Raw genomic sequence first — 144,179 nt, 5'->3', positions numbered from 1 at the left:
ATTCATTTCTACCAGAATACATACTTGAAATGTCCACCCTAATGAAGATGGTACATAAAAATTAACAGCACACATAACTAAATCATAAAATATTTTTAAATCTCATATCTGTTTCTCCAAATAGAAATATTGATCTTTTAAAATTTTAATTTCCTTAAGTACATTTAAAACCTAATTGAGGTTTTAATTTTTTGTTTTTAATCCTCACCCAAGGATATTTTTTCCACTGATTTTTAGGGTGAGAGAGAGAAACACAGATGTGAGAGACAAACATTGATTGGTTGCCTCCTGCGCATGCCCCGACCAGGGCCAGGGATTAGACCTGCAACCCAGGTCTATGGCCTTGACTCACAAGTCAGGTTGGTTCTCAAACCACTGAGCTACTACTGGCCAGGGCTAATTAATGTTTTACTTTTCTGGAGATAGCTATGATTTAGAACACTAGGATTCTATCAAGTTATTTTTTAATGTTTTTTATTGATTATTTTTGAGAAAGAGAAAGTGAGAGGGATAGCGATACAGAAATATTGATTAGTTGCCTCCTGCATGCCCCTTACTGGGGATCAAGTTTGAAACCCAGGCAAGTACCCTGACCAGGAAACGAACCAGTGACCTCTTGGTTCATGGATGGACTCTCAACCACTGAGCCACACCAGCTGGGCACAAGGTGTTGATGTTTGCTTAATGCTTTTAAAGTTAAAATTTTTTATAAATATTTTTATTTATTTCAAAGAGAAAGGGAGAGGGATAGAGAGATAGAAACATCAATGATGAGAGAGAATCTTTGATTGGCTGCCTCCTGCACACCCCCTTCGGGAATTGAGTCCGTAACTCGGGCATGTGCCCTGACCAGGAATCGAACTGTGAGCTCCTGGTTCATAGGTCGATACTCAACCATTGAGCCACACTGGCCAGGCAAAAGTTACAAATGTTGACCAAATTAATTAACCTTTGTGTGCAATGACTTGCTTTCTTTTATCTGTCTTTGTGTCTCTTCCACCTTACATCTCTCACATTCTACTATAGGCTTTTGAGAAGATAAAAGATTGCAAATAAAAAATATATATTCCTGGAGTAGTATGGTGACTCAAGAATGAATACTTGTTTTGCATTTTTCCAAAGTCAATATGAAATCGGCTGAATTCCTGAGAGAAAACAACAATTTCATAAAACCAATGACTATTATATTTTAAGCATATAATTTATTTTATAAATGTAAGCCCATGCATATTCACCATCCTATGGGAATGAACCACAACATGTACACTGGGGAATTTTGTTTCATTTCAATTGATAGTGTAATATTACTATGTATTCAAATTATTCATTACAAAAAAGTCTCCAAATAACACTGGAAACTCATATACTTCTTATAGCCAACATCTGAAGAAGTGTTTCAATACATATTCTTTGATAAATGGTGCCAAAAGTTTCAGTTATCTGTCTCACATATAGTAAAATTGACAAATGGAAATTTTAGGATAGCTGACTAAAACAATTCACATACTGTCTAAAATAATCTTGTAGTTGTGCATTTTATTTAATGTATTTCTCTAGCTAAACCATGCACGCAGTCAACCCCAACCCCATGCTTTTAAATATTTCACTTCATTTTTCCTTTTCATTTATATGCCATAAATCTATAAAGTCACCATCCTATTCCTAGGGTTTCAGTCAAAATATTGTTAAGTCTCATAGAATAAGGAGAGTCATGCTCCCTGTTGTTTATTCATATTGAAAATGTAAAATTTTGTTGAGGAATATAAGTGTAATATAAAAGATGCTCAGTATCACTAATCAACAGGGAAATGGAAATTGAAACTACGACATATTACCTTCCACATATCAGAATGGTTATCATCAAGAAATCAACACACAAGTATTGGTGAGGATATAAAGAAAAGTGAACCCCCTCATGCACTGTTGGTGAGACTTTAAATTGGTTCAGGCACTATGGAAAATATGGAGTTTCCTTAAAAAAATTAAAAATAAAACTAAAGTTATATGAACAGCCAATAGATAAATGAAAAAATATTCATCCTCACTGGCAACTAGGTAAATGCAAATCAAAACTATCATGAGATACCACCTCACCCTGTTAGAGCGGCGGTTATCAACAAGACGAGCAATAAGAAGTGTTGGAGAGGTTGTGGAAAAAAAAGGAAACCCTCATTCACTTCTTGGAGGGAATGCAGACTGGTACAACCACTATGGAAAGCAGTCTAGCAATTCCTCAAAAAATTGAGAATAGAGCTACCATATGACCCAGCAATCCCTCTCCTGGGTATATGCCCGAAAACCTCAAAATTGTGTATTTGCAAATATATATGCACCCCTCTGTTCACTGCAGCATTATTCACAGTGGCCAGGATATGGAACAACCAAAGTGCCCTGCGATAGAGAAATGGATAAAGATATGCTACATATACACAATGGAATACTACTCAGCCATAAGCACGGATGAAATCACACCATTTGCAACAACATGGATGGACCTTGAGAATATTATCCTAAGTGAAATAATTCAGTCAGAAAAAGCTAACAATCATAAGTTTTTACTCATATGTGGGATATAAAATTGAAACTTACAAACACAAACAGCAGTGTGGTGTTTGCCAGGGGGGCTGGGGGAAAAAGGGATCCTAATGTATGGTGGCAGGAGAAGATCTGACTTTGGGTGGTGGGCACATAGTGCAATATACAGAATTTGTAACATAGAAACCCACAACTGACACCTATATATTCATGTTGGTCAATGTCATCCCAATAAATTTAATAAAAAATAAATAAAATAAAAATAACTTAAGACCCAGAAATTCCACTTCTGGGTATTCATCTAAAGAAATCCAAAACAACAATTCAAACAGATATATGGATTACTACATTTACTGCTGCATTATTTTCAACAGCCAAGATGTGGAAGCAACCTAAGCAACCATTGATAAATGAATAAATGTGTTGTGGTAGATATATACAATGGAAGATTATTCATTCATAAAAAAAATGAAATCTTACCACTCGTGACAACATGGATGAACCTACAGGATATTATGCTAAATGAATAAGACAAAAAAAAAAGACAAATACCATATGGTTTTACTCATATGTGGAATCTAAAAAAACAAATAAACAAAACAGAAACAAACTCATAGATCCAGAGAACAAATTGGCAGTTGCCAGATGGGAAAGGGGTTGGGAGGATGGTAAAAAAGGTGAAAAGGATTAAAAACTATAAATTGCCAATTATAAACATAGTTATGGCAATGTAATGTACAGCATAGGGAATCTAGTGAATAATATTGTAATAACTATGTATAGTGTCAGATGGGATCACTTTTTGGGGTGATCACTTTGAAAGTTGCATAAATATCTAATCACTATGTTGTACACCTGAACCTAATATAATATTATATGTTAACTGTAATTGAAAAATAAATTTAAAAAGTAAATACAATGTAATGGTCAGTAATGTTTTATATGTGATTAATGTACTGGTAATACTTGTGATTCCCTACATTTTTAACCACAGAAAAAGGAATTATCCTTGAGGAAAAAAGGAGAGAGAGATATGTGAGATGCTTCAAAGTGTTTAGCCCTATCTTCATTAAGTCTGTGAATTGAAAAGAGACAATATTAGCACTAGTAATAGTAGCAGGCATCTGAACTGAGTCTCCTTGTCCTTTAACTTTGTGATCTGAAGATAACTCTGGGTAGTTAGTATCAGAATTGGGTACATGCCCGGGTTGTAGGCTCGATCCCCAGTGGGGGGCGTGCATGAGGCAGCGGATCCATAATTCTCTCTCATCATGGATGTTTCTCTCTCTCCCTCTTCCTTCCTCTCTGACATCAATAAAAAATAGTTTTTCTCAAGAAATCTCTGGGACACCTACACAGACCTTGAGAATCTGAAGGCCAATAATAAATCAAGATCAGGGACTAGCAACTTCCAGTCGACAGACATAGATAAAAAAAAATTTCAGCCCTAACCAGTTTGGCTCAGTGGATAGAGCATCAGCCTGTGGATTCAAGGGTCCCAGGTTCGATTCTGGTCAAGGGCATGTACCTTGGTTGTGGGCACATCCCCAGTAGAGGGTGTGCAAGAGGCAGCTGATGGATGTTTCTCTCTCATCGATGTTTCTAACTCTCTCTCTCCCTTCCTCTCTGTGGAAAATCAATAAAATATTTTTTTAAAAAAGAAAACATTTCATATTGTGTATGCCTCTTTGATGAATAATAGAGACACTGAAAATGCTTATTGTAAAAATAATTGAATTTTTTGTTTGCATTGATGATCTTTGCTTCCAAGTAATTTTCTGACTTTCTAACCAAATACAGAAAATATTCTTATAGTTTCAAACTAGTAGTGTGTTTTCTATGTGATTGTTAGTATCTTGTTCCATGGTAGGAAAATTGCTCTTGGGAAAGTTGATACTAATTTACATGTGCATCAGTTGTCTATGAGCCTGCCTATATGTTTCACCAAACCCACAGGGAAGATTTTCACATTTTTAAAATTTTGTTGTGTTGGATAGCAAGAAAAACAAAAGCAAAAAAGAGCTCCTTCATGTGTTTTTAAAGTCTCAGTCCCTTATATTATGACTGAAGTTGAGCTATTTTCATATGCTTATTATTCTTTTGTGGTTCTTATACTTTGAAATTGCTTTAACACTGTTGACCATTAAAAACGATTTTAATGTTTTTAAAATTCTTTAACTTCTGTATTTTGGAAACGATTCCTCTACTTTGTTATTCATCGCTTAATTTTGCTAATAATGACTTTTGATGTATAAACGTTTGTACAATGTAATTCAAGTACATTGATCTTTCCCTTGGTGACTGTCTCTGTTGTTTCCATACTTTAAAAGTTTATTTATGCTTAGAAGTCTATGGATCACAAAAAGTAATTATCTAAATTGTCATTTCATTATTATAAGAGTCTAGCTTCACATTTACCCTAACTTGACTTTCCATCAAGCTCTGATTTTAGCTTCTATGTTTCCCCCTTGAATTTACTTTGGCATATGATGTAAATTGAGGAACAAAATTATTGTCTCCTCCTAAACATTGCCAATATTTTCAAGTCCATTTATTAAATAACCCTTCTTTTGCAAATTGTTTGTGATATTTTCTTATTTCTACACATATTGAATTCATACACACCTGCTCACATATATATCTTTGTGTTCTCTGTTCATTCTCATGTATTTGTCTGGCTGTTCTTGTGGGTACTACTGTTGAATGTATCGTGTATTTACATATGTTCCAATACTTATAAGTTTCAAGATTTTAAAAATACATTTAAAGCATGTTACAAGCCACCTAAATTACACTGAGTGGCCAGATTATTATGATCTCTGAACGCATAATAATCTGGCCACTCAGTGTATACCCTATATAATAAAAGGCTAATATGCAAATTGTCCCCTCGACCAGGAGTTTGACCAGCAGGCAGGCTGGCCAACTGCCCATGCCCCCTCCCCCTGGCCAAGCTGGCCGGACCCCACCCATGCACGAATTCATGCACCGGGCCTCCCTCTAATATACACACACACACACACACACACACACACACATACATATACACCCACACAACACAATGAGTGGCCAGATTATTATACATTATTATTATGTGTTCAGAGATCATAATAATCTGGCCACTCAGTGTATATTTCTCTTTTATGCCATGTTAATTACTTTTTAGTGGCTGATTTGGAAGAGAATTGGCCTTTTACATAATTTTATCATTTTTTGCAATTATTTTATCACTTAAGTCACATACTTATTCAAGTATTATCACTAGGGAGTATAAGTAATAAAAAAAAACTTTGACAAATGTTTAAATAATAATTATTAAGTTCTTATAAGATAACATAAAGCCCTAAAAACAAATCGTCAGCAGTCACAGAATTATTAAATTAAACTTCACTGTTCTCCAGCTTATAAAACATTTTCATGTTTGACTCATGGATCTAAAGTATGCACATAAACAGGTCACTTGAAGCCTGTGGCAAGTCTAGTAGTACCCTGGCATTCATGCCCAGAATGTTTTAAAAACCACAAATGTGCCACTCTCCAATATTTTCTAATGTAACGATGGTCTTAAGGGAGAATTTAAGAGACCTAAAAGCCCATTAAATAATGCAGGGCCACAATTCTGAGAGAAAAGTCATTTCATATTTAGACCATTCCTAGGAGCCAGAAAGAATCAAGGGGGGAAGGTGTGGGATGGAAATGAAATTAAGGAAGGAAGCTGGGAAAGATAAGACAATCACCGGAGAGCAGAAGTGAATCACAGAGGTGGCATTTGAAAAGAGCTGATGAGATGCCACCCCCAACACTACGTGTGTCTTTCAGAACCTCAGACATGGGTGCCCGTCCTGGGAAGAGGAGAGAATGAGAAAATGGCGCACAGGACCTTGCTATGTAGACCTTTTAGTCTAACAAGGAGCGCTTCATTTAAATATAATGCTGTTTGCTTTGTGCAAAACTGAAACTGAAACATTTGTAAAGGTTCCTTTGTACAGTTTCTAATCTATAATTTAACAGATTTGCTCCACCAGAACAAACATTTGCTGAATATCATGGAAATGGTTTTGAAAAGTATAATGTCAGCAGGACCGCCTCCGAACACAACAGCTAAGCAAGGCAGCCCCTGTACGCGGAGGCACACAGACCCACCCACAAAATGGGCAGTTTCAGAGACGGTGTCTCAGCCGTGATTATATTCTTTCAAACACTTTATTTTTTTTTCTCTATTCCTGAGACTTGCCTTCAAACGCTTCCTCATATTCTGCGCAAGCAAGGGGCACTAATCACGCCAATCTCCATGCCCATTTGTCCAGAATTGTTGCCTATGATCCGTTATTTGAATAACTTACCACCCTGACCTTTCTGATCAGTACCATGAATGATAAAGGAAAAGGCTCCTGGTTTCCAACTTGGTAGAAGTTGTCACTTCCTCTGAACAATTCGAATAAATAATTCCTTCAGTGTTATTCACTGTCTCCTGCCAGTGATATGTATTTGTATGTGTGTGGGAGCAAGGTCTTGTCTTTGATGTCTGGTCTTGTATTGGGGCTGCTCTTTGGACAAGCTTTCCAAAGCCCTCTGCTATGAACGTGGAGTACCTTATGAATATGCATGAATATAAACCTCCTTCACTCATTTTGGTGGCTACTCACTGTGCTGGGTTGCCCTGGAAGCCATTCCAAATGGTTCTGATGTTGCGTTGGAGATTCTTAATGGTGGTAATTATCTGCTGCAGCCATGCAGTACCAAATATGACGCGTGTTAGAGATACTTTAAAAAATAATTCTAAAAAATGACTAAAGATGCTAATCCCCACATTTTAGTTCCTACAGGGCAATTAGCCCCCAGTAATGATGTTTATATTTATATGCAAATGTTTCAGGAAAAATGAATCTTACCAGAGACTTCCTATCAATACTATTGGGAGATGAGAGCATTCCATCTGTCTGTAGAATATGCCTGCCATTAGCTCTACGTGTAGCCTATTTCTGTAATAGAAACTACTTAATCTTAAGTAATTTATTCTTCATTTGGTGTTATTTCCCTTCCTTCTCTTCTTTTATTAAGACTCTTAACTAATGTACAGTATCCGTGGCTCTTCAGGGCCTATACACAGGTGACTTGCCACATTTTCTTCTGAGTTTCATCTGTTCTTTGAATTATTACTTGATAGCCTCACCATTCCTCATTTTGGGGTTATAATTGAGTAACCAAAGCAAGCTTCTCAGGGGCACTTCTAGTTACTATTCTCTGTTTTAGGGGCTGTTCCAACACACAAAGACAGAAATATAATGAAGCAGCAGCACAGCTCTAGTTTCTGATGAGCCTCTAGCCGATACATATGGAAACTAAGGCTTACACACATTTCATAACCCGCTGTTCAGAGTTTGGAAACAGGCTCATCTAGAGTCAAGCTCCTATTACAATGCTCTTTCTACTCCCAGACACGCTCTTAAGAGAGGGTCCCTTAAAGACAAATCACATTTTTTCTGTACTCCCTTTGATTCCACAGGACATTTTAAACTAACGATCATCAATTCAGTTACTTACCTAGTGTCATCACATATACTGATTTCTTTTCTTAGGTAAGTTCTTTTGCAGAAGAATAAAGTGTATATCCATTACAGTAGGCCCTCTTTATCTGTGGGGATGCCTCCCAAGGCCCCAGTGGATGCCTGAAACCATGGCTAACACCAAACCCTACATTCTATGATCTTTGCCTTATACATATATACCTATGATAAAACGGAATTTATAAACCAGGTACAGTAAGAGATTAACAACAATAACTAGTAATAAAATGGAACGCTTGTAATAATCTACTGTAATAACATTTATATGAATGGCTTTGGGACCATTATTAAGTGAAATAAGGTCAACTCAAATGCAGGCACTGAGATACTGTGACAGTCCATCTGATGACCAACACTGCTACTAGGTGACTAGTGGGTGGCGAGCATATTCAGCATAAATATACCTTGGACAACGGATGATTCAGTCCCATTTGAGGCAGGACAGGAAGATGCCAGATCACATCAGGCTACTCATAATAGCGCACAATTTAAAATTTAGGAATTGTTTATTTCTGGAATTTTTTATTTAATATTTTGGGATCATGGGAACCTGAGACCATGGGAAGCAAAACCATTGATTACTGTATTTCATTTAAGAATTGTTATTTGTTACATTTTTTAAAGAGCAGCAAAGAACAGTTTTGTTCTGGCTTTCAGAAATAGAGAACCTCTGCATTCGTGATTACACACACAAAAATTGGTAACTAAATATAGAACTCTAGAGGTCTACTTAATATTGCAAAAACACTTAGGTTTCAAATTTTGTTTAGGGAAATGCAAAAAAAGAAATAATGCAAAGAGCCGTACAATGAGAAAACTGTCATATATGGATATATACAATCTCTAGAGTCGAAAATACTTTAAGAATAGCGACATGAGACAAAGCTTCAGACAGACTGTCAAACTTCAGTGGGAAGGTAGGGGAGGGTTGCAGCGGGGGGGCGGGGAGGGGAGGGAGAGATCAACCAAAAGACTTGTATGCATTCATATAAGCATAACCAATGGACACAGACATGGGGGGGGGGGGGGCGGGGTGTGAGGGCATGTGCAGGGAGATGTGGAAGGCCGGGGAGAGGTCAATGGGGGAAAAGGGAAACATATGTACTACTATTTGTAATACTTTAAACAATAAAGAATTTTAAAAAGAGAATAGCGACATGTAAAGGCAAGGGTAGGATTTGGTGAGTTTACTTCACCCAAGTCAGGTGTGTGTGTATTACCCACAATTTTCCATATCAATAGATGCACCACCCACTTGACATCTGTGTATACATTTCCCCCCTTTAACCTAGAACAAGCAAGTAAGAAAGCCAGCCCAGAATTTCTAAATGAGAAGCAAAATGACAAAAATACCAACATATTTCAAAACGCAGATGCTCACTGTCACTCGCGGTGAAAACCTGGAGTGAAGGAGTCTGGGAAGGGAGGGATTCAGCATCCTGCCAGTGGAAGATCTCATTAGAACCTCTTGAGATTTATCTGTCACTCTGACAGGATACTTTGATTTTAAATTCCACCACTGCTAACCCTAATTTTTAAAATTAAATTGAAGAAAAAAAAAGGGGGGGATTTCTTTTCTCTCCTGTCATGAATAATAGGATAATATAAATCAAGACCAAGGGCGCCATTAATCAGAAATTGCAAGAAAAGATCTGAGAAACTTTCACTTGAAGGGACTTAGAAAAGTTCTCCTCTTCCCCCCCCCCCCCCACCCCCACCTGCCCATCATGGAGTCAGAGTGAAGATCAGTGAAAAGAGATCCCTTGGGAAGTTCAATTTAGAGCATCAAAAGTTTTGTTATTGGTGCAGAATTTTAATACTTTCTCAAAAATCTGGTCTCTTTCAAAAGAGCAGCATTTATGCAGCCCCATGCCAAGCCCATTTAGTGCTCTGTTATCATAATTCATTCGTGAGTGCGAGTTTCTCAGACAGTAGACAAAACACAGTAAAATGTCATGAGCATGCCCTTACTTTACTAAAATCATATAAATCTTACAAAAGTCCAGTCCCTTCTCTTCCATTTTCTCCGTGAAAGGACAAGTAAACAATTAAATGCCAGTGATGGATGAAAGTCACACCACTTTCAGAAGCTGATAACTCTGAAGCCCTCCGCTGGCTGTCTCAGTCTTCAGGTATCCTCGTCCCAGGGAGCTAATCAAACAAGTCATTAGAAAGGATGGAATGATATCCTGACCAACATGGAAGCGAGTGACAGATCTTGAGAACTGCTTTTTCCATTTCCAGGCGGCACACTCCATACACTCTCCAAATATTAAAATTTCTGAAGAACAAGGACTTAATGTCAACCTGCTTGTTAGAGAATCGGGTTCATGGAGGGTGAGCAGCGGAATTTTTTAATATGAAACTGAGAACTCAGAGGCGCTTCTTTTGACCTCTTCATTTAGTAGGAACAACTCTGATTGGCTCACCTTCCAGCAGAGTTCTCTCTTGTAACATTTACTTTCTCTTTAGGGAGCTATGTTTTCCTTGCCAGGTACCTGTCACTCTTTAAGGCTGACTTCTGAGTTTCTCCCAGCAACATTTCTTCTTCTAGGGAAATGAAGGCAGAGACTAACTATATCCCATTACTCAGTAAAAACGCATGGAGGTTTCCTAGAAAAATAGGCCAACTGCAAAACAGCCTCTCCCATAGCTGAAAGTGAGAACCAAATTCTTCATATAATTTAATATTTCGAACTTTGGAACATCCCGGTTCTGCTACTAAAGACCTCAAGATATTGAAAATTTTAGTGTATTTGTATATTTCTAAAGTGGCAATAATTTCGACCTCATAATGGAGGCAGATATTAAGCCTTTTAAGAAAGCTTTTTAATATTTAATATGTCTGTATATTTATACTCTATATATACAGTATATATAAAGCACGTGTATATATCTGTGTGTGCACATGTGTGTCTATTCTATAGAATCTCGTAAAGTAGCAATAGCTCACAACCAAAATATGTATTAAGGAAATTTGAGTGAGAAATATCAATTAACTTTACTCCCACATATCAAGAAAAAACACAAGAATTATGTTTAGTGATGGCTTTGCATATTGTCCAAATTTTAGTAGCTTAGAGAAGGCACTTACCTTACAAAGTTATTAAGATTCCCTCATGCCTGATTCCTCATCAATAGTGGAGCTGTAGTAGAAACTCCCACCTGTTGCAAATTTAAAATTGAGATTTTCTTTTAATACAGATGAAATTTTTCCAAGTTTTATATTTATTTAATCAAGAAACTTTATAAAAATGTAAGTACATCACATAATATTGGGGGTGTTAAATCCTCCTCCACAACCTTTTCTTTTGGACAACTATCATCTATAATAAAACGCAAATGATGGAAAAGTAATATGAAAAAAAATTACATAAAGATACATAGTATTTAAATGCCTCCATCAGACATGTTCTGCTCTTGTTTTCAGGAACAAAATCCTCAAAGATTTCACCTTCACCCTGAACATAGCCATGACAAGCCTGTCAAGGTCCACCGAATCCAATTAGAGAAGTTTTCTGGGAAAGGACTTGTGATTCCTGACAATATTAGGGCACAATACCACGAGCTGTTTTAACTTTAAGGAGAGCAGTGGGAGCTACCAGCATCTTTAGTCTGTGGCTTAAAACTGTCATCAAGCCGTGACAGCCACAAAATATTTGTCAAGCTCTATTGGAAGTGGCCATCGGTTGCCCTGCCCTACAAGGTTATGGATTGTCTATATTCAGTTGCATAAAATCAAGAGAATGTTTAGGGGTTAGAAAAACTCAGAGCAGTGGACAGAGAAGTCACCGTTGTCTGTCATAACTTAAGAAGGGGTGATGTTCAGTGAGTGTCTTATGAAAAAAGACTTAAAAGATTTACAGACATGAGAGTTACATATTTCTCTCACCCCATCAACTCTAATAAACCCTGACAAAACCATCTCCTCTATGTCTTCTTGCTTGTCCCTCCTATTGCACATTTTCTGCCATTTTCTCCATATTCTGACTTTGCATTTCAGTAAAATTCTACTTAATAGTCACCCTTTCTTAGGCTTCTCTCCAGTCTACACAGCACTCTGTCAGAAGCACTTGCCTAAAACACAAATATAAACATGTCAACCTTTGACTTATTTCACATCAATAGCTCTTCTTTCTGAGATTCTTAAGGAAAAACAAAATATCCTTTATGACCTGGCTTTTGCCTATTTTGCAGACTCATCTTTTGAGTGTCTCCACCCTTTCCCATTTTTTTAGAGCTTTAGGAATACAACTACATGTAGTCTATAATCACACTTTGCCCATAGGGTTCTTTCCGTCTTTTAATCCACCTACGAGAGTTCTATTTGTTCTTCTCAGCCCTGCTTTGAGAGGTTATCTTCCCTCTTTTACCTACTGATGGAGTTAATCACCCTCGCTTCTAAGATGTCTCCATAGCTCTCTGTTAACGCATTATCTATTTACATGTCCATTATTTCTCCTTAAATGTGAATCTTTGGGTCTAAGCCCCATTTTATTATTCATCTGCGATTCTGAAGTGCTTAGCACAATGCCTGATCTACAGAGGAAATGAATGTTAGACTGAGTATATAGACTTTTTACTTTTTTCTTTTTCATATACTGCTGGCAATAGAAATTTCTCAAGTCAATACTGGCATATCCAATGTTTAAACATACTTTTAACTTAAATTCAAATTCGGGGCAGTAGGTGGCTGATGAAGCCCTGGTAGATTTATTCTGCAATTGCTCACGAGATATCACCAAGTGACTAACCCAACCTCACACCTTCATCATATCGTAGTCCCTGAAAGTGCTCAGAATAAACTTAAAAAGGGGTTCTGGGTTCTCCAAAGTGCCTTAAAAGAAGAGCTATTGGAGTATATAGTTCTCAGTTTTATCTGAATTCCTGACATTCAACAAATAACTTATTTATGAAATATGCACATGGCCTAATAGACTATGATTCATTAACTGACCTGGCTGGTACTTTTAGCACTTCATGTGGCATTAAGAAGAAACAGACAAAGAAAAAAACAAGAGTGATTTATTCCAGAAGGTCCAATGGCCACCCAACCATTCACAGGCAAGTTCAATGTATAAACATCTTCCTCTTTGGATTTAATCTCCATTGGGTACATACTTGTTCCCATTAGATTAATATTTCCACAGCTAATATTTGGTAAATAAAATCAATGAAACACCCGTGCTGAGTTTTGTCAGTGTTCAAGGAGGCTGAATTGAGCAAATCGCATAATTATACCAATATCTTCACTTGTTCTCGCCAGCTGGACATGAAGCAAGAATGGCAACATCAACTGCATTTGATCTGCGTGCAGGAGGAAGGCAAGGCCCTCGCAGGTTTTCCTAATGCTCTTTTCCACCTTTGGAAATTGAGTTGCTTTACATAATCCTCCTAAAACTTCACACCTCACACACCTTCAAAGCCAGATGCTTGTACATGGTGGCATTAGAGGAGGGCTTATTAAAGACCCCCATTGGAACAGTGGCCTATTCATTTTCTGTGTAAACTGTGGGGTTCCCGTGCAGAGTGATGTGCCAACATGAGCCCAAACAGCTGCGGTACTAAAGCTGCTCCTGGTGCAGGTGGGGAGACAGCTTGTGATATTAACAAGACTAGATCCTTCTTGTGGCTTTCTATAGCCTTTATTTAAAATACAGAGAAACGCTTTCAAAGACTTATTTATAACTGTATCAAGCACAGATTGCACCAGAATTATGCTGCAGTGAGCACATGTGTTATTCATACTGATATTAAGTACTTTTTTTTCATTTTTGAATAGCCAAAAAGAAAAAGAAAAAAAAAAAAAACAGTTTCCTGAGTATGATTTCAGATAGGAGCTACTAAAACTGTATCAGTGTAGCTAACTTGGGTAAAAAAATAGCTTTTTTTAAATTAAAAAGAAATCATAAAAGCAATCAAATAAAAAGATTCAGTGTAAACAGAGAAATTGAGGCATAAGAAACAGTCATTGTAAACTAAGGTTTTATATCTATCACAGCTGTCACATGTATTTTTTCTCCTTATATAAAGATTGTAATTAAATTAGTTCGATGATCTACATCATAATGGGCTTGTATTTTAACTTTTCTTTTTAACTCCTCAATACGCTTTAGCAGCATTTTTTAATTTTTGTAATATATTTTTATTGATTTCAGAGAAGAAGGGAGAGTGAGAGAGACAAACATCAATGATGAAAGAGAATCATTGATTGGCTGCCTCCTGCATGCCCCCTACTGGGGATCCAGCCAGCCGTCAACCCGAGTGCGCCCTTGACAGGAATTGAACATGGGACCCTTCGAGCCAAACCAGCTAGGGCTTTAGCAGCATTTTTAGTAGTGAAAACTTACTCATTGTTTTCCCTAAAGTGTTACTAAGCTCCTACTGTGTGTCACAGACTCTGCTAAGTGTTATAACCAAGAGAAAAGTGGCCAAACTATGTTATTGGTTTTTAGCAATGTGTATCTCTTTAGGAAAACACAAATGTTCATGAAGTATCAGTGAGAATGAAAAGTGGCAATAAAAAAAGGTGGTTACATGCCAAACCATGCAGGCTCAGCCACTTAATAGGTATGCGATCTTGTTTGTCAGACAAATTTATACCATGTGCTTTATTAACAAAATTATTTCACCCCATGTGGCACTGCGTAAGGCAATAGAGCAACAAAGGCATTGCACAACTGTGGAAGTTTCCAAATATTGCTAATATTGCAACCATTTGTACAGAGGAAACAGGCACTCAGATATGGTGTTGATGGAGTCTTAACTGTATAGCCTTTAAAACACACATTCATTAATAAACCAGCATTCTATAAATTTCACCAGGGGAAATACTGAAATATATAGACATAAACAATAATGTGTAAGAATGTTTACAGCAGTATTGTTTAAAATAGCCAATAATTTAGAAAATGTTCAAATGCCAATCAATGGAAATGTGTTAAACATTTCCTAATACCATGGAATACCACACAGCCAGGTAAATAATTTCATGTCCAAGTTGTAGTGTTAAGTAAAAAAGACAGTTACAGAGAAGCATAAGTAATTATTAACCAATAATTATTTAAATAGCCTATCTAATAAAGAGGGAATATGCTAATTGACCATCATGCCATCACAAAGATGGTGGCACCCATAGCCAATAAGAAGGAAATATGCTAATTGACTGACCCTCCCTCAAAGATGGTGGTGCCCACAGACAATAAGGAGGGAATATGCTGATTGACTGCCCTGTCCTCAAAGATGGCAGCACCCACAGCCAATAAGGAGGGAATATGCTGAGTGAGTGTCCCGCCCTCAAACTTGGTGGCTGCCCAGCCACCCAGGGCCTCCCGAGGCTCAGGTAACAAGGGCCAGCCAAGGCTTGTGCTGCCGGCAGTGGCAGCAGCAGGGGTGTGATGGGGCATCACCTTCCCCTGATCGCCGGGTCGCCTCCCGCCCCTGAGGGTTCCTTGATTGTGAGAGGGGCCAGGCTGGGCTGAGGGACCCCCCCTCCAGTGCATGAATTTTCACACACTGGGCCTCTAGTATACATATATTATTATAAATATCAGAAAATTAAGGATGAAATTATATAGGACTTTATTTCCTAGATTATATATTTTGTATGTCCACCTCTTTTCTAATGATGAAAAAATAAAGAATAGACAAAACATCCTCAAAATAATTTTAATACATTTGTAACTACTCTAGCACCCTAGATTTTGCATCATTCATTCCAGACTATCCACAGAATACCTGGGGAACATGATTCATTTATGTTTATTAAAATCAGTTCACTTTTTTTCCCAAAGAACTAGGAGGAAAGCACATAAAAAATGTTTAATGTTTTGCTTGTAGGTTCAAGCATAAAAATAATAAAGAGGGAAGAAGAGGGGAAATTAATGAGAAATTATTGTCTAGGAGGTATTATACTCAATCTCTTAGAAGAGGGAGAAGAGAGATTTAATGATAAAGCAATAATACACAGAGACTCCCACATCATCTGTAGTTTGTCTGTTCCTTTTCAGCATATAAGTAACCTAATATAAAATGTAAGAATTGCATTACATATCAAATTAATTCAGAACATGACGGGAAGGGCAGATAAGTGGCTGTTTTAGAAATGAATAGAGTTCATGAAGTATTTAATAAGTATTGATCCTGATTTCACCAGAGGTAAGCAGCTCTCTATTACTTAGCTGAGCACTGGGAAAGCTGTATCAACTGTGGGGTTAGTAGTTCAATACCCAGTCATGAGCTATTGGCTCAGACTTCATGAACTCAAGGCAGGCTTTCTCCCAAATCCTACCCCCTTCACTGTGGACCTCATTTATAAATTAAAATGACCAGATATATAAATGCAAGGCATAGGTTGGGGGTCAACCATGACAGTCACTGAATAATGGTAGAGAAATGAGCCTATAATTTGCTGCTGCCATAAGTAGACAAAAAGAAGAATATTTTTTGCAAATGTTTTAAAACCCTCAAGAAGCCACTTTATGCAACTTGATTCCATTTTTCCCATTTCCTCTCTCTCTTCTGTTATCTTCAGTTTTTATTTCAACATCATATAAACTAGCTACAGTCTCGGAATAAGTAGAACAAAAATCTTAGGTGCAATGCTACTTCTTTTGCTGAATTTTTAAACTGTGTGCTTATATGTCAGTGTCTTTGGACCTCACTTTTCCATCGGGGTTTTGATGCTTAGTGACTCAAAACAACCTGAACTGAAAAATTAACAAAATGATAATAAGGTGATTTAATATCCTATGCTTCAAAACGTTCTATAAAAGATTTAGCCAATGCATTCACAACTTTGTAGTCTAAGTCTGCATTCCTCTTCTCCTTCATTTGGACTTCTAGATTGGCACATCTGATCAGAAACCTGAAAGCCATTTTTATATTGAAGAGACTAGAGACATCTGGGAATTTTTTTAAAAAACTGTTCCTTATACAATAGACAGTGAAACTACTGCCTGGAAATGGTCCTTAGCCTTTGAGAGGTCTTGTCTTAGTTTCATCGTGCTTCCCAGATGGTCAGAATAACTGTATTTACCCCAGTGGTTTCATGTAGTTTGTAGCCCTATATGATATTTTCCTAAAACCTGCCACTTTATTAAGCCAGCTGGATCTCACAGATTTTTTTTTAAAAAAAGCAAAACCTGTACTAATGTGGAAGAATATAAATACAACGATAGGGTGAGAAATTTTACTACCATTACTTCAACTAAGAGAGTTCAGATTCGGGTTAATTTGCCTAATGCCTCAGATGCAAATTGGCCACATTTCTAATCATCATTTCCTTTCCTTACACAGTCAAGAGAAGGAAGAGAATACAGTAGCATTTTCAAGCTGCAGACCTAGAAAAGAAACTCGAGATTTCTAACCAGTGCTTTTTGTGCCTGAAATAAATATCGAGTGCCAAATTATTTTCTTTAATTTCAAGTTTAGTATGGAACTAATATATATGAAATATATATGCAAAAAGTATCTTAAGTTATTAAATGCCCTTAAACAACGATATTGTCCACATTATGCCTCTTTGTCCTTTCATTTTGGTTGTGATTTCCTTGGAAAGTAATCCCCTGGGTATGGCTTATCAGTTAACATAGCACAGGTCTCAGAGAGAAAACATATTTTCCACATGTGAATGCTGTTGATTTGCATAGTAATGGTTTCCTTGATGACTTACACACACAAAAATTTTGAATAATAAATGAAACATGTACACATGAATAGATTTTCCTTGTAGTTCCGGCTAATAGAAATCTCCTACCTTTACCAAGGCATCAGTTGTTTCTTCAATAAGTCACTTGAAAATCTTGTCGATTTTCAAAATTATATAGTGATAAAAAACATTTTAAAAACTCAAAACTGTAATCCAGCTGCCACCAGGGAGCAAACAAAGAAAATGTTATCAAAAACAGTTACATTTCAGGCATTGTATTTTGACAAGAAAACACAGTGCCCAAATCATATGATGGCCTCAAATGAGGAGAACAAACAAAAGATGTTGGTATATTTAGAGGTCATCTCATAGAGTTTGTTTAACGATAAAGAGCCAAGTATATTTAACATAAATTTGGTATTTTTTTTTAGTAGAGAAGTGAACATAATTACAGGTCTAGATATCATTATCAGTCTTTCAAGGGCCAGATATATCACTGTGTACATAAACTGGCTATACTTAACTACTCAGGGATCATGAAAATTAACCTACAGGACAAAACAAGCAAGCCAAGAAACAAACAAATGAGCAACTAATGAGAGTTGAAAACAAACAAACAAAAAAACCTGTCCTTTTCACATTCAATAGTCTTGGCATCCTTTTTGAAAAGTATTTGACCATATGTGTGAGAGTTTATTACTAGGATATTTTATTCCATGGGTCTCTATGCCTGTCATTATGCCAGTACTGACTGCACTGTTTTGAGTACAGCAACTTTATAGTAAGTTTTGGAATCAAGAAATGTCACCCCAAATCAACTTTAAAAATAAAAATAAAAGCCCGCTGGTATGGCTCAGTTGGTTGAGCATCATCCCTTGTACCACAAAGGTCTCCACTCCATTCCCAGTAGGGGGCGTGCAGGAGGCAGCTGGTTGATGTTTCTCTCTTATCCATGTTTCTATCCCTCTCTTCCTTCTCCCTATCCCTTTCTCTCTCTTCAAAAAAAAAAAAAAAATCAATAATAATAAAAAAAACATATTTAAGAAGTGTCATCTTCCAACTTTTTTCTTCTTGGCAATTTCTTTATACCTCATTTGCAATTTATGTGAATTATTTAGTTATAAATTTCCTGGTGTCTTCAAAAATCTGGTTTATAACACAGTGACATGAACCAAGAAGATTTTTTTTCAAGTTGTTGTCAAGTGATTGGCTAATTTCTTACCCATTCTCCCAAATCTAAATGCAAAGTAAATTCTTGTTATATTTTACCTTAGCTCCGCATCTGTTTTCCCTTGTTACATTCTTTAACAAAACGATCTTAAGTTTTATATTTTACATTTTGCAATTCTTTTACCGGTAGCTAATCTAAAAGCATTAGTTGAATTGAATTATTTTATGATGTAAAATTGATTTTAAAAAATCATTGACATCCTAGATTAAGGCTAACTTATTTTACTTGTATTTAAATATCATCATCTGAGGAATAGAAAATATACAATAGTATTAGAAAAAGATGAAAGCTAAATAAAATCAAAACATGAAGTTACAAAGTTAAAGTCTCCGGCAGAAAAGAGTGAAAATACATAAGCAAGGAGGAAGAGCCTATTTTTAGGTGAGTTTTAAAGAGAGCTAATGAAATGGAGAGTTCTGGAAGGCAGTTCTAGATGGCAGATGGCGGATGGCAGGAACTGCAGTGTCCTGCCGCAGTCCTGGCTGTGAATTAGCTGAGGGAGTTGGGACAGAGAAAAAGCTTTGAAAAGTGGCCATTCCAAAGCTTGTGTTTTGTGTTTTTTGAGTGATTTTTAAAAGTGCATCTATAAATTCTATAATGCTATCAGTATAAAATAAAACCTCATGATATGGCTTCATATAGAAAACAGTTATCCAAAAAAACTTAAGGACATATGTTGTATCAGATCTGATAAAATATTAATAGCTGAGTTCAATGTATGCTTAATGTTTGAGGTGCAGGGCTAAGACTTTGCAAGGATTTCCTTGCCAGCTAGGAAATGGTGGAGGCAGACTGGCCCCCAGGACGCCCTGACTCCCAAGACAGTGCTCTGGCCTCTCTCCTCCATTGCTTCCCTCAGCTCTTCCCTCAGTGCAGCAAAGACGACAGCAAGGACTCCTTTGCTTTATCATTATTTTCCAATTTTCCCTTACTACTTCTTTAAAGTTAATAGAAGTAGATCGCTCGAATTCATCTAAAGATTCTACCTAGAGAACTTTACAGAAATAGGAATACAAAGCAAACTAAACATTTTACCATACATACAAGTTGTAGACAACGGAGCGGAAAGAAATTCCTAACACCATGGGTGTTATGGGTGTGCAAGAACTCATGTTTTGAAAAGGGAATTTTGAGCAGGAGATTTTATTACTGTATACAAACGAAGGGCTAGGCTTTCTTTCCTATTCACGGGCTATTTTCAAATGTTTCTTTTTTCTAAATGTGAATATACATATGCTTCATTATTAGGAAATAAATTCCAGAGTAATGATCATTCTGGGGTTTTCAGTGTTATTCGTGTGGCATCTGAGTCCCTCCTTTCCCAATTAGACAATGGTTTATCTTGTTAGGTGTGTGTAGTGACCATTAGAAAGCTGTCAATGCACGGGGCACATTACTCATCTCTGTAGGAGTGCGTAACCTAAGAATAATACCTAACATATGATTGAGTTGAGAAGATGAGATATACATAAGAGCAAGTTAAATTGCAAAATGTATAGTGCAAATGGTATACACGTTGAACCTTCAGTGAAGAAAACTCATTGTGGGTTTCTTCTCTCTGATAGTTAAAATTTTCGGAGGCTTGGTTGTGCTTGTGGGTGTGTGAGCATTTTGGTGATTAATTACGTATTTTATTTAGGAGTTCAACAACTCTGTTCATTGAATACTTACACGCAACTGACAACTAGTACTGGGAATTCTAAAGAAGCATGTATCCCAGAATGTGGACTTCTTTTATTGTTAAACTATGTTCTTTTTATATTTTGGTGGTTTTTTTTCATTAAATTAGAATGTGGAAAATATTCTTACTCTTACTTTTTTAGTATAATGAGATTTTGTGTCCTTGCATACGACATGCAGATAAAAAATAGGAGGCAGTAAGATTTTAAAATAAGGAAACTTTGATGATAAAATAGTTGTTTCTATTTAATACCCAAATTGGGTTATTCTAAGCCTGTTTTCAAGTACATTGCCCCACCTATGTTAATATAATTAGTAATTCTTTACTGAATTAAATTCCATTACAGAAGTTCTCTCCTCTCTCTCTCTCTCTCCCTCTCTCTCTCTCTCTCTCTCTCTCTCTCTCTCTCTCTCTCTCTCTCTCTATACACACACACACACACACACACACACACACACACACACACACACACACACACACAAACACTGATTGGCCAGATTATTATAATCTCTGAATGCATAATAATCTGGCCACTCAGTGTACTTCTCTTGAGTACCTCATTTATTTGATATCAAAGATACTAGAAATCATGCACCTGATCAGTTTTCACCTTTGCACTGGCTGATAGAAAGCTCAGGGCAAATAGGTGGTTGATCTCCAGCAAAAGTCTAGAATACTTTTGGTACCCATTTGAGATACAAATACACTGAGTGGCCAGATTATTATGCGTTCAGAGATCATAATAATCTGGCCACTCAGTGTGTGTGTGTGTGTGTGTGTGTGTGTGTGTTTGTGTGTGTGTGTATAATATTTTTCTCCCTGCTCATGACAGCCAATATTGACATGGTGGTGGCCACTGCTTGATTAAAATAAATGGTAGTCAGTGTATATAAAATCTGAACTTCAGCATAAGCACTTTTGTGGATGCTTTAAAAACACATAATGGTCTCCCAAAGTGGAGAATATAAAATTTTATTTACTTAAGGCATTCGGGTTTAGCAGATATGGTTTTTAAAATAAAAGTTTATAGCTCATAACCTTTTCAGAATGGAAACAAGTTACAGCTTGTGTTAGAATTTTTCCCCCTAATGGCAGAGCAGATTAAGCAGGTCAAAACCAAATCCGAGCGTCTAGGTAATTTATTTGGCTATATTTTTAGAGCAACCTCATCAGACCTACTCCCACACCACTAAGTAGGGTCTGTTTATAGCAGAAATATGGGCATTAATTTTTGTATCAAGACCCAGTTGTGAACTGACACTAACTAGACAAGTTGTCCTTGAGCAAGTAACACTTTTTATGGGTCTAATTATTTTCACTTATAAAATAAGGATACCAGATTATATAATATATATAAGACTTCTAAGAACTCACACATTCAGTGTTTCCCTTGGGCAATTATTATAAGGAAATAAATGCACTGCTGAAGTATTAGATATAAGATAAACAACATAGAAACTTTTTTAAAATTAAAAACTGTATCATGCCCTATTATCCATGTTTGTTATAGCAAGCAAACTATTTTCTAATAATAAAAATATATAATATTTTCAACAACTAAAGTACATTCAGATTTCAACCATTTGGGATTATATTTTAGTTTTAACTAATTTACATATTTTAAGTTATTGAATACTAATGATAAATGTCATGCTCTACATGTAAATCTGAAGCTAGGTAAAGCAAATTAAAAAGGACACATTTTGATGTAATTAAGAGGCTAAAATCTTCATTCATTCCTTGAAGATTTTGGTACTTGATTTACTGATACTCTCTCCTATCTTAGTTCTTAAATGAGTGTAATAGTCACATAGAAAATTCTTCAAAATCCTGGTTCTGTTACTTTACCCCTCACCCTCTTTAAAAGTGCTCTCTATCCTATAGCAAACTGTGATATTACCTGATAGGGTTTTTAACCAGTCAGTACATTTTCTCCATTACCTGTATTTCAGGCATTCTACTCTTAAAACATGGCCTATTATCTTTCAAGGACTTCCCATTAACTACCCAGCATCAACTATGCTATACCTTCCTAGAAACTATAAGCCATTATCCCAGCATATGTCTACCATCTTTCACCCTTTTGTGTTCTAACTTCCATCCTCAGACAATTTGAATTCCAGGGTCCATCATCATCTCTTGCATCTGGCCTCAACTCCAACATCCCTCCTCCCTGTCATTTATAATTGCCTAGATAGTCCCAAATCCTAGTTCAATTTAATTATCTTTTTAGTCTACTCCTACCAATGTACAGATGAATTATGCTGAAACTAACACAATCATGTTAATTGTTTGTTCCTATTGAACACCAAACAATATAATTTGGGATAAGTCAATTTTTTTCTCATCAACTCTAGCACAAAACACATGTTTCTCAGTTCTTCTATACCACTTAATTTGTCCTATTCATTACATCATTCTGATTAGCATACAATACGCTCGAATATCTGTGATTTTTAAATTTCATTATACACCTAATCTTCCTTACATGTCATCACTCTACTAAAACAAATATTATGAAAGACATGCCATCCCATTTCTAAATTAAATAGATCTCACTTCTCTTACTCCACATATAAGCAATATTTTGTAAAGATGACTTTTTATTCCTTGAAATAATTTCTTCATTTGGCTTTTGAGACCCCACTCCTTTGGTTCTCCTCAGAACACAGGAGCCATCTCTTTTCAGTCTCTTTTGTTAGTTTCTCCTCATCTCCCCAGGGATCAGTTCTTGTTGCTCTACACTCATTCCCTGTGGTATTGCATGCAGCCTTACGATTTTAAATATCATTATATGGCAGCTCTCAATTTCATAGTTCAGCCCAAAGTACTCCCCAGACTTGATTATATAATTGCTTCCTCACCACCTCCCTTTAGAAGTCTGATCTCAAAACTATATCTTCCATGGAATCAGTTAATAACAAGTCCATCTTCCAGTTGCTGAGATCAGAAACACTGCTTTCATCCTCAACTCTTTCCCCCCTTCTCACAGCCAATATCCACTAGTGATTTCCATTGGTTCTGCCTTCAAAATATACTCTTTTGAGTAACTGCCAACTATTTTCACTGCTGTGATCCTAATTTGAGCTCTGCTCATTTGTCCTCTGCATTTACTATAAAATCCTTGTAACTTGCCTCCTTGCTTCCATCCATACCCATTTGCAATCTGCACAAAACAAATAAGCCAGAAATTGTATTATGTGAGAATGAAGGTAAGAAAAGGCAAGTTAAAAAAAATGAAAAATAGTGTATGAAATAGCATACACTGTAGCCTATTCCTTAAAATATATTAAAATTTACCAAAGTTGAAAGAAAAACAAACACCCACCAAATTTTTTGAATGAAAAAAAAGAGAAATGGACATTTAACAGAGAAAAAATGAAATGAACATGTCCTATAGATATATGAAATGATGCTTAATGTAATTTCCAAAAAGATAAAGTCAAATCACATACTATGTGATGGCCAATTAGAGTACAGATGATACAAGTCCTATGGGGGGATCTAGCATATTTATGAAAAGTATACATGTATAACCTCACAGAGCAACCTCAGCTCTGAGAATTTATTCATTTGTGGGGACATGACTACTTAACATAAATGGCATTAAGTAGTTAAGTTTTTCATTGCAATATTACTTATAATAGGAAAAAAAAGAAAAAAGTGAAGTGGCCATATATAGTGCAATTATAATTAAATCATTGTACATTCATGCAATGGAATAGTACACAGCTATATAGAAATAAAGAATGAGAGTGATCTCTATTTACTGATGTAGAACTCTCCAGAATATAAGGTTAAATGATAAAAAGAAAATTAGTATATAAAGTAGGCAAACATCGGTGTGAAAAGTGAGGCAGTTGGGATAGAATTTATTTGTAAGTCCTTGTAATTGCCTAAAGAAAAACTTATTAAGAGATATTAGAAATGATTACCTGAAAATGCAGGTAAACCAAGTAAATAGAGACAGAGATAGGAGTATAAAACTTCAGGTTAAAACTGTTATATATCATCTTTATTTGTGAGCCACCTAAATATATTACCTATTCAAACACAGTTTTAAATACCATTAACTCATATCATTTTCCTACTTGAATCTCTTCATTGACTTTGTACCTCATTCAGAGAAGAAATGTTTGGATGCTGGTCTATGAGATGCTCCACATTTTCACCTCCACTACCTCTTTTGTCTCCTCTTCCACCACTATCCTCCTGAATTAATCTCCTCAAACCACACTGACTTTACCACAGCTTCCAAAAGCATCAAACTTATTCCCACATCCGTACCTTTGCTCTTATTATTCCACCTTTAAAGGCTCTTAGCCCATGTTCCCTTCCTTCTGGTAACTGCTCCAGTGGCGTCTTATCAGTGGCACCTATCTGGACTATTCTTGTATAAAGTGGTCTGTATGAAGCACCATCCAACCTTGACACCTCTATTCCTTTGTCACTGATTATATAGCATTATTATTATTCTAGAGGCCCGATGCACGAAATTCATGCAAGGCTAGGCCCTCACAGCCCCGGCTGCCTCGCAGCCCCAGCAGCATCAGCTGCTGCCTCACAGCCCCGGCTTCCTTCAGAAGGTCGTCTGGAAGGTCATCTGGAAGGTCATCCAGATGGTTGTTCCGCTGTTTGGCTGTTCAGTTGATTTGCATATTACGCTTTTATTATTATAGATTATATAGAAGATATCACCATTTGCTATATTATAATCCTACTTTTTTTTATTTCATCTTTTCTCCATCTGCACTCCCAGGATTAAAGCTATAAAGGGACTTAGTTTTATTCCTTGGTGATTTCTCAGCTCCTGATAACAATACCTAGTACAAAAATGTTTCTTAAATGAATGGATAACTAAGCATAATACTCCAATTTGCGCTGTAAGCACAGTTCACTTATATCCCCCCAGAACTATGTAAATTCTAACCATGTATAAGATAGTCATAGACATTAAGTTCCTTGAATGTGCTAGATGGAGAGTGAAAACTGGGCAAAGACCTTTTTTCCCTTTCCTCCCCACAGTAAGAACCTGCGGAGCACCTCTGTTCCTTGCAGGGGAGCACCACATGGCTACACAAATTGGGCAAGAAATGAGTAAACAACGTACCAGAAGAGGGGCTAGATCAGATCCCATAGCTATTTTTTTACCTATTAGAATACCATCTAACTAGCTTCCACATATTGCACAGCCACTCCTGAAAATATAGCCTAAATCCACTCAACCAGAATGATACAAAAACACCACAGCCAAACAATTCTGAGACTATCCACTGTAATCATTAACAACTAATGTTGACACATAAATCTTAAAGCTGTGTAATGTAATAGCTGAATATAGTGTATTGAAAATACATGTGCATTATGTATATAATTTTTTATTTTTTTATATTACCCACACATTTAAAAATATCTAATCATTCTGTAGTCTTGAGTGAGTTATGCTAAATGCTGAATAAAAGCAGCAGGGTTTTTTTTCCCCCTTCTCTTTGAGGCTCCCACTGTTAGATGATATATTGTTTTTGTGATTTTTGTCTTAGTTTGAGTAGGAGGCAGATAATTATTTTCTTTCACTTGCCATTCCAAATGAAAGACTGCGAAAATTCCTTAAACCACCTCTTATCCTCAGTCTTATCTGCTTGACACTACCCACACTTGCTTCAGCCCTCTCTTTCTTATTTCAGATCCCTGTCTGCTTAAATATACACTCAAAACTCTCTTTAGAAAGCATATGTTCTATGTAAATCCCAGGAGTTATTTCACATGGGGTCTAAAACCCCTCATTCATTTTTTCACCCCTTTTAATTTTCTTCTTCTCCCTTGGAATCTTTGCTTTTTATTAAAGTTGGCCCAACTTTATAAGAATTCAGGTTCTTCTTTTAATTACCCCCATACCCTCAGTTAGTCCCCATGTCATCTTTGCTTACTAACACCCACACTTTCAAGTATAGCTCAAAAAGACAGTGGTCTGAGAAGCATAACTAGATTTGGGACATATAAGCTGTTACTGAATCCAGGGAAGTAAATTTTTCACTGCCTTTGATTGTTAGCATAGGATTTCTCTCTCTCTCTCTTTTTTTAATTTTGGCCTTTTCAAGTGTTCTTTTTGCCTAAAATACTCTTCTCTTGCTCACTCTTATCCTTTAAGATCTCAGCACAAATGCCATCTCTGCATAGAAGCTCTACTGGGCACTCTATTTCAAGTTATTCTGTTTTCTTTATCTGGTGTATTGATTTCCTATGTAACACTTACCAAAATATATCAGCATATTGCTTTTCTATTTGAATTCTTTATTATTCTCTATCTTCCACACTAGAATGTCATTTCCTAGATAAATGAAATCTTGCTTTTTTTCCCCACCCTGAATTCTAATTCAGATGAATAATATGAATTCAATAAACATTTATTGAATCAATTAGTTGATATCTACCTTTTCTGCTCACCTACATCACCACCTCAACCTAGCTATTCAAAGATTTTTTTTCAGCTTTTAGGGATATAGTTCCATGCTATTATTTTAAATTATTATTTACTAGAGGCCCGGTGCATGAATTTATGCATGGGTAGGGTCCTTCTGCATGGCATGCGGGGATTGGGTCAAAACTGGCAGTCCAACATTGCCTGCCACTCCCACTCATCTCAGCCTACTGCGCCTGCCATGGGCTCGCACCCAGTCAGTCCTGATCGGGAGAGGCTCGCATGGCCACGACAGCACTTCACAGACGTGAGCCCTGTGTCTAGTGCTCGTCCTGAGGGGAATGGAGGGGGCCGGGACTCAAATGGCCCTCCGGGTGCGTGGTGGGATGCCCTTGCCAGACCGGGATCTGGGTTCATCCTGCTAATGGTCACGCCAGTTGTGGGGAACCACCTGGCGACTGCTTTTACATTGTCTCTTCCTTGTGGAGCGTTTAGGGAGGGGGAGCAGCCACGTTACCCGAGGCCAACTTCCAGGAGGCCAACGGCGCTGTCAGGATCGTGCCGACAGCGCCAGTCCGTCGGTGCCCAGCCCGTTCTCTGGAGATTGGACCGGCAGGACTACTGAGGGAGGGAGTGGCTGCCACCGGGATGGTGGGCCACCAAGACGGGTCCGTCAGCTGAGCAGCACTCCCGTTGCGGAAGTGCACTGACCACCAGGGTGCAGCTCCTTCATTGAGCATCTGCCAAATGGTGGTCAGTGCACATCATAGCTACCGATCGACTGGTCATTCGGTCGCTTAGGCTTTTATATATATAGACTAGAGGCCTGGTGCATGAAATTCATGCACTGGGGTGGAGGGGGAGTCCCTCTGCCTGGCCTGCACCCTCTCACAGTCCGAGACCCCTCGGGGGATGTAGCAGTGTGCCAAGTGGCAGGCAGCCAGGGAGGAGCCCGAATTGGGGCCAGGCATTGCATCACTCGCGCTCATCCCGGCCCACTGCGCCTGCTGCTGCTGCGAGGTCAGGAGAGGCTCCCGTCATGGAAGCTGTGCTCACCAGCCATGAGCCCAGCTTCTGGCTGAGCAGTGCTCCCCCTGGGGGAGCGCACTGACCACCAGGGGGCAGCTCCTGCAATGTGCATCTGCCCCTGGTGGTCAGTGAGCACATAGCGACCGGTCTTTCCGGTCATTCCGCCATAATGGTTGCTTAGGTTTTTATTATATAGATTACTATTGAAATCAAGCCATTGCTCCTTCTAAGCAAATCCCTATGATAAAATGCACACTTCTCCTTTTCTTTCTTCACAGTGTAGCCTATGTATGAACAGTGGTCATTTGAAGGTTTTGATTCCTTGTTTAAGTACAACAGGTCTAACATGCTTTGTAGAGTTCCTTATTTCTAAATTGCATTTAGCCCCAATGTTTATTACTTTCCTACTACTTTGAAGACTCAGAAGTAGGTGATGTGAGGGGATACAAAGGCAAAATTGCTTTGTTCAGGGAGCATCAAATCTAGTGGAAGAGCTAAAATGTCCCCAAATAACTCATTAGAAAGCGTAAGTGATAAATACTACCACAGAGCAGCAAAGACCCTCAGGCATGTAGAGAAAAATGCTTAACTGCTGAGTGCTCCAGGCATACAGGGTTGACAAACAAATATCAGGGTTGCCCTTCCTATTTAAAAATGATTGAGTCTTGTTAGGAGTTGAATTACATTCCCCCAAACAAAGATTATGTTGAAATCCTCACCCTCAGTGCCTCAGAATGTGACCTTACTTGGAAAGAGGGCCTTTAAAGAGATAATAAGTTTAAATGAGGTCATTAGAGTGGGCCCTCACCCAATACAATTAGCATTCTCACCAAGGAAGAAATGTGGACACAGCAAAATGCACAAGAGGAAGACAATGTGGAGACACAGAGAAGACAGTCCCATGTGACTGCAAGGATGCATCTACAAACCAAGGATTGCCAGCAAACACAGGAAGCTACAGTTGCCAAGGAAAGCATGCCCCCTTCAAAGGGAGCATGGCCTGCTGACATCTTGCTTTCAGACTTCGAGCCTCCAGAACTGCTAGACTGTACATTTCCGTTGTATTAAGCCACTCGGTTATTTTACTTTGTTATGGCATCCCTAGGAAACTAGTAGGAAGTAGGAGTCCTAAACTGTGCCTGATATTGGAGAAATAGAAAAACACCAAGCACCGGTAAGGAGCTTGGAAATAATTAGCATATTCTAATTAAATGTAAATCTAATGTTAAAGCCTTTTAAAGAATTTTACTCGTGGAAGTAAAAGAACTGTACAAGCACCCTTAATATAAAATCATTTTTATGTATGTCATTTGAAAAGAGTCTACCAAGTATACTAATATTTCTACTAGACATTAATAAATCTACTGCTTATCTACTTCTCTAATTTCACAAAAAAACTTCTCATATTTGCCTCGCTGTACAGATGTATGCTTTGCAATTTTTTATTTTTATTTTTTTGTCAATTAGCCCATTAAAATAGCACAATTTTTTCTTTCTTTCACATGGTCAAATGCTTGCCCAAACCAACTCAAGTGTGTTGTCAAAACCAAATAAGATAATGAGTATTACAACACTTAGGAACATTTAGTAAAGTGTGAGGAAAATATAGAGAGTATTATGATTACTGAATTATTTAATATGTAGTATGCAAAAACACCCTTCAAAAATAATTTAAGTCTATAATAGAATATATATTTACTTTAAATGTTGACCATATCTTTAAAATGGCATTTTACTTGAAGAGAAACCATTACTGAGTAAGATTTACTTGCATGATTTATCCTATCCTTTTTTTCATTAAGAAACCTGTTATTATTTGGAGGACGGGTTTGTTCTGATGTGAAAAAAAATAAAAGATAATAAAAATATGTAAGACTAAAACTCATATAAAAACAGTTAAGCAAATATAACTCCAAAATTACTGTCATTTACAGAGAAATCATGCATTTGACTTATCGGTGTTTGTATTAATCACATCTTAAATTCAGTAAAATCAAAACAAAAATATCTAGAAAAGCAAAATTAGGGAATATTGAATTTCTTTGTTTCTTTGATTAGATAAGAGTTGCATGACAAAATCACTTTCTAAATTATTTATTCCAATCTGATTCAATGAGTGTATGTACAAATCCTTTCCTAGGTTAAAAACCTGAGATTACTAGTAAAACATAAAGCTCACTATCATTAATTGGGTTGGTTAGAAACACCTGGAATTTTTTAAAAAATAAAAAACCTAGTCACTTTTAATCCATGGTCGAGGCACACTGAATCATGATTCTACATAATTCATGTACCTGACACTCATTTCTCAACTCCCTGTCTTTCTTTTGTTCTAATACTTCCAAAAAAAAAAAAAAAATGCAACCACCTCAACTTCTCCTGTAAATATTTCTAAAAATAGCCAGTTTAGTCACTACTAGTCGCTGAGTGTCCAGCCTCTCTACCTTGTACATGCTCCCTTCCTCTGTGTTCAAATCCTATTCCCAAGAAAATCTAAGGGGAAACCCAGCTTTCCTCTGATTGTAGAGTTCCCTTTAGATCAGGCGGCCTCTTCTCTACAGCTCTGCTTCCTGGCCAAGGAGGCACTCCTGCTTGGATCCCCATTAACATCCAGATAACCATGCAAAATATCCCTCAAAATAAGGTAAAAAGGGGCAGGATATGGTCAGATTGCCTAAAACTCTTTTCTTACAAAACCTGATTCTTCCTTATTTCTATCCTTTAAAGGCTAAATTTGGGAAACAATTTTTCTAGTGACTTTGTATGATATCTAATGTAAGCAAATTGTTAAGGGAAAAGTAGTATGTTAAAAGAAAACAGAAGAAAGATATTAAGGACCAATTTTATTAGTAATATATTGCTGACAAAGAAAAAGAGTACAGTAATTTTGATCTGAACCTCTGGAAAATGGTTCAAAAATAGTTTCATTACTTTTATGGGCTGAGTCCAAGCCAATATAAGATCTTGCAACATCTGATCTGATTTAAACCATGTGATCACTGAATATAGCAAGAAAAAATAAGTTTGTGTATATAATTTACATGCTTTTAAAATGATTGCATAATTTTTGAGAACTGATTTATGATATTTATAAAAATGTATTGATACATATATATACAAAAGAGGCTGGGTGCATGAAATTCGTGCACGGGATGGGGAGGGTCCCTCCGCCCAACCTGCACCCTCCCTCTCCAATCCAGGAGCCCTCAGGGGATGTCCTACTGATGGCTTAGGCCCACTCCCTGTGGTACTCTGCTCTCTGCAGGGCCTAGGGCTTCGCCACAGCCATGGAGATGAAGCCCCCATGCCCTGCTGTTCGCTCTCTGTCTGCTGGGCCTGGGGGCTTCCCCACCACCACCGCGGTAAGGAAGCCCCCATGCCCTGCCGTGTGCTCTGTCTGCCAGGCCTGGGGGCTTCACTGCTACCATGCAAAGGAAGCCCCCATGCCCTGCTGTCCGGGCTCTGTCTCTGTCTGCCGGGCCTGGGGGGTTCGCCGCCTCCGCCGCGCTAAGGAAGCCCCCATGCCCTGCTGTCCAGGCTCTGTCTGCCAGGCCAGGGGGGATCGCCGCCGTGCTAAGGAAGCCCCCATGTCCTGCTATCCATGCTCTGTCTCTGTCTGCCAGGCCTGGGGCTTCCCTGCCGCCACCGCGCTAAGGAAGCCCCCATGCCCTGCTGTCTGGGCTCTGTCTGCCAGGCCTAAGGGGCTTCCTCATTGCCGCCGCGCCAAGGAAGCCCCCATACCCTGCTGTCCAGGCTCCGTCTGCTGAGCCTGGTGGCTTCCCCGCTGCCACCACGCTAAGGAAGACCCCATACCTGGCTGTCAGGGCTCTGTCTGCGGGGCCTAAGGGGCTTCCCCGTTGCTGCCGCGCCAAGGAAGCCCCTATGCCTTGCTACCTTCCCGCCGCTCCCTGCCCTCCCCGCGGTGCTGACAGGACCAGGGACTCCCACGGGACTGAGGGGACTGGGCGCCACCATCTTGTGGCTGTGGGCACCATCTTTGTTTGGTTAATTTGCATACTCACTCCTGATTGGCTGGTGGGCTTTGCGGAGGTACGGTCAATTTGCATGTTTCTCTTTTATTAGTGTAGATATACACTGAGTGGCCAGATTATTATGATCTCTGAACGCATCATAATCTGGCCACTCAGTGTATATGTGTATATATTAGAGAACCAGTGCATAAATTCGTGCATGGGTGGGGTCCAGCCAGCCTGGCCAGGGGGAGGGGACATGGGCCGTTGGCCGGCCTGCCTGCTGGTCAAACTCCTGGTTGAGGGGACAATTTGCATATTATCCTTTTATTATATAGGATATACACTGAGTGGCCAGATTATTATGCATTCAGAGATCATAATAATCTGGTCACTTAGTGTTTATGTATATATATCAATGTGATATTCCCAAAAACATAGCCCGCAAATTCTAAGAATTAATACTTACTTATTTGATTATTCAAGCAGTGTGTCGTGCATTAGCTAGGTCTCAACGCATGCATGGGATGTATTTTTAAAAAAATAAAATATAGCCCTAGCCAGTTTGGCTCAGTGGATAGAGCATCAGCCTGCGGACTGAAGGGTCCCAGGTTCGATTCTGGTCAAGGGCACATGCCCGGATTCTGGGCTCGATCCCCAGTGGGGGGCATGCAGGAGGAAGCCAATCAATGATTCTCTCTCATCATTGATGTTTCTCTCTCTTTCCCTCTCCCTTCCTCTCTGAAATCAATAAAAATATTTAAAAATAAATAATCAAAAATAAAATAAAATATACAACTAACAGCCAACACAACAATCCAAGAAGTGAAAGTATTTAGGATCACCAAGCTTATTTTAAGTGCTGATGGAGGAAATTAAGTACTGAGCTGGCCTCCTACACAGATACTAAACAAAGAAATCTTCGTGCTTTGTATATATCTCCTAAGTGCATCTGAAATTATTAAGGTGTGCAGACAAGTAGATACTATTTCTCATATTCTCAATTCATTAAACTTACTCTTTCCAGGATTAAATGAATAGTTTATTAGTGACAGCTATCAAACAAAAGAAAACTATTTGCTAGCCATCACTCTATCTGCTTATTAAGTGTTTTCTATTAGCCCTTGAAACAGTCTTAGGAGGTGTCATGTTTATTATTATCTCCACTGGTTTATTTTCATGTATACAGATTATAGGACTTTAGCCATCAATACAAACCTTACTCTGAAAAGGAAGAAGACAGGAATAAGAAGACAGATCTTACCAAAGGTCATACAGCTTGGTACTCAATTTAGTGTACATCTGACAATGCCCACACATGGGTACTGTCTATCCAGATATTTCAGCATTGTAGGAACTTAAGAAAAAATATCTAAACATGACTGAATATAACTGGGGAAAATGCAATGCATTAGGCTTAAGGAAGAAAGAATTGGAGAGAGAAAAGTCCAAAAAAATGAAAGCTTGCCTTGCGATCATACAAATGAATAACAAATAGAGCATACGGGCTTTCCGCTTTTGTAAAATTGAAAGATTTAGCTATCTTTCACGACAGCATGCATGAAGTACTTCCACATCATGACCTCTCAAAGTCCCTTTTATCTCATAGAGTCTCTGATTCTATAAAGACTACCCCTGCAAATAACATTAGCTAACGGATAAGAAATAGACAGGGGAAAAGAAGGGAAATCACCTCAAACAGTGATAACAGAAAGTGGAATTAAGTCATTGTTATCCATGGCAGTCCCCCCTTTCAAGATATCATTTTTGTAAAGCTCCTAAGAGGGAATTTTCATAAAAATGTTTCATATTAATTAAATTCCATATTGCATCAATCTATCACCCAGTGCATTATGATCATATTACAGGAAACAATTTGTCTTTCAAGAACTTGCTAACAATCTTAACAGCAATGGTCTCTTAGAAAAAGATCTCAGGAAGGCAGATAACAATAGGCATGTGTTGCTTGGGAACAAAGATGTTTTTCATTTTCCCCACTTGTCTGAATGGCCAGTTGATTTATTTAGGAACAAAAGCACAACATTCAATATCTTATGAAAGACACCTACATAAAACCCTTTAAAAACTAATGATTTCCAGGTATAATTTGAAAGCTGTGTTCAAGTACTAAGCCAGAATATAAAGTCAGCCACTTTATCAATTCATAGTAGTGGTTAGCTGTAAAAATTTGATGGAATACTGGGAGGCAAAAAGGTGAAAATATCTTTAGGGAAGAACTTTTGGGAAAGAAACACCATGTGTAAATTTGCAAGGGTAGAACTGGGATGTATGATTTAAAGGGGCATGGAAATGTGTATCAATATATATAAACACATGATTAGTAAGGCACATACACTCAAATAAATAAGTTATTATTTTACCCATAAACGATATTCTAATAGAGAAAATGACCTCAATCATTTTAAACCTCACAAAGGTAGGAATACTGAGCAACTTGTGCCTAAGGATAAAACACAGTGACCACAAATACCTGGGAATCCCCAGTTCTTAGGCCTGACTCAGCACAGTGTCACAGTAGTTAAGAACCTGGTCTCTATGCCCTGGTCAGAGTGTTCAGTGGTTAGAGCGTCAGCCTGTGTACCAAAGGGTCACAGATTCAATTCCCAGTCAAGAGCATGTACCTGGCCAGAACCGGTTTGGCTCAGTGGATAGAGCATCAGCCTGTAGACTGAAGGGTCCCAGGTTCGATTCTGGTCAAGGGCATGTACCTTGGTTGTGGGCACATCCCCAGTCGGGGGTGTGCAGGAGGCAGCTGATCGGTGTTTCTCTCTCATTGATGTTTCTAGCTCTTTATCCCTCTCCCTTCCACTCTGTAAAAAAATCAATAAAATATATTAAAAAAAAAACAAAAAAGAGCATGTACCTGGGTTGCAGGATTGACCCCATCCCAGGCCCAGGTCAGGGCGCATGAGGGAAGCAACCAATCGATGTGTTTCTCACATCATGTTTCTCTCTATCTCTCTCTGTCTCCCCTTCCCTCCCTCCCTTCAACTCTCTCTATAAATCAATGGAAAAAAAGGTCCTCAGGTGAAAATTAACCCAAAAAAAGAAGCTGGTCTCTGGAATTATAATAGCTATGATTATAAATTCATACCCTCCCCAACATTTGAAAACATTTATTTGCAAAGTCATATACACCCCTATGTGCACTGTAGCATTATTCATGGTGGCCAAGACATGGAAACAGCCCAAGGGTCCTTTGATAAATGATTGGATATAAGAGATATGGTGTATATATACATAACTATATATAATAAAATACTACTCAGCCATAAGAAAAGATGAAATACTGCCATTTGCGACAACATAGATGGATCGTGACAACATCATACAAAGTAAAATAAGTCAGACATAAAAAGTTAAGAATCACATGGTTTCACTCATATGCAGGATGTAAAACTGAAAGCAACAAATGAACAAACAAGAAAAACAAACAAAAACTCGGAGACAGAGATAACAGTAGGGAAGAAGTTGGGGTGTTAGTAAAGGGTAAAGGGGCTGAAATATATAGTGATGGAAGCAGATTTGACTTTGGGTGGTGGGCACACAATGCAATATGAAGAATATGCATCATAGAAATGTATACTTGAAATCTATAGAATCTTACTAGTTAATGTCAACCCAATACATTTAATAACAATAGGTGGTAAAGGCTTGCGGGTGGGGTGGGGTTGGGACAGAGCAATGGGCAGGAAAAGGGACATATATAATACTTTCAACAATAAAGATTTATTTAAAAAAAGAAAAGAAAAACATCCATAATAAAAATAAATAATTTCTTTTAAAAAAAGAAGAAAATAAAAAAGACAAGAAACAAATAAAATCCTGACCCCAGGACCTGACCCCAGTTTAGCATTGTGGAAATTTTTTTATTACACCTGTAATGTACTTGTTGCTGTTTATGCAGTGTGGGAAACAAAAATACAACCTTCAAGGAGGTTCTAGTGGACTTTCGGCACTTTTGCCTTATGGGCAAAAACAGGATTAGAGGGTATTACAGCCAGAGATTATGAAGATGCATAAAAGTGGGAAGGCACACAAGTCATTCCAAGGGCAGAAGAAAAATAAAAATATGTTTGTGTGGGGCCTTGTAGTGAGTGATAGAGTGGGCAAGATGAGGCTGGATAGCTAGGTGGGGCCAGATCATTAGACATTTATAGAACATTAGAAGCCCAGGGCACGGATTCGTGAATGGGTGGGGTCCCTCAGCCTGGCCTGCGCCCTCTCGCAATCCGGGACTCCTCAGGGATGTTGAACTGCTGGGTTTCGGCCCAGTCCCCGAAGGCCCTGGACGAAACCTGGCAATCTGACATCCCCCGAGGGGTGTAGCAGTGCAGAAGCAGCAGGCGGCGGGGGAGGAGCCACAGCTGGGGCCTGGAGCTGCTCAGCTGCCACTCATCCGGGCCTACTGCCACCACCGCCGCCACCACCACCACCACCGCTCTATAGCCCTGCCCGGAGGTGGGAGAGGCTCCCGCAGCAGCAGCTGCACTCGCCAGCCATGATCCCGGCTTCTGGCTGAGCAGTGCTCCCACTGTGGGAGCGCACTAACCACCAGGGGGCAGCTCCTCTGTTTAGCATCTGCCTCCTGGTGGTCAGTGCACATCATAGCGACCAGTCGACAGGTCGTTCTGGTTGTTCTGATCATTCAGTCATAAGGGTCACTTAGGCTTAGATAGATAGATAGATGGATAGATAGATAGATAGATAGATAGATAGATAGATAGATAAGAACTCTGTAATTTACTCTAAATGCAATGGGCTACCAGTAAGTATTGACACGATTGGAAAATATAACAGATAAAATATGACAAGGGTTTGTGTTAGAATGGTAACAATACTGGAGTTGGAGAGAGAGCAGGAATTACAAATATCTTTAAAGGTAAAATACATAAGACTTGATTTGTGATTGGAAGGGGCAAAGGGTTGAATGTGTTTTCAAGGATGATTCTGGTTGTTTGATCCAAGTAACTGGTGAATCAGGCTACCTTTTTGAAGAGGGTTTACACCATAGTAAGAATGGGGATTAAATGTGTTTTTCCATGTGTTTCTCCCCCTTTACTTTATCTTATAAAGGAAGTTTAATAGGATTAGGACGTCCAAGCAAATCTCAGAAGGAGCCTAGGAAGCAGGGATACGATTAGGTAGTTGAATAATGATTTATAACAACACCAGCTTGCATTTACTACTGGTGTCTGCTATTTACCTGACCCTTTTCTAGGATATTTATATGAATGTGATATTTATATCTACTCCTTTAAATCCTTAATTGATATGAAGTAGATACTACTTATTATTATTTTACAGAGAAGGAATCTAAAACACAAGGGGTCATATAATTTAAACAGCATAAAAATGACCAAGACATTTAAATTCAAGCTGGTAACTTTCAAGGGGTCCTGCCTCTCTCAATGAGCCCCTCTAGTTGAATCTCACACCACACATGTCAAAGCAGCTTTAAATATCCAAGTAGGGCCCAAATCCAATATGCTAAGAGGCTAGATCAGAATTTGGGGCTGAAACTTTAGAAAACATTAGTGTTACTGCTCCACTACCTTTTTGGGACCACGATGCACTGTAGTAGGTGCCTGGGTGGGGTTAGAAATTGAGAGATTGTAAGAACTGACTCACGTTCTTATAATGCATATAACCAAGGTGAATATCTGGAAACTTTCTTCAGTCCATTTGCAACTGTGTTGTCAATTAAGAGTTTTCCCTTTTATTTTTTTAATATATTTTTTTATTGATTTCAGAGAGGAAGAGAAAGGGAGAAAGAGAGATAGAAACATCAATGATGAGAGAGAATCATTGGTTGGCTGCCTCCTGCAGGTTCCACACTGGGCATCAAGCCTACAACCCTGGGCATATGCCCCAACTGGGAATGGAACCAGGACCTCCTGGTTCAGAGGTTGACACTCAATCACTGAGCCACTTTTTATGACAGAAATACCCAGATATAAGCAAATGAATGAGCTTGCCTTTCCATGAAGAAAGAAGATATATTATTATTATTATTGGGCACAGTCTTGTAAAATCATTAATCCTAGTAAAACCTGAAAAGCAGAGACCTGGGATCTGTGTCCTCTGTTGAAGAAACATGAAAAATGTTCTTGCTTAGAAGAACAGTGATGCCTTCAGTACTGAATTGTTCAGTTTTATTGGCACATTGACATTCCATGTCATCCGATCTTAGCATAGCACTTTGCCATAACACATTTCATGGCTCATGGACAAAAACGATTTTCAACCCAGGTAAATAACAGTGTGTGTTGTATATGTGTTATTTGATTCTGAGTCGAGCCGTAAGCATCTGAGGTAGTTAAAATTTTAGTAGAGAATGTAATTTACAAGTCAGAAAAAAAAAAACAGGCCCTGTAATATGTCTGCCTACAGTAGCAAAAACTGTTTTTATATGCTGTGCAAAAGTCAAAATTAACAGAATGTTGGTATAAGAATGTGCCCATGTATAATGTTGAATCCTGTCTTGTTAACTGCTTTTAATGAAAATAACTCACCAACAATTATCAGGTACAAAGCACAATGTAAACGAAACTTACTTTCAACTTACACTTTTAGCTTAACTTGAAGATAGTGGACACATTTATCTGACACGGAACAGCATATCTCAGTGAGTGCTGATAAAATCCTAGTGAGACCTCACTGGGCATAGAAATCTGTCTCTGAAGGACATAACCTTTTCTGTCATGATTGCAAACCTCATTGCAAAATGAGAATATTAACTCACTTGGGAGTGCTAGAAAAGACAGAAAACTTTAAACTAAATGCCATTCATAACATCAGAAAGCGGAGAAAATGATGTGTTGGCTTTGATATGAGAAAACATCTATGACATTATCTATCATTAAGTTGAAAAATCTGTCAGGTATGTTTTCCTTACGATGATGGTTTTTTTTTAAACTAAGTCTGGGATTGAGCTGTTTAAGTAATAATTGGCACCTATATCAATTTAAACAAACTCCTCAACGTTAAAAACTTAGACAAATGAGAGAGTCCAAGTGCTGGATCCCTTAGCTGTTCTCATGGTGACTAAAAAAGCCTAAGGAAAACTTTCGCCACCTAGTCTTCTGTCCTGCTGGAGTTTACAATGGCCAAATTATCTCTAGTCTACACAGTAAGCACAGGGATTTGCATGATCATCAGCCTCTCCAAAGATAAATGGTAGCATAAAGGTAGACAAAGTAAGTGGATACAACCAGCAGAAAAATAATCTGGAGAAATTTTGTGCTTGCTCTCAAATACCTGTAATGTTTTATGCACACATATAGAAAATGCAAGCAAAATCCAAATTTAACTGCATCTACAGATTAGAAATTAGAAATAATAAGTTTTCCTGAAAATATATTTATCCAGGAAGATAAGGCCCAATTATTTTTTTCTCATTTATAAAATACCAAGCACTACTTTCATGTGTATTTATATTTTCTTTTTCATGGTTCCTACTTTTAAAATAACATGTAAAATAGCCATGGTTTGACAATCCGAAAAGTTGATGCTTCAGCCAAATTAAACTACATTCAGATCAAGAAGGAATATGAAAAATTTTAGACTTCTACTTTAAAAAGTTTCTTGGAAACACTATGTAATAGCAGGCTAATGTTGTAAGAGTTGAAACATCCATACAAAAATGTATCTGTGTTTCCCCCAAATATCTGATTGCAACTCATGTTTGAGCCTACAGGGAACCCCTGTGTGTGTATATATATATGTGTGTGTGTGTGTGTTAGAGTAATTGGTAAATCATGACATGCCTACTTAAATCTTCTAGAATTCTATGCTAAAGTAATAGTTACTTTTTTACTTAGCAGTATTTAGATTACACTTATAATTACCCATTCATTCACAGATCAGTTGTTTTCAGGGCATTATTTTCTGTTAATAATTTGTGATACCAATAAAATGATATTTTTTCACTTTAAAATTAACTTTGGTATGACCATTAAAACTATCTTTATCCAAAAATATTTCAGGGCTTCATAAGTTTCCCAAGGGCCACTCAACTCAACTCTGATATTTAAACAATAAATCATAATCTTTTAAAGCACCAAACATTTAATTATTTTTGTCAATTTTTTCCTTAGGAGATAACTTTTTAGCTTGTTAACTGTTTTAACTGCCAGGTGCTGCCATGTTAATCAATGGCTTTGCAAATTATTAGAACAGTTCTCCAATATCATTGTCATATACTTGATGAAATCCTGTGGCTTTATGCAAGATTTATAATGTAGCTTTGCAACCTTGCTGCTTTGTATTTGTATAACATTGCCAAATTATAAAACTAAATATCAGCAAGAGACAAAGAAGTGTTTGGACAGTAAATGGTCTTGTTCTGTGAGAAGATACAATTAAATGGAGACAAATTTTATAAATGGTCATTAGTCTAATGAAGTTGGTTCATATTATGATGGATTTTGAGTCTCTAAGAGTCAGCAAACTTATTTTTCAAAGGTGTCCAGAATAGATGTTTTAGGTCTTCATTGCATCAACTACTTAACTCTATCATTGTTGCATGAATGCAGCTCTAAACAATGCATAAAAGAATGAGAATGGCTGTGCTCGAATAAAACTTTATTGACAAACACAGGTGCCAGGCTGGATTTGGTCCACTGACCTAGTGTGCTGACCCCTTCTCTAATTTAATAAATACTCAGATAATAAATCTACTTTCAAAAAATATATTTTGCTATTGAACACAAAAAGATCTGTTAGTCCAGAAGAACCATATCTCTGAACCATTATAGTTTATGAATTGTCCACAATGAACCTTAGAACAATCTTTGTGGGAAAAAGAATAAGATTCTGTATTCTATTATCAAAATTATTTAAGATTTTCACTGAAGTCCAATTAAGTCAGAGAAAGTAAAATTATGGAATATTAGAAGAGTAAACCATTCCACAACCAGATGCGCTGTGTGTGTGTGTGTGTGTGTGTGTGTGTGTGTGTGTTGAAGGTACATGAACTCTTGGAGAATAGAAGTCTCATTTTTAGAGGTGTCCCCCCACATGGACTGTCCATCAAATAAGCCATGATTGAAGCCCAGTTAAAGAGTTACTCTATTTACCAATTTAGAATGAGATTCTCCTGATTCAAGAAATAATTTTTCCTGTTTCACCTCTAACTTACAGGAACCAACAATTATAATGCCTAACACTGAACAATAAAAATTATTATCAACTGTCATCAAATCATATAAATTTTCAAAGTATAACATTTATTTCTTATGTTTTATGCTTTATACAAACTATACTTCCAAAGCCATAGAAATAATAATTGATAATAGATAAAACTTATATAGAGTACTTACAATGTGTTTTAAGATATAGAAAATGAGAAAGATATTGTAGGTTTAGCTATAGTGGTATCTATATACATCTATTGATCAAATTACATGTACACGTATACACACATGCCTGCTTAAATACATACATGTATTTGAATACATAAAGTATTTTAATCCTCAAAACAACTTTGTAAGGCCAATACTATTGTCATATACATGCTCTAGATGTGGGCACTGAGTCACTGAGCATTGCAGGAGCTATTCATTGGAAGACCCCACTAGGCCTGCCTCAGAACCCATGCAACTATGTTATGCTTTTCATTGTGTTAGTGATTAAGCATTTCTTTCTCTACCCAAACCCTAACTCCATTAAGAATATTATTTTCAAATAAAATACTCAAAATATGCCTAAACTATATCATACAGCTTTAAAAAGTTCACACAAAAGTATGTCTGCATATATTAGAATTTATAACAAGGCAAAGTCTGTTCTGCGAGGTAACCAATGTTTACACATCTATCTATCTTCTCCACATGACTGTAAGATTTTTTCAACTTATCCCATCTCCTAGCAGACTCCTCAAAACACTTTTTAAAAATTAAAATGACTTGAATAAATCAGCAAATTAGTCATCAGAACCAAATGCTAATCTGTCATTCCCTTGTACTTGGTGTTATCAAAAGAAGACAAATCATAAGAACAGGAGTATATATCAAGTCTTTTCCAAACAACTAAATGGCACTATACATCCTAGAGGCAATATACATTTCAGGTCCAACATCCCTTACTCCTTTCAGTTAATCCCGTAAATTCACATAATCAAAACAACCCTTCCCTCTACATGTTTTCCAATTAGTAGGGTTTTCGTATGTTTAGAAAATATCTGGTTGAATTTAGTGAAACAGCCAATTATAAACCAGGTGTTTCAATTGTATAAATAGCCTAAGATGTGGACTGCATTAATTATGGCAAGTTTTTATCTCAGTTCCACACTATCCAACTAAAAATGTAATGAAGAGTATTGCTTATTTCTTCAACTTCTATCTAGATTGTGTTTTTGTATCTAATTACATTTTAAAGGACAGAATAAAGATTTCTAAGGCTTGTATAGCTTCTCAATAATTATAAATACAAGATGGCCTTAATAACAAACTGTTATTTCTATTCATTTTTCATTAATTCATTCTTTAAAATTTAGTATATTGCAGTTGGATTTACTTTTCCTCCCCTTGTTACAGATGTTTGGATTCTGAAATCCCCTGAGGTATCAGTAGCCTGTATGTCCCATCTGCAGTGACAAACATATCTGGTGATTAGAATTTCATACAAAGCAAAATACTAATAAATCATTAAGCCTACAAAATATTTAGTCATCCATATGTTGTTTGTGTTTCAGATTTCTCAAACATTTTGCTATAAAATACAATTCAGAATAAATAATAGAAAAAAGTAAAGTCAAAGAAAACTAGAGAGCATTTGGATTTTTTAACTTCTTTGTTTTATATTGGAATTGAATGAAGTACACTATTCAACTCTCAGTATTCCCTATGCCCTCGACATGAAATCTGAATCTTTAGAGTGCATGAGGTTTGCAGGAGATACTGGTTTTAGTAATACACTTGGCATTATATTGAGCTTAACTTGAGATGGGCAGGGAAAATTCATTAGAAATTCCCTGATTAGGCATTAATTGCCAGTCATCTTGCACAAAGCAAACTGTGTTTTCTACATTCTGTACAATGGAGTAATGATTCTGTTTTGCTACAAAGCTTAAATGCAACTTCATGCAACATTTAAGAAGTAAATCAAGTATTAGGCAAAACCTACATACATTTCATTGCACATAATAAGCCAGTGAAGTCAAAAGGTGAAATGAACCCAAAATGAGAAGTTTCAACAGAAAAGAGTAGAAAGTGAAAAAAAGTAATCATGGTAGCCCAGTATTTGTTTTATGCCTTGGTGATGGTGCTACACTAGCCACTGGGGCAAAACTACATCAACTATGTGAAACAGGAGTGCAGGACCAACTCCCAAATTTGGACTGGCAGGGAATTATCAGCAGGTAAGGTGCCATTTTTCAGCTTCAATAGTAGAGCCATTTACTTTACCACTGGCTTTCTTGGCTACTGCCTTATATCAATTCTACTCACCCATTTTCTTGCCTGTGTTTATGTCATCTACAATTACTCCAATCTGGGACTAGAATAGTAAATACTGGGGGGACTAAACAAGCCGGTCTCCTCTAGGGTAAAGGCCTAAATGATACAATATTTCACCCAACCAACAAACACAAAATCAAAAGATTAGGTCTAGCAGAACTTGAAAACTGTATAATTTACTTTGAAATATAAACATAAATATGACCCTGGAGATTAAGCCATTTAATATTTTTCTCATTTAATGAAGACTGGGGCTCCAGAGTGCCTCCAGAGTACAAACATCTTAGAAGCATATTTTTCATAAAACCAAATTAGCCAAAATGGGAAAGACCTTTCAGGTCAGTCAGTCCGTCCCCTGGAGACACAGAGGGCAGTTGCCTAGAAAAAATACTGCAGCCTTGGGTCCCCTCGAGTGCTAGAGTTCCCTAGTGTTAGGCCAGCTTCTGACCTTTTATTTACAGTGTTATTTATTATTCATATTTTATTAAATATTTAAAATGCCAGCTATTGTATTTGATGACTATTATGAGAGGAAAAGGTCTCGGTTCTTCAGATCTAGCTAGTTAATATCCTGGACTTGGCATTAATTATCAGGCACTTCCTTTCAAAAATGCCTGACGCTCCACGCTTGTAATTAATAGCCGGTTGGTGCAGAGTCCTTTGGCAGAAACCAAACATGGCCATGTAGATAGCTACACTCACGAATTAGTTCTTTCTTGACAGCGTCCTTCATAAATGAACCCATCGTTTCTTTCACTTTTTCAGGAGTACCACTGATAACTGACATGAGCAAGTGTACACAACAGGTGAAGCAGGAGATTTGTAAAATAAAACGAAGCACCCCAAATGCAATATCTCTTCTTTCATAAGGGTGGTTTTTAGAATGTCCAATGGCCATCACTTATGTAGAACTTATTAAACCAACGGAAGCTCATACTTGGTTGTATCTGTTGCAGGTCTGACGTTCTCTGTTGCCTCTCCCTTTACCATAGGTAGAAATGTGAAAGTGTAGGGAGAGGGTATGGTATACTGACTTTTTAATTGCTTTTAGCCCAAACAGAATGTTTAATTCCTGCTGTGGAGCTCTGTATTCTCACTTTAAGAAAAAGGATAAAAATCTCCAAGCTATCTTTGAGTGAGTTAATCCTAGGGCTATGCGTAAGCATTCTATCAGGAAAGACATATATTATTTGAGTGAACAATAAATCAAAAACCAAAAGCTAACCAATAACAAACTAAAGCATTTTTCTATGATGCCAGGAATCAATTCATAATAGCTGCAGAGAAACAGGGGTGCCTAGAGGATTTCAGCAGGCCGAATGAGCTGCCCTGGCCACACAGAAGCAGATTAGAACCAAGGCTGATAGGAAAATTTGGCATTGGTCTAAACCTATATAGTAATATGAATGTATTTCCTGAAACTCACCCTTTCCTTAACTGTTCCTATGAAATATTATTAATATTGATGGTCTATGCTCAGTGATGCTATATGTAGTGAGGAAAAGGCCTGAGTGGAAAAGCAGCCATGCCATCACATTAGATGCTGTGAGCAATGGAAAGAACAAATGCAAGAAGTTATCAAGAGCAAGGTGGCAGTTACGACTCAGTGATTCCACTTCTGGGGTATATTTCCGAAAAAAAACAAGAAACACTAACTCCAAAGAATATATGCACCACTAGGTTCACTGCAGTATTACTCCAGTAGCCGAGATCCAGAAGTAACCCAAGTGCCCATCACTAGATGAGTGGATAAAATAGCGGTGGTACATTTGCACCATGGGAAATACTCCGCCATAAAAAAGAATGAAATCTTATCTTTTGCGACAGCATGGATGGACCTGAGGGCATATGCTAAGTGAAATAAGTCAGTCAGAGAATGACAAACACCACATGATTTCACTCACATATGGAATCTAAAGAACAAAATAGAAACAGACTCATAGATACAGAGAAAAGACTGATGATTGCCAAAGGACAGAGGTTTAGGGGACCAGGAGCAAAAGGTGAAGGGGTTTAGAAATACAAACTAATAGTTACAGAACAGAAACAGAGATGTAGATTACAGCATAGAGAATATAGTCAATAATCTACACTAATAAAAGAGAAACATGCAAATTGACCATAACTCCGCTATGCCCACAAGCCACGCCCACCAGCCAATCAGGAGCAAGTATGCAAATTAACCCAACCAAGATGGCTGTGGCCACGGAGCGAGCAGGAGGCTTGGGTTTCCCGGCGATGGAGGAAGCCAAGCTTCCTGGCCTCCGCCCCAGGCTACAAAGTTTCAATTATAGAAGATAAATAAATCCCAGATACCAGGGCCTCCACTTGGGTCGCCGGGGGGCGTGGCTGGCCTGCAAACCACTACAGGCCCCTCGCCCAGGCCACCCCACACCCCAAGGGAACCCCCACCCTGATATGGGACACCCTTCAGGGCAAACCAGCCAGCCCCCACCCGTGCACCAGGCCTCTAGCCTATCTAATAAAAGAGTAATATGCAGATTGACCGTCACTCCAACACACAAGATGGCTGCCCCTATGTGGTCAAATATGGCTGCCCCCATGTGGACACAAGATGGCCACCACAAGATGGCCAGCAGGGGAGGGCACTTAGGAGGGACCAGGCCTGCAAGGGAGGGCAGTTGGGGGTGATCAAGCCTTCAGGGGAGGGCAGTTAGGGGTGACCAGGCTGGCAGAGGAGGGAAGTTGGGGGCAACCGGGCCTGCAGGGAAGGGCAGGTGGGGGGACCCAAGCCTGCAGGGGTGAGCAGTTGGGGGGGACCAGGCCTGCAGGGAGGGCAGTTAGGGGTGACCTGGCCTTCAGGGGAGGGCAGTTAGAGGCAATCAGGCTGGCAGGGGAGCAGTTAGGCATCAATCAGGCTGGCAGGGGAGAGGTTAGGGGGTGATCAGGCTGGCAGGCAGAAGAGGTTAGGGGCAATCAGGAAGGCGGGCAGGCGAGCAGTTGGGAGCCAGCAATCCTGGATTGTGAAAGGGATGTCCGACTGCCCGTTTTGGCCCGATCTCAGTATGATCGGCCTAAACGGGCAGTCGTACATCCCTTGAGGGGTCCCAGATTGGAGAGGGTACAGGCTGGGCTGAGGGACACCCCCACCCCGTGCATGAATTTTGTGCACCGGGCCTCTAGTATTGTGATAACTATGTATGGGGCCAGGTGGGTACTTGAAACATTGGAGGAACTACCCTGTAAAGTACATGATGGTCTAACCACTATGTTGTAATCTAAAACTAATAGAAAATAATATTGAATGAAAATTTGTAATGGGAAAAAAAGAGCAGGGTGGTGATGAAGATGTATGAGGGGGAAGCCACTTGAAGCAGCAGATAAAACAGCTGGCATATTTGACCTTGAGAAAAGTTGGGCAGGAGATAAACCCTCCCTCTCACATCAAAAGTTCACTCAAGCTCATGCCATGGTGACCTGGATTAGGTGAACCCTTTTCTTGCTGCTCATTACTAATTTTAATTTCTCAAATCCTTTCTAAAATGCTTCCCCAAATTTATCTTATTTATAGACTCTTATTTTATACCCTACTTCATACATCAATCAACAATTTCAAAGAATCCTGACATCAAGTTTGATTTCTGACTCCATAGAGAATAGATGTTAAGAAAGTCAGACTTCTTGGGATTTAATCTTACATCTGTCACTGATTATTTGTGTGACCTTGAAAAACTGAACTTATCTGAAACTCAGCTTCCTCATATAAAAAATGAAAATAAAAATTAGTTTGTACATAGATGTTTTGATGAGCAAATGAGGTTATTCGGGAAAAGCACTTGGCAGAATGCCCGGCATACAGAATAGTAATATTAGCTCTAATTATTATTAATTATAATTAGTCAGGTGATTCTAAATATGTATCTCCAACCATGGTATTTACACTCATCTCCATCCTTTAGTTTCAGCTCTTTGCTGATTATGTCTTATTGCCACTGCATATTCAACATTTGTTAAATTCAAGTCATCCTGTATTTTGCCTTTACAAACTATTCCTTCATGCTGATATCCCAATTTCTCTGTGTTTCAGACTAATCAGTTATGAAATTCTCTGGCTACTACTGATATATTTAAGGGCTCTTGTTCACTCCTTTCAATCCCAAAGTCACCCCTCTAGTGGACATGTCCAACCACTGGCTCAATACTGCAATTGCCCTCTAACTTTTTATTCCTTTTGTAATAACTCCCTAGTCTAGCCACTTAGAACTCTGTAGACAAACCGATATTCCTAGGTTATAGATATTAATCTAGCACCCGCCAAGTTTACAATGATCCTGTAGTTTGAGCCTTTTATCAAATTTCAGCCCAACCCTCATTTCCAACTTTTACTGCTTTTATGCAAAAATTTACATTCTACTGAAATATATTTCATCTCTCCTCCCTGAACATTCCACACATTGTTCTCCATTTCAGTCAACATGATTCTCTTTGTAAATGTATTCATCATTACATCTCTGTGTAAAATAATACGTGCCCTTTAAGGGCCATCGCTAATAAAATATCATGTATAAAGAGGGTCTTGATTATAGTTTCTTGACCAAGTCTTTCTAGCATTTGATTTCTGTATCTGTCCTGCCATTTCACCATAACATGAGAAATAATGTGCTGATATCTTATTGCATCTTGCTGTGGTCTTCACTAGGCTTAAGTGTCCCTGGGGAAGGTTCATCCGTGTAACTGAGCTCTTTACATTTATATCTGTGCCCTCAACATACCTGGGTGACATTCAGATGTAGGATTAACTGAATAAGACTTCATCATTTTACAAAGTGACATAAATGTAATCGTTCATAGTATCTAGTTCAAATTGTTACTGAGAAGAAAATAGTTAATTAATTTTATTATGGATGTAAGCTCCAGGGTAGTTATCTAGCCAAAAATTTATGAATCTTTATTTCTTTAATAGTAAATTATTTAGGTCAAATGAAAACTCAGTTACATTTTTAGCAAATCAGAGTATCTTTAAAATATAATACATATGTGTCCACATTGTGCTTATCGAGTTTAAATATTTAAAAAACAAAAACAAAAACCTGACAGTACAGCTTTTGATTCGGGAACAGCCAAAATACATCCTACCACATCTCCACCTCCCACATATAACACTTATACAATTGTGGAAAATATAAAAGTAACAGTGAGCTGAAGACCTTGCAAAATTAATATATATATATATATATATATATATATATATATATATATATATATATATATATATATATATATATATCTGGAGAAGACTTGGCACTTTGGAAAAAGATTCATCGTGGAGTGAGTTATCAATTTTCCCAGCTTGAAGCCCAGGGTCAGGTCACAGCCAACCCTATGCAGGGTGGCAGAAACTCCAAAAGGAAACACAGACTTTCTGGCTTCAACAACCAGATGAAAGGGTTTGTGGCAACCACAGAAATTGAAATAGAATCCTGGGACGGAGCGCCTCTGAGAGACAATCAAGTTTTGCGTACAAACTGCAAACATGTCTAGCTGACATCTGAAAAAATGCAAGCACAGAACTGGTTTGGAGCTGACTCAAAGCAACCTACCTAAGAACAAATTAGCGGAACTGAGATCTGAACTGTCCCAGAGAGAGAATTTTCCGTTTATGTCCAGCCAAGTTAATTGCCTGCCAAATTAATACCAACAAACAAAAATCAACATTTTCCAGGAAAATATAACTGAATATAGAATTCCCACAAAATACAATCAAGGTACAATCCTAAATTATATGACATATGAAGTAGCAGAAAAATGTTAAGTTTCAAGCAAAAGGCAATACAAGAGACAAGCCTTTAGATGACTAACATACTGACATTGTAACTATGCTAATAAATGAGGAGAATATGTCTGTAATAAATGAATGCTAGAACATTTTAGCAGAAAAATTATAACATGGTGAGAAAAGGACCAAATGAAAACATTTAAAAAAAACAGAATTTAAAAAGCAGGGTATGTGCTTAACATTCTAGCTAAGTTAATAGAGGGAAAGTCAATGAATGTTTAGATAGCTTCACAGAAATTATCCAATTTGAAGAACAAAAAGAAATATATTGCAAAAATAGAAATACAACCTTAGAGTGTAAAATATTAAAAAGTCAAAATTATGTATAATTGGAATCACAGAAAAAAAAGGAGAGAACACAATAGAAAAATACATGAATTTAGTGAAAGGTATAAATTTACAGTTTGAGAAGTCCATTGAACTTCAAGCAGAAATAAGGTTGGAAAAAGCTTTAAAAGCATCATAGTCCAACTGCTGAAAACCAAAGTAAACAAAATCTTGAAAGCAGAGAAAAACAACATCGTAATTACAGAGGAACAATTATTTAAATATTTGCTAACTTCTCATTAGAAACTGTGTACATCAAAAGACAGTAAGTTTTAAGTGCTAAAAGAATTTTTAAAAATCTGTCAACCTAGAAGTCTATATTTAGTAAAAAGCATAATAAAGATACTTTCAGATTAGAAAACCAATGATAATTCATTGACAGTGGATGTGAAATATGAAAGTCTAACAAAAGTGGAAAACAGACATACAGATTTTCAGGAAGAATTAATAGGTTCAGAAATGGTAAACATATGAGCAAATATAATTTTTTCCTATTGTTTCAAAAAAATATATAAAATTATATGAAATATATAAAAATGTAATGTAAGTGAAAGGAGAAAAGAAGGAAAAATTTAAATAATGGAGGAACAACCTAAAAACACATAGTAAAATGATAAACCTAAGTCGCACCATGACCAAAATTACATAAAATGTTACTGAACTAAACACTCCAAGTAAAAGCTACAAGTTGTCAAAATATATGTACAAAAGAAAGATTCCACAATATGTCTATTTAGTACAAATATAATTTTAATAAATTGACACAGATAGCTTAAAAGCAAATGGATTAAAAAGCACATACCATGTACCATGTAAACAGTAATAAAGAAGGTAAAGGGGCTAAATTAATATCAGGAAAAATAGACTCCAAAACAAAGCGTATTGCCAATTAAAAAAAGGATATTTCAAAATGATAAAATATTCCATTCATGAATTTTAGATATGGATGTATCTAATAATAGAAATTCAACATGTGAAATACAAATTGACTGAATGAAGTACAAAAGGATAATATCAAACGTATGGTCAGAGATTTGAACAGAACTCTCAGCACTAGATAAAACAACTAGGCAAAATAATAATAATAATAATAATAATAATAATAATAATAATGGAGATGATCCCAAACAATACTATCAGCAAGCTAACATTATTATAAAAAGTAAAAATTTTATAATAACATATTAAAGATTACCCTACTTGAAAACTAACACACTTCTGAGTAATGCAAGGGTAAAAAAAAATTCATAACAAAAATGTAAACTATTTTAAACTGAATTATATAATAAAAATATATCAGAATTTTGGGGATGCTGATAAAATAGTGCTTAGGGGCAAACTTATGCCATTTAAGGTTTATTTTAGAAAATACAAAAAAATCTAAAATTAACAGCCTATTGTCTTACATTAATATGAAAAAAGAGAAATATAGACTGAAAGGAAATCAAATAAAGAAAATAATAAAATTAAAAGCTAAAGAGAGAAATTTTTTAAAATCATAAGTAGTTTTTATGCCCTGGCCAGTTTGGCTCAGTGGATAGAGCATCGGCCTGCCAACTGAAGGGTCCCAGGTTCAATTCCAGTCAAGGGCATGTACCTTGGTTGCAGGCACATTCCCAGTGGGGGGGGTGCAGGAGGCAGCTGATCGATGTTTCTCTCTCATCGATGTTTCTAGCTCTATCTCTCTCCCTTCCTCTGTAAAAAATCAATAAGATATATTTAAAAAAATAAAAATAAAATAAAATCATAAGTAGTTTTTAGAAAGAATAACAAAATAAATAAACTTCTGCTAGACTGATCAAGGAAAACAGTAAGAAAACATAATTTTCAGTATCAGAAATAAAAGAAATGTCATCATTAAAGCTACATACACTAAATAATTGCAAATAATTGCTTTACTACAAATTTAAAAATCTAGATAAAATATAAAATTTTCTTGTAAAATTACAAGAATAACAAATTTAAATGGAAAATGCCACATATCACTTTATCTAAACAAAAATTGGAATATATGCATGTATATATATGTATATGTATATGTATATTCCTCAAAGAAAGTTTCAGGCCCAGATGGTTTTGCTTCTGAATTCTGCCAAATTTTTAAGGTAAAAATACAATCCATTTTATACAAAATATTTCTAAAAATTGATGAGGCACACTTTCCAACCTGTCTTATAAGGACAGCATAATTCTGATACCAGAATCTTCCTCTCAAAAGATGTCAATAAAGTTAATAAGTAAGCTACAAACATATAGAAATTATTTAAAGGCATAGATAGATAGATGATAGATAGGTACATAGGTAGATAGACAGACTGGTAACCATGATATATAGACAGCACTTAAAACAAAGAAAGAAAAATCCCTCCCCTCACAATAAGCAAAACCAATCTATGCTGTGTAAGGGCAGGGTGTATGGAAAATCTGACCTTCCCCTCGATTTTGTTGTGAATCTAAAACTATAAAAAGATAAAATTTAAAAATATTTACAATAAGATAATTAAAAAAACAAACATTAACAAAAAAGAATCTGCATGAGATGTGGAAGACCACTATATAGGTTTCTATAAAACACTCCTGTTGATTTTATCTACTTAATTAGATCTTGCATTGTTGAACACATTTTAAATCAAGACAGAGTGATGCTATGCATATATATGCATATTACACATGTGTATATATGTGTGTGTGTGTGCATGTGTATAGTATATTATATATATTATATATATATATATGAATATGTCTTCTTGGAATATACTATGATATACATACATATATATATGTATGTGTATATATATCTCTACACTAATAAAAGAGAACTATGCAAATTGACCATACTTCCATGATGCCCACCAGCCAATCAGGAGTGAGTATGCAAATTAACCCAACAAAGATGGTGGTTTAATTTGCATATGCAGGCGCGGAGCAGCCAGGCGGGGCAGGACACCTGCTATGAGGGGGAGGGAAGGGGGCGGAGGAAGCTACAGGAGTGGCGCTCCAGCCGGAGCGAAGACTGAAGGCTCTGGCAGGAGCAAAGGCGGAAGGCGGTGGCTGGAGCGAAGGCCTGGGTCCCAGGTGCCCGAGGAAAACCGGTGCCGGCAGCCAGGGGAAGGAAGGCCTATTCTTGCACGAATCTTTGTGCAACGGGCCTCACACACACACATATTTAAACATATTTTTATTGATTTCAGAGAGGAAGGGATGCGGAAGAGAGAGATAGAAACATCAATGATGAGAGAGAATCATTGGTCAGCTGCCTCCTGCATGCTCCCTATTGGGATTGTTCCTGCAACTCAGGCATATGCCCTTGATCAGAATCAAACCTGGGACCCTTCGGTCTGCAGGCTGACACTCTATCCACTGAGCCAAACCGGCTAGGGCTACTATGCAATATTTTAATTAAAAGTAAAAAAATAAATAAATAAATAAACTGTATGAGACTACACAGTAAATACTCTAAAATATGGCCTACCAATAGCTAGACAATGTGACCTGGCTTAAAAGGGATCTTCTTTATTTCATTTTCTATACTTAAATAAGTTATAAATTATAATACTGGGACATTAATTATTATTATTATTAATTTATCTATTTTTATTTTTTGCTCATTTCCAAAAGCAGGGCAATTAGGCTAATAGTGATGCTACCTATGGTTAGGACTGACTGGTGATAGCCAGGCTCCTGGAGTATATTATTACTACATTTGTGATATGATTTGTAATGAGAAAAAATAAATAGCAAAAGCATATGATTATTTCTGTAATTTAACTTACATTTTCTAAAACCCGTAATAACTAGTGTAATTTAAATCTCATAAAAGAAACCGAGATGCTCTACTGAATCTGAAAATCAAAACCCATGAAAACCTTTTATACACAATGTAAACAGACATGTATAATATAAGCATCTGCCAATCTAATCTGATAATTTTGCTTAAGTTGTGTTTTTTGCCCATTTGGCATGTTTTTATGGAGCAATTTATATGCAACACTGTATCAGCATATATGGGAGTATAAAACCAGCTGTGTCCTATTATATAATTTACAGAGAAAAAAAAATGTTTGACAAAGAAAATTGCTTTCTAATGAAATATGGGGGAGGGGAGAATTCTAATATGAGAAACCTGTTGACACATTTCCCAGCTGAACCCACAAGGCCGTGCCTGGTGCCTAGACCTTTGCACAGATCGGCATGTTTACTCCAAGGCAGAACTAACTGCACATTTGCCTCCTGAATGAGCCCACCACTTTTGAAGGCAGTTCTTTGAAAAATATAGGAAAGAGCAACATGAACTCTACTCCCCAAAAGAAGGTTGTTTTTGGAATTCCACCCCCCATCAGAATATTGTAATCAGTAGGAAACAGAGTCAACAGCAGTGGTGAGTAACAATGTACAATCAGGAACATACATGAGATGAGCAGCTGCCAGTAGTTAGCATAGTTTCGGTTCACTGTTTTCCAAAGTGCTATTTGTAAGGAGGAAATCAAGGGAATAAAATTGTACAAAATGAACATGGGTCATAAGAGTCCTAATAGTGCTGCTCCTCCCATCTTCCACATCCAATTATTTTTTTTCATGCATGTGTTTGGTGAGCTTTCTCAAGTAAGGGACCTTTGATCAGATATCAGCATGCTTGGTACATTCCTTAATAAACATCTCCTACTCACCTGCTCTTAGGTTTCAGTAGTCTATTGTCTTTGAATGTTTCAGACAAGATTTTGTCTTCTGCAGGATGGCCACAAAATGATTCATTTTTCTTAGGGCATTTAACTCTTGTTTTGTCTCCTTCTTTTTATTCCTGTGCAAATTTCATGGGTCAATTTTCTCCTATTTGTTGGTGCATGTCAGCTTCTCTAGAGCACCCTTCTTCTCTAAGTGTTGTCTGCATCCAGATATCCTGGGGTTCGAAAATGTGTTTTGAAAAAGCCCCAAGATGATTCTGACAGACATTGTATCCATTTTGAATTATGGATTTAATGGACAAGAATGCATCGGTCTAATGGATTTCCAGTGTTTCTGGTACCTGGCAGTGACATGCCCTCGAGTATTACTGTAGCAGCTTCCTTCTGTGAGTTAACTTCCCATCTAGTCTGATCACAAAGAAACAATGCTGACTGTGGAAAAGTAAGGATTTTGGTTCGTGGCTGTAGGTTCCATAGTATCTATCCTACATAATAAAATGATAATATGTAAATTACTATCACTCCGCTACGCCCACGATTGGGCCAGCAGGAGGCGCAGGGGGCGGGACTCAGGGTGGCCGGGGTAGCTGATTGGGCCAGCAGGACGCTGAGCCGGAGGCTTTCGGAAGGCCTGGTGCACCGGCGGACAGACGGCCAGCTCCCCCGCGATCAAAAGCCAAAGCGGGGGAGCTGGCCGGCTGTCTGCTCCGGCACAAGGCCTTTCGAAAGCCTCCGCCGCGCCGGAGGCTTTCGGAAGGCCTGGTGCACCGGCGGACAGCCAGCCCGCTGGTGCACCAGGTGCATGATTAAATCATGCACTGGGCCTCTAGTATAGGTATAAAAGGCTAATATGCAAAGTGTCCCCTCGGGAGTTTGACCTGGAGACCAGGAGTTCAATCGCTCACTATGACGTAGGCTGACCGCCAGGGCGGGCGGCACAGAATGAAGGAAGGCCCAGATCAGCCCTGATCACTGGCCAGGCCTAGGGACCCTACTCGTGCACAAGTTTTGTGCACTGGGCCTCTAGTATTAATATACTGACATCCTGAGGTTTGCCTATTTTCAGTGGGTCCTTTGGTTAACATGGATGTGCCTTTGAGTCTTCAGGTTTTTAAAGGAGAGGGTCAGATCCTGGACTATAATAACCACTTTGGCACATGGCCTCTGAGTTTTTGTCTAACTTTGCCTCATTTGAAAACACCATTTTCATCTTCTGTTATCAGCACATTAACTCTCAATTAACTGCTGTCTCTGCTAAAAATGTCATGTGGCAGGGAATGCACTGATCAGACTTATGCAGTAGGCAGTTTTAATGCTCCTTTCCAAATTACCTAGTTCCCTCTTAGTATTCCCTGCCTTCTCAGGAACATACCCAGAAACTGTGGCTGGAAACAATATTCACTAATATTTTATAATAAAATTAAGAATAAATCAGAAGTTAATATTTTGAGCTATGTTACAGTGCTAAGCACTCTGCACTGTATTATTTAACTTCCAAAAAACTCTCTAAGAAATGTTCCCCATTTTACAGATGAAGAGACTGAGGTACAGAGAGGTTAAACAGCTTTCAGGAGGTAATACAGTTAGGCTTACTGTGATCAATCAGAGGCTGATATAATTAACATGCTTACAGCTTAATGTGCTACAATTCACAAAGAAGCTATGAGACTATGTTCTGGTTTAGAAGGGCCATCTTAAAGGAAGGGGCGTTTGGTATGGTTTGAATGTCAGGGAAGTAGTTAATTTTAGGTAGATGGAATTATGAGTAACCTTTCATATCAGATTACATTAAGCTGCTGTCTAATTTACCCACAGCATGAGATCAGCCATATGTGGTGATTTCACTATAGGGAATTAAAATGCTGTTTCATCATTCCTCATAGGAAAATAACAATTTTTCTGATAACTACTATCATGAATCATGTACTATGGACCAGATACTGCTCTAAGCATTTTAGCTTACTAGTAGATATAATTTTATGAGAATTAAGCTATGAAAATCCACACACAATGAAGATGAGAGATATTTCTTACAAATGCATACATGAAACATCCAGGAATTTTCACAACTCTGACACAGTGAAATAAGAAAAAAAAAAACCTCAAGGATGAAGGACAGAGATATTATCACAATTTAGTAGGTAGAAATCCAATCATGAAATATTGCACCCTGTTCTAGAAACCTTATGATCAAGGGGAACAAATCTAGGTTAGTGTAGCCACAGAACTTCAAAAAACAAGCAAAACAGCAATCCCCATAGAGACACATGCAAACATTGGCATACCTTATCCAGACACCTCTAGAGGGAGCTGGTGGCCAGTGGCAAGCACCCTTCCTTGAATCATGTCCCTCTTATAGAGATCAGTTCAACAAGCTAACAAAGTCTAAAGGTAACACATTTGAAACACATCAACAGCATCTCTTTTTCTGATTCTATCTTTAGGAGACAAACTTAGAATTATAAAGTTGTTCACATGTGGTTTTCTTTCAAGAAATAATGTGCTATTAAGATGGATGACATCTGGTGTGCTTGATAGTTAAACTAGAGGCCCGGTGCACAAAATTTGTGCATGGGGAGGGGGTCCCTCAGCCCGGCCTGCACCCTCTCCAATCAGGGACCCCTCAGGGGATGTCCAACTGCTGGGCCTAAACCGGCAGTCGGACATCCCTCTTGTAATCTGGGACTGCTGGCTCCTAACCACTTGCCTGCCTGCCTGCCTGATCGTCCCCTAACTGCCTCCCCTGCCAGCCTGGTCACCCCCCAACTGCCCCTCTGCCGGCCGGCCTGGTTGCTGCCAACTGTCCCCCTGGCAGCCTGGTCGTCTCCCCAACTGCCCCCCTGCCAGCCTGGTTGCCCCCCAACTGCCGGCCTGCCTGGTTGCCCCCAACTGCCCCCCTGCCAGCCTGGTTGCCCCCCAACTGCCGGCCTGCCTGGTTGCCCCCAACTGCCCCCCTGCCAGCCTGCCTGGTTGCCCCCCAACTGCTCCCCTGCTGGCCTGGTCGCCCCCTAATTGACCCCCTGCCGGCCTGGTCACAATTTAACTGCCCCCCTGCCAGCCTGGTCACCCCCTAACTGTCTGGAAGGAAGTTGGACGTCTGGAAGATGTCTGGTCACCCGGTCTAATTAGCATATTACCCTTTTATTAGTATAGATGAGCACACTAGCATGTTGATGTAGCAATGGAGTTATGGCTCTAAAGGTACATAGATTTAGACCGTAATGTGAGTCCACCCATGGGTAACCAACAAGTCAAATAAAACACGTTTCTAAGCCAACAGGAAAGACAGTCGAATCACTTGCTAGGGTCAATGTCATTTAGTAAGGCATACTGGCCTGCCATCACCTGGGTGGGACTCCTCTGCACATCTGGGCTCCACTAACCATTGTATTTTAACTATAATGTTTTCCAATTATCCCTGTAAAGGACTCATTAGCTTCATGTTTACAGAGGAGAAAACCGAGGCTCAGAGAGATAAAATAACTCCTTCCAGAGCACTCAATGGCAAATATTAAGAACAGAACCAAATACTGAACCCAAAATTGTTGGGCTGAAAATTTCACATTCTTTTCATTCCAAGCAGGGCACACTGGCTGAAAGAAATGTGAAGTTCACCACCACTGATAGGGAGAGGGTAGTATGCCTTAAAAAGGATTCGTTGTGCAAAGTCCAGAAAAAGCCAACTTCAAACAAATCAGAGAACTGAAGTAATAAGTAGGTTTTCAGGAATGTTCACTTATTTTCTATTCCTGTCAGTTTTCAGGAGAATAAGAGACTCTGCTTACAATAGATACCTTGGGGAAGTGGGGGGGGGGGGTCAGGGTCACTCACACAAGTATGTTGAATATATTGGGAGGCTGTTGTCTAAATAAGAAAACACAAACTGATGGTGCCTTCAAATATCTGATGCCTCCAATTATTCTAGAAGTAGGCAAGAGCAACAATTGGCAGAAGACTTGTAAGGAAAAATACATTTGTAAGAAGAGATTATTCATTATGCTGAATTGCGTTTGTCTTTCATGAAGTGAGAAGAGGAAATATTAATATCAGAACTCAAATGACTCTCCCTTCACCTAAAAGACTATTTTTCAGGTTTTTGAGCCAAATTGCACTGTCAGAGAATCACTCCAAATTTCATAACCATTATTAGGGCTCAGGAGCGGTACAAACTACTTAGAGTTTGCCTTGGGCACAACTGTGAAGTCAGTGAAATTCATCTTCTGAAATTTATCTTCTGGGTCCTTCGTGTTCTTTCTCTACATTGTTCCACCCTTTCTGTCACTGCCTGCTATTGTCCCTGTTTTATTTTTCCTTTCAATGAAAGAGTTATCAGTCATTTACACTTTAGCATAAATGCATTTTAATAACCATAATTAACATGTTTCCTCATTTAGCTAGGTTCATTTTAAGAATGATCTCTCGCTGAAATGCAAGGCTCTGTTAAAATTTTAAGACATCAGGGATACCATGGGAGAGCTGTTAGGAAGTCATTAAGAGAACTTTTGTGTAGCTGCCGAAATGATGCTATGAAGGCACTCACCTACAGAAACAATCATAGATAACTAGTGGATATTAAAGCTAGAGTGTCTCTTAAAGAGTGTCCATTAAACACACACACACACACACACACACACAAAAAAAAAAAAAAAAAAAAAAAAAAAAAAAGACTAGTAATTGAAACGTAAGGTAAAGGCAGGCATGATGGACTTTTTTTTGCAGTAACAGAATTTTGGATTGGATAGAATGTTAAATCTATCATTTGCTAGTTCTATGTTTGTTTATATTCACCCCTTCCTCTTTTGCTAGAAGCGTGGAGTCCTTTTCATCCACTTTACACACAGTTTCTGTGACACAAAGCAATGCCAGTACATGACATTTTTTTTTTTTTATCTTCAACTAGGTATGTGCTCCGAATGGGAATCAAACCCACAACCATTTGATGTACGGGAGGATGCTCCAAACAACTGAACCACACCAGCCAAGACATGGCATCTATTTCTCATCCTCAGTGATACATTCCCCACAAACCACGGTTTCCTTTTCTCAGGCACGTATTTTCAACAAATGATTACTAAGATAATAATCTGATAAATTAATATTTACCAGACTGTGCATAGCTCAAAACTGCTAAAAGTTTTAGTCATTCTTATTTCAAAATACATTTCTTTTTAAAAACAATTTTGTTAACCAAATGGAATGTGGCCCAACTTAATTATAAGGTTTCAAACCGCAGGCACATGGCAGATTTAATTAACAGGTACGGGCAGCTGACCACCCCAACTTCAAACCAGGGACAAAAATCGCAAGACCTATAGCAAGGGCAACAAGATGGGTGGCAAAGCATTACAAACACCACTGATAGAGAGCAGGCCATTTCTTCTCTCAGGATGTATAAGGGTGAACCCACCTTGATGGGGCTGTGTTGATAATGGTATTAATTACACTGTGTCACACAGGTTTTACAGGAACAATGGTCTTCTACAAATGCTTTGGAATCATTTATGCATTAGGCATGCTAGTGGGGTACAGAGGTGACTATCAACATCAAGTAGCACTAAAACGACTGGATTCTCCAGCACCCCCCACCTATCCCTTACAGTTGTTGCTTGTTTACGAATTATGTGGATCCCATTTGAAGCCCTACTAGTGCTAGAGCTCCCTGGAACAATCTATGGGATTCCAACTCTCTTCTACAGATATATTGTCTCTATCTTCCATAACTCAGCAGTAATCTACAGTGTTTGATCTCTGTGGCTGAAAGGAAGTTTGGATTAAAATCTTTAAGCAGTTACAGAAACTAAAGCGCCTCCTTTTCCCAGGTAGGCATAACAAAGAATCGCTGTGTACAAGCAGATACAATGCTCTGCCTCGGTCTAGCGGTGCAGACCCAGCACCATTTCTCTTTGGATCTTCCTCGTGGTCTTGTTATCACTTTGAAGCAGCATGGCACGCGCTCTGGGTACCAGCTTATTAAATACAGGTTATTGTTAAAAGAAAATTCCAACTGAGACTGAGCTGATTCATGTATGGTTTCTCTTGTTTACTAAGAATACCTTTCACTGAAAAATATTGAAAGGAAGCTTGCTTTTCAATTTTTTTTAAAAAAGTTTTAACTACCTTTTATTAAGAAAAAAAAATCTTTGAAGTAAAATTTCACTGATCACTTCCCAAATTTGTTTAATCCCAAAGACTTTGTGCTGGAAGATATTTCTGCACACAGGTGTCTCTGTTAAATATATATCCCACCGTCCCATGAATTAATATTGTCATTTTTTGCTTGAAAATGGAGATTGCATAATAGGTTTTATTGGAAAGAGCAGAGAGATTTGGAAATGCTGATATTACTTACACCATTGGTCAAGTTTTGTACTTACAATTTTTCATAAGAGTGATATATGAAAAAACTATATATAAGTATTACAAAATGACCATATTAAGCTCCCAAATAATATATAATAATTATAAAATTATACTTTTTTTAAAATATATTTTTTATTGATTTCAGAGAGGAAGGGAGTAGGAGAAAGAGATAGAAACATCAATGAGAAGAGAGAATAATTGATTGGCTTCCTTCTGCTCATCCCCTACTATAAAGGGGATCGAGCCTAGAACCCAGGCATGTGCTCTGAATGGGAATAGAACTATGACCTCCTGGTTCATAGGTCGACACTCAAACCCTGAGCAATTTTTATACTTTAAAAATCACATTACATATATATGTATGTGTGTGTGTGTGCAGAGGAAGAGAGGAGAGAGGGTGCGAGGGAGGGAGGATGAGAGAGAGGGAGAGAGAGGTTTATCCTATCTAATAATAGACAAATATGCAAATTGACCGCACCTTCGCTATGCCCAAGCCACACCCACCAGCCAAACCACGCCCACCAACCAATCAGGACGAATATGCAAATTACCCCAACAAAGATGGCGGCTAATTTGCATATCAAGACAGTGTAGAAAGAAGCCAAGAGCTGCAGAAGGGAGCAAAGCTGCGGAGAAGCAAGCAGGCCAGGGGGAGGAGAAGAGAGGAGTGGAGGCGGGGCCAGGAGAGAAGGAAGTTGAGTAGGCGGGGCCGGGGGAGAAGGGAGGAGCGGAGGCGGGGCCAGTGAAGAAGGGAAAAGCAGGCGGCTGGCGGAGAAGGCAGGCCGCGGGAGAAGGGAGGAGCGGAGGCGGGGCCGGGAGAGAAGGGAAAAGCAGGCGGACTGGCGGAGAAGGCGGTCCAGGGGAGAAGGGAGGAACAGAGGCGGGGCCATGGGAGAAGGAAGGAGAGCAGGCTGGCGGAGAAGTTAGAAAAGCAGGGGGGCTGGCGGAGAACGTGGGGCGGGGGACAAGGGAGGAGAGCAGGCAGGGAGGGGTAGAGTGCAGCAGGAAACCCTATTGCAGGATTTTTCCTGCAACGGGAACGCTAGTATATATAAACACACTTGTGGAAGTTTGAATTATAAATTTTGAGTCCAACAGATCTGAGTTTTATGCATTTCACACACTATCTGGCCTTGACAAGGTTTTTTTGTGTGTTTTTTTAAGTTTTTATTGAGTTTATTGGGGTGACATTCTGAAAATTATATAGGTTTCAGGTACACAATTCTATAATACATCATCAGTATATTGGATTGTGTGTTCACCACCCAAAGTCAAGAACCTCCATTCCCTCATCCATAATATAAGATCGCTAAAACCTACCTTGAAAAACTGCCGTGAGGGTTAGAGCTCATGAAGAGTGATTAGTGGAGTACCTGACATCGAACAGGTTCTAATAAATAGGGGCTGTGGTTGCTGCTATTGATTCTGCTGCTTTGGGGGTGGCGTGGCATTAACCAGCCTTAAGTACAAAATCTCCTTACCACTCACTAAGACTTTTTCTGTGAGAAGCAGCACCATAGGAAACGATTCCTGCAATTCAGAACATCCACCCCTGAGACTTTCAATGTGGGGGGTCCATATTTTACAGCCTGTTTGTTTTCCTTGTCCTTGGCACTTTAATAATGATGACTTGGGTCTCTTATGGAAGTTTCATGAGCCTCTCGTTATATCTATGTTAGCTATGCTGGATGAAATTGACCTTTATTTAGGACACCCCAAAAAATAAATTTCCACAATTCATAAAGTCAAAGTATCTCAAACGTGTTTTAGATATTTTGTGATAGCACACCTAGAAGCTTTATTGAAGCAGTTAGCAACACAGGAAACTGATTTTACGAATGTAATTAATTATAATCTCTATATACGTATATAAAAACCTAAGCAACCGTTACGACCGGTCAACCAAATGACCGGTTGACCGGCCACTATGATGTGCACTGACCACCAGGGGGCAGACGCTCAACACAGGAGCTGCCCCCTGGTGGTCAGTGCACTCCCACGGCCAACCTCCCACAGCCAGTCAACCTCCAGCGGTCCTCCACCCGGGCAGCCGGCCCCGAATGGCCCCGATCGCCGGCCAGGCCAAGGGACCCCACCTGTGCACAAATTCGTGCACTGGGCCTCTAATTCTCTTATAAGATGCATTTAAGAAAACATTAAAATTTTTCTAAATTAGAGAAAATATACTGTATAGAAGACACAGAATAATGCAATTAGTATCCTCTCATGTACAACAAATATAGACCCTAGTCATCCTTATCATTAGATCAAGATTGTAAATATCCCAATGTGATTCTCTGTCTCTACCTTATTGAAAAAAAGGGCTATATTTATCAATTTCAATCCATAATCAACTATTTATGTTCCCTTGCTGTGTGTGCACCTATATGTCTTGTGCTGTTAAGATGGTTCCAGTAAAAGTTTGCAGGTTCTCAGATTACATGTGGGGCTTGGACTCTCATTTGTCATGTGACATCCATTAAGTGCGAAGCCTTGAACAATTTCTTGAGCTTATTTGCTTCCCTTTTCTCATCAATGTAAGGAGGAAGCTGAACCAAATGCTTGCAGTAGTCAGATTCTAGGATCCGACTCCTCTTTCCTAAGATGCTAGGTGATACTGCTGCATGGCTTATGGAACCTACTCCTTGCTCCAGTCATAAGGAACTATATTCATACTAGTGGCCTGGTGCACGAAATTCGTGCATGGGGGGGTGGGGGGCGGGCGGGATTTCTTCAGCCCAGCCTACACCCTCTCCAATCAGGGACCCCTTGGGGGATGTCTGACTGCTGGTTTAGGCCCAATCCCACCCCACCCCCAAAGCAGCAGAAGCAATAGTAGCAACCACAGCCCCTATTTATTAGAACCTGTTCGATGTCAGGTTCTCCACTAATCACTCTTCATAATCTCTAACCCTGACCAGCAGTCAGACATCCCTCTTGCAATCTGGGACCACTGGCTCCTAACCACTCACCTGCCTGCCTGCCTGCCTGATTGCCCCTAATTACCTCTGCCTGCTTCCTCACCCCTAACCTCTCTGCCTGCCTGCTTGACCGCCCCTAACCTCTCTGGCTGCCTGCCTACATGATCGCACCTAACTGCCTCTGCCTGACTACCTGATTGACCCTAACTGCCCTCCCCTGCCGACCTAATCTCATCCCCAACTGCTCTCCCCTGCCAGCCTGATCTTGCCCCTAACTGCCCTCTCTGCCTTGGCCCCCACCACCATGGCTTCATCTGGAAGGAAGTCGGACGTCCGGAAGATGGCCAGTCGACCTGGTCTAATTAGCATATTACCCTTTTAGTAATATAGATAGATTATATAGAATAAGATTGCTTAAATGGGAGGGGAGCCTTTTTCAGCAGGGGGAGATGCTCTTGACAGACAAAAATACATAATCCCTATATCTGGACTGATAGCCAGCCATATGCACTACCCTGCCAAACCAGTCATTAAAAAATTGAACCACTTTCTTACACCTTACACCAAACAGCTGTTGCCCTTAAAACTCCTCCTCAGCCCTCACCTTAGGTTCTGCCTTCATAGTTCACCCAGATTAGGTTCTGATTGGTTGGTTTCTATGCCAGTCAGTGTCAAAAGCTCTGCCTCCTAGGCAGCCATTGGCTCCTCTCACTTCACCCAGATTTGGTTCTGATTGGTTGGTTTCTATGCCAGTCAGCATCTCCAGGCCTATCTCCAGGCCTGATCAGAGAGGTGGGGCTGATCAGCAGCCCCTGAGGAGGCCCGGAGAGAAAGAGAGGTGCAGCTGCTGGCGAAGCCTGGAGAGAGAGAGGCAATGGCTGATCAACAGCTGCTATGGAGGCTGCAGATCAGACCCTGAATCTTTCTCCCCAGACCTCTCTCCGGGCCTGATTCACAGTCCCCTCAGCAGTCAGTGCTGGGTTATCGCACCCGCAGCAGTGGCAGTCAGTGCTGGGTTGCCACAGCAACCCAGTACTGACTGTAGGACTGACATCTGGCCAGTTGAGCCTTCAGTCATTTTGAACGTTACGTACCCTGGGTTTTTATATATTAGAATTCATCTTATTTGGGGGATGACTTTTGGGATTCTGCAAGTGCTGAAACTTTCCCTGGAGCATAGACCCTGCCCTTTACCAAATTAACTCCTAGTCATCCTTTAGGTTCTGTTCAAATGCCATTTGTTTGCCCAGAGAGCTTTCATAATCCTCTCCACCAATGCTTAATTAAATGCTCCTCTTTTGTGTCCATAGACTCCCTCCATGTCTTATAAAATTCCCTGCACAGTGCTGTCTTGTCTATTTGTCTTAATTCTAAAGGAGATGGTTGACTCTGTGCCTTACTTGTAAATTGGATTTTCAGGTCTAGTAGGCAATCAAAGATTATTTCTTGCATGAATTGGGGGGTTGAAGTTTCTGTTTTAAATCTTTTGAGGGTTTCCATAGGGACACTGTGCTACTCCTTTCAAAGCTCCCTTCAGGATGGAGGCAAGGAAGAGCTATCAGCACTGCCCATCTCTAGGAATTGCCCCTGGGCAGATGCCATTCCCTCTCCCAGCGACAGCCTTCTGCAATGATTGGCTGGTGGAGTGGTATAAAAGCCAGCCCCTTTGCCTAAATGCCAGATGACATCTAGAGCCATCCCAGCCCCAGAGCTCCCCCTAGGAAAGGCAGAGGGAGGCATTTGAGTCAAGTGCATTAGACTTCAATTCCCCCTCCCCTCCTGTCCCAATCCTGCATTCTCATTGGGGTTTATGTGTTATTCTCTAAAGCACTCAGCAATAAATGTCCTGCCTGTAAAACTCCATCTCAGAGTTTGTTGTCCAAGGAACACAACCTTTGACACCACAAGTCTTAGAATAAAATTCAAAATCTTTTAAAAGACTGTACAGCTGGGACTGACCTGGCTCTTTCCTCCCTCTCGGACCTATTGCCATCATCACGGCACTTTTCTTCTGGCCTTGTATCCTTGAAATTTGCTTCTACCCCCTACCGGGTATACTACTTCTATTCCCTCCTTCTAGAATGCTTCCTCTTGGCATATCTCATGGATGGCTTGTTCATATCCCTGAAGTCTCAGCCCTGTCATGTTTCTCACAACCCTAGTTATTTCCATGATTGCATTTTTCATAACGAGGGATTATCATGCTTCCTAATGTACTGACCCCATTAACATCTAAGCATCTGAAGTTATACAGAACTGACAAATAGAACAATAACAGCACACTATTTGAAAGGTTTTATATATGTAATCCTTATAGCAGCCCTGTAAGATAGGTACTGTTATAGTCTCAACTTTACAGATGAGGAAATGGAAAAACAGAGACCCCACAACTAAAGGGAAGTGATGTTAAGATCCAAACTCAGGCAACCTAAGTACCAAGTTTGTGTTCTTAACCCTTGCCATAAACACTCCATAACACTTTCTGAATAATGTGGAACAAATGAATGAATGAAGTGGCTAGAAAAAAGACTTTTTTAAAGTAATTTTTCTATAGAGGGTAGTAAAGTCAAACATAAGAGCTTTAAATGTAATTTTAAATGCATGACCCTTTGGAAAGAGACAGAAACATTTATGAATTATCTCTCATCTTCTATGTTGATTCAGTAGTTCTATTATGGAAAGGAGCATACCATACACATGTATAGCCAATACGGTGTATGTATACATTCTGGGACTTGTGTCCTAAGCAAACATTTCAACAGAATGCATATTTGGAAGTATTAGAATTTATTATATTAAGACACAAATTAAGTTTAGTCCTCAATTGGAGGGTGCATGCTCTCCTTTTACATCACTATAGATGAGATTATCATACACCTAGCTTCAGAAATTGTAGCATGATTAAATCCAGTCATATAGTCCATAAGAAATAACAGCTCTAATGAAATTTCCCACTCTCTGAATGCACTTGGTCAGAGACTTTCTCTACAAACTGAAAAATGTAATCAGTCACCTGAATGTTTTATCTACATTACATTGAACATTTCGTTATTTGTAAATCAGAAGGCTGAGAATTTTTTTACTTTGTATCTAGAATAGTTGGCAAAGACACAAGTCAATAAAATCTGGTTCCTGGTGTGTAGAGTAATAATGCATTCCACATTCTTCCTTTACTAGCTTTTTTCTTAGGTTTGTTTAAGATCACAACACATATTACTATATTTTACTGACTTTACATTTATATTATAATTAACTTAAAAGTACAACTAAAGTGTTGTTTAATAGGTTAGGTGATAACGAATTACACAAAATGTGATAATCTTCTTTGGCATATCAATTTTGGAAGCCATTTAGCAAGATAAAGTGTTGCAAAGGAGATCAGTTCTCCAGATGAAAGTCTGCTACTAGTCTATGTTTATTCCCAACATTTTGAGTGTCAGTTACAAAAGAATCTCTTAATAAACATCAATAAATACCTACATATTTCTACCTTTGAAATTATTATATTTCATAGAAATAACATTTTCCCTAAAGTTCATATATCCAGGAGAACAACAATATTCTTGCTGAGAATAAGGGAAGTCAGTAACATAAATTTCCTAAACAATGTAATACAACCAATCCAGTCACTTATCATATGTAGAATCAATATCAGTAATTGACAGCAATGGATCCTCCCCGCCTTTTGAGTAATTCCCATAGACAAAGAGCTTTGGCGGTAGTTTAAATTTATTTCAAGAGAATATCCTTAAGGTAAACACTAAATGAGGCACTAAATGCGAAATGAAATATACTGCCTTTATGAAACTTCAAAATGAAATATAAAGCTTTTTAAAAATATACTTCAAGATTTCAGGAACTATCTATTTTATCTGTTCACCAATGGCATTGCTTGGTTCTCCATTGTCAGGGAAAGAGTCATCCTGAGGCAGGTCTTTTAGAAACTCAGGCCTTCTATTTGCAAAAAATGAATTATTTAACATATAACCACTGGCCTGAGCATGACATTAATTTAAGATTTCCTTCTCCTCTAATTACAATAATCATTAGATAACTAAAAACAAGATTTTTTAAAAAATTATGAGTTTGGGAAATACTTGACAAAATTAAAACCTTATTATTTAACTCTTTATTAACCAGAATATCTTAAAATAAGAAAGTCTCCCAAAGCATGTGTAAAAATAAACAAGTTCACTTTTTCACCTTCAGAACACTGCCACTACTTCCATGAATGGAAATTGTAGAATTAAGGGTGTTAATTTTGTGACAGCCTATAGCTAGACTTAAAACAAAAAATGTGATAACCCAGTGTATAAGGAAAACTAGCTGAGGTACATAGAGGTGATTATTAACAAATAAAAAATTGCTTTTTTCAAGGAGTTTTAGGGGAAAACTGAACCAACACAGGTGGGACATGATCTACACTAATAAAAGAGAAAGATGCAAATTGACTGTACCTCCGCGATGCCCACCAGCCAATCAGGAGCATGTAAATTAACCCAACAAAGATGGCGGGTTAATTTGCATATGCAGGCGCAGAGCAAAGACTGAAGACTGAAGAGGCTTGGCTTCTCCGCTGCAGCCGAAGCGAAGGCCTGGGTCCCGGGTGCAGGAGGAAAACCGGTGCCGGCAGCCAGGGGAAGGAAGGCCTATTGCATGAATCTTCGTGCAATGGGCCTCTAGTTTAACATCAGTACCTAACATGGTTAAAATATAGCAAATCCTGCCATATGTGACAACATGGATGAACCCTGAGGACATGACAGTAAGTGAAATGCGCCCATCACAGAAGGACAGATACCGTCTGGTTCCAGCTATATGAGGTGTTTAAAGGTAGGTGAACACAGAAGCAGAGAGTTGAACTGTGGTTGCCAGGAGCTGAGGGGGGAATCGGGGAGGTGATCAATAGGTAAAATGGTTCAGTTACGCACCATCTTTAAATTATTGAGATCTGTACGACATTGTCCCCATAGAAAACAATATTGTGTTGTGCACTTAAAATCTGCTAAGTAGGTAAGTCTCAGGAAAGTGTTCGTGGGACAATAATTACAAAATAAAGCATTTTAAACCTGCACAAAAATCAACTGGAAGCTTATACCGAACAAACCTGTCTGCACGGGGAAAGGGGGTTAGGTCTAGGCACTAGCTGAGCACAGCTGCCCATTATTGCTTTGTTAGTACAAGAGGCAGGTGACTCCTGAGTGTTCATATCATCCTTGCTGCAGGCGTCCGGCGGTGCCAGCCATGCGTCCCTGGCAGGGTCTGGGCATTGCCCAGCACAGCAGCAGCGAGTACCGCCTGGGGCTCCTGTGTTGGGAGAAGTGCCTCCTCTCTCCAGTTGGCCTTTGGCAGCTATTCAAATGCGACTTAAATATGTTAGGATGGGCTTTGCAAAACATCTTTAAGCAAGAACTCCCACTGTATAGGAAAATGGAAATTCTGCTCTTAAGAAAACCGCCAGAATTAGGCTTTATTTCTGAAACCTCAGATAACAATAGAAAAAAATTTGTCTTCGTGTATTCAAAGTGCTTCACATATATTATTTACACTTCCTACATCTGTGAGGAGTTGGGGCAAAAAAAAAAAAAAATCATGTGAAGAATCTAAAGCATAGAAATCCTCAGTCAGTCTCCAAAGCTATATTAATAACAATAATAATTTCCACTACAATTACCACCCCTGCCACTAGCACTGCTATCTCCCACAAAACTTACTATATGCCAAGAACTATGCAAAATACCACATCTAGTCTTTTTCTCAATTCTTACAGCACCCCTGCAGGGGTTCTATCAACCCATTTTCTTGGTGAGGAAAATAAGGCTCAGAGAGTTAGGTTCCCAAGCCCCTAGTCCTCTGTTATTATACTTCAATACACTTACGTATTAGATGCAGAATTATTTTATGTATTTTAGTCTCACATAGTTTGCATAAAAGTTGTCATGGCTCAGTGTTTGAGCATCACCTATGAACCAGGAGGTCATGTTCGATTCCAGGTCAGGGCACATTCCTGGGTTGTGGGCTCCATCCCGAGTGTGGGGCATGCAGGAGGCAGCTGATTGATGATTATCTCTCATCATTAATGTTTCTATCTCTCTCCCTCTCCCTTCCTCTCTGAAATCAGTATAGTTTTTTTAAAGTGGTCAGCCATTATCTAATTATCTAATACTTTATTTCAAATATCAAACTCATGGCCCACTGGACTGTCCATCAAAGCACATAACATGACATGATACATAGGGATAGAAATGGAAATATATTCATTTGTATGTTTATTATCTGTTTCCATCACTAGAATCTAAGGTCCATTAAAACAGACTTTCTGTTTGAGTCACAACTCTAATCTCAGCATCTAGAATCAGACGGGCATTTAATATGTATATGCTGAATGAATGAATAAATTATAATATAGACCCTCAATATATCAAGAACTATCTCTATTTTCATAGATTAAATTATTTTTAGATGCATTCATCATCAACTCATTGAAAGCATTTTTACTGGAGCTATTTAACCAGAATCTGTAAGCAATGCAGTAGGACATAGGAAGCATGTAGTGGTTGAAAACTGCTGTTTTGATATCAAGTGAAGGAGAAATGAATGTAGGGAAACAAATATTCAGAAGCATACTATGTGGCAGAGAAAAGCAGGCTTTGAAATTTCTGAAAAATGCACTTCAGTCCTGGCTCTGTCACATAACGTGTGACCACTGGTAAATTTATTTCCCTTTAAGTAAAAAATGGGGAGTAAGGCTACATGGAGGAATTACTCTAAGCATGACATGAGCTAAAACATTAGCCTGCGACTTTTAAAAGATAATATTCCTGACTTTCTCTGAAATGCTGCAAAACAACAAAACATTCCGTTTCAGACAATTGCAAATCTCTCTATGAAATCATCTGTGGCAACAAAACAGAGAAGAAGAGGGAAAGAGAGGCAAGGACTTCACAGACTGGAGGTCAACTGAAAAAGCATCAGACAGAACATGGCATCCTGGGTGATGCCCAAGCAGAATGGCAAAGCCGAGAGTCGAAAGAGAAGGCATGAAAAGCGGCACAGAGAAGAAAGCGGTCAGCATGGCTTTAGGACTCAGAACCGCGTGGGGGGCCAACTTCAGAAGCAGCTTAGTGTGATGGTGAGATAGTGAATAGAACTAAATTCAGACCAAAAAGCTAGAGCTTTTCATTTCAAAGAGAGGGACAGAAGGGGTAGCTTATGTTTCAGAAAAGCTCCACAGAACTTCACAATCTTTTTGGGAATTCCCCAGGGTGTAAAAAGTTCAAAAACAGAGAAGAAAACTGGTTTAAAGCACTCAGCACTAAGTGAACATCTCAAGATCAGTATGTAGTCCACTTCCCTCCTCCTTAGCTCTTTAAACTGGACACAGTGGAAGAAGCAGAAACAAAACTAAATAGTTATTAAAGACATAGGAAAGCTGGGGGGGGGGGGGGCAACTGCTCAGGGAAATACTCCTGATGAGAAGATTATAAACAGAGTTTGAAAGAACCACCCCCTCCCTTTTAAAAGACAAGGTTACGAGGTAATTAGCAATGTCAGCATGGTAGATGGAAATATAAATGAGGAAAGTTATTATCTTTGTGCTTTTATTCCAGGATTCTTAAGTTTTATATGAGTCCAGGCTTATGCAATTTAGAAAGAAAAAACATGAGTGGAAGTTTTGTAATTATCCAGGGGGTTGGGGTATATCTAAAAGCCAGTTTGGATAATGCCCCTCAATATCATTTGCCGTTTCATAATTATTCATAGACTCTAAGGAACTAGTTTTAATATAATTAATTCCTAAGCAATCCTGTAAGGTAAAAATAACTATTATACCCATTTTACAGATGGAGAAACAAAAGCAAGAAAGGTTATATAAATTTTCCGAAATGACTCAACTGGTGAGAAGCAGAGATGGGGTTCAAACACTGAGCTCTTGGCTGAAGAGACTATGTTTAAGCATATAGCATACCACCACTTGTGTCTTATTGGATTCACTTCAGAAGAAAGTGGCAGAGGTCGCATTTCTGCCTGCTGTTATTAGAAAACAATTCTTAAAATATGAATGTGCTAGAATATACTAGAATATAACATTTATTCTCTCTCCTCTCCTGTGAATTTTTTCCCTTGTTGGAATTTTGACGAAACAGTAGCAATACTCATAACCACTCATGGTCACTTATTTTAACCCAGTTACTGTTTTGAGTCAAAAGGAAGATTTTTACATATGAATAAATGGACAGAGTGGTTCAGGGGACTGGACACGGGGATGGTAAATTAGTCTGAAGAATACCCCCATGGATATGGGGTTTCATTGCAGTGGGAGAATGCTTATCACACAGAACTAATCATTATAACTAAAGAAAGACAGAGGAGGAGCGTATAAGAGTAAATAATTATACTTGATTTTCTAAAGAGATTTAATACATAAATAAAATAGTACTCTACAGTAAGTTGGATACCACTGAAGGGAGCTGGTATAACCACGCAAATCAGAGTAATACAAATGTTAATTATTTTCCTTTTAAGGGCAAAACTAATTGTTTGTGTTACTTTATTTGCCAAACTTATTTGAATTCACACTGAAAGCATGAGGATAATTGTGACAATATGGATTTTTAGGTGCGCTTCACCAGGAAGCTACAGCTGCACACAAGATCCAGTGGAATCATAGCTTGCTCTGTCAAGGATCCCTGCTCTGGTACCTCCATCCCTGCTCTGGTACCAGATTGTCAGGGGAGGCGGGGGGGGGGGGGGGGGGGGGGAAGGGGGGGGGTTAGGACATGCTCAGAAGTTAACAAGGCACAGGGGGAGGTGCTTGACCCTAGAGGCCTATCAGTCTAGCCTGGGGAAACAATAGCTAGGTCTGCGGGTGGGACCATCAGAAGCCAACAAAAGCTTGGAAAGTTGATTGGTTATTTTGAAAAAGCTCCTGGTTAAAACTCCGGGTGACTAAAGAACCTCTCCTTTAAGCTCATGCTCTCCCCCCACTCCCTCTCCCTCTCCTTCCCTCTCTCCTTTGCAGTAACCTGCACTCACCCCTGCATTTGTTGGCATTCTCTCCCAAAGGTCTAGCTGCTACCAAAGGACTAAGATTTAATATGAAACAGAAAATGTGGACCCTGTCCTATGTCCTGGCTTTGCAGAAGACATGGGTGGACTTTCTCCGTGGCTGGATGGACCCAGATGGGACATTGGGAACCCAGGAGCAGCATTCCTGAATCATCAGTGCTGGTCATGGAATTCTTTTCTCCTGATCCCCTATAAGAGCCTCATTCCCACCAACAGTATCTCAAAACTTTAATAAACACACACTGATCTCTAAGTGAATAAAATATTTCAGTTGGCCATTCTGTATCCTGTAAGTCACCTATAAGAAACTGTGAAACAGGTAAGAAGTGGAAGGACTAGGGGATTTTATTTTTTACATTAAAAACTTTCGACTTTTCTTTTTCCAACACGTCCCCTCCACCAGATGTATTTCCAAATAAACAGAAAGCTTGAGTGCCCCCCCCACACACACACACAGGCACACACACACTCTAAACACCACCTTACCCCAACAGTTCCAGAGTTCTAATTAAATGCTACATTTTGTTAAGCAAATTAGGAGTTACAATAAAGTGGAGGGAGCATGTGAAATGAATAATTAACGTTGTATAGACTTCAGCATCATAATTAAGATTAAATGCTGCATATATTCAAACTAGATTAGCACAGCCATTGAAAGCAGCGATGTGCTCAGTGGGAGAGTATGCTTTAGCTAAATAATATTTTATGAAGAGTATTCGAAAAACATTAAGCATAAGGTTGTCATATATAAAATGATTAAAATTTTATACAAAAGAAGCTGTAATTCCAGTAAATGGAATAATTTCATTTTCCTGCTGTTTTCACCTTTAAGGACATACAGTACATGGAAAGAAACTCCACGTGATATCTTATTATACAGAGTATGAATCCCCTTGTTTTACAGTAATGAATCCTCACAACATAAATGTGGGGTAACAGACAGTTTCAGGCACTTAACCTTCTTATTTTGTAACCTTCCTTCTTGGAAAGATTCATTTAATTTAATTTATTTATTGCATCCTTCAATCTTGTTACCAACTTTTTTTGGGGGGAAGGGTGTTATTCAAAATAAAGATCTATTTAATTTATCTTTAACTTTATGCTGAGATTAGACTTGATTCTGAGCACTTTCATTTACTATTGTTCCTTGCTTCTTTTCTCAAAAATTTCAACAAATTGAGATTTTAAAATGAAACCAAAGCAAAATGTGACTTTTACACTAATTTTACTGCTTATAGTTCTTTCCTGAGTAACCCCTTCACTCATGTTATTAACATGAAACTATTTAAAAAGAAAAAAAAATATCTTAAATCCAATCTCATAGTGCTGATATTTATTATCAAAATAGAAGAAAAGTTAAATACTTTTAAATTGTTAAATATATAATTTTATGCACATAAATTTATTTTTAGATCAGAAAATCTATACCTTGTACCAGCAAAATCTTTGTTCAAATTGCCCAACTACTGAAATAGGTGATGAAATAGGTGGCACAGATTTATATGTAAACAATTATATCCCATACATTTTATTATTTTAAGATCTCATTATTTTGGTCTGTAAAAAATCCACTTATACCATGAAGATAAAAATAACAAGTTATACTATCCGGATATATCAGTTCAGGAGAGAAAAAAGTGTCTTTTGGAGGGGTGCATTTTTTCCCTCCATGTAGTTAAACACAATGCAAAGTAAAATACTTCAAACAGCTTTTGGAGAGTAAACAACTCAGGGACTGCATTTATTTTTCAGGTCAGTCATTTTTGTGCAGTTGGGTGTGGTGAAATGGGAGGGGAAAAAAAATCAAAGACAAGTTCCCAAAAATAATAGAAAGATAGGCTGTTATTTAAACTAAAGAAAAATCTGAGGTTTTATTCACTTTTTCAAATCTTTGTTTTATCAAAACCACAGTATGAATTTGATTCAGGGTAGGATGCCTCCTATAAACTAGGGGAGGGAATTTTTAAAATAGATACTTATTCTTCCTTTCTTGTTGGTATTATGATTCTCTGGAAATAGCATCCAATATTCTAAAAATAAAGCAAACCAAAAAGAGAAAAAAGATTTTGAATACCAAACTAAAAGTTGACAATTTAGCCCATTACATTAAAAATGAGCAGAGGGGAAATCCTAAAACACTGTCAATTCATATCTATTAAATATACACTAGGCAAAAATTTAGAAAAAACTGAAGTAATGGATTTACCAAGAGCTCTATCAGCTTTACATTTTTGTCAACTAATTCTAAGACAATCTTGAAAAAAAAAAAAGATTGGTAATAATTATAAAATTTGAGCTGATCACGTCCATACAAGGGAAAAAATCACTGTAGTTACTAGCTTCACCAATTTTAAAAAATCACTTTTAAAAGTTACATCGGTTACCACTTCTGGTATAAAAACCATTGCTGCTTTATGCATTCAAGCTTTAGATGAAAGTTAGATACTCTTACTACAACTATAAATTACATTTATAGCAATATAATTGCAGGTCCTACAAGTAGGTAGCACTAATAGTCTTATCAATTACAGTGCTGTAAACATTGTTTACAGCAGCATAAATATTGATACTAATGTAATCAAGAATCAATAGTAGTTACTCAGAGTGTCATACAAAATATAACTAACTTGTTAAGTGAAATGTTTAACTTCAAGCCATACAACAAAATTCTGTGTGAAGTAGATGCTGTTGTTATTACCTGGTTATTATTTAACAGGAAAAGGAGTGAAAGGGGAGAGCAGATAGTATAGGCATGCCATTTATAGGACTGCATTCTCAAGTCTACTCCCTGCCAATGGGTGGGGGAAGGGACTGTACAAAGGCAGTTTAGACACATGCCCAGTAAGGTCTGAGCGAGGTGGGAAAATGTTTGCCCATCAATCACACCTAGAAATAGGTAATTGGCCAGGATGGGGGCGGCCACTGCAAGGACACAAAATCTAAATATATAAACTTCTACACAAAGGAGCCACTGTCTTTCGGCTCCAGGGGGCCTGGCTCCTGTGACCCCTGCTGCAGGGGCTATGCTCCCCGCTGCCCACATGGCTCATGGCCAGCTGGGACTCCTCACATGGGCTGAGGGACTCTAATCTGGCCTGAATGCTAACCCACACCGGCTGCAATATGGAACAGAACCTCTGGACACTGCCTTGGTACTGGCTCTGCTGAACTCCCGGCTGCCCTGGTTTCAGGACGGGCTTGGGGAAATGGGGAACTGGGACCAGAGCAATGTAACGCCATGCAAATAAAATCCTCTTCCACATGCCATCCTCGCGCGTGAGTCTTGGAAATTCATTTTCTGAAGATATCACAAGAGCCTCATTCCCGCTTCTGTCTGGGAAGTCTGGTCCACTAATTCCTCTGACATCAAAATCTGATCAAATATAAGTATTAATTTATAATTAAAAATAGCTGCATTCACTGGATATCCTAGGCATGGCAAAATTGTTTCTTTTATAAAATGTTTCCCTTAAAAAATGACATTTTGGCCTGGCCAGAGTAGCTCAATTGGTTGAGCACTGTCATGTGCAACAAAAGGTTGCCGGCTTGATTCTCAGTCAAGGCACACACCTAGGTTGTGGGTTACTGTTTTTCCCTCTCCCTCTCCCTCTCCCTCTCCTTCTTCCTCTTCCTCTCCCTCTCCCTCATCCACTCCCTGTGCCTCTCCCTCCCTTGCATATTCTCTGGTGAGGATTTTTAAATGATATTTTGTATTTTTTAAGATGGTATAAATGGATCTACGTAACAGTGATTTTCAAATCAGGGTGAATGAGTCGCATGGAGCCATCACACCCTAGCACTGTATTCAATTTAACTTCCAGAAAAAGTAACTTGAAAAAAGCACTACCAATATGGTTAGGGTTCTTATGGCAAGATTTTACTTTATTCTCCTGTTGAAGTAGGCTGAATTCTAGCATGAACTCCAAAATTCCTGTCCCTTGGTCTAAGCCCTGTATAAAACCCCGCCCACTGAGTTCAGGTGGGCCTTACTCCATCAGGTGAGTATTTTTGTGAAGAACGATCTAGAGGTGAGAGAAGAGAAGTCAGGGATTCTAAGCTGCAGTGGATTATCTGTCCTTTTAAAAGGAGCCGAGCCATGGTCTGGGGGGCTCAAATAACAGAACAGCAGGCTGCCTTCTCAGAGTTGACCACAACCAGCAAGTAAAGGGGGTCCACAGATATAACCGGAAGGAAATTAATTCTGCCAACAACCAATGAAATTGCAAGGAGACTTTGAGCCGCAGAAAACAGTACAACTCCAATCAGAGCCATGACTGCAGCCTAATGAAGTCCTGAGGAAGACCCAGTTAGCCCGTGCCAGACTTCCCACTACAGAACGGAGATAAGTGAATGTTCTTTAAGCCCCCGAGTCTGTGCTAATCCATTACACAGCAATACAATAGAAAATTAATATACCTGCATTAAGCCTTCTGTCCAAAATTCTGCTGATCTCTTCTGCTTACCCATTCTAGGATAAAAGCAACTGAAAACTTAAGAATGCGAAATCACGGCATTTTCACAATGACCAAGACTCCACCCCTCATAGCTGAAATACGGGGGCACATGCTGGCTGCATCATTGTAAGGGTACCTACAAGCACCTGTGGAAGGCATGTGAACATAACCTTCGTTGGTACATGTAACATAGCCATTTAACTTTGAAAAGTTCGAATTGTAGGATCATAATGTAAAACCTATGAAAATTTTAAATTTTGTCCAAACTGCAGAAAGGAGCCAGATGTATGGCATCATACTAGTGCATAACATAATTAATTTATTTAGATCTTAAACAAGATTGCCTATGTTAAACTCTCCATTTTATTAGAAAACAGGACTAAGAGAGTTTAAATATATTCCCTAATTTCACCCAACTATGTAGTAACATGGTCTAGAAATATGATTTCAAACAAAGAAGGGGAATTAATTATTATTTATCATATGCCATATACAGAATAGATGCTTTTATTATTTTATATCGTTCAATTATCTGCCAGGTGTTTAGAATGGAGTAGAAAGAGGCAGTAACAATAATCTGAAAGTCATGTAGTAGCATCAATGTGTGATCCAAGCAGATATAACATAAGAGGGAGTGTTTTGGATAGTGGGAAACTGGGAAATGCACACCAACTCAAACAATATTCAAAAAAATTATTAAAAATCTTCTGATGACCAACTGAAACACATATTGCTCCTATAGACTTGGAAGATAAAAATTTAATGAAATGGTTGGGAATATAGGCTTGGTAATTTGCGTTCTGGAATGATCATTTGCAAATTATCTAATCTCTTTAAGACTTATTTTCCTAAGGTTTAAGATGGGATATAATAACAGCTGTTCCTGATTATGTTGGCATAATGACTGAATCAGGCAATATAAGTAAAACACTGAGAACAATGACAGGCACATAGGACAACTTCAATCTAAATGGCAGTATGTAACAGGAAAGGAACAAGGTTGACCAAAATAAAAGTCTACATTCTCAACTCATATTTATGCACGGATTCTTGCATATCAAAAGGAAATTAATTAGAAGAAATATTATAATATCACTATTCGCCCTTTCTCTATAATAGAAGTGTCAGAGATGAAAGAAAATTAGTAAAATGTATATAAAAATAATATATAAATTGATTAATAAATAAACAATAACAGCATGATATAACAACAAAGACATGATATAAAAACATTGATAAAAACAATGACTGATAAATTGATTAAACTTATTCTAATATCTCCCTGTATACCACCTGAAGAGTAAAAACACTTTCAGAGTGCTTAACTAATTTCCCTTGTGATGAAGTATTTACAACTTTAACATCACACTCTCTTCGAACTCGAGAGAAAGCAACATATAACTGACCATGTTCACAAAATGGGTTCAGGTAGGAATATTTCTACTCCATCTAGAGTTTGTCTTTGTGATTTATTAATAGTCATCGCAAATGCTGGCATCACAGGAAACTGTCTTTCAATTAATTTAAGTAAGAGACCAGTGTCAGACAGGGACAAATATCACGCATGTGATGAATAAATCGTGAAGTGGTTAACTTTGAATGTCAACAAAAACAACCAAATTCATGATCGACAATGACAGATAGAAACACACTTGTGATTACACCAGGGAGAGCTTTACTATGTAATGTATCATGCATGTGCGAGTCAACGTTTATTTTTAAATTGCCAGTGTTCATCATATGTACCAGCTGACCATCTGGCTGGCCAAATGGTCAGACAGATGTACAGTTGGTCACTTAGCCTTTTATTTATAGACTAGAAGCCCGTTGCACGAAATTAATGCATGGGTAGGGTCCCTAGGTCTGGCCAGCAATCAGGGCCAATTGGGGCCTTCTGGCTGCTGGCTGGGGCCTTCCTTCCAGGCTGCAGGTCAGGGCCTTCTTTCATTCCGCGCCACCCCCTGGTGGTCAGCACACATCATGGCGAGCAATCAAAGTCCCAGTCTCCCAGTCAAACTCCCAAAGGAACAATTTGCATATCAGGCTTTTACATAGATGATGGGATAGGGATAGGGAGAGAGAGAGAGAGAGAGAGAGAGAGAGAGAGAGAGAGAGAGAGAGATAGCATAAACATAAACTTTGCTGCACTGTTGCTTTTTGTACTCCTGGTACCTGCCCTCACCTACCAATTTGTGGATGGAATTATGAATATTGGTATATCATTTGAAACTGTTCTGATTATATTCACCTAGATCTTATATTATACTAGAGGCCAGGTGCATGACATTCATGTCCGGGGTGGTGGTTCCCTCAGCCCGGCCTGCACCCTCTCCAATCAGGGACCCCTCAGGGGATGTCTGACTGCCAGTTTAGGCCCGATCCTGGGGATCGGGCCTAAACTGGCAGTCGGACATCCCTCTAACAATCCAGGACTGCTGGCTCCTAACCACTCACCTGCCTGCTTGCCTGATCGCCCCTAACTTCTCTCCCCTGCCAGCCTGATCACCCCTAACCGCTCTCCCCTGCTGGCTTGATCACCCCTAACCACCTCTGCCTCAGCCCCTGCCACTGTAGCTTTGTCCGGAAGGACGTCCGGAAGACATCCAGTCTATCTGGTCCAATTAGCATATTACCCTTTTATTAGTATAGATATTTTATAAGGCAATTCTCCCTCTTTATCACCCTGAACATACACATCTGTGCACATACCCATAAGTAGGTACATAGTGCAGCTATATGTAAAGGAATCAATACTTATGATCTCTCTTGTATTTCCTCCTCTTGGGAATACAAGTATCACGTTAGTTTAAATCAGAGGTACCCAAATTGAAAACCCATAGACCAGATTTGGCTTATGAATGTGATATATAAAATATTATTTTTAGTGTATAAATTAATTAGTTGTCAATATTTACAAATTGGGAAAGTCACACTAAAATTTATCTCAGGTTTTTAAAAATTATAAATGGATGATCATTTTAAAGGTAGGTATTACATCTTGTGGAGCAAAATCCAAAAGATATGAGCAATGTCCAATAAAAAGAATGTCTCCTTCACATCCATGTACCTCAACCAACCAGTTCCCCTCTTTGAAGACAACCTTTGTTACCAAGTTATTGTGTTCCTTTAGAGCCAAGATCTTTTCTAGATTCTTTTTATTGTAGGGGGAGAGTAATTCTGGGACATTTACTGTTATAATTAAGCTAGTTTTGAATAACTGGAAAAGAACAAAGGGAAGGCCAGATAGTATAGGCATGCCACTTGTGCAGCTTTGCCAAGAAACTACAGTGTAATACAACGCAGGTAGCCACGGTCTATTCCCTGCAGGTTGCCGAGAAAAGACCCATGTCCGGTAAAGTCTGGGTCACAAAGGGAAGGTACTTGTCTCAGTCTCAGATGGGAACTGGTCCTTGGTCAGAGTAGGCATGGCCACTGCAAACACAGGGGATTTGAGTTGTTTAATCTCCTAAACAAAGAAGTTTGCTGTCTTGCTCTCTGGCACTCCGGGTATCTCAGGGGCCCTCGGGCTCCTGCTCTCCTGCATTCACCCACATGGCCCACAGCCATGTGAACCCCACACACAGTGGACTAATGGACTGAACCTAGCCTGATAAACCGTACCCAGCTCCACCCTGGAACAGAACCTTTGGACACTGGCTTTGCTTCTAGCTCTACCGAATCCCCAGCTGTACATCTTCCGGGACTGGATTAAGGGAAGTAGGACTTAGGCAACCCAGAGTTGTAATTCCATGCAAATAAAAATCACTCATCCTCCCATGCGAGTCTCAGGAAATTCTTTTTCTTGAGATATAGTAAGGACCCCGCTCCAGCACTCAGTGGGGAAAGGAGAGACCACACTTCCACCAATAACAGAACCACCTGGATACCATTTTTCTCAGGGCAACTTCCATTGGCTGCCTAACTACCATCAAATCCCACCACTCTCTGTCCCTTCAAAAGATCTGTTAACAATTCTGGAAATGATTTTATAAAAGGATATTTAAAAATTAGTGTTCAAAACAATGTTCTCTGATTGCATGCTGATGTCACTGTTTTCTTAACTCATGTCCCAGAAGACACTGATAAGTGAGAACTGAATAAATTGAAAATGTTCCTTTGTTTGTAGACAATAAATGAAACTGTCAAATTCACTCAGGTATTAGGTTACAGTCTTTTTTCCCCAGAAAAAGCCCAGTAAAAATTAGAAAATGTCCAAAGCAATTTCAAACTTTTATATAAAATACTTCTTTTTAGACAGAAGACTTATGTCATTATATTTGTGGAATTATTTAAGCAATAACATATCCGGAGATTTAGGAGTTATCCCACCTTCACAACACTTTGTTCTGAAGAGTTGTACCTAGAAGTAACTTGCCATAAGGCTGAAACATTGTATTCTTTCAAGTCATGTGGGTCTGATTATCTTATAATGAAGAATTTTGCCCAATTGCATTAACTAGCATTCAACTATTAATCATTTCAATGTAGGGTGGGCTACAGAGGAGAATTTTCTACCAATACAAGATAATGATTTCCAAAATGCTATGGTGCTCTGTGAGTGCCTGCATTTACTGCTGTTGCCATGTAGTTTAAGGAACTCCTATGAACATTCTTTTTGCTTGGAACAAAAAAATTTAATGTCATCTGTATACAGCTCATTGATGCAATTTAAGCAACTGCTTTTTACACATGTTGGACTGAGTCCTAATTACTGCTAAATGACTTCTCACCCATATTTTTAATGACTAAATAATTGATAAGTTGGTGAATACTCAACGTACATGATTTTAAAACACTAAAAATAAAAGAACATTCTAATCACCCATGAACAAGATTAAAAAATATATTTTCCAATATAATATGTGTTAAAAGTGCAGGCAAGTTAAACACCAGCTAATAATAATCAGGTAATTTATGCCAGTTTCATCGTTAGGGTTAAGTACTCTAGCAAAAGCTCTTGTTCACCTTGAAGATTATGTTTCACTTCCAACATAATCCTCAAATTAAAAAGAAATACATGTTGCCATCAGCCCTATTTCTCATGCACAGCAGCTCCCACTGTCCTAAAGCATCCCCTTGGGTCATCTTGCTATAGGAGCAGTTACTATTTTTTCACATTTGTAACCTGAAACTGCATAGCTGGAAATCAATAAACGGCTCTGTTTACTTAGTATGTTTAATTACAGGTTCAAAAACTGTCAGGCAGTGGAGTCAAGATTATAGCAGAGCAAATGATCAACTTCACAAAACGGGAGGCTTCCTCACTTTGAGGTCCATAAGTTTATATTATGCCAGTCCTATACAAGTAGATTTCTTATACCTGGCCACGTTTTTCGAAAATAAGAAAATAGCAGGATCTTTAACAGAGATTTCCAGGTCGGGGCCATGTTAAAAATCTATAGGGAGGTTTAACCTTCGGATTAACTTGAATACTCAATGGTATCCAAGCAGTCAGCAAAGGCTGTAGAAAGGCTGTTAATAAAGCATTCAAGAAGGTATTTGCATAAGCTGTCTTCCTTAAACTAAGTATTATGAATGGCATTGTTGTGCAAAGCCAAAGCAGCAAGCAATTAGAGTCTGAACCCTAAATCTCCTCTGCAACTATTCTGTAAACAAGGAAAAGTACCTGTCTCCAATTCTTGCTTCAAGTATCCCATAAGAGGGCCCTGGATCTAAACAAGTGGAGTTGTACACTCAGAATACAAACTGGGATTTGTGATGAGGACCTCAGTAGGAAAAGGTCTGTGTATTAGTTTGCTAAAGCTGCCATAACAAAATACCACAGACTAGGTAACAACAGAAATTCATTTTCTCACAATTCCGGGGGCTAGAAGTCCCAAATCAAGGTATCAGCAGGGATGGTTTCCTTTGAGGCTTTTCTCCTTGGCTTGTAGATGGGCCATCTTACCCACGTGTCTTCACAGGGTCCTGTGTGCTTGTGTAATTTTCAGTGTCCTAGCCTCCTCTTATCAGGACATCAGTCACAATGGATAAAAGCCCACCATCCTGACCCTAGTTTAACCTAATTACCTATTTAAGGACCGATCTCTAATACCATCACACTCTGTGCCACTGGAAGTTAGGACATACAGATTTTGAGAGAACTCAATTCAGCCCATAATAGTCTGTAAGAAAAGATTGTGATAATAGAAGACTGCAGCTCAAAATATTTTACACTGGTGATTGTGCTTACAATTCACACTTTATTTTTGCCCTTGCTTTGGCTCATTATCAAGAAAATATAAAGGGTTTTTCTATTTTAAAAGACTCAGCTGATAATTTTCTTCTCATATCCTAAACATTGAACCTTTCTAAACAGCCTGTTAAGATCTTTTTAATAGGCTTCCTAATAGGAAAGTTTCTTGTGGACCAAGATATCTTGATAATAATATTGCCATAATAATTTCTACTTTCTAGTTATAACTCCAGACATAACTTCAAGACTGTGAAGCTCTAAGTATTCATGATATGATACTCCAACCTCAGATAGCATAATTGAGGGAGGACAAAGCTGCCATGATCCCAATTTTGTTCCACAGTGAATCTCCTTAAAGTTTTCAGTAAGAATGTTTGGTGCTGCCCAGACCAAAATCAGTCTTTACCTTCTGTGTACCAAAAGGCATTTGGCTCTGAGGGCATTGAGTTAATTGGCCATTTGTATAAAGAAAGTTGCTTTATACATGCCAGGGACCTCAAGGGCATATAGCAACTAGTGGACAAAAGACTTACAGGTCTGAAACTCCATAAAATTTCTTAAAAATGTTCATTACACCAGACAAAATTTGAGTAAGAAAGATATGCAACTATTGTCACTACTCTTTCTAAATACCCAAGCTTGTTATAGCTGAATACCTTGTTTTATATAACTATAATGATGAACTTGCTATTTATGTTACAAAAGATAAATGAAGTTAAATCATATTTAGATGATTTAATAGATAATTATATATTTTTAAATTATTAATGCAAACATAATACCAGGAACATGTAAATAATTAATGATGTACTTATAAATAATTTCTATTAGTGAAATAGATTAAGAAAATGATTTGTCCTTACTAGCGGACTCATAAATATTTAACAATAACTACTCCTGACATCTTTTAGATTCACCTCAAAACCCTAACATTTAACCCTCTGTTGAAAATATGGAGAGCATTTTAAATGGAAAATAAAGTGGCCTAGCTGGCAAGGCTAAGTGGTTGAGCTTCAACCTATGAACCAGGAACCCAGGTTGAGGGTTCTTTTCCCATAGTGGGGTGTGCAGGAAGCAGCCAATCAATGATTCTCTCCCATCATTGATGTTTCTATCTCTCTATTCCTCTCCCTGCCTCTGTGAAATCAATAAAAATATATTTTTTAAAAAGAAAATAAAGAGTATACTTACGTACACTTTTTATTTACTTTATATCACTTAAGAACATTTTTAAATGGCTACAATGCAGTATTCATAAAGATAGGGCAATTTTTCTTTTAAATATTAAATCTGAAAGATTTCAAAATATATGTGTTAATTAAAACATTATTGTATAGAGAGAGGAACCAAGATGGCAGTGTAGGTAAAATCCTGTACTTGCCACCTCCCACAACCACATCAAAATTATAACTAAAATTCAGAACAACCATCATCCAGAAACACCAGAAAACTGGCTGAATGGAAGGCCTACAACTAGAGAAGTAAAGAAGAAAGCACACTGAGACTGGTAGGAGGTGTGGAGGCACAGAACGGGCTAGTCCAACACCCAACACCTACATGTGACACTTTTTTAATCAGGAGGGAGATCCTCTCTGCGGAGGCCACCTGGAGGAGCAAGATATCCTAGCCCCACACTAGGCCCACAGCCCAGGGTGCCAGAGCTGGGAAAAGAAGTCCCTAGAGGCAGTAAGAAGCTAAAGGCATTCTTTACCACCAAACCAGTATTATATGAAACTAGTGGCCCAGTGTACAAAATTCATGCATGTAGGGGGGGTTCCCTCAGCCCAACCTGCACCATCTCCAATCGGACATCCCTCTCACAATCTAGGACCACTGGCTCCTAACTGCTCACCTGCCTGCCTGCCTGATCGCCACTAACTGCCTCTGCTGCCTGCATGATCTCCCCTAACTGCCCTCCCCTGCCGGTCTGATCCCACCCAATTGCTCTCCCCTGCCATCCTGATCTCGCCCCCAACTGCCTCTGCCTGCCTGATTGCCCCTAACTGCCCTCCTCTGCTGGCCTGATCTCACCCCCAATTGCTATCCCCTGCTGGCCAATTTGTTTCTGATTGGTCGGTTTCTATGCCAGTCAGTGTCAAAAGCTTCGCCTCCTAGGAGCCATTGGCTCCTCACACTTCACCCAGATTTGGTTCTGATTGGTCAGTTTCTATGCCAGTCAGCATCTCCTGGCCTATCTTCAGGCCTGAAAAGAGAGGCAGGGCTGATCAGCAGCCCCCATGGAGGCCTGGAGAGAAATAGAGGTGCAGCTGCTGGCAAAGCCTGGAGAGAAAGACAGAGGCAACGGCTGATCAACAGCTGCCATGGAAGCTGCAGATCAGACCCTGCCTCTCTCTTCAGGCCTCTCTCTGGGCCTTATCCGAAGCCCCCTCAGCAGTCAGTACTGGTTTGCCATGCCTGCACTGGTGGCAGCTGTTGCTGGGTCGCCACAGTAACCCAGCACTGACTGCAGGACTGACTTCCGGTTGGTCGAGCCTTCATTCATTTTGGATATTAAGGACCCTGGGTTTTTATATATTAGGATGTTGAAGGGTATTCTTTAAGAAGAGGAAGAAGAAGAAAAAGATAAAAAATATGAACAACAAAATGGCAACAAATACATACCTATCAACAATTGAATCTAAAAATCAAAATAAACCAATAAGAAACCTAATGAACAGAATAAATTGGTGAATAAAATAGAATCAGAGGCATGGAAATGGAACAGACTGACAATTCTCAGAGGAAAGAAGGGTGGGGTGGGAAGAGATTAAACAAAGATTGTATATGCATATATGCATTACCTATGGATACATCAATAGCATGGCAAAAACCTGGGGCAGGTCAGGAACAGGGTGGAGAGGGGCACTGGGGGGAAAAAAGAGGAACATCTGTAATAATCTTAACAATAAAGATTTTTTTAAAACATTATTGTATAGTTCCAATACATAATATGCTCAATTTATATATTTCCTAGTTTGACATATTATGTTAAAGAAAAAATAACTATATAATTATTTATGCCGTGCTTTTCCAGCATTATGCTTATAAAAAAACCCAAAACATGTTCAGTAATTGACTAGCCTAATTGGGTACCTTGCCTGCAGTTCACCCACCCTTGTAGGAATTCACCAACAAGTAGGAATTTGCTTGGGTGGGTAAATAGCTGTTCTTTGCAACAAAAGAACAGTTATCATGTAGCCAGCTTCTGAGAACAGTGAGCACTTGAAGAGCCAGATAGAAGAGAGTAAAGGGGGGATAAAAATTGATGGAAAGAGACCTGACTTTGGGTGGTGAACACACAATATAATATCTATAATTCTGTTACCCAATGTTGCCCCAATAAATTAAATTTAAAAAAGAAAAAAAACAAAGTCAAATAAATGCTACTCTGGGTAAATGTCTCAAAAAAAAAAAAAATCTTAAGAATGGTGTTCCCATCCTTAAAGATATGTGCTTTAAGATGACTCATTAAGTAGGTCAGGTTTTGATATTACACCTCTCAGAAACATAAAGAGAAAGCTTATTTCCTTCAAAGGGTGAATAATAAAACTGTCAATACAAAAAAAAAAAAAAGAATTCAAATTATAGGGCCATTTAAAGCCATAGACATATTGAGTTGTTGTTACTAAAAATACAAAATGGTTTCTTTATTGAATATATTGATCTAGATGCTACCACTTAACCCAAATCCTAGAAATCTATACCTCTGTACATTTCTAAATATACACATTTTCAGGTTTTAAAAAATGAATTGTTTCTTTGAAGTCTTCAATGTGTGCGTCTGTACATATAGCTATGTACACTTATTTTTCTCAAGTATCTTCCACCAGAGTTCTGCCTAGGTTTAAATTTTATATATTTATTTAATTGATTTATGTGAACTTAGTCAATTCTTTGATCCCTTCAGTTTTGTTCTGATTTAAATCTTCCCATTCTATGTCACAGACTTATTGTTGGGAACATCAATTGAGACAACACACTTGAAAACACTTGGTAAATAAAGAACGTATTTTTATCGTTTGTTGAAGTAGAGATTGATTAGGATACATGACAATTCAGTAAGCTTACTTTAAAAAGTAAAAATACTTTTTTACATTCTTTCTCCCATGGAATAATTATCATAAAAGGTAATGGTGGAATAAGACCCCTAATTTCATAATATTCGTAAGATGGAAATTAATGCGCAAGTGACTATAGTTGGAGTAATGCTTTTATCCACATAGAAAGTCTCTATTTCGAGTTCCAACATCCAATTTGACAGAAAAATCCTGAGTTTTATTTTCTTGCATAAACATGGATTTCCACTTACATTTGTGATAGTACAACATTCCCATTATAAGCATCTCAGGAATCCATGATGGCCTCCAGACTATTTCTTTTCTATTAGTCAGAAAGAGGCTGAGCTATTCTAACACAATTTAATCACATTTCTTCCACTGCTCTATGGATAATTTTCATGTCAACAGGTCTACAGCCTGCTCACCAGATATGGAGGTGGAAATAAAGTACTGACTCTTGAATGGCAAGACACCGGCTGTGCAAAGACCATGATAAGAGAGAATGAACTTTCATTCTCTGCTTAACCAGTTCTGTTCTCCTCTTCATTCTGCCCTCTGTCTACTCGGCACATCGCTGCCATTCAGTACAGCCCATGGGTTTCAATGAGAATCATTTTGTTGTTGATAAGGAAATAGGATGCTTATACTCTTCTGTACAAACACAGCACTCAGAATATACTAGTAGTACTACTCATTACTGATACTATGTTTCTATGTTGTTTTTCAATAATTTGCTCAGAAGAAAATATGGGCATTTCTACAGAATGCCCATTCAACTCCCTGTGTTATAAAGAGCAGATAGTGCCCTAGCCGGTTTGGCTCAGTGGATAGAGCATCAGACTGCAGACTGAAGGGTCCCAGGTTCAATTCCAGGCAGGGGCACAAGCCTGGGTTGCAGGCTCTGTCCCCAGTAGGGGGTGTGCAGGAGACAGCCAATCAATGATTCTCTCTCATCATCAATGTTTCTCTCTCTCCCTTCTCTCTGAAATTAATAAAAATATATTTTAAAAAACAGAGAGCACACAGTTACACATTCATGAAAGATATCATAAGGATCAACTGTGTGCTAGGCAACAAATTGAAAGTAGTCACCACCATAAATAAACTCATGATACTATGTATGAAGGCAGAAAATATTTAAATAAGTAAATAAATACTGAAGCATGGATGGGGGGGGGGGGCTCTTAAGGTAATGAATCTTGCTTCAATAGAGAATAACACACCATAGATGCCATGGCCTGATATGAGAAGGTCATATTAAAGATATATTAGAGGATCTAACCATGTGATATTTGGGAGTGGTTTTCTAAGGCAATATAAGAGCATTTGAAATGTTCTAAGAACTGTTCTAGAAACTGATGAAAGGTTAGACTTGATGGAAAGCAGTGTCCATGGTAAAGAGGAGTTTTATACATGGTTGGGACAACAGTAATACCACATAATTCTGGTTCACGTAAGTGTGGCACAAAACTTTCTTTTACTTTTTCCTCTAAATTCAATGAGAGAAAAGTGGTCAATATTAAGCAGTACACCATCAGGATCAAATTTATCATTAAAATTCTGGCTGCTGTGTGGAATATGGAGGAAATAAGACAACTAATGGAAGTTGAAGCAATAGTCTAGAGAAATAGATCATGTTGGACTGGATTAGACTGGCAATAGAACAGACATAGAAAAGTGTACTTATTTAAGATACTTCGGCATCATAAGTAACAGGACTCACTGATGGTGTGGATGGTGGGAATTTAAGACAAGGAAAAGGCCAGGATGGTTCCAGCATCCTGGCTTATACAATGGGTGTGTAGGGTTCCATTCCCTGAAATATCTTTAAATGTTATTACAGAGAAAGATGCTTATCATTGTTAGTCATTCGATAAATGCAAATTGAAACCACAATGGGGTATCACTTCACACCATCTAGGATGGCTATTTAAAAAAAGGAAAATAATAAGTGTTGGTTAGAATGTGGAGAAAGTAGAACCCTCATATACTATTGGTGGGAAAGTAAATGCCAATGTGGATAACAGTTTGGTAATTCCTCAAAAAGTTAAACAAAGGGTTATCAAATAACCTAGTAATTCCAATTCTGGGTATGTATATAAAGCAAGTGAAAACTAGTATGTAAACAAATACATGTAGACATATGTTCATAGCTGTACTATTCAAAATAGCCAAAAGAGCTGAAACCGGTTTGGCTCAGTGGATAGAGCGTCGGTCTGCGGACTAAAAGGTCCCAGGTTCGATTCCGGTCAAGGGCATGTACATTGGTTGCGGGCACATCCCCGGTAGGGGGTGTGCAAGAGGCAGCTGGTTGATGTTTCTCTCTCATCGATGTTTCTAGTTCTCTGTCCCTCTCCTTTCCTCTCTGTAAAAAAAATCAATAAAATATATATATAAAAAAATAGCCAAAAGATTAAAACATCCCAAATGTCCATCAATGAGTGAGTGGACAAACTGTGACAAATCACAGGCAAGAGAATGTTATTCAGTCCCAGAAAGAATAAAGTACTGATACATGCTACAATATGGATGAATCTCAAAAACATTATGCTAAAGGACAGAAGCTAAACACAAAAGATCGCATATTACATATTGTTATTACTATCCAGAATGGATACAAATGAATATAGAATGGTAGTTATCAGGGGCAGGAAGTAAAGGAAAATGGGGAGCAATTGCTTAATGGATATGGATGGTGTTTCCTTTTAAGGTTTTGAAAATGTTTTAGAACTGCATGGAAGTGTTTGATATGAGTTTGCCCAGCACTGTGAATGTACTAAATGCCACTGAATTGTTCACTTTGAAGTGGTTAATTTTATGCTATGTGAATTTTACTTTTTTTTTTAAAAAAAAAAAAAAAAGCTCATGAAAATGTGATCTTTATACTTTGAGATAAAGCTAATTTCCAAAAGGCATACACATAAAACAGGTATTATTAGAATAATAAAAAGCAACATTTCTTCATAGCACAAGTATTCAAAAGGCATTAAATTGCCATCAGTATATCACCTATCCAATCATTTATTCATTGAACAACCATTTATTTACTTTATAAGATTCTCCAACATGATGGCTCCCACTAGTTCCAGGTTTACATTGATATATAATCTTTCCTTAAGGAATATACTACCGCCCTTGCAGGTGCATTCGGTGGTTAGAGCATCAGCTTGTGCACCAAAAGGTTGAGGATTAGATTCCCCATCAAGGGCATATACCTGGGTTGCGGGTTAGATACCCAGCCCCTGGTTGAGGTCATGTAGGAGGCAACCAATGGGTGTCTCTCTCATATCAATGTTTCTCTCTCCTTCTCTCCTCCCCTCCCCCCGCTTCCTCCCTTCCCCTCTCTTTAAAAAGAGCAATGGAAAAATTATGCTCAGGTGAGGATCTTTTAAAAAGGAAAAGACTATATAGTAGGCGTAGAAAAACATATATATATATGTGTGTGTGTGTGTGTGTGTGTGTGTGTGTATACACACACTATACACACACACACTATAAAAGGGGCCAGGGGCTGTCACAACCTAAACGATCAGATGGATGACCAGTCACCAGGAAGTGCAAGGAGCACCTCTCCGTCCCTCCCCTGTGGCCCACAGGCTCCTATCACAGCAAAGCTGGCAGCTGGTGGGTGGGTGGGGTGGGGGGGTGGAGCAGGGTGAGGCAGGCGTGGTGAGGTCGTTAGCCTCCAGCCTGGACTGGGCCTGAGGCCTAATGACCTTGCTGCTGCTGCGGCAGCTGTGGATCAGGCCCAAGTGAGGCCCAGAGAGAGAGACAGGGCTTCATCCACAGCCACTGCAGCTGCTGGTGAGGCCCAGAGAGAGAGAGAGAGAGGCAGGCCTGATCAGTAGCTGCCATGGAGGCTGCGGATCAGACCCAGAGATAGGCTCGAAGACGCTGACTGGCATAGAAACCAACCAATCAGAACCAAATCTGGGTGAACTGTGAGGAGCCAATGGCTGCCTAGGAGTCAGAGCTTTTGACGCTGACTGGCATAGAAACCAACCAATCAGAACATAATCTGGGTGAACTGTGATGGCAGAACCTATGGTGGGGGCTTAGGAGGGATTTTAAGGGCAACAGCTGTTTGGTGTAAGGTGTAAGAAAGCGGTTCAATTTTTTAATGACCAGTTTGGCAGTATAGTGCATATGGCTGACTATCAGTCCAGATATAGGGCTTATGTATTTTAGTCTGTCAAAAGCATCTCCTCCTGATGAAAAAGCCCCCCCCCCCCCCGACTTAAGCAATCCTATCCTATATAAGCTATCTATACTAATAAAAGGATAATATGATAAGTAGACCAGGTCAACCGGCTATCTTCTGGATGTCTGATTTCCTTCCAGACAAAGCCTTGGTGGTAGGGGCCGAGGCAGAGGCAGTTAGAGGCAATCAGGCCGGCAGGGGAGGGCAGTTGAGGGAGAGATCAGACATGTAGGGGAAGGCAGTTAGGGGTGACATCAGGCCTGCAGGGGAGGGCAGTTGGGGGCAAGATCAGGCTGGCAAGGGAGGACAGTTGGAGGTGATCAGGCCTGCAGGGGAGGACAGTTAGGGGTGATCAGGCCAGCAGGGGAGAGCAGTTGGGGGCAATCAGGCCGGCAGACAGAGGGGTTAGGGGCGATCAGGCAGGTAGGCAGGTGAGCAATTAGGAGCCAGTGGTCCCAGATTTGGAGAAGGATGTCCGACTGCCGTTTTAGGCCTGATCCCACAAACCGGCAGTCAGATATTCCCCAAGGGGTCCCCGATTGGAGAAGGTGCAGGCTGGGCTGGGGGAACACGCTGGTGCACGAATTTCATGCACTGGGCCTCTAGTATCCTATCTAATAAAAGAATAATATGCAGATTGACCATTACTCCAACACACAAGATGGCTGCCCCCATGTGGTCAAAGATCCTGCCCCCATGTGGACACAAGATGGCCACCACAAGATGGCCAGCAGGGGAGGGCAGTTGGGAGGGACCAGGCCTGCAAGGGAGGGCAGTTGTGGGTGATCAGGCCAGCAGGGGAGGGCAGTTAGGAGGGACCAGGCCTGCAAGGTAGGACAGTTGGGGCTGATCAAGTCTGCAGGGGAGGGCAGTTAGGGGTGACCAGGCTGGCAGAGGAGGGAAGTTGGGGGTGACTGGGCCTGCTGGGAAGGGCAGTTGGGGGAGACCCAGGCCTGCAGGGGAGAGCAGTTGTGGGGAACCAGGCCTGCAGGGGAGGGCAGTTAGGGGTGACCAGGCCTGCAGGGGAGGGCAGTTAGGGGCTATCAGGCTGGCAGGCAGAAGCTGTTAGGGGCAATCAGGAAGGCAGGCAGGCAAGCAGTTGGGAGCCAGCAGTCCTGGATTGTGAGAGGGATGCCCAACTGCCCTCCAGGGGTCCCAGATTGGAGAGGATGCAGGCTGGGCTGAGGGACACCCACCCACTCATGCACGAATGTCATGCACCGGGCCTCTAGTACATATATAAAGTACATATTTATATAATACAATTATATAAATACCTATTTTCCAATCTTTCAAAGGGCTTACTAAAACCACCCTGCTGATTTATGTGGATAAAATAAGAAAACCTGTACACACACTTAGCAGAGACTCCCGAGCTAATGTACTGGTATATGCTCCATAAAGGCTATTTCTCATGGCTTTTCCCTCTCATGAATTCCCCATCATATCAAACAATGGGGCAAATCTAGCTTTACATTTGTAAATGCATGGCATATTATCAGTGGGGCACAGTTCCCTGATATCTGAACTTTTCCTCTATTCTTTCTTTGGTTTAAGTTATTTTCACTCTTCTAAAATATTGAAGATACCTTAAAGGCCATTTTACAGCTGTATTCTACAAACTGAAGAAATTAAAGGTTGCAGTACATATAAGTAGCTTCTTTACATAGCTCATTGGTCCATACTTTAGCCAAGACCCCTGGTTACCTGCTTAAAGTCTAGTGCTAGCCATGGTTTCCCACATTTTTTCTACACCCATGCAAGTTTCTATTTACAAGAGTTAAACAGGATAACGTTTGGTTTCCAAAGGGCCAAACCTAATAAAGTATACGGCAGAAAATCTAATTATTGTCATATGTTACTAATCATCTAATTCCTCATATAAAAACTTATCTTAAGCATCCTAAAGTTTCTAACAATTTTTTTTATGAAAAAGAAATTACAAGTCTATTGTAAACATGAAAAACTAGTGGCTTAATATCTCATATTGTGTTGTCCAAAAAATTATATTTTTTAAATTATAAAAAAGTAAAAACAAAACAAAACCCTAATTTGGAAATACAGAAGTATATAAAGAAAGACATTAAATAGTATGTAACTAAAAAAAGTGGCTGCTAATGGCATTTTTGTATATTTTCTTCCTTGTTTTGTTTGTTTGTTTTGTTTTGTGTGTGTTTATTTTTGTTTGTTGTTAGAAGTTCACCTTCAAGTTGGAGGTCCAGAGTGAAATGAATACAGTTGGATCCAGTCTGTATTCCAGGCCTCATTTAGAACATTTAACAAAAACCCAAAGAGATTGTAATTAATCTTTAGCACAACTGGCCCTTAGGCACCTGGACTTTACTAGTAATTCTATACTTGTAATGGCAATTTTAATAAATATAGATGACTGAGCCCTCCCTTGACTTCTTCCTTCCCAGATATACCAGCCCTCTTGCTGGCATCCCAGGACAATTAATTAAAATGAACAAATAGAGTTGAACACACATCTCTAAATGATCTCCATTGTTTTTTCCTCCAGGGATACCAGATTCAGATACCAGAAGTACTTTCTACTAAGGAAGAATAGAATAGAATTAAAAAAGGTAAGTATTCCTGTAGTCAACATTCAACAAGCAACTCTAGAATTTGGAATCTGGAGGGCTATGCTATGTTGTACGACTAGAAAAATTAGAATCCTGCCCTATGCACCACTCAGCTTGGCTGGGAGAAAAAAAACACAAACCAACAACAGCTACATCAATAGCTTACAATGATAGCCCAGATGTGGTGAGGGACTCCAGATGAAAGTACTGAAGATGTATCAGATGTTGGAAGGTGACAAGATGGGAGGGGAGAGGGATGTATTTTAAACAGAATAAGCAGGGGAGCCAGGGATCTTAAGAGTGTGCACAGCACAGTCCAGACACTCTGAGGTCACGGCTGATGGGACACAGATACAGGTTAACAACACATGGTAAAGGGAAGAGAATATCTCGAGATGAGTCTGAGGGGACACAAGTGAGACCATATAAGGTTTTGAGAGTGGGCTAAGTAGTCTGAACTTGAATTCAAGAGCTGTATCTTTTTACAAGGCATGTGGTGAGCACCAGAGTTTGTGGAGGAGCCTGAGAGAAGGGAGGAAGGGACAGAGCAAGAGAGAGATGGAAGGAGGGAGGGAGCGATGGAAGAAGGCAGGGAAGGAAGGAATAGGTGAACAGCAATCAGTCTGACAAGAGCCATCCTCTGTCCTTTATCCCTGCTCCACTGGCTTGGGACCTACTCTTAATCATTTTATAGTGGTAAATATTTCCTGAGCACCAATTTTGTGATGAGGATGGTGCTGGAGAGGAGAATAAAAGACAACGTTCATGCCCTTCCTGGAGCTTAGATTTTATGAAAGGAGACAGGCCTGTAAGCAATTACAAAACAGTAAGGCTCGTGCCTGCAGCAGAGATGGGCAGGCTATGTGAGAATAGGGAGGAGATGATTGGCTGTGGCTTGGGTGGGATGAGGGACAGCGAGGGGAAGCTTTGAGTAGGATGCTGGGGCTTCATGTCAAAAGTTAAGGAGGCAAGAATAGCACAGCCAGAGGGATGTTTAGAACAGGCAAGTGATGAGGGCCGAGGATGGAAGAGAGGGTTAGTGAAATTCAAGGGGAGGTAGCTTCTTTCATAGAGCTTGAAGTCCTGACAGAGCAGTGCTCATCCTCCCAGAGGCCTCCAGGTCACCCTGGTCATGGTGCAGACTGGTGCTGGTGGGGACCACAGTGACCCAGCACTGACCAAGGAAGCCAGAGTCACAGGCTCAGGTTGAACAATCTCTTCCCTGCTCCCATCTCCTCTTGTAAATCCTCTCTCCCCTCTGGCTTCTTTTTATTCTCATCTTAGGTCGTATTCTCTTCACTATTCATTCTGATTTCTCTGCCTTCTACTCTCTCGCTTCAATATACATACTAGCTAGGAACTATTTGTTTTTGTTCTGGGTTTTTTTGTTGTTATTGTTTTTGTTTGGTTGTGTTTTTTTGTATTTTTAGTACACATTTATATTCCTTTCTTGGGAAAAAGATAAAGAGATGCGTTTGGCTTTACATGGTTCAAAATCAAAATTTAAGGGCAGCATTTCCTTAAACAAGGCTCTACACAGGTTTTTCAATGCAGATTGTGATAGAAAGAAAAGAGGGGGGGGGGGGAGAAAAATAGTTCCCTAACTTTTAGGTTGTGATACTCTATGGTTTGTCCCTGATTTTATTAAAAAGCAGCCAGTGTGTGTTTAAGCACAATAAGTGATAAGTCACAAATGACCTCTTTACTTAGACTAGTGATGTCTATTTTAATATATTTCACAAGCCCAATGTCACTTAAAATATATGTCCTTTTAACATATGGGTCAGTATTACTGTCTTAACATACAAAGTTTAATGTACTGTGATAACATTTTCATGGCTGAATCCTGCATGAATATGCTTATTTTCTAAGAATGTGATAAAATACATGTCATATGGGAGGCAGGGATATTTGGTAAAAAGAACCTAAAATTCATCCTCGGACAGATTTGCAGATAAATCCCATCTCTACCACTTACTAGTTTTGCCACTTTGGTCAGATTTCTTGACCTCTGCAAGCTTCTTCTAGAACTTGTGAAATGAGGATCAGTTCTTCCTCAAGCGGTTCCTGGGACCCCCCTGACTCGCCTGCTTGCCTGCTTTCTTTCCTCTCTTCCTTCCACTATCCCATTGAGTATCTCATTGGTGCTAAGTGGAGAGCTAGCTTGCAGTGAATTTCAAATGAGATATATAAAGCACTGGGTCCAGGTCTGGGCAGGTAATAAACATATCATAAAGGTCATTTCTTTTATTATTATTATTGTCCATACTAGTGGCCCTGTGCACAAAATTCGTGCACATTAACCTTTTGCACTCGGATGTCGAGTGTGACTCGACATGGTTAGCATTAGAATAAAGGAATCAAGAAAAAAGCAAGTGAGTGCAAAGGGTTAAAAGGGAATTAATTAGAGGAAATATTTTAATATTGCTATTTGCTCCATCCCCTGGCCGGCACCGGGCGGGGGACGCAGCCTCACATCCCCCAGCCTTGCACACATGAAGCCCCGCCCACCCACGCCTGCTGTGCACACAGCTTCCTTACGGCGTGAGGGCATCACGACCATTTGCATATTAGCCTTTTATTACTATAGATGGTTTATCAAGTAATTTCCCAGGCAAACATCTTCATAGCTTCTAAAAACCAGGCAGCACTTACTTGTTAGGATGTACATATGTTGCAGCAGCTTAATACTTTCTCACTTATTGCTAACTAGAGGCCTGGTGCACAAAATTAGTGCATGGGGGGGGGTTCCTCAGCCTGGCCTGCACCCTCTCACAATCTCGGACCCCTCAAGGGATGACTGACTGCTGGTTTAGGCCCGATCTCTCATCCTTCTCACAATCTGGGACCGCTGGCTCCTAACTGCTTGCCTTCCTGCCTGCCTCATTGCTCCTAACCACTTGCCTGCTTGCCTGATTTCCCCTAACCACTCTGCCTTCCTGCCTGATTGCCCCTAACTGCTCACCTGCCTGCCTGATCCACCTAACCACCTCTGCCTCAGCTCTTGCCACTGTGGCTTCCAGACGTTTGGAAGGATGTCGGGAATGACATCTGGAAGGTCGTTCAGCTGTCCAGTCTAATTAGCATACTATGCTTTTATTATTATAGATGAGCTATAGATTCTTAGAAACTAAAAATAAATTCGCACTAAAAGTACTTTTTACCTGTGGAAAGCACCACATTAGCAATTTAAAAAAATTAATTCCTGGTGGGTTTCTAAAACAGTGGAGGTAAAAATCCTTGTTAAACTACAAAAGGGTGGAGCTGATAAATTTTTAAGTCATTGCTTTTTAATGTAACAGTTCACTCTTTACAATTTTAATGTGTATTACAAAGACAATATAAAAATGGCATACATCAGTCTAAAATGATAAAAATGTCATTATGACCTTCATGGATTTCTGTCTAGCCTAAGTAATCCCAGTAAACCCTACAGATTGAAAAATACATCTTCAATCATTTCACTGCTTTTGCCCTTGATTGTGTGTGGATTTTTTTTAAACATTTCTCACGAATACATCTTTTCTTTCTTTCTTAAAAGAATGCCATTAAAATAGGAAGGCTTTAAATGAAAGTCAGTGACTTGTCAAGGGGACTGGCTTAGATCCTGATACTATAGATTTTTGCTTGTTTTAATTATATCGAATATGTCTAGGGTGTGATTTGCTGTTTTAAAGAATTCAGCATCTCTATTTTGAAAGATTTCCAGTTTTTGTTTTAAGAAAACCCTTGTGGTAATTTTTGTCATGCAAATTTATATCTGAAAGAACAGACTTGCAAGGGACTAAAATTAAAACGGTCCTATTTCTGGCCAATATATCTGAGATCTCTGAAATGAGAGGAGAAAGGAAGAAACCGTGTGCCATGGTAAGTCCGATCTCTGATTCTGGCATCCATGGAGGGGCGCATGACTTCTTCTGACCCAGCAACAGGAGGGATACTTACTTAGCATCATATTACAAAAATGGGAGATCACTTTAAACGCTTAAACTGCCTTCAACTCAGACACTGGTGCTAGTGCAAGAGTCTGCAAAGCCACAGAAATGAGACATTTATTTCCTGGAAAGGGCTCTATTAAGGATGCTGTTATTTGGAGTCTAGGCAGTCAAGCTGTAAAGAGAATGAGAATGCGAGGTGTTGGAGGAAGGTAAAATGGCAAAGAGGGCACTTAAGGTTGATTAGTGAGGGAATACTCACAAACTCCATCTCACCTACTTTGCCATTTTGCCAGATGCCAATCCTATAGTCTAGGAAGGAAAATAAATTGCTGTCCTCACTCCTTTATGGCCCAAATATATTTGTCTCCCCCAGAGCAATCCAAATGGTCTACCTTTCCAACCCAGCACAATCATCATCATCTGTTGAGGCAGATGATCTGACTATTTTTCCCTTCATTCACACTCAGTTTTGATGGCGGATATCCCATCAATATTATCTTTTCCAAAAGAAGGGTCTACTTATCCAAAAAAGAATGAAAGAGAGAAACTCAGGCAGCTGTGGTGAACGAGTTTCTAATTTTGAGTAGGGGGCTACAGTACAGGGCAAGCCAGAATTGTGGGAGGGCTGCCTGCGGCTCTTTCTAAAATGTATCTAACTGATACTCACATGTTCCTCCAAACCCATCAGCTCTCCCATATCTCTAAGTTATTTTCCCCAATTTAGCTTTGATTTGGGGATTGGTGATGGTGGTGGGTGGGGAGCATGGGTAACTAACCTTCGAGGTGAGTACTACTTTGCCATTGGTATAGTAATAGGAGACACTGTTTTCCAGAGCTGACTTTCTCTTACAAATACTTGACAAACTGCTCGGCCATAAAAGATTAATTTGTTAAAAAAAAAATCTTATTACAATTACCTCTCCTAATTCTAATAAAACAATACAATAGTGGGATCCCAGGTGAGACAGAAATATTTAGAGGAGGAAAGTATTTCAATTGCCAGCAGTTTTCAGTGAAGATAATAGGAAGTCACAAATGAGTTCTGGTAATTTATTGTTATAGATTGCAGATTCTACATTTTTATAAAATGCAACAGGAGATAGGCCGTATTCCCTTACTTTCAAGATCATGATAGCAAGGAATACAGAGAAATATGTTTACAAAGATACATACACACACAATGATCTATGTCCTACAGAAGTCATGCTGTTAATTTAGGAAGGTCACCCAAATAACCCTTTATATCCCAAATACTATCATTTCAGAAGTAGCCAGGACTTTGTTGTATTCTAATGTCAAATATTCCAGAATAATCACAATCAAGGGTTTGGGCTAAGTCTCTGCCAATAATGCCGAAACCGGTTTGGCTCAGTGGATAGAGCGTCAGCCTGCAGACTGAAAGGTCCCGGGTTCGATTCCGGTCAAGGGCATGTACCTTGGTTGCGGGCACAACCCCAGTAGGGGGTGTGCAGGAGGCAGCTGATCGATGTTTCTAACTCTCTATCCCTCTCTCTTTCTCTCTGTAAAAAATCAATAAAATATATTTAAAAATAAATAAATAAAAAATAAATCTCGGCCAATAATCTAGTTTTTTTGTTTTGTTTTAATCTGAAGAAGATGCTACTCTAGGTGATAAAGAATAGCTCGCATGTGTGGTGCCAAGCTGGGGGTAGGGAAAGCATCAGCTAGAAACTCTTTGTGACCAGGCCTGAGCAGTGGATGCCCAAACAAAAATGTCTAATATCCAATTTAACTTTGCCTTTCTGTATTATTAGTATTCTCATCCGCATCCTGAAATATTGAAAGAAGTTTGCAAATCAGTACCAATTAGGGTCATTTTGGTCTTAGGCTGGGAGGAACAAGAACACAGCAAAGTTGGGTAGAGAGCTGGAGCAGCTAGAAATATTTAAGCAGCTCCCAGAAACTGCCCAGGTAGGATATGGGGATCATCCCAGGGTCCTCTAAATAGTCAAGTGGAGGCCAAATTTCTAGAAGTCATGTGGAATGGTGATTTCCATGCTTCTGTAGGGAGATAAAAAATTAACAGTGACTCTCGAAGGTGTGAAATCTTGATATTCCTTGAGTTAAATACAACTTATATTTTTTTCCACATTTCCATGAGCCAGACACAGTGCTATATAGGCCTTGTCTCATTTAATTCTCACAATGACTCAGTCAGTGGTTATAATCATTATCAGATACTCATTATAGTCATTTTGAAGATGAGGGAAAGAGGTTCTAAGAGGGTCAGTTGCCCAAGGTCATATAATGATTAAAGAGCAAGTCTAATTGCTAACCAGATCTGCTTAAACTTTTAGCCATTATGAAACAATCCATAAAACCTTGAAGTTTTCTCATGAGAAAAATGAAATACTATGCCTTCTCGAGACAACCCCAAAACTTGTCCACAAGTAGGCCAATTCTCAATTCATTTAATGAATGCATTCCATCCCAAATTATAAGGTAAAGGTCAGACATAAAATTCCCTCAGAATATGGAGTCTGTGCACATTAAGGATGACCAGCACCCAGGACAAGGCTGAGGTGCTCAGTTTTCCCTCCCAGATGTCATTAAATAGCCTACCTGCCATTACATGTTGCTATTCACCAATTACTGATAAAAAGCCAATTAGTATTGGTATAAAGAAGGTCAATGGGCAGCTAATGCTAATTCCGCAGTTCCCATGCAGATGGACTAAGGGATGCATACCCTTCTGCAGCTATGGGCAATGCTTTTATTTCAGTGATCTTGAACAGTTTCATTGTTTATGAGGAGTAACTTCAGCAACATATGTATTTCAAAGGCAAATGTTCTCTATAGAATACCTTTCATCTGTTATCTCATTGATTACCAGCACTCCATAGGTGTTGTTTAAATGTGACTAAGTTACTGAAAAGTTACTGAGCTTGTCTTACATCACATGATGGTATTAAAATCTCTTTATTTGATTAACAAATAATTGGTTAAAAAGCTATATAAATTAGCAAAGTTTTTTGGTGGGAGTAAACTGGGAAAGAGAAAAGAAGATAAAAAGGGGAGAGAGGAAAGAAGGAGGGGAAGGAGGGAAAAAGAAAATATGAGAGAATTCTAAAATAATAGGCGGTTTCCCTTTTCTGCTTTGTTCTCAACCAAAGTAGTTTCAGAATTCTTGTTATGCTGACCTTTGTGTTTCTCTCATAAAGAGAAACACAACTAGAGGCCTGAGAAATCTGTTTGAGAAAATTATGAGAGACTTCATGCATGGGGGCGGGGAGGGGGGGGGGAGCGGTCCCACAGCCTGTTTTAAGAGAATTCGTGCATGGGGGGAGGGGGGGAGTCTCACAGCCTGGCCTGCACCCTCTCGCAATCCGGGACCCATTGGGGGATGTCCCATTGCCAGTTTAAGCCCTGCGAGATCGGGCCTAAAGCAGCAGTCAGATATCTCTCTCATAATCCAGGACCGCTGGCTCCTAACTGCTCTCCTGCCTGCCTGATTGCTCCTAACCATCCGCCCGCCTGCCTGATCACCCCTAACCACCTGTGCCTTGGCCCCTGCACCCAGTACCCACCTGGGTCCTGGCTTTGTCAGGAATGACGTCCAGAAGACATCCGGTCTATCTGGTCTAATTAGCATATTACCCTTTTATTAAAGTATAGATTTTCTTTTTTCCAGCTTAGCCAGTTTTAAAGTTTGAAATCTTGCTTTCTTTTTCACTACCCAGATTGGCTAGATGAGATGTAAAAAACAACAAGAACCAAACTATTTATTGGAGAAAAACAAAAGCTAATTTTAAAAACCAATGTAAGAATTATAAGTACTTTTCACTAAATATGTAATTATGCACAAATGACTTCCAATTATGAAAATAGTGGGGTGATGGGGAGGAAAAAATAACTCTGAGCCCCTAACAATTATTTTCTCAATGAGGGTAGGTCCTTTGAGACTGTATGAATCAGAACTTGCCCCGATTCAAAGATACCTCTGTAAGCATTTTCATGTGCACCACCTAAAATGAAAGTACAATAGAGGCACTAATGCTAAGTTCAAATTTCTCATTGTATCAGCCACATCCTTCTAGTAGGGATCTTCAGATTTTAGTCTGTACCTCTCCTAGTCACCTGATCATCATATCCTTAACTGCAAGGATAAACACGTACTCAACTTTAATGGGTCACTGTTAGAGAATTAAATGTAGATATTGTGATGATTTATAAAAGGCACTAATGTTCTAATAAGTTACTGATATAGGTTACATATTCTACTAATCTATAAAATGTAACACTTTTATAGGCCCCATACTCTCTTCTTCAAAATCATGTTCAAAAGAAATAGAGATACAGGTGCTTGCAAAGATTATAGACATAGATAGATGCATACATATCTATCTATATAAAATGGACTATGTCCTACAGAATTGATTTTAGTTTATATTTTGAGTAGACTATAATTTATACAGTTGACTTCATGCACTTGAAGGGTGATTTCAAATTAAATGACCAAAACATATTTTCATCATTTTCTTACATAGTCAAATCAACAAGCTTCTTTCTCAGCCTTTTAAGTCCAATGAATAGCTATTAAGCCTGTGGAATTCAGACTTTGAAGGAATACAGCACTGACCTAGAAGGCTTATTTATGGTTTTTTTTTTTCTTCCTCTCTACTTTTCAAGTCAAGTGATATGTTTTTAATTGAAAATACTGTTTAACTTAATAACCTGGATCTGTCTATGTAGTTCTAGTATTGACTTGAACCTACTGCAGGTGAGAAAGCATTTCAGTCATAGAACCAAGGTAGATTGATGGCTACTATCATCAGGTCAAACAATATTAATCCCCCATCAAGTTAAAGGAGCACAAAAATGATGACTGTTATTTTTAAAAAATCAATCACAATCCAAATGATGGCATCCATCTTGAAATATATTTCTTCCACTCCTCCCAAAATTGATATTTTTTAAAGTCTTAGCAGTGAAGTGAGAGAGAATCACAGACAGACTGAGGGAACCTCAGAGTTGGTCTCCAAATATTTCAAAGGGTAGAAAACAAGAAAGGAAATGCACTTGTGAAGTTGTGGCCTTTGGAAATTGTTAAATATTTGCAGCAAATAATTATTCTTTGACAGTCAGGTGGGGTATCAAAGCATTCAACTCCACTTGTACAATTTTCTAACCACACTTGGTCACTAGCATCATCAAACCATCTTTAAAATTAGTGCATCTCTGAGAATGATGAATTAATGAACATAAACACATATGTGTGAGGTATTTTAAGAATTGCTTTTATAAACTTTATGAAAAATTTCAAACATATTTATGAAGAGAATAATTAGAAGAATCTCTATGTGCACAACATTCAACTTCAACCACCATCAATTTCTACTCTTCACATATCCCTCCACTCACCACTCTCTCCCTCACCCCCAATGCACACACCCACCCACCCAGGCAAACTTTGTTTGCTTCTTGCCATAGTACATGAAAGCCCATCTCAAGCATCTTATTATTTTATCTGTAATGAATTTTGGGTGTGTCTAAAAAAAAGTCTTAAAACTTAAGCCAAAACATATTTTCACATCCAGCAAAATTAACAAAATATTCATAACTAACATCTAATATCAATATGTTTTGAATTGTTCCCAAATGTCTTAGCATATCTTTTTCAGAGCCTTTGTTCAAATAGATTTTGCTAGTCTCCAATGAAATGAAACTATTTTTAACACAGTATAACTTTATATGTGATTCAAAATCAGATTCAGTGTGAATAATGTTTCCTAAATAGTTAAACATTAATTTTAAAATTAACTTTATACTCATAAATTTCTGATGAGTGAAAATAAAAAACAAACATTTTCTATATGATAAATCATGTCAAAATCCCTAAAGTTCAATTCATTAACGATCAATAAAAATTATTATCTGTATATATAAAAGTCTAAGCGACCATTCGACCATTCGACAGTTCGACCATTCAGCTGGTAGCTATGACACACACTGGCCACCAGGGGGCAGCCATGCACAGGCATGGAAACATGAAACAGACTGATGAATCTCAGAGGGAAGGGGCGAGAGGGGAGGGCAGGAAGAGATTAACCAAATATCTTATATGCATACTAGAGGTCCTCGGCCTAGCCTGCAGGAGTCAGGCTGAAACCAGCAGTCCAACATCCCCCGAGGGGTCCTGGATTGCAAGAGGGCACAGGCCAGGTTGAGGGACCCCACCAGAGCACAAATCCATGCACCGGGCCAGTAGTAAATTATAAAACATTACATAAAGAGACACTGCTTTAGGCTTGAATATATAAAGCAGTTTTATAGTAACAACAGAATTAACCTTAAAGAAAAATAATTAAAATTAAACTGAATCTTTTGTATTTCTTAGCCATTTTGCACAAGTTTGAACCAATATTGCTTCTCAGTCTTCACAGGAATGGCACTGGGGCTTCTGCATACAAATTGGTGGGGATCAAGGGAAAATATGCTAGAAATCACCTAACACATAATGTAAGCGGCCACAAAATGTTGATTCAGTATGTTCTAGATTGGTCTTAGCTGTTGTCAAAACTCTTTGATTCTCCCACCCCAGGGGGCCTCAAGTGCTTTCATTCTATCAACTTTCCATAGCCCCTCATCCACTAGATCCCTTCACTTCCCCATCTTCCCAGGGAAGAGGTCAGAGGAAAGCCTCTATTCCCTGCTCTTCTCCAACTTTGATATTCTTGCTTGACAAAATCACATCCTGATAAAATTCAACATGCCCCCTACTGCACCCTTGAAGCTGAAAGTGCTTAAAGAAAAGCTAACCTCATCACTAGTTGGTTTCACTTTAAGTTCATATCCAGAAATTTCAGCATGAGTCCTTAAGCCCGCCAGACAAGGATCAGATGAATTTTTAGCCCATTCATACTTTCTCAGTATGACTATTTTCCACCTTCTTTCCTTTAAACCCCTACCATCTCCTTCTCTGCCTCACTTTCTGTTGGTGACCTTGCCCAATATTTCACAAATCCCAACTCAGAGCCGTATGAAGAGGACTTCCATGGACCATCACCATCTCATTCACCCATGATTGCATCTGCACACCCTAACTCTGCTTTCTCTATTGTTTCTCTTATCTCCAACCTCAACATTGGAGAACTCCAGGACTCAGTCTTTCCAACTCTCTATCTATATTAACTTTTTTGGTGATGTTATCCATTTAAAAAACCATCCATATGCCAGCTCTTAGGTTTATAGCTCTAGCTCAGGCCACCATTTCAAATTTCAACACGGTCTGTCCATAGACACTAATCTATCAAAATCAGAGCGGACTTCTGATCCTGGATTAAAATCTGTTTTGATAGGCTCCCATCTTATCAGATGAAATGCCTTCCTTTCAGCTGCTCATAAAATCCTCCCCTGTCTTTCTCTCTCAAATCCTACTTCCAACCCATCAGAAGATCTCATTACTTCTAACTTCAACATTTATATGGAGCTGGACAACTTATTTCCAGTTCTGCTGTGAGATCTAGGTCTACTTTGCTCTGAATCATCATATTCTCTTATCTAAATAATCCATAGACCCCTTTTCCCCTCTCATCCACCTAATAGATATATCTTAATCATTTCACTCATTAGTCCAATCTTGCCAGAAATTCTTCATTTCTATTATCTGGTTCTATCACATTTACATCCTCCTGTGCTGCGATCCTACTTACTGATGCTGCTTGAGACACACTGGCCTCCTGTTTTTCCTTTAACATGCCAAGCACACTCTCACTTTAGGGTCATGGCTCTACCTGTTTCTCTCCCAGGAATGATCTCCCAGGCTATTTGCTTGGCTAACTTTCTCAGTCCCCTGGTCTTTGCTTGGATCACACTTTCGCAATGATGCTTACCCTAAGCTATTTTATACTCTAACTTGCCCCCCTCCTCAAATCCACATTCTGAGCTCTATATTTTATTTTTTCCATAGTTTATGCATAGTTTATCATTGTATCCCCATTTCCATAATACATATTCAATAAGAGCAGACATCTTTACCTGGTTTTCAATCTGTTACATTGCTAGTACTAAGAACCCAGCATATAGTAAAGCCTCAATGAATATATTTGAATAAATTTCCAACTCTTTGTCTACTTGCCTTTTCATTAGTAATCTACTGAGTAACTGAATTTTCTAAATAAGAACTAATATTTACAGAAGTAAACATATATTAAGATTTGATAATATCCACATGTTGTAATGATTGATATTACTTTTTAATTGCTGACATAATTTCTCAATTTCCATATGGTAGTTAAAAATAAAAAAGGACTATAGCCCTAGCTGGTTTGGCTCACTGGATGGAGCCTCTGTCTGAGGACTGAAGGGTCCCAGGTTCAATTCCAGTCAAGGGCACATGCTTTGGTTGGTTGCAGGATTGATCTCTGGCCCTGGTGGGGTGCTTGCAGGAGGCAACCAATCAACGTGTTTCTCTCCTACTGATGTTTCCCTTTCTCTGCCTCTCCCCGTCCCTTCCACTCTCTAAAAAATCAATGGAAAAATATCCTCAGGTGCAAATTAAAAAATAAATTTTAAAAATTGTAAAAAAGACTAGATTTGTAAGTTAGTAGCCGATTACCTCACATATTTAAAGAGGACATACAATGAAAGAACTACTATGTTTTCTGTCTTAAGAGGTCCCTATAGTTGTTTTATTATAGGAGCTACTAAGTAGTTTATGAAAAACAAAATGACCTCTCATAGCTCTTACAGATACAGTAAGGAATCGGCGGAGAAGGCTTGTGCTAATAAATTAAAGCACTCTTGGGCGTGACTTTGGACAGTTAATAATCTTTAATTAATTTAGGCATTGTTTGCCCTTCAAGATAAAAATGGGTATCTATTCATTCTTAGGCCATTATTTTACTTAACACAATGAACTAAAGTTGAAACTCTTTGAGAGGCAAACTATATTTATAATTATATCCACTTTAAATTAATAGCATCTCATACAAGTTGACTTGAAGATATGTAAAGGCCCAAGCAATGAAAAATTATGGCCTCATCATTCCCTCAGTTTTATATTTAGTTCAAATAGAAACCTATTAAGCTAGAATTAAGTATGAGGAACTCAAAATACAGACATACCTGAGCAATATTGCGGGTTTGGTTCCAGGTCACTGCAACAAACTGAGTAGTGCAATAAAGTGAGTCTTAAGCTTTTGGGCTGGTGGAGGGTCTTGCCTTTATTTTAAAAAAGCGCAACACCTGCGAAGTGCATTAAAGAGAAACGTAATAAAATGAGTTCTGCCTGTTTTTATTTTCTTCATGTTGACCATTTTAATATTTCAAGTTACTTTTTAAAATATAGGTAAATTCATGTATTAGAAAATTCTAGATCTGAAATAAAAAAATAAAATAAGTTACCTCAAAATCTTGTAACTGAACTCCTGGAATTTTATATACCCAGCCTACTACATCAATGATGACAGTTTTGCACACATTTCTCAACAGGTTATTGGCTTTCTTGGGGAAAAGACAACAAGGCTCTTTTATTCCAATTTCTTTGAGGCTCATCCAGCCTCCTGTCCTAGTTACACTGAGGTTAGGTAAGACTTGCTCACACCAGCATGCTGAACACATTCATTCAGCAAACATTTCTCCTCTGCACACCAATCCCCCTACTTTGGGGAACACAAGACTTTATACAGGAAAACCAATGTTCTCCGAAACTGGTGGTCGGCAAACTGCGGCTTGCGAGCCACATGCGGCTCTTTGGCCCCTTGAGTGTGGCTCTTCCACAAAATACCACGGCCTGGGTGAGTCTATTTTGAAGAAGTGGCATTAGAAGAAGTTCAAGTTTAAAAAATTTGGCTCTCAAAAGAAATTTCAATCCTTGTACTGTTGATATTTGGCTCTGTTGACTAATGAGTTTGCCGACCACTGTCCTAAACCAAAGTTACCAGACATGCTACTAACCTTGAGTAAATTTACTTTCAACAGCGAGTCTCTCTTGCCTCACCTGTGACCAGCACCTTCCGTCTGACGCTGTAGTCAACACCTTTATTACCAGGGCCTAGTCAATTAGCTCCGCACGGAGAGCAATGCGCATCAGGTGTGTTTTATAAGTTTACATGCTGTGCCATGCCATGCTGTGCTGTGTATATATATTCAAGCTGAGGGGAGCAAGCTGAAGGCTAATGGGGAGAATGAAGAATGGAAGGAGACAAAATCGTTGTTTTTGATGGTTGCACTCTCCTGCCTGGGACGCGGGACAAATTGCTAAAAGTCGGGACTGTCCCGCCAAGAGCGGGACGATCTGGTCACCTTATAATAGAGGAAAGAAGCTCAAATGCTGCAGTTGTCCCCCTGCCCCAGGTTGGAATGGAAACGAGTGGGACATTGAGCGCCATTTCAACCTGATGTTCCAGAGGATTTTAGCAAAACGTGTAAGACATTCTTGTGAAAGAATTGTTAAAGGCATGAAATCTAATCTCTGAATTAACTTCAAAGGAACTGAATCCTGATAGAGATAAGAGATGCTTAGCTTCAGTAGTCAAGTGGCCCTTTAAAGACTTTCTATTGTATTCACATGCTGTACTCAGCTCTTTTCTACCTGGGGAATAAAAAAAAAATGGGACAAAGATGATAGTTTTTTGTTTTGTTTTGTTGATTACATGCATTAGATATAAGAAGTAAGAGGAGGGCTGAGGTATTCATGAGAATAATGAACTATTGTTGTGGTTGGCAAAACTTACTCAAATATCAAAGATTTCAATGAGATAAAAGTGACTGGGGGTATATATTATCAAACATTTTATTATTTCACCTCTGTTACTCTGATTCCAGCCTATTTTCCCCTCCCTTTAAATAAGAATCCAGAACCACTATTAAGTATTTTAAAATTATTTTGTTGATTTTTATGTTATTAGAGAACAAATACACCTTTTCCATCCCTGGATACCTTAACTAAAAAATTAATTATTTCTTCCTTTTCATATATTTTCAGACCCTATAGCTAAAATTATAAAGTCATATACAAATACGATGGGAAACGAGTTGTTCTGTAATTCATAGGTCACACACATGCCATTGATTAAACTACATTTTGTGATAAAGTTATTTTATGTCAGTGCAGCTGGAAATTAAGTATTTTTCTCATCTCCAACATATTGAATCAAATTGGAAGACAATGCATGTGTATTGGTGTTTTAATTAAAAACACAATCAGAAACACAACTGCAGACTATCACCTATGAATTAAAATGCTAATTCTCTTAAAAGAAGAATTTATTTGATGCCCCCCTTTGAAATATAAGAAAGGTGCAACAACAACAACAAAAGAAATAGGAGAAAGATGCCATAGGAAGTCAAACACACATTTGCAAAGCTAATTGAGCAAATTCACTTCCATTTGACATTTTGCTGAAAGTAAAGCTGTCTTGCAGCCGGATAAAAGAACAATGCAAACAAAGGCAGAAAAATACACAGTCTCAATTGATCTGTTGAACCCCAAAGCACTAAGATAGCCTTGTATAGAGTGTGAAATTGAACTGTGAGCAACAGAGAAAATTTTTGTACTAACACTTCCCCAGATCAGAGGAAACTGTAGAGATCTCCCTATTTTTCTTTTGTTTTCCTCTGTAAGGAACTAACCCAATTGAAGGACAAGAAGAATCCTAAATCCCCCAACCCTCATCAGGTTTAACAAATGAAACACACAAATGAGGGTTAAGAAACTTCCCCATCAGGAACATTAAGAATGGGAGGTGTGGATGGGGATGATAAAAGTCCAAGAGCAAGTATGAAAGTAATTACCTTTAAAGACATAATAATAATTCAGTACATTAATTTGCTAGACCTAGCTTATTTCTGAATCTCAAATTTTTTCAAAAAATTTCACTTTTGAAGGGAAAATCAAAGTCAGATTTTGTGTTTCCTAATAATAACTAACCCCGCATCATCTCTCCACAGTCCACTTTCCTCCCAGTCCATTACTGCAACAAAAATGCTCTGGGTAACATATGGGTTGGTTACTGGCATGGAGCACAGGTTGTGTTAGGAATGCCAGACCTTCACAGAAAATAAAGAACTTCTTAGAAGCTCCGCATGGGATACCAAAGAGCGGCCAAGTTAGAGGGCCATCCACACTTCCCTTTTGCAAGGGTCCCCTTGGACCTTATAAAATTTCAATAAAATATTGAATCCACAGCTGATAGGAACCTGGCTTCAGGTAATGCTGTTAACCTCCTAAAGTACCTTTCAATTTAACCTGTATGTCCTGCAGCTCCTTCCTAGTAGCATTGGAAAAATAACGGTCCCATCCTTGAAAAAATGCGGCCTTGAGCACGGACAGGTGCCTGGTGTGTGTATATAGTTACCTGCCTGTTTTGATATTGGCTTTTTCTTTCATTGCAGTGTTGTGGGTGGAAAGGCCACTGCGGGGTTTTTTCCTTCCCCTGGCCTGATGAGTACTTTGGGGTCTGTCTTAATAAAGTCCTGGAGGAATATTTTCACCACTGTTGAGAAGTGGGGATATCTTGTTAAATTAGTTTCACTCCGCACTGAGGACTTGTGGTGAGGAAGCAGAGCTAGAGATGTTCGCTGGGAAGAACTGTTTCTGGATCCAGCTTCTTCCTGCCTCCAGCCCAGCTGGCCTGTGTGCTTTCCCTCTTCATCAGTTCTTTCTGGGGAGGTTTTCCCACAGCCTCCCGGCAGGGGGACAGGCATGAGGACACTGTTTCCTGTGGATCTTGTTTCCTCTGTCTGAGCACACCATTCCCCTTGTGAGCATGCCCACGTCAGAGTACATTAAATTCAGAGAGGTCGGTTGACTTAAATGGAGACGCAGTAGAGAGGCTGCACACGGGAAATTGGATCAAATGAGGGCAAGGGGGGGACCATTAAAGAAGAACATTAACTCACAACCAGCTGTGTGGATAGGAGTCACGGTCACACAGGCCTCACCATTCTGCCACCAGGCCTGGATGAGTATAAAAATGACAATTGTACATATGTAATCCCAGAACAAGGAATCCCTTCTGTTCCTGAAATTTCAGTTTGCTTTCCTAACCCCCACTCTGCCTAAGAGCCAGAACAAGGAGTTGTGGAGGGAACTCCGCTCTTGGTTGAACCGCAGTCTTCTCATGCAGCAAATCCCAGTAGCCAGGAAGCAGTGATTTCATGATTTATTAGCATTCAAACAAACTCTGTACAGAGTCTCTCATTCCCGGCTTCATCCTTAGTATTCTGTTCCAACCCGCAGTCTTGGACGTGTCTGGGTTTCAGCCTGAATACAGATCCATATATGAGGTTCCTAGACCCTCCAGGCTGACCCTATAGGCACTTCTTATTTTTACATGGTCAGCTCTGAATTTTACTGAGCAAAAGTGATAAAATATTAAGCAAACGTAGCCTTAAAAGGGAAGTGGCGGGAACTCAAGAATACATAAGAGAGTGAGAAACTTCCTTGCACACTATGAAAGAAAAACATTTATCAAAATCATTTTGATTCAGGAAAATGGAATACTGAGCACCAACTGTGTGCTAAACTTTGCTGAGCATTAAGTTGTATTTCTCAATTATAAATTAAATGCTCATTAACCATTTCCATTCAAATGAGAATTCTGTACCCTGGAAAAAATTGATTTTTCCAAGGTCATTCAACTAATAGAGCATCAGAGTCAAAAGTGAAACCAAATCTCCTCATTCCCCATCCAATTTCCTTTCAACTCCACCCAACTCCTTACATCTCACTGTCTAATTTCAAAGCCCAGGTTTCAGAGAGTCCAAGGATACAACACTAAAGCTTTGATTATGGCACGATGTCTCAGCTGCACTGTCAGATTCTCAGGGGAACTTTAAATCTCCCCAAGTGCCTAACCAATTGCCTTTTCTCCCACTCACTTTCAATACGCAGTCTTTGGAGAAAACATTTGCACTAAATTACTTGGATCATTTATATGGAATCACAAGTTCTCTCCCAGTCAATCCAACCTACTTTCCTAATTATTGTCCTTTCAGATGATGGATACTTTTATTCCATTTAGCAATATATTTCACTCAAGCAGTTTTCCTCCTGACCTTTATCTTATCATAGCTTCCATTTTGTTTTCTGTTTCTTTCCCCCCTCCCCCTCAAATTTAAACAGAAATTCCATTAGAAAATATTTTAAAAGGAGCCATTTAAAAAGCTATTGTCTTTGGCTCTTTAGACCTTCATCTAGATTTTTTTAAAAATATGTTTTTATTGATTTCAGGGAGGAAGGGAGAGGGAGAAAGAGAGATAGAAACATCAATGATGAGAGAGAATCATTGATTGGTTGTTGCCTCCTGCATGCCCCTTCTTGGAGACCAAGTTCACAACCTGGGCATGTGCCCTTGACTGGAATTGAACCCAGGACCCTTCAGTTTACAGGCCAATGCTCTATCCACTGAGCCAAACCAGCTAGGCCTAGATTTGTGTTTATTCTTCCATGAAGGGAGGGAATGTTTACCTGCCCATAGTTCTTCATAGGCTACTTTTCTAAAATGAGGGTTTATTTTCTGAAGATTGCAACTGATCTGTAGATGCATTTCCAAAGTATTGGTTTGAGAAAGAGACAGACAGATAATTTAAAAATCAAATAGATATATAATACATGAATAGGCAAAAATCTGTGATGTTTACTATCTGCTCCATTGTTGTTGTTTTTTTTAATTTTAAAATACTACCTATTTGTAAACATTTGGCATATTCATTTTTATTTCAAATGCAATTATCAACATAGAATATATATTTCTATAATTTATCTTCTCTTCCAAAATAACCAAATTATCTGAAATTCATTGTTCTCTAGGAAACATTTAGAATTTTAAAATTAGCAGTATTTAATCTTTCTACATTCATACATCTAGCAATTCCCGCTTTTAGAAATACAAGAAAATCCATATAAACATATGAAAGGATTTTCTAGAAGAATATCACAACTTTGTACTAGCAAATTATTGAAAAATAAATTTCTGACAATAGGAGATCAAATAAATATATTATGGTATCTTTTATAAAATGGCGTATTATGCAGCTACTTAAAATTATGTAATAGAAGGCTGAAAACATGCTCTTGATTTACTTGTGAATGAAATAAAACAGGACCATAAAACAGCAAGAACATCAAGATGTCATTTTTGTAAAAGAGTATATTGATGGACAAAAGACTTAAAGGAGATTCATCAACGTGGTGTTTTGTTTTTAAGATTCTATCTGATAATATTTTTGGTGCATCTTGAAATCTTGAAAATAATGCGGGCCTGAGGAAGAGAAGATTAAGAGTTCCATGAAATTCACGTTTTAAGAGTTTATTCCTCAATATGCTCTCTTCCTTATCTTCCCATTTCCTTCCACATCTTAAAATGCCATGCATTTATGGTATTTTCTTTCACTTAATGTCATTGATTTTGCCAAAATAAATAATACTACTTCTACAACATTATATATTCTTAGCCATTTATATCTTAATGAGACTGAGTTCACCAGGGTGTTTTCAAAGAAAGTATCAAAGAAGAGGAAGGCAGAGGGGGTCCAAGTAAACAGGGTACATGCCATCTGAATCTCTTTATTTCTCTGAGCATTACTTTGCTGAACAGTAATAAGGAGATGAGACAAAATCATCTCAAAAAGCCTTTTTTTTTTTTTTTTGCACAGGCATTCTATGGCTATGATGGGAGAAAAATAAATAGAAAGAAAACAAACAAACATTAAAAATAATGGCAGCCCAGGACAATCTCTTACCGACAGCCCAGTTTTACTTTAATCTCCAACCATGTCTGTCCATCCAAATATTCTGAAGGACTTGTTAAAATTTGACTGGCCTTCCTTTTTTTATTTAAGTGCCCGAGTGTCTTTGATACAGCAAAAGTGTGAACCAGTTTTGAGAACCATTGGTGAAGGCCAAGATGTTCTAATCATATTTCTTGCTTAGAACTAGACAGATACATAGAAAAACATGTAAAGCATTTGATCAGCATATGGCTTCTGCATTAATGTTTCTTACTCCTCTGTCTAAGAAAGCTAGCAATGCTATTTTGACCATCAGTACAGATACTTTGCCACCATCTTTTGAAAATATACTCATAGTCATTTCTCAGTAAACATTTCCACTAAGAGGTCACAGGGTTAAAAGACTCTTTGTTAACTTGATAAGGCACTGAATTACTTAGTATATCTGTTGAAAATAGCTTTTAATGACCATCACACATAGAAGAAATCAATGATTTCATCAGCTTAATAGGGCTATTGCTCCTGGGTTAAATTTATTATGTGGAGCTACAAGGGTGCCAATGGAAATGACTTTGAACATTTCAAATGGATTCGATTTCAGTTTCTGATTCAAAATTCAGTAGATACTCTTTAAGAAGTAATAGAAAATATACATAAAAATTGTGTAAGGGAAAATAATCTGAAATACAGTGACGATAGGGAAATCTAGTCTGGAAATTAAAATATAGGGCATCAAAAAGGCAAATACCCTCAGAACAAGCCTCTATTTCCTGTTGGGGACATTGCCTTTAAAGTAAAATTTCTGATTTCACATCTGCCATACACATACACACCTCAAACTTGAAATGACTTTTCTGATTGATAGCTTGGGAGTAGGCATTACTTACGCTAGTTTCAGAACATTCTCAGGTTTTTTGTTTGTTTATTTTTAGACATACCTAATATAGAGAACATATACTCTGGTTTACTCTCTCATCTATATGAAATCCCAACACAGCAGGCTCTGGTATGAGGTGAGGGGGTGGGTGGGTATATCTAATTGAGGGGAGAATTATCAAGCCCATATGAACTCACATATCAACCACATTCTCCAACTTATCAGTCTTCCAGTCTAATCAATAATAAGGTTGATATGTTGATGTTAGTCTCTCCGAATTATATGATTATTCTAAGTTGGAGCTAAAAGGGAAGAGGAAGTTCCTGTGTATGAACCCTATAAAATCCCACTCAGGGAATCCATGGAGGGACCTCTTCAATTTACATAGGAAACAAAAACCTCTATTCCAGAAGCCAGAACTGATTTCTCTAATTTCAATTTCCTTCATCTCTTTGTAATAGTTGTGTTAAAAGTTGCAGAGATGGTTTACATTGTTGTAAAAGGCTTGATGGTTATCTTTTGTTTTGTTTGCTGGTAACATCCCTCTCCTAGGGGTGGGCATGCATCCTGGCAGTGTTACAAAACTATTTCCATAGATTTGCTTGATGGTGAAGTTGGTGAGGAGAGATTTCCTTTTGCATCTCAATTTTGATTTCAATTTGAAGTAAAACGTGAATCTGGAGGCTTTTTCAAAGTCATATTCCCCATCTCTTGGACAAGGTTATGTTGAAATACAGGATAGGGGTGAAAGACCTGTGGCACCTTGGACTTCTGGCAAAACAGTTACACAAACTAGAAAATGCTTTGATTTGGTTAAGCCAGTTTGCATTGAGCTTCTTCTGTGCTTGCAACCAAAATCTTGAGTGAAGCAGAAGGCATATAGATTTGTAACAGCTTTTTTTTACAACAGAAGTAATATTATGTTTATTGCTATGGAAGTTAAAACAATGCAGGAACAGAAAATAATTACTTCAAACTGAGGTCAAAATGTTGATGTATATTTTTTCAGTATGTTTCCTATGCTTTTTAAAACACAAATGTATGCATCATGCACACAGCTAAATGTGTAATGTACTGTTACTATACAAATTATTTTTAACCCCTTTTGTGTTCACTAAACAATTTATCATGAAAAATTACTTGATGGATTATAATTTTTCTGTAACAGAACTTACTAAACAACAAAGACTGACTCTTAATTCTTCCTTTCTTGTTTCCATCTTTTCTTCCCTTCTTTCCAATACATTTTTAAAATGTTTTTATTGATAGAGAGAGAGAAAGGAAGGGAAAGGGATAGAGAGAGAGCCAGATGGATGACAGAGAAACATTATCAGTGAGCTGCCTCCTGCATGCTCCCTACTGGGGTTCAAGCCCACAACCACAGCATATGCCCTGACCTGGAATCTAACCAGTGACCTCTTGGTTAATGGGTCTATGCTCAACCACTGAGCAACACTGGCCAGGCTTTCCAATATATTTTTTATCCTTGCAAAGTCCAAGAGTAGTCCTGTGCTCTGGGGGTAGATCAGTGAACATAAAAGGTAGAGTTCCTCCATATATTATTATTTCCTTTTAGTGGGTGAGACTGATGTTAAACAAGTAAACAAAATAAATTCAGATCGTATAAACAGCACCAGGGAAACAAACAAGATTGTGTGATAATATTAAGGAGAGGGGGACATACAACATTAAGTTAGGAAAGGGTCCCTTGAAAAGGTCAGAATTGACCTCGAAATTGATGAGAAGAGCCTCTTATTGAATATTGGGATGGGAGTTTTCCAGATAGAAGGAATAGCTAGTGTCTGGGCCCCAAGGCAGGGATGGTTGGTGGGTCTGAGAATAAAAGAAAGATGAGTGGCCTCAAGTAAAATGGGTGAAGGAAGCAATAGATTAGGTTAAAAAACAATAACAACAACAACAAAACACGTCTGGGGCCAGAATACACAGGGCTTCGGAGGCCACGTAAAGGAATCTGAATTTTATTCTAAGTGATACAAAACATGATGTTTTAAAAAGAGGAGTGATGCAATCTGTTTCGGAAATTTAATTTATTGGAGACACCTGTGGCTGGCATCATGCTGGTGACAGTTAAACTGGAGAAGAGTAGACAGATTTGTGTGCACGTTTGAGGTACAATCAATAAGACTTGCAATAGGTCTTGAGAGATGAACATCTCAAACTTCCACCCCTCTCTATAAATTGAACAAGTGGCATTAAATTATTCTTGTGCTTCCTCCCTGGTCTCTGTCCTGTTTCCATAAATAGCACTCTGATCCATAGACAATTCAGAGGAGGTCACTTGTTTACTTTTTCCTATTGACTACTGTTTTGTTTCTGGAAAATGACAGGGATGGAAGGAGAAATGACTGGTGAAGTTAAACTCCTCTGCAGAGTGTGGAGAGCTGGCTCAGTGGGCTCAGCAGCTGGTTCAAACGTTTTGGATCGCTGGACGCAGAGGCTCAGATCTCAGCAGGACTCACTCGACCATTCATCCTTCCAAGATAGATAAATTGAGTGTTGCACAATTTAGAATGTGTGTGTCTTTCAGATAATGCCTTAAAAAGCAAATTCTGTGTGAACATGAAAGACCACAGAGCACTATAGAGGAGTAGGTAGGGGCCGCCCCTGTGTCCTTGGCCTAAATTTCCTCCTTCAGTAATGTGGTAGTGTGAACCATTTCAGCTACCAGTATTATAGTGTTGCTAAATCCATGCATTTTGCCTGGGTCTTAGGAATCTTTCAGAATGAAATAAGCTTTATTAACCCAAAGCTGTTTTGATTTACTATGAGTCCCTCCCAAGTTGACTCTGGCTTCTCTGGGCTGTTTAATGATGTCCCCATCACAGAGACTCCAGCCCTCTCAGACTGGAACAAACACGTTTGGTAGGTGAAAGGTAGCTTGATCTTTCCTATAGGAGGTCTGTAGTCAAGGGAAGTTCCATCACTGAGGGCTTCCTGCCCTGAAGATAACCCAGCAGAAGGAACTGAAAGATGTGGAAAAGGACACCATGAGCGAATGAAGGGCAGGAAATCCAGGCACAGTTATTAGATGGCTGTACCTTTAATGTTTTCTTTTGCAGGATACCAGACTGTAGTGAGTCTGCCAGGTCTCAGATATTCCACGCTGAAGTCTTGGTCACTTATTTGACCATAAGAGCTAATGAGTGCCTTTTTAAGTCCTTGTACATATAAACCTTTCAACAGTATATTATATATTCTTATTATTAAAATTATAGAGAAATTTTATTTATTCAACAGTGATATAACGGTTACATGAATATATAGCCATTCCTCAGTTACCTACCTCCAACCCCCACTCTATTCCTTGTTATCTAGTGAGCTGTTCTTCTCTAGCAAATGAGTCAAGTGAAACCAAAGAAATGTGGAGTCAATTTTTTAAAATATTTTTTTACTTTGGAGTTCCAAAAGAGGAAGGTCAAGTGTGAGGCCAAAAGACCTGGAGAAATATTGATCCTGATAGAACAAGGTCTTTCTGCTCTCTGGAGTCTCAGTAAAATTGACAGACCTAATGAATGAAAGGAGGAGGTGAGATAGAACGATAATAACCAAGAAGATGAGCCAGGGGTTCCTGGAACATTTGTACGAAGTGGAGCCAGCTTTCAGAAGTATCTCAGCATTTTCTTGATAAGCACTGAGGAACCACACAGGAAGTGAATCAGCCTTTCAGACCAACACAGAATTCATTCATTCTATTAGATTTTATTGGGTGCCTATTGTGGTATCAAACACCTTGTCAAGGGATTTTATTTTTAAGGAACATGGATGTAGAACTAGCTCTGAAGGACTTTAAAGTTGAGTGAGGAGACAAATATAATAACTATAACACAGAGTAAAAGCATCTGGGAGGTTATAATTGATTTGAGGCAGATGGTTATCTGAGACAAAATTTTATTTGGAAGGTCTCTCTTTAGACAACATAGACTCGCCTGTACAAGAATTTTGTTTATTAAAAAAAAAATACAAAACCTCTTTCGGGAAAGAAGTATAAGATCACCTCTCACCCCTGCTTCCTCCCCAGGAAAATAGAGGAATAAAAACAAGTAAACTTTGTATGATGATGGAACATACGTGAAAGGTATTTCAGTAAGGAAAAATATGCTTTTTAAAGACCAAAAACAATTTAGAAAACATGATTTTTTTTCATTGTAATTCAAATGAAATTTTATGGGTCACATATGAATGAAAACCACCACATTAAGCATTCTTTTTGGGTGTTCTGGGATCAAAATGTCAAACATGCCTGTGGGATTTCTCCACACCCAGTATTCAGTTACTCTGCTGGTGTCTAAGAATTCAACCTACTCCCCATACCATCTACCCAGGGATAGCATTAGAGTTCACAGATTAAAGTTCAGTCCTAGCTCCCCAAACCCCCTCCCACTTCAGACACCAGTCACAAGTCCCGTTGTGACCTATGCTTCTGAACTATTGGCTGTAAACCAGAGATTCCCATAACCCTCTCCTTAGGTTCCAGTAATTTGCTAGAGTGGCTCACAGAAGTCAGAGAAACATTTTTAGTTACTAGATTATCAGTTTATTATAAAAGGATATAGCTCCGAACAGCAGGCTGGATTAGATGTATAAGGGCAAGGCTTGGGGAGCGGGCTCAGAGCTTCCTGCCCTCACCACACTTCCAGCACCTCCACGTGTTCACCAACCCAGAAGCTCTCAGAACTCTGTCCTTTTAATTCTATGGAAGCTTCATTACAGAGATGCGACTGATGCAGTCGTTGACCACTGGTGATGGATTCAACCTCTGGCCCCTTTCCCCGCCCTGGACGTCATGGGTGGGACTGAAAATTCCAACCTTCTAATCACTTGGTTGGCTCCATTGGCAACCAGTCCCTATCCTTAGATACTTTCCAAAAGGCCACCTCATTAACATAGCCAAAGACTCCTTTATGGCTCTCAGCACTTAAAGCTTGATTTGCTTGGCTAGCCCCAACTCAAATTCAAGGCATTCTAATAGATTATGTGTTTACTATTATTATTGTTGTTGTTGTTGTTGCTGCTGCTGCTGTTGTTTTGCATCAAGGAGATCTTAGGCTGGCCTTGGCCAGTGGCCACCCCCTTTTAAATGCAATGTGTTGGGGGGAGTCACAGAGTGTAGAGCAGTCATTTAGACAATAGCAGGATGCTTCAGGAAGAAACATACTTAGAAGTCAGTGTATGTGGGGGCAGATTACTACATCCCTTAAAACGTGTCAGATATAAAAAGGGATATAACATTGAGGGGAGCGCAGTGTGTCATAGACAGAAACTGTGTTAACTATAATGCAATGAATTTAACAATGTGTTATTAAAAATAGTTACAGATTAAAGGTTTATTGCAGAAGTTATATGAACATTAACTCTTGGCATTTATTCCCTAGGTGCTATAAAAACTTAAACCAAAACCAGATACTTTTCCTTTTTAAAACTAGTTTCAAAGGCATACATAGAGAGACATAAATCATACTAGTGTGAACTAACTATGTGCTAATTTATAGCTACTAACTTGTGATGAGGAATTGGGGAAGGGTATTTGAAAAAAAAAAAAGTCTTGTCAAGAGAGTCAGGTTTATCTCTGAAAACACACACACACACACACACACACACACACACACACACACACACAAAAACAACCACAGAAATCCTAGGAGAGTTACTTAATGTTATCTTTCCTTTTCCCTACTTTTGGTATCAAGTTCAGCTAAAATAAATAAATTCTCATCAACAATTGGACTCCTTTCTCTTGTACTATTTGATTTTTCTTCCGCGGAAGTCTGTGTAGCTGGGAAAATTCACCGTTGAAGTGGAACTGGTAGAAGTGTTGCCCTCACTGAGATATTTTATACAGGCCGTTTATCCACACGACCATTCCCCATGGCTTATCACAGCTAACCTGCATTCTTTCTCCATTTGCTGGTAGTATTCTTAAAGTCATAGTCCCTGACCTATTTTTTCTTGCTGGTGCCTGCATGCCAGCATCTTTCAGTTTTGAACAAGTCACTGGCTGTTTTGGACCTATAGATGACCTAAGATGATTAAATTCAAATAAAACAAATAGTTAAGATAATTTTATCAGTTTTTGGTTGACCCAGGCTATATTTCATTTGATATGTGACTGTAAGTAAGCCACCTACAGTTTAAACCAATTTCAGGTGGAAATAATTTAATTTCAATCTTGTAAAAAGTAAAGAATCTTCCTACCTAAGAATTTCTTCAGTCAGTAACCGCAGTTCATTTGCGAGGAGACTTTGAAATATACCAGAAAACAGGCTGGCTGGCAGGTTGGTTTGTGCTGCAAGATATTCTGACAAACTGTCAAAGTCCCACTTTTCTCACATTCTACCCACTTCTCTTTTCTAAAGAAAGCATGAAATGTCAAAATGACAGGTGCCGAAGCACAGCAGCATGCAGCTTCTGGGCCTATTACCTTAGGAAAGAAGAGTTGAAAAGTTGTGCAAGTGACATATGCTGAAGAGTGATATAATTTGCCAGGTAAAGGAGTGGCTTGATGGTGCTGGTGTTAACCCTTTGGAGCTGACTAATTTAAGCTACATCCTCTGGGGAAAGTGTGCAGGGGTAGAGAGAGAAGAAAAAAATATATATAGCTTTTGAGCAGTAACTTCCATTAGTGATCGGTTACCATTTTCTCCATGATTGGTAACTTTCTGCAGTTAACTCATTGAATTCAATCAACATTGCATAGTTAAAGGAGCTGGTGTTCTAATTTTGTTGTATTTAAAACTAATGCATGGAGCCATGTTGCTAGAACATTAAACCATGAAAAACTAATGCAATTACATCTGCATGAATTCTGTTTGTAAATGTGTGTGTGTGTGTGTGTGTGTGTGTGTGCACATACCTATGGGGAGAGTTAAGTATGGCTTGATTAATTTATATTAATTGGGGGGATAGTCAGTCTAAATTAATTGGCAAGATTGAGTTATAAAATACAGTTTGAATATATTTTATTACTTTCAAGTTCAGATCCTGTCTAATGAATAGAAATGACAATCTTGAACTCTCGGCTATTTCTTTATATGAGCAAAGAAGTTCTGTAAAAGCATTTCCTCCTAAGTGATAAGAATTCTTAATTATTTGTGTTATGTGCAGCCATTTTGTTGTGTTTGAGAACAATGGAAATAGGAAAGTAATGTGATCATACTGAATGGCCAAGGAATCTAATGAAAACTGAAAAATGGTTGAAAGAAGGAAAAATGCTTGAATCCCCACATGGAATTACCACAAAGTTAAGGATGAGACTAGGGAAAGATTCTTTAGGAGAAAGATAGAGATGGAAACACAGAGACAGAAGTAGAGATAGAGATGGAGATAGAGATAGGAATAGAGAGTTATTCCAGGTTCCGGTGGAAAGCAAGACTTAATGGTAGGAGTCTGAAGATGTAATGCACCTATATTCTGACAAGTAATGCCATGTAGTGGTTGAGAGTTCAGAGTTTGCAGTTGTACTCTGAGTTTGTACCTGCTACTCAATTCAAGTGGTGGACAATTTAACTACTGTTCAAGCTGAGGTACTTGAAATATCTTCCCCATGGAGTTGTGAGGAATGTGTGTGATTATGTGTGTAAGGGAGCAGTTATACCATGATAGTATCATTAGAAAACCACTTTTTTACAAATATTAATTTTAATAAAATTCTGTCACAATGCTTGCAGTGATTTATCATAAATGCACATCAATTTCACATAATCTTGCACATGTATATGTTCTTGTATTTTAATAATGAAATATTAAAAATTATACTTCTAAAGGAGAATTAAGCCCTGAAGACCTGGTACTAATTCAGCCAAAGAGAAGTGTTGGAAGTAGATTACTTACAATTAAAAAATCAACATATAATAAACAATACAAAAAATATAAAACTTATAAAAACATGAACATCTTTCATGTGTAAAGAAGAAATGGGCTTAATTTTCATATCTGATAAAAAAAAACAAGCAAATAGGAAAACAGTTTATAAAAAGTCTTCCTCCTATGTCTTCAGACATTAGATAAGAGTATTGCATTACATTAGAATAATTTATCAGACTGAGAATTTTTATCCTGAGGGGAGTTATGACTCCATTACTAAAAAAAAAGAAGGGGCTTTAATTAACCAACCTGTTTATTATACACTTTGAGAATCTTTATAGTATAGTAGTTCCATGTACTCAGAGCAGTTAGATAATTAATTATCTGTGATATTGCTAATGAAGACTTACAATAGCCATAGTTAGTAATTAGTAAGCATTTTTATAAGTTACTACAGGCCCGGTGCACAAAATGGGTGCACAGAGGGGGGAGGTGTCCCTCAGCCCAGCCTGCACCCTCTCCAATCTGGGACCCCTCAAGGGATATCCAACTGCCCGTTTAGGCCCGATCCTACTGGGATCGGGCCTAAACGGGCAGTCGGACATCCCTTTCACAATCCAGGACTACTGGCTCCCAACTGCTCACCTGCCTGCCTTCCTGATTGCCTCTAACCACTTCTGCCTGCCAGCCTGATCACCCCTAACCACCCCCCTGCCAGCCTGATTGATGCCTAACTGCTCCCCTGCCAGCCTGTTTGCCCCTAACTGCCGTCCCCTGCAGACCTGGTCACCCCTAACTGCTGTCCCCTGCAGGCCTGGCCCCCCCTAACTGCCCTCCCATGCAGGCCTGGTCCCCCCCAACTACTCTCCACTGCAGGCCTGGGTCCCCCCAACTGCCCTTCCCTGAAGGCCCAGTCACCCGCAACTTCCCTCCTCTGCCAGCCTGGTCACCCCTAACTGCCCTCCCTTGCAGGCCTGGTCCCTCCCAACTGCCCTCCCCTGCTGGCCATCTTGTGGTGGCCATCTTGTGTCCACATGGGGGCAGGATCTTTGACCACATGGGGGCAGCCATCTTGTGTGTTGGAGTGATGGTCAATCTGCATATTACTCTTTTATTAGATAGGATAGAGGCCTGGTGCATGGGTGGGGCCAGCTGATTTGCCCTGAAGGGTGTCCTGGATCAGGGTGGGGGTTCCCTTGGGGTGTGGGGTGGCCTGGGCGAGGGGCCTGTGGTGGTTTGCAGGCCAGCCACGTCCCCCGGCGACCCAAGAGGAGGCCCTGGTATCTGGGATTTATTTATCTTCTACAATTGAAACTTTGTACCCTGGAGTGGAGCCAAGCCTCCTGCTTGCTCCGTGGTGGCAGCCGTTTCTGTTGGGATTTATGTTTCTTCTATAATTGAAACTTTGTAGCCTGGAGCAGAGGCCAAGGCAGGCCAGGGCTTCAGAAGCTTGGCTTCCTCCATTGCCGGGGGTAACCCTAGCCTCCTGTTCTTTCTAGCTCTGTGGCTGCCGCCATTTCTGTTTGGATTTATTTATCTTCTATCATTGAAACTTTGTAGCCTTGAGTGGCAGCCAAGGCTGGCAAGGGCAGGTGGAAAGCTTGGCTTCCTCCATTGCCGGGGAAACCCAAGCCTCCCTCCTGTTCTTTGTGGCCACAGCCATCATGGTTGGGTTTATTTGAATACTCGCTCCTGATTGGCTGGTGGGCGTGTCTTGTGGGTGTAGCAGAGGTATGATCAATTTGCATATTACTCTTTTATTAGATAGGATAGGCAATGTACTAAGATTAAAGACTGCCCTAGCTGGTTTGGCTCAGTGGATAGAGTATTGGCCTGTGGACTGAAGGGTCCCAGGGTTCGATTCTGGTCAAGGGTACATGCCTAGGCTGTGGGCTTGATCCCCAGTAGGGGGTGTGCAGGAGGCAGCCAATCAATGATTGTCTCTCTTCATTGATGTTTCTATCTCTCTTCCTCTCTAAAATAAATTAAAATGTAATAAAGAAAAAGCTTAATTTAAAAGAGTTAAAGACTACATGCAATATGTAACTAACCCCCATTTATAACCCATATAGCAATATTTTACCAGTAGGTATCTAGCTTATCTTCTACCAACAAAAGTTATACAGATCAGATTGAAAGGCACAAGTCATGAAGAAGTGATATTATTGTTATTGCAGCAAGAATAAGCAGGTGGACAGATTCCAATGTTAAGAAAATTTGCAGGAATTTCTTCAAATCCCCTGATTTTAGACTGCAAGCTATAATGATCATTACTTTGGCTTCTGCAATTTCTTGAGCCTCTGAATAAAATGAAAATGAAATTTAGTAGCAAATGTGAGATATGGACAGTTTTCCTGACCTTAGATTATCCAGTTTTGCCAGTGGTTCTATAAGCACCTAATTTCCTGGGTTATATCTACTTATTCTTCTAGAAACACCAAGAGGGGCTTATAGTTTTGTTCTGATAAATCTCAAATACAGCATTTGTTACCAACAGTAATTCCAGAAAAGAGACCTTAATAATGGTAATGTAAGATAGTTAATCTTTAATGGTTAGAGTTGAAGGAAGTGCCATAATACTGTAGATCAGAAAATAGGATAGTGATGTTTAAAGCATTCAGTATCAAACTATTTAAATTACTACAGTAGAAGCCTTAAATGAAGCAGAGCAAGTAGCTTCTGTAATGTGATATTATGTAGGTTGTGGGGCACTGGAGGATTGTAAAGTAGCATGGCTGATTCTGATTGTACTGGAGAGCATTCAGGAAGAAAATGTCAAGATCAGCATTTTCAATTTTCACCTCAAGATATGGTCAGAAAACCATAGAACTTCTATGATTGCCCTAAAAATGTCTTCCATTTTACAGCTGTAGGCATGATCTATTTGAAAAATAGAGCCAACTTTTGATTCTGCAGGTTGGAGAGCCAATTAAATTCATAAACTCAAGTTTCATATGAAAGCTAGGTCACTATTTGGAAAACTGTGGGACCTTGAGGTTTAGAATGGAAATATTTGGGTAGATGCAGATGAACGTAAATACTGACTCTAAATCTCATTGAATTTCCCTTATTGGCAGAAGTAGCTCTCCTGCATCCCACATATAAAGACACAATGTACTTTACTTAGATATCTAAAATGACCTAATTTAAACCAATGCTCTTTCAAGGGGATGTTAATTATTTCAATATCCAATGCCAGCACCCAACTTTGCTTCCAGACCCCTAACTAGAAACAGGTTCCAGAATAATTAAAGAAAATATTAAAATGACCTACACTACACAAATAGAGCTAGTATTTAGAAAATACTTTGAAACATATCACATTATAGCTCAATATATACATACATAAAAATGGATTCAAAAAGTGCTAGGTTACTATACAGCGATTCTATATTTGAGGTGTTAACATGAGCAGCTGGCTATGGTTATCACAGTTTCCTAGTTGGTAAAGACTATGACATGGACTCAATTTTGACCTACATTGTAATGTAGAGAAAATAATCCATAGATTTGGGAGAATAGGAATTTTGGATTAATTTGTGCATGCTCTTCACTCACCCCTCATTATTTTCCCCAGAAGGATCCCAAGAAATGTCTTTTTACCAAAGCATTGGTAATTATTTTATTAAAGATATTAATGATGCAATTACATATAAGAATCTCTATAGTTGACATTTTCTACTGTTTGGGATAACAATCATATTATCAGTTACTAGCTGTTCCTTCTGAGTCAAACTATTTAAACTCTCTAAGACTCAGTAACCTTAACTATCAAGTGGGAGTTATAATATCCACTTTGTTCAGTCATTGATATAACTGGCACAAAATAATTGTTAATGTTTATTGAGTGTTCTACATAAAAAGCACTCTGCCAAAACTGAATTTTTGTATTCTTTTTATTTTATACTTTCCATCACCATTTACCCTCTCTGTTCCCTCTTCACATTATTTAAACTTCTGTGTTTACGGGTACCGGTAAAAGAGTTGATGCTTAGCTAGGTCATGGTAAATGTGAGATTTAAACTAAAGTAGTCTGACTTTAGGACTTAGATTTTCATCCTCTACTACATACAGTAGATGAGCCATAAATGCTCATTATGATTATCATCATTATTAACATGGTCACTATAATCACATTATTATTATTATGTCATCATTTATCCTTATTTTTGGTCATTCTTCTACAGTACAGTGCTTAATATTATTGATGTATATAGGAGGATTTTAAATAAGTCAACAGAGTACCACCAGAGCCCCAAATCATAACTTCTGTGGACCTGAGTTTCCTCATCTGAAAAGGAAGATGTAAAATTGCATGCTTCATGAGATTCCTTTAGTTGAGAAGTTTTAGTGAGATCAGTCTTTAAATGCTACAAGCTCATGATGCATGGGTATATGCTCACAGCATCTGATAAAGGATCATTGGTGCTAGCAATATCAAAGCCTCCTCTAAACATTAGTTATATTAATATTAAATTAATGCAAATAAATTCATTCTGGGGCTTCTAGAGTCTCATCAGAAACCCCAAAGATGTTCTTTTTTGTTTTTACATGATTAAAAATAAATTTTCCCTAGAGGGCACCCTTCTAGCTGAGTTGCCACATATTATTTTTTAGCCTATTAAAATTTCATATATTCATTGAAATTATGTGTATATATACTTAGAAAGAATATTGGTGACTAAAATAAATAGAACTGCAATATTGTCCTGATTTTTATGCAATGATTTACACTACAACCTGTTAAGCTTCTTAGATCTATTAAGAAGTTGTAGCACCTTCTGCAAACTCAATGATGTGAGTTTGAAAGTTTTTACTTGCTTCATTTAAATGTAAACCTCAGTAAAATTAAAACATGAAATGCAGGTTTAAGGAACATTATCTCTTTTATCATTTAGACTTCTGAGACCTTAAAGTAGGTCTAGAATTTTAACTAAAGCATTATAAAACTTAACTTTTTCAGCACTAATTATCATCACCATAAGATATATAAAAGACTATTTTTATTAATTACTGTAAAACATAGACAATGAAAGGAAAAGTGTCCTAGTTCCAAAATTTGCAAAAAAAAAAAAAAAAAACTCATATGAAGATTGTACCTCAGGCTAAATCAATCAGTTCAGAAAGGAATAGTTTAGCCAGTAAGTTCATTGTTTGATGGAAAGAGTGCCAATTAACTAATCTGACACAATGCAATTAACAACTTTGACTTATTATTATTATTTTTTAAATGAATTGGCTGTCTTGGCTTTTTATTTCAGTGCCATGTAGATATAGCTGAAGATAATAGTAATAATATTGAACTGGGAGGTTAAGTGATTTAATTTTGCAGACATTACTGTTGCAGAGGCCACATTTAATAAATCAATGTGTTTAAGATACTTGGAGATCTATGGATTAAAGATTACTTTGCTGGTGGAGTGCATAGTAATCATTATACATTGCAAACCCACTGGCAACACTAAGAGCTTGTCTGCCTTAGTGGTAAGTAATACTTTGCATCTTCAAGTAACCCCACAGCTCTCCTCCACCCAACAGTAGCTGCCTTTCTTCAACAGATATCATCCACTTCTCTGGAGTAATAGATAAAACCCCATACCTCCCTGCCTCAGCTGTAATTAAGGATGCTTGACAAGGTTAGTTTAGAATATCAATATAGTAGTTACAGTAAGCAGTGCATAAGCCATTCATTAGTTGAGCTTAAGAAAATATTGTGTGTGTGTGTGTGTGTGTGTGTGTGTGTGTGTGTTTGTGTCCCTAAGTGAGCTGAGTGATTTGTGTGGATAAAAAGGGGAAGAAAAATCAGATGTCCTTGTGCAGAGAAATGCAATGTTACAGCATCCCTCCTGCCCCATAGGCAAGTGTTCAGCTCTGCTCACTAACTGTAACTTACAGTCTAGTATACAGTGTCAACCTCAGTGCATGGTATGAAACCTGTGTAGGAATACCAGGAGGGTGTCCTGGTTAGGACAGAAGAGATATTATATTAAAACATAACTACAATAAAAACATTATTCTTCCCCCTAAGACAAACCTTCAGCTATTTTAATCCTAGGTGCCAATCAATAAATTTTACTAGTCAGTCATTTTTCATAATGATTTCTAATAGAAAAAGATGTAAACATTTGAGTAAAATAGCAGGAATAACTATACTAGAATCACTAGAATCACCAAATTATGAATATAAGATATGAATGGGAGCTTAGAGAATGTCTAGTTCAATCTTTGATGAAAAATACTAAAATCTAGAGACTTGTCCTTCTCAGGACCTTCTCAGGAGCAAAGCTGAGTCTAGCAACTGTCCCTCCCTTCAGTGCCCTTTCCACTATCATTTTCCATCATGCTCTGGAATTACTTTAAGACACAGGAAATTTTATACCCAGGAAGAATTTTGGTTTGCTGTGCAGATTGTGGCCATGCTGTGTTACACTTTGAGATAAATCCTGACTAATTCTGTTCAAAGCATTCTTCTTTTTCACCCTGAACCTCCTCAAGCAATCATATTCACCTCTCCTTGGATTAAGTTAACCTCAGTTAATCATGGCTTCCCCACCCCTATTATTTGACAGAAATTCCATATTCTGTGTTGTCCATTGTTAATCTAGGGGCTTGTCAAGTAGCAAGAAAGTGCTCAATTAAAAAAAATAAAGTTGATTAAATTAAAGCAGCCCAATATCCTGACTCCCATGTGAACACTTTCCCTTCACAAGTTGTCATCCTCTGACATATCCATGAAATTATATTAAGACAATCTGAGACCCACCAATTTCAACCCCTACTCCTACAGAATGTTAGATAGCAGATTTTCTTTCCCTCTGAATCAATAGTTCTTGTTCCTCAGAGATCTAAACAGAATACCAATGAAAATATTAACAACATCAATGGAAAGAAAATATTTAATCCTATGATATTTTAATGCAAGCTTTAGGTCTTTTTGAGAATACATCTGGAGGCCATTTCTGTCCCAGCATGGCTTTCAATATGATGTGAATTTTTCATTCACAAATGAGATCATAGTATTACCAGATAGGTATATAGTGTATGTATACAACTCACAGCAGCTCTTCAAATTTAGTGGATCAGGCCTGATATATATCCCCCTCTACTCACTTTTTTATTTGATTTAATTATAAGGAAGCAGTCTTTCTAACCCCACTATACTACTAATAATTATTCTGCCCAAATACCACAAGGTGAAGTCTTTGCCTGAGGACAAATGTGTAAAAGAATGAGATGCCAGATTTGCCATCTATCCTACACAATAATCATAGAGCCTGATGTTTGTGAAGCACTGGCCAGAATACATCTGGAGGCCATTTCTGTCCCCATTTGGCTGGTGTTGTGATACCTTGGATAAAGCAGAAAACTAGACCAAGATCATACAACCAAAAGGAAGCAGAGTGGGAAACCACACCACAGATTTCTAAGGAAATCTGTTCTCTTGCCTCATCCTGCTTTTCATCTCCTAAAAAAAAAAAAAAAAAAAAAAAAAAAAGCCACAAAATACAAGAGATCACTGAATTGACATGGGTTATTTCTGTAAGTTGTACATTTTCTTCACATTTTTTAAAGGAAACACAATTTTGTGTGACAAATAGATACAAGTATGTTAGAAAGAAATGCAAAGGTTGCAAATATAAATATATTAGTCAAGACATTTTGGATGTGGGCATTGCAATAGGGGAGAATGATCATTGGGATCCACTCAATACAGGAAAGACAGCTGGGAGTTTACAGCCACTGAGCAAAAAAGGAGGGGTCGTGGATGAAAAAGTGCTAAGAGGAGACATTAGGAATGGGGGATTCTAGACTTAAATGACTTAACAGGATTCTCCCTGAAGGAAGGCCAATGCGATCAGATATCAAGGGTTGAGAATTATCACTAAACTTAGCAGAGTTATAGTTCATTTATGATACTATCAGACACATCCCACAAATTGCACTGTATTGCTTCTGCATGCCAACCACAGAATAGGTGATCCCGTCTTGTAGACACAAAGATAGTCTTGGGTAAAAATATTGGGATTATATAGCTGGAGACACTAAAGAATGGGTTTAGCCTTCCTTTTGTTCAATCCGTGTTTCCCTCTAAAACAATATTCTCACTCACTCACTGAATAAATTTGGGTAAGCCACTTAACCTTTGGGTTTTCAATTCCTCATTGGTATAATAAAAAGGGTTTAACTGAATGATCTATGATGTCCTTTCCATTATAACAAATACCTGTTAGGTTTTCAGTGCTTCTATCCAATTAATGTTTCACAAAGAACAGACTGAACTAATGTTTTACTGTCATGGGCCTGGGAGAAAAGTAGATTTTAGACAGGAGAGGAAGGTGGGTGCCAATTTCTAGTATCTTCTGACAAAAGATATATCCATTCTGGTGATAGGGAAATCATTCCCAAAGGAAAGCCGGGCTCTCTAAAAATAGAAAAAGGTTGTTTCAGGTTGTAAAACTGAGGAACAAACATGAAATAGAAAGTCCAAATGAATTGCAAATAGGGAATATATACATTTCTCACTGCAGAGCAACCTTTTTGTGTCTGATCTGCAATCTAGTCTTGTTAATTCACCACATTAGAAAAGGATATCGACATGCAAAGTCCTATATAAATAAAGGTGTAGACACTTAACTAAACAACTAAATTTGCTGGGCACACTTACTTGGAGGTGAGTGGTTGATGAGTGAATTTCTTCCAAGAAGCCACCCTTTCTTTGGGCTTTAAATTTATAAAATCAAAATCTCATATTTAAAGTTGGAAATCCCCTACCTTGCCCTATGTTTTTAAGATTAAATAAAAGTGAGTAAAATCATCCCAATGCTTATTTACAATTGTGGGTAGATAGAGATTTTTAACACAGAAGACTTGAAGAACAGACATTGAAATTCACATCTTCCCCAGTTGTTATAAAAATTATTAAAATTTGATAGTAAAATCCAGAGTTACAGTTGGAAGACACTCTCAAAGTCATCTGCCCTGACCCATTCGTTTTAAAGAGGTGAACAAGGGGCCTCAGAAAGATGGGCCCACCGCTGGTGAGTGGTAGAGTTGGGTGCAGAACCCAGGCTTCCTGACTCCGGCTGCAGAAGAGTAGGGCAAGCAATTCAGGAAGCCAAACACAGAGCTCACTTGTGGAATCAACGTGCATTTGTCCCATGGAATTTGTTATCTCCAATTGTGTTCCTGTTATGGGATTTGTTGTTCTGTTGTCTGACTCTGCACTTGATTTGCAATTCTGGGCCATAGCAATATGCTTCCCCAGAGGACTGAGCAGTGGTCAGTGAATTTAATGTCTCACGTTGTGATCTGCGAGCTAAATTGTTACAGCTCCACCTAGTGGAAAAATGCACACAGAGGGGGACTGCAAAGGAAATGAGCCCGCTGAGGGAGATCTGCAGGAACCAGGGCAGGATGCTGCATAGAGAGGTTAAAGCTGCAGAAGTTGTCCTGACAACTGGCAGTAAACTGAAGACTGTTATGGAGAAATCAAAGTATAATTATTAGAGACCGGGGAGGGGACCCCATCAGCTTTCTCATTACTTCAAGGACCTCTAGAGATTTTTATAGCTTCTGGAGGATGCTGTTAAGTATGAAGAGACGAGTCAGAGGATGGAATTAATAACTCAAAAATGAAAACTAATTCTTGGAATTTTTCTAAAAGTGAACACAGACGAAAGTATTCAGCCTTTGGAATCTGATTGTCCCTCCAAGATCCCTTAAGGCCTAAATAGAAAGGCAAGTCCTGGGCCAGAATTAGATAAGCAAACCTACCTGCCCTCTCAGGTTCATAAAAGGAATACTATGCCTGGTAGTTCACAGGAGCCCTCACTAGTTTATATTCACCATCTGCCTGTTGCTGTCTTTCTAAAGAGGCATGACCAGGAGCCAAAGGTCCGAGATTAATACGCTTTGATCCCGTAATGGCAGGGGCAACACTCTCAGAAATGAGATCTCCAGGTCCTAAGCACTATGTGTGCACATATGTGGGAGGGACAGAAAAAAAATTGACAACCTTTCACTATAATTGTCAACATCAACCCCTTCTCCTTCCCCTTCTCCCCTCTACCCCTTTCTGATATCTTGGGTTTTCATTACCAAGGAGCGCAGTAGCTTCTACTGCATTATTTCCGTCTTTGCAAACATCACTGGGGCGTTTTGCTTTCTGAGAACAAGGGACAAAACAACGACTGCTGATTTTCTTTTATTCCAATCAAGTTTATATTTTTCTTTTGATCACCATCTATAGAGTGTATTCAGAAAGCTTTTGCATCAATAGCAATTTTAAGCATGTCCTTGACATTAACGATTTCTATATTTGAGACACAATCTCTTTTGAAGAAAGTGTATAACTTTGCTCTAAGGCAGAGTTGGCATAAATACTGCTGAATCACAGGTAAATGACACCTGGCATGTAGCATACTAGTACAGTCAATAAATACTTCTTGAATTGAATTGGAAAGGCAGTTTGGGGTCTAATAGGTTTGATTTGACATGGTTCCTGAGGCAGCCAGTTGAGCAACTGCAATGAGTAGGTACCTCAGAGGGTCAGGACCTATAGCCTCATGCTGAAGATAGTGGGGTTTGTGATAGAGCTGATATCGAGCTGGTCTGCCCCTACTTGCTGTGTGATCATAAATAAGCTACCTAAACTCACCGTGACTCCATTTACTTGACTAAAAACTACAGAGCAGGAATAGTATTTAATTCAGAAATGTCTGATGATAACAAAAATATATGTAAAGTCCTTAGGACAGTGTCAGCACAGTATAGCAAATACTTGATAAATCCTGGTAGTTTGCAGGTGTCACACATTTTGATCAAGAATGGCTTCTATTAAAGGCTTCACTTACAAAGAATGGAAAAAAAAATAATGAGAACAAAGGTAACTGACCCGAAGGATTATGGATGATTCAACTAATTTATAAAATACTCTGAAGGACTTCCTTTTTAAGCAAATCTGTGTGACATGAGTTTGAGAAACATCTTAAGCAAAAATAAGCAACATTCTGCATTAGAAACTAAGAGAAGCTGAAAAGGCACAGCCTGTTCTTTGTCCTTGGGTTGTTGATAGAGTTAGTAAGGGAAAGGGGCAGACATACAACAAACTAGCAAAATGCACACACATCACAGAAAAACTTAGAAATGCCTTCATAGTTCCTGTTCATAATGTAAATGAGTCCTGGATACTAAGCAGGGGATATTGGTGACAGAGAAACTGGAATAAATGGGAATGAGGGGTCAAGGAAATCTCACAGGATGTGAGATCTGGAGCCAGAAAAGTTACATAGATTGGTAAAGAACATACCAAAGAGTATTTGGGATGTTTGGAAACATTCAGCCATGTTTATTATGCAAGTAGGGTGATGAAGAGATCAATAAGCAAGTTCATTTGGCTGGTACTTCTAACCTCACATAGTGTCTGCTTTTGTAAACCAAACATTGGGGTCAGTAAAAGGGCAAAATGTAAAGTTCTGAGCTGGCCAGTGTGGTAGGCAGAATAATGGCTCCCCAAAGAAGCCCCCATCCGCAGAATCTGGGACTATGTTACATTATATGGCAAGGGGGAGTAAGATTGCAGATGGAATAAAGGTGGTTAATTAGCTGATTTTAAAATCAGAAGGTTCTTCTGGATTACGTGTTACATTCAAGATAATCACAAGGGAAGAGCAAAGCAGAAAAACTAGTATCCAAGTGATATGATTTGGAAAATTATTGCTGGCTTTGAAGATGGAAAAGCAAGCGATAAGCCAAGGAATGTAGGCAGCTTCTAGAAGCTGAAAAGATCCAGAAAGAGATTTTCCTCTGGAGTCTCCAGAAAGAAGTGAAGTCTTGTATACACCTTGCATTTAGCCCAGGGATATCTGAGTCAGATTTCTGACATCCATACCTGTAAAATAATAAATGCATGTTGTTTTAAGCCACCAGGTTTGTATTAATTTGTTACAACAGCAATAGGAACTAATGCATTCAGTCTTTCTACTTCTAGAAGTGTGAACTCAGAAAGCTCACGTTATTGATGTGTAGTTATTGATGTGTATTGATGTGTAGTTATTGATATGTAGCAAGATACCTAGAGGGGATTTAGAAATGAAGGAGGAGGGAGGGTGGGGGTAAGAGGGAGAGATCAACCAAAGGACTTGTATGCATGCATATAAGCCTAACCAATGGACACAGACAACAGGAGGGTGAGGGCATGAGTGGGGGAGAATGGGGGAGGTAATGGGGGAATAAGGACACATATGTAACACCTTAATCAATAAAGAAATTAAAAAAAATAAAGCAGAGATGATCCATTTTAATTGCTAAGACTGAGGTAGGTCTGTCTTCCTAGAAGCATCATTGGAAGTCTGTGAGGACAGGCATCCTAGGGAATATACGGTCAGACCTTCTCACGGTATGTTCATAGTGATCTGAGACTCACAGAATCGGGACAAGCAATTTTGACAAAGTGCAGCCAGAGAGGGCGGCCCTGGAAGCACCAGGAAGTAAGACTTACAGCAGCTGCAGCAGAAGGAGGTAGCAATAAAATTACATCATGGGCAAACCGTAGGGGATCAGAAGAGGCAAATGAAACAAAGCCTGGAGAACAGGGCCGGTAGGTAGACTTCTGTCTTTACAGAGGAAGATGCTCAACCCCTGTATGTGTAGTGTAGAGATATTACAAGAAACAAATAGGAAATTTTGGCTGGATTAAGTCTTCAGGAGATAAATAAACTGACCTGGTAGAGCCAATTAAAACCCCTAATCTACAAACTGTATTTCTTACGTTTATATACCAGCTTATTTACTTCAAAATTCACTAATCTATCCTCTTGAAACTTAGGTAGTTTTTTCTTCCTGTAAAGTGGAAATAACAGAAATATCTGTGTCATATAATTATTTCTACAATTGTACCAGGTCATACAATGAGCATAGCATCTAGAACATAAGAAGCTATGATTATTGTTGTTGTTAGTGCTAACAAACTATCACAAATACACGAGAAATAAGTAATTTGTGGTTAAAATCCTGTTTGAGTTTGTATAGCTTTTTATATCTTTATAGCACCCACAGACTAGAGCAATGTTTTTCAAATTCTAACATGCATTTGAAACACTGTTAAAACAAATTGTTAAACCCTATCTGCAGAATGGGGCAGGGCTTAGATTTTTGAGTTTCTAATAACTAGGCAGATGATGTCCAGGCTACTGGTCCAGGTGTCACACTCCAAGAAAACCTGGCAGAGACTATAAAACTTAAATTTTCACTATGAGTTACTCTATATTATGGTATCCTCCAATAGGCCCTTTTAGTTTTGGAATCGATAGCACACGAGTTTATGTCTTCTTGGAAAACAATATATACAGAAAGACTAGAGTCCCTCTGACTGCTTCCATTCAGTGAGGGTAGAGAGGAAGTGATCTGTTTTCTTTCCAACCTAAATAATGTAAGAGCCAATATGTGGTCCTCAATCTTTCACCTTCTCGGGTCAGTGCTGAGGAAACAATCATGGGGGCACTGTGTTCCAGACAGTGTCTCTACGAGATGAAGGAACGTTATCAGGTGGGGTTCTAGAGAGAGCCTCTCCACTGACCGAAGTAAAGATGTAATGTAAACAAGAGAGAAAAAACTTTCACCTACTGTTCACCGAGAAAGTGATATTAATATAACCCCTTCCTTTCCCAGTCTCACTGCCTTCTAGCTAGCAGCAGTTCACATATGCTTTATTTCCCCACATCAACAATATTTTATTTTAAAATGTTAATGAATGTATCCATATTAGTTTTCATAAATGAACACACACAGAGAACATACATTCTTACCTTGATACCCATCACATTTGCCTTTCTCTCATTCTTCACTCATTCATTCACACATTCCCTTGGGGACTGTGCAGTCTGGTCTGCACAGAGGAGAACGAAGAAGCTCTTTGGAAAGGATAGAGACAAGAGACTGGACGACCTTGGAAAGACCTTGACTACATATTTGCATGGATTCATTAGTAACTGGAGTCCAAGACCCTGAATCCTTGACATAATTTCCTTTTCTATTATAACCAACATGAGAATTTTCTAATCTCAAACCCCCAAATGATCCCTATCAGAGTTCCCCAGATGTTCCACACACACACATTCCATATTTAAATCACACAAATATACAATAGGTTTTCTAGAACTGATTTGAAGCAAAAATTGGAAGAAAACCAAGCAGAAAAAATGCAATTATTACAGTATTTGTTTAAATAGTTATAAAAACAATCATTTGAAATTTGCTGTGTCAGTTTGTGTGACATGTACTGCTTACTGCAAGAGGGTAACAGTTGGAATCTATCTTTGTTACAGAAGCAAAGAAGCAAGTAGTCTGTATACAGTTCTCTTTCTCTCTCTCTCTCTCTCTCTCTCTCTCTCTCTCTCTCTCTCTCTCTCTCACACACACACACACACACACACACCAAGACCATTTATTCTTGTGATAGGCTTTAATAAATATTAAGTTAAAAATTCTAGCATAAAACATTCAAAATCCTTACAACAGTCACTTTATTTCTCCCTCTCTAACAATCGACTTTTTAGATTCTTCTTTAAAATATATACACACACACAACAAACAAACAAACAAAAACCCTGTAAGTTATTTCCCCAAAGAAGCCTCTTCCAGCAGCTGGATGAAGGTGCAGGGTCACAACTAATCAAAATCTCTTTGTGCAGTGTTTCTGTTCATGCATTGTGTGATTTCACTTTCCCTTTTTCTTCCTGCCACATCTACTTTCTATTCTAGATTGTAATTTGCTTGAGGGCAGACACTGCGCATTCCCTTTGTTGAGCACAAGTATTTTTGAAGGAGCCTGCAGTATTATGAGCACTCAGGATTTTGTTGATGATAGGGACGTTTCTGAAAATGTCTAAGAAGAGAAGCAAACAACTCCGGCCTGCTGTGGCCTTCACTTGCTTAATCTCAAGTACCTTTCTTTCCTCCCATAAACAATAATGCACCCAGGCCGCGCATATGAAGGAAAATGCATCAGAGGAGCAATTCATTCTTCCAGTGCCCTTATGTGACTCCTTCAATGCCTTTGAAATCTGCTTGAGGATTTATTTGAAGCATACTAGCCATGCAGTTTTTAGACTCCATAAGCACCAGATTTGATTCCACTCTCTCCTCTTCAATCTTCACATTCTTAATGCTTAAACTGTGCCCTTGCGACTTTTCTGTTAGTTAAGAGATGTACAACATAGGGGCAAAAATCAATCTTAATTAAGGCGAACTCTGGAATTATGATCGAAAGAAGGTACATTAGCCCAGTGCTTCCAGACCCCCATACACTGTTGTTATTGATGTTTGGACAGATGGGGAAAGAGAAACAGGAGTCAATACTTCGATCTACTTTGTTCTCTAAGTATCTGAATTTTTAACACATCCATAATGAGTACTGGTGGTGTTTAATAAATACACAGCAGCCACTAACAGTGGCTCTGCATGCGAAAGACACCAACAAAGTCCCCAAAGCTTCTGGTTGCTAGGCAAAATTAGACTCAGCCTGGTAAAACTAAGAGCTAAACGTGGTCTTTCCCAATGACTTTAACCTCTGGGGAGTCTTTTCACCAAGTTGACCAGTGCTACTTACATAACCTTAGGTTCTTATTTTAAGTATAATTATTTACTGTAAGATGTTAAGAACTCAATGACTTCTCCTAGAGAGGTATGGTGGACAGGTGTTGCCCTATCCAATCACATAGTCCTTGTCCTTATCTGGGACTATTACCGGTCCCATGATGTCACATCAGAAGTAATTCTACCTCAAGTCTCCAAATTCTTGATCTTTTTAAATGAGTGCATGAATGCCATTTGACCTAAAAGGGCCAATCAAATTCTTTCTCTAGCAAAACTCCAATTAAGATTAAACAACAACAACAACATACCTAGTTGTTCTTTGATTCATGACTGAATGGAAAGGACATTTAATCAGGGGAGTCTTATTGGAGTATCACTCTTCTTTCCTTTTTTACTTGAGATGCAGGGAAACCAGTCTGAAGAGAGAAAGAATGAAGATGTTTCCAGAGTGACAAAGAAAGGAGATCAAAGACTTTTCATTAGTGAGGGACTGAATCATCCATGGGACTTACAGCTCAATGCTTCCTAATCTTCAGTTTTATGAAATACTCCCATAAACTTTTCGTTTTGCTTGTTAGTTTGAGAGTCTGCTTTTCGAAACTCAAATATTCCTAAGTCCATTGCTTCTTTTGTCAAAAATTTGCTAATCTTTTGCCCTGGTCCAGTGGCTCAGTTGGTTAGAGCATCCTCCCGTACACCAAAAGGTTATGGGTTCAAATTCTCACTCAGGGCACATGCCTAGGTTGTGAGTTTAATCCTCAGTGGGGCCCTATGGGAGGCAACAGATCAATGTTTTTCTTTCTCTCTCTCCCTCTCTTTTTCTAAGATCAATTTAAAAAAAACATATTCTCGGGTGAGGTTTTAAAAAATTGCTAAACTTGTAGCAATCTTCTAGGCACTCTGATGCTATCTGAGACATAGAGATAGAAAAGACAAACTTTCTTCCCCAAGTAGATCATGGAGTAGTTGGTAATACAAATAGTAAAGCAACAAATTATAATTAAATGTTTTAAGTGAAATGAAATAATCAATATAAGACCTGAAGTCACTTAGCAAAGAATAGATTGACAATTTTGGGAAAAGATATGGAGAAGGAAGTACTATCTGAGACAGATTTTTAATGGTCAAAAGAAGTTTTCTAGGTAAATAAGAAGGCTGAAAACATTGTAAAAGGACCAGAAGAAAAAACACAAAGAGGCCTATAGAGATAATATGTACTTGACAACAACAACAAAAAGCACAGAACATTTTCTCACCTTTGAACAAAAAATTAGCCAAAATAAAAAAGCTAAAGAAAAAGAAAAGGGTCTGATTCTATCTCTTCCTAAAAAGCTTAGGCTTATGTTATATGTTAATCGGTAACTTATGAACATATGGACAAAGCTACTCTAATTTTAAGGAAAATGCACCAAATGAGAGTGTCTCAAGTAATATCCTCAGGCCAACAATGGAAGCCAATGAATAAGAATGGCCACAGAAGTCTTCAAATAGCAGCTGCTTCTCAGGATCTTATTCAGATCGCTATGACTCCTACAGTTTGCACAGTGCCGCTGTGCATCTAGTACATGTAGATTTGGCAAGGATGTGTCCTCCACTCTTGGCTTATGGTCAGCCTGAGAATGCCCATTTATCTTTGCTTTTCACTAAACCTCAATAGGTCCCTGGAAAAGGGAGGGATTCCGCAGGTAGGGAGTAATTTGCTTTGGCTTGAAGAGATTGAATCCATCTGTCCATGATGAACACATTCCCAGTTTTCTAATATAGCATAGATTATTCCAAGAAAACTGTGAAATCTTTCAAGAGGGAGTTCTTTTATTTTTTTAAATTTTTGTCTTTATTGATTAAGGTATTTCATATGTGTCCTTATCCCTGCATTGTCCCTCCACCCCTCACTCATGCCCTCACCCCCCTGGTGCCTGTGTCCATTGGTTAGGCTCATATGCATGCATACACGTCCTTTGGTTGATCTCTCTCCCTCACCCCCACCCTCCCCTACCTTCCCTCTGAGGTTTGACGGTCTGATCGATGCTTCTCTGTCTCTGGATCTGTTTTTGTTCATCAGTTTATGTTGTTCATTATATTCTACAAATGAGGGAGATCATGTGATATTTATCTTTCTCTGACTGGCTTATTTCGCTTAGCATAATGCTCTCCGGTTCCATCCATGCTGTTGCAAATGGTAAGAATTCCTTCCTTTTTATAGCAGCATAGTATTCCATTGTGTAGATGTACCACAGTATTTTAATCCACTTATCTGCTGATGGGCACTTAGGCTGTTTCCAAATCTTAGCTATGGTGAATTGTGCTGCTATGAACATAGTGGTGCATATATCCTTTTTGATTGGTGTTTCTAGTTTCTTGGGATATATTCCTAGAAGTGGGATCACTGGGTCAAATGGAAGTTCCACTTTTAGTTTTTTGAGGAAACTCCATACTGTTCTCCACAGTGGCTGCACCAGTCTGCATTCCCACCAGCAGTATAAAAGGGTTCTTTTTCTCTCCATCCTCACCAGCACTTGTCATTTGTTGCTTTGTTGATGATAGCCATTCTGACAGGTGTGAGATGGTACCACCTTGTCTTTTTTATTTGCATCTCTTGGATTATTAGTGACTTTGAGCATGTTTTCATATGTCTCTTGGCCTTCCTTATGTCTTCTTTCGAAAAGTATCTATTTAGATATGTTGCCCATTTTTTGAGTGGGTTATCTTCCTTTTATTAAGTTGTATGAATTCCCTGTAAATGTTGGAGATTAAACCCTTATCTGTGATAACATTGGCAAATATGTTCTTCCATGCAGTGGGCTTTCTTGTTTTTTGTTGATGGTTTCTTTTGCTGTACAGAAGCTTTTTATTTTGATGTAGTCCCATTTGTTTATTTTCTCTTTAGTTTCCATTGCCCTAAGAGCTGTATTGGTGAAGATATTGCTTTGGCATATGTCTGAGATTTTGCTGCCTGTGGATTCCTCTAATATTTTTATGGCTTCCTGTCTTATGTTTAAGTCTTTTATCCATTTTGAGTTTATTTTTGTGTATGGTGTAAGTTGGTGGTCTAGTTTCTTTTCTTTTCTTCTTTTTTTTTTTTTTTTTTGCATGTATCTCTCCAATTTTCCCAACACCATTTATTGAAGAGACTGTCTTGACTCCATTGTATGTTCATGCCTCCTTTGTCAAATATTAATTGAGAATAATGGTTTGGGTCTACTTCTGGGTTCTCTATTCTATTCCATTGGTCTATATGTTTGTTCTTGTGCCAGTACCAGGCAGTTTCAGAACAGTGGCTTTGTAATACAGCTTGGAATCTGGTATTGACATCCCTCCTACTTTGTTCTTCTTTCTCAGGATTGCTGCAGCTATTCAGGGTCGTTTTTTATTCCAGATGAATTTTTGGAGAGTTTGTTCTAGGTCTGTGAAATATACCGTTGGTATTTTAATGGGGAGTGGATTGAATCTATAGATTGCTTTGGGTAGTATGGATCCTTTAATGATGTTGATTCTACCAATCTATGAACAGGGTATGTTCTTCCATCTGTGTATGTCTTCCTCTATCTCTTTTTTCAGTGTCCTGTAGTTTTCTATGTTTAGGTCTTTTACCTCCTTAGTTAAGTTTATTCCTAGGTATCTTAATTTTTTAGGTGCAATGGTAAATGGGATTGTTTTTTAGTCTATCTTTCTGTAAGTTCACTATTGGTGTATAGATATGCCATAGATTTCTGGAAGTTAATTTTGTATCCTGCTACATTGCCGAATTCATTCATTAAGTCTAATAATTTTTTGATGGAGTCATTAAGGTTTTCTATGTACAGTATCATGTCATCTGTGAATAATGACAGATTTATGTCTTCTTTTCCAATTTGGATACCTTTTATTTCTTCTTCTTGTCTAATTGCTAAGGCTAGCACTTCTAGAACTATGTTGAACAGGAGTGGTGAAAGTTGCCATGCCTGTCTTGTTACTGTTCTTAGGTGAAATCGTTTTAGTTTTTGCCCATTGAGTATGATGTTGGCTGTAGGTTTGTCATATAAGGCTTTTATTATGTTGAGGTATGATACCACTATTGCCATTTTGCTGAGGGTTTTTATCAAGAAAGGGTGTTAGATTTTGTCAAAAGCTTTTTCTGCATCAATTGTTATGACTATGTGGTTTTTATCTCTCAATTTGTTTATGTGACGTATCACGTTTATTGATTTGTGGATATTGTACCATCCTTGCATCCCCAGGAAAAATCCTACTTGGTCATGGTGTATGATCTTTCTGATGTACTGCTGGATCCGATTTGCTAGAATTCTGTTAAGGATTTTGGCATCTATGTTCATGAGGGATATTAGCCTGTAATTCTCTTTCTTTGTAGTGTTTTTGTCTGGTTTTGGTATTAGGGTAATGCTGGCTTCATAGAATGAGCTTGGAAGTGTTACTTCCTCTTGAATTTTTTGGAATAGTCTGAGGAGGATAGGTTTTAATTTTTTCTTGAATGTTTGGTAAAACTCCCTTGTGAAGCCGTCTGGCCCCGGGCTTTTGTTTGCTAGAAGCTTTATGATGACTGCTTCAATTTCTTCCATAGTTATTGGCCTATTGAGATTTTTAGATTCTTCCTGATTGAGTTTTGGAAGGTTTTGTTTTTCTAGGAATATGTCCATTTCCTCCAGGTTGTCTAGTTTGTTGGAATAGAGTTGTTCATAGTATTTTTTAACAATCCTTTGTATTTCTGTGCAGTCTGTTGTTATTTCGCCTCTTTCATTTCTGATTTTGTTTATTTGGGTCCTCTCTCTTTGCTCCTCGGTGAGCCTGGCTAGAGGTTCAGAGGGAGTTCTTTTAGAAAGAGTCATGAGTAATAGAACATGTAGAGGTAGTAATGATTTGTATTATCACAAATTATAACAATGACTAACTTGTTATGGAACCTTTTAGTAGGTATCAGGTACTGTGCTAAATGCTTACTGTATATATTATAATTCAATCTTGAAAGAATCCTCTGAGTTATATACAATTATTGACCCCAATTTACAGATGAAATTGAAGAATTAGAGATATTAGGAAGAAATATAATACTGTACAACCAATAAGTGTTATGGACACTACATATATTATCTCTAATTTTCACAATAATGTGAACTATAATTCACTAATGTTTACTTTACTGGTAAACAAACAAACACAGAAAAACAAGCAAACAAAAAGCTAGACTCTAAGTACTAAATTATAGCTACTGTTTACTAAGAGCTATTGTTTCCCCCTTTACTAGTATTTCTACTAGCTCATCTAATCAACACAAATATAGTATGAAGCTGATACTGTTGTTATCACCATGGAAGACTAATAACAGGAACTGAAGAATCTTTCAATAACTAGCACTTGTGGTAGGCAAAATAATGGTCCTTTAAAGATTATACAGTCTAATCCCCTGAACGTGTTGATATGTTAGGTTACATGGCAAATAGAAATTAAGGTTAGAGATAGAATTAAGGTTGCTAATTAATCATGATACCATTGTGATTTAATCTAATTATTCTTTTTAAATAATTTTATTGATTCTGGAGGGAAAAGAAGGGAGAGGGATAAATCAATAGAAACAGTAATGGGCTGTCTCAGACACGCCGCCCACTGCAGATCAAACCTGCAACCCAGGCAGGTGCCCTGACCAGGAATCAAACCAGTGACCTATTGGTTCATTGGTCACCGCTCAACCACTGAACCATGCCAGCTGGACATAACCTGGTTATTAATAAAAAGAAAGGTGCAAAGGGAAGATCAAATATAGGCGTGGTGTTTCATGTGTGCAGCTTTGCCAGGAAGCTGCAGTTGAACACTCCCCAGCTCTATTCCCCCACAGATCACTGAGGGCAGGGCCACATGCCCAGTAAAGTCTGAGTGACATAGTGAAGGTACTTTTCTGTCAGTCACACCTGGAAACAGATCATTGGCCAGAGTAAGCATGATTGCTGCAAGCATAGGAAGATTGGAGATATTTAATCTGCTAAACAAAGGAGTAAGCTCCCTTGTTGCTCTTTGTTTGTGCTCTCTTGCTCTCCTGGGACTCTCGTTGCA

This window comes from Cnephaeus nilssonii (assembly GCF_951640355.1).
Source record: "Cnephaeus nilssonii genome assembly, chromosome: 5".
NCBI classification, from domain to species: domain Eukaryota; kingdom Metazoa; phylum Chordata; class Mammalia; order Chiroptera; family Vespertilionidae; genus Cnephaeus; species Cnephaeus nilssonii.
Note: the sequence above shows the minus strand (reverse complement) of the source record.